General features: G+C 33.1%; 5 protein-coding genes across 11 annotated transcripts in view; 2 read left to right on the forward strand and 3 right to left on the reverse strand.

Moving 5' to 3' along the window:
• The window catches only part of LOC134246146 (ubiquitin carboxyl-terminal hydrolase 1-like), a 6,107-nt gene extending 5,550 nt beyond the window's left edge, over positions 1–557 (forward strand). For 2 of the 3 annotated variants that reach the window (XM_062728446.1, XM_062728445.1), the window contains exon 10: positions 134–557. In XM_062728446.1, the coding sequence (XP_062584430.1) occupies positions 134–422 (289 nt within the window). In that variant the 3' untranslated portion in view covers positions 423–557. The remainder of the gene's footprint in view (positions 1–133) is intronic. The other variant, XM_062728447.1, reaches the window with a different exon arrangement.
• Positions 558–4,342: 3,785 nt separating this feature from the next.
• LOC134246161 (uncharacterized) lies at positions 4,343–6,094 on the reverse strand. The gene has a single exon (XM_062728482.1). It carries the CDS (start codon positions 6,092–6,094, stop codon positions 4,343–4,345), a length of 1,752 nt encoding a protein of 583 aa, XP_062584466.1.
• Positions 6,095–8,504: 2,410 nt separating this feature from the next.
• On the reverse strand, positions 8,505–24,665 carry LOC134246149 (SH3 domain-binding protein 5-like). Of its 2 annotated transcripts, XM_062728449.1 has the most exons (8): positions 24,575–24,665; positions 24,211–24,273; positions 23,937–24,065; positions 23,520–23,681; positions 13,672–13,802; positions 13,124–13,189; positions 12,094–12,136; positions 8,505–11,913 (listed from the first exon to the last, which is right to left on the reverse strand). In XM_062728449.1, the coding sequence occupies exons 1-8, from the start codon at positions 24,650–24,652 to the stop codon at positions 10,933–10,935; spliced, it is 1,653 nt and encodes a 550-aa protein (XP_062584433.1). In that variant the 5' UTR covers positions 24,653–24,665; the 3' UTR covers positions 8,505–10,932. The 2 variants fall into 2 exon arrangements, with proteins under 2 accessions (XP_062584433.1, XP_062584434.1); XM_062728450.1 differs by lacking the exon at positions 13,124–13,189.
• Positions 24,666–25,988: 1,323 nt separating this feature from the next.
• Positions 25,989–97,277, forward strand: LOC134246150 (thrombospondin type-1 domain-containing protein 7A-like). Of its 4 annotated transcripts, none has more exons than XM_062728452.1 (27): positions 25,989–26,048; positions 26,532–26,726; positions 27,992–28,110; positions 57,157–57,255; positions 74,219–74,398; positions 75,981–76,671; positions 76,860–77,111; positions 77,540–77,646; positions 78,744–78,929; positions 79,063–79,262; positions 79,528–79,732; positions 79,983–80,169; positions 80,398–80,513; positions 80,999–81,208; positions 81,349–81,543; positions 81,668–81,836; positions 82,339–82,463; positions 82,680–83,140; positions 83,412–83,678; positions 83,946–84,063; positions 84,212–84,357; positions 89,002–89,115; positions 89,255–89,354; positions 89,663–89,860; positions 92,176–92,385; positions 94,214–94,295; positions 95,057–97,277. In XM_062728452.1, the coding sequence occupies exons 5-27, from the start codon at positions 74,287–74,289 to the stop codon at positions 96,576–96,578; spliced, it is 5,973 nt and encodes a 1,990-aa protein (XP_062584436.1). In that variant the 5' UTR covers positions 25,989–26,048; positions 26,532–26,726; positions 27,992–28,110; positions 57,157–57,255; positions 74,219–74,286; the 3' UTR covers positions 96,579–97,277. The 4 variants fall into 4 exon arrangements, with proteins under 4 accessions (XP_062584436.1, XP_062584438.1, XP_062584437.1 ...); XM_062728454.1 differs by having other exon boundaries at positions 57,157–57,250; XM_062728453.1 differs by lacking the exons at positions 25,989–26,048; positions 26,532–26,726; positions 27,992–28,110 and adding an exon at positions 53,238–53,954.
• Positions 97,278–105,813: 8,536 nt separating this feature from the next.
• LOC134246151 (3-hydroxyisobutyrate dehydrogenase, mitochondrial-like) lies at positions 105,814–114,423 on the reverse strand. Its single transcript, XM_062728456.1, has 8 exons — positions 114,321–114,423; positions 112,464–112,480; positions 111,823–111,958; positions 111,424–111,541; positions 108,372–108,493; positions 107,925–108,058; positions 107,678–107,754; positions 105,814–107,407 (listed from the first exon to the last, which is right to left on the reverse strand). The coding sequence occupies exons 1-8, from the start codon at positions 114,406–114,408 to the stop codon at positions 107,059–107,061; spliced, it is 1,041 nt and encodes a 346-aa protein (XP_062584440.1). The 5' UTR covers positions 114,409–114,423; the 3' UTR covers positions 105,814–107,058.
• Positions 114,424–120,677: the final 6,254 nt, after the last annotated feature.

The raw sequence follows: 120,677 nt of genomic DNA on the forward strand, positions 1-120,677 counted from the left end.
GTGTGGGAGATAATGTGACTAGAACATCCTTATTATACAGTTATAATATGGGATTTCTCACATTTATTTTACCTTACTTTCTCATAGATCTCAATTGGATTTGTAAAGTAAATTATTATTTTCATATTTACAGGTATTTGTTATATGCAATTATCACTCATGCTGGAGTGACCTTGACCTCGGGACACTACCTTTCCTATGTCCATGTGCCAAAAACTAATAGTTCCACTTGTCCCTTTTTGTCCATCACCGGTCAGCATTACCCCGGACAATGGCTCGAGTGTGACGACGAAACAATACGAGTCCACGACGAGGAAAAATTCAGTCACATGTTACGTGGGGAGGATGGTTCTCTGATGGGGACACCCTATGTCTTGTTCTACTACCGCAATACGCCCGTGTCTTCTTGGTCGCAACGATAATGACCTTAGTTTAATGTTAGAAATAACATTTTTTTTATTTAATTGATTGACAATGACTTAACAGGGATTTTATGAATTCTAAAAATTTTTTCTGGTTGTTTAACAACAATAAAAGTGTTAAAATATTGAATATTTATTTTTCTTTAATATATTCATGATTAATGAGATGAAGCCTGTAAGTCTACAAGACTTGATGCATTTACTCAAAAATTATTCAAAGATTTATTAATCCAAATAAATGGGAAGGAAAATTATGTGGATTTCTTAGATTCTCACTATAATCCTTATAATTTTGAGTACGATGGGACAAATTTCCACTGTCAATTTCTGACGGCATACGTAGAGCAAATTAATACCATGTGGAAAAAAGTTTTGTAAATGTATTATATTTAGCGTGTACGATATTTGGCGGAAATTGATATTTGAACAAGTTAGTGTAGGTTTGATTTAGTGCATTTCTTAATGTTCTTATTAGCTCACCTGAGCCGAAGGCTCAAGTGAGCTTTTCTGATCAAAATTTGTCCGTCGTCTGTCGTTGTCGTTGTTGTCGTAAACTTTTCACATTTTCATCTTCTTCTCAAGAACCACTGGGCCAATTTTAACCAAACTTGCTACAAAGTATCCTTAGGTAAAGGGGATTCAAGTTTGTGTAAGTGAAGGGCCACGCCCTTTTCCAAGGGGAGATAATTATGAATTAGAGAATCTTCTTCTCAAGAACCACTGGGCCAGGAGAGATGAAACTCATGTGGAATCATCCTCAGGTAGTGTAGATTCAAGTTTGTTCAAATCATGACCCCCGGGGGTAGGGTGGGGCCAAAATGGCTGATCAAAGTTTTACATAGGAATATATAGGAAAAATCTTTTAAAATATTCTTCTCAAGAATCATTTAGCCAGGAAAGATGAAACTCATGTGGAATCATCCTCAGGTAGTGTAAATTCAAGTTTGTCCAAATTATAACCCCTGGGGTAGGGTGGGGCCAAAATGGCCGATCAAAGTTTTACATAGGAATATGTAGGAAAAATCTTTAAAAAATCTTCTTCTCAAGAACCACTGGGCCAGTAAAGAATAAACTCATGTGAAATCATCCTCAGGTAGGGTAGATTCAAGTTTGTTCAAATCATGACCCCCAGGGCTAGGATGGGGCCAAAATGGCCGATCCAAGTTTTACATAGGAATATATAGGAAAAATCTTCTTCTCAAGAACCACTGGGCCAGGAAAGATGAAACTCATGTGGAATCATCCTCAGGTAGTGTAGATTTTAGTTTGTTCAAATCATGACCCCCGGGGGTAGGGTGGGGCCAAAATGGCTGATCCAAGTTTTACATAGGAATGTATAGGAAAAATCTTTAAAAATCTTCTTCTCAAGAACCACTGGGCCAGGAAAGATGAAACTCATGTGGAGTCATCCTCAGGTAGTGTAGATTCAAGTGTGTTCAAATCATGACCCCCGGGGGTAGGGTAGGGCTAAAATGGCCGATCCAAGTTTTACATAGGAGTGTATAGGAAAAGTCTTCTTCTCAAGAACCATTGAGAAAGGAAAGATGAAACTCATGTGGAATCATCCCTAGGTAGTAGAGATTCAACTTTGTTCAAATCATGACCCCCAGGGGTAGGGTGGGGCCAAATGGCCTATAAAAGTTTTACATAGGAATACAAGGAAACCTTTTAAAATCTTCTTTTCAAGTACTTCAAAGCCATGTTTAGTAATATTTATAGGGAATCATCCTCAGGTAGTGTAGATTCTAGTTTGTTCAAATCATGACCCACTGGGGTGGGGGTGGGGGTTAAAATTAGCTCCCTTCCCCCCCCCCCCCCCCCCCCCCTCAGTAAACTTTCAGTTCTGATCTGATATGTGCTCTTTCCTAGATAATTGCTCAGGTGAGCGATGTGGCCCCTGGGCCTCTTGTTAATGTGAATATGTTTAAGACATTTAGCATTGTACTTGAATAAGCGGATGTTTCCTTCCGCCAAAAACGCTAAAAAGAATACACCACCAAATGTAATACGTTTACAGTACTTTTACATTAGTTGGAAGTTCACCATTACAACTTGCCAATATTTTAGATAGATTTTTTAAATAACTGAGTACATGTATTTCTACTTTCCTGAATGTTAATATTTAGCATTAGGCCAAAGTAAAATTATTGTTTGTTTGGAATTGCCTCCCATCTCAATGAAAAAATTTTCTGACAAAATTTTATTGACCAAAAGTAGGAAGGTTTCTGTATTTAATCAATTTTTTGCCCGTTATCACATGCACCATACAAAACACTGAAATGAAGTGTCAGATCTATGCAAAATTAGGTTTCTTTGTTGATGGTAGATTCCATAAATCTGGAAATTTTTACGTCGATTAGTTTTTGCGAATTTAGGTCACAAAGCTATAGATTAATTTTTAACGTTTCAAAATTTTGCGAATTGACATTGGCGCTAAAAATAAAAAGCACTTAGATTTTGCACAGTTGGAATACCACCAATATAATCGCAACATGGCAAATAATTGCAGAATCACTCCGATACAATTTTGAAGTATACAAAGGGATTTGCACTGAAAATAACTTCTAAATTAACTATAACAAACTTTTTTGAGGCTGTGTATGCCTTTAAACCTAAAATATAATCCAAATAAAAACGAAAATTCAACTAGGCCTATTTTTCTCAACGTTTATTTCTCATCTTAAATTTACACGCCATGTTTACATTTTGAACTCTCTAGTATATGCACTGAGTTTGAGTTATCGCCCATGTTTATTTGATACATGGTTAGTTAAAATAACTGGTCTCTGTTTCTTGGCAAAATAATTAAATGGAGGCTTACTGCCTCAGTGCCTGTAAAACAATCAAACGATAATGAATATAATGAGTGCAATTTACATGCGTGGGTAATAATTAAGCTTGTAGTGTAAACAGGTTTCTTAAACCTGGTTTCTTGACCAGTGCTTTACAAAACACCTGTTCACTGAGTTAAAAATAGACATCAGCTTTCAGCAAAATTTTTGTTTCCAAGTTGATTAATTTTTAAGAAAAATATTTCTGCGAATGCACTGCAAGTGCAAATTTGCTAAAAATTTATCTACAGTAAAAGTTTCCAGATTTACGGTACTTTTTTAAAAGTCGGAAAATGTATTTACAAATTGTTTATTAAGATTTTCATCAAAAATTTAAAATTTATCTTCAATTTTGAAAAAAAAAAAAAATTTTCCTCTCTCCCTCCTGTGTCTGAAACCCTTAAGGCGGCAATTCCAAACAAACATTTTTTTAAGGATGGCCTTATTTTGAGCTGTTAGGAGAATTGTCTCTCCTATACTTGACTTTCTGCACTCCTCTGTAGTAAGAATTATAATCACTGTTAAATTGAACATACATATTGTCCTTGTCGTCTATGCACAAATCACGTGGCCAATGAGCATTCAGGTGATTGAAGTCTATGAAACGAAGGAATTGTCCATCTTCATTTACAATGTGGATGCAGTTGTTCCTTAGATCAGATTAGATATTTATTTGGTATACTACACATACGTTGCAATATTCACAATATAATTTAAGATATATATATATAAAAGATGGCATTAAACAATATAATTGATATAAAATATCGGAATCAATCATTTTTAAAAGACATGAATTTATAAATATGATTCACATAAGATTATATTTGTATACCAAGGATAACCCATGAAAGCCAATGGCTTATTTCCAATGGGGTCCCAATACATTCAAACATGTATATTAATTGGATGTTAAATAATATAAGCAGATAAATATAAAATTAAAATACTATAGCTAAGATATGGGATCAAGTTGACAACACAAAGATCCTTAAAAATGAAGTGTATTGTGAATGTATACCAAATATTCACATGATTGTAATTGGAACAACTTATCTAATAATGAAAACTTAAAACACAACTTGACTTTTACACTGCAATTCCCCTTTCTAATAAAAATTTCTTGACATTTCTTTTAAAAGCAAAATTATTTCCAGTATTTAAAACAGGTTTAATTTGTGCTGGTAACATGTTCCAGTCTTTGATTCCATTAAAATAAAATGATTCAGATTGTTTTTGCTTAGTTATTGAATCAACCACAAAGATCAAACTCTGACTGTTAGTTGCCAATCCTGCTGGTACGAATTCTTTATTCTTTGGATTTGGAGATTGACCTGTATATCTGAATTTCAATTTCCCAACCTGACTCACCACTACCAATTCTCCAGCTTTCAACACAGACCAACCTTTCACATAACAAACACAAATATCCTTGTTATTATTTTCACAGATGTGTGGATCAGTGATTTCTTGTGAAAAAAGTGGATTTTCTTCATCATCAAACTGAATGGACTGTGTCTCATTTGAACCACAGTAATGGGCAACTCTGACTGATGGGATACTTTCGGAAGAAGAATGACTAGTATTCTTTTCTGAGTTTTTCTTTGGTCTGGTATACCCTGATTCTACTACCAGGATATCATCAGTAGATGTACAACAGACACATCGGGCTTTCCAGCTTAGCTCATACTTAATCAACTCCTCTTTTTTGTTATTTCTCTCAATTGTTATAGTGTCCCCAATTCCAGTAATATGAACAAGATCTCCGCTTCTTGTCACTGCTATGCTCTGTATATCAATACTGGTTTTTATTAGAATTTCTTTGATACAGGATCTATTACTAGTGCTGTAGAGCTTTAAACGGTTGTACTGACATCTTGTCCAGATTTCTTCTGGATTAACACAGGCAATACCAAAGCATCTTAAACCAGTGGGAATGTTATATTCTATTTCTGGTTTATCAAGCCAGTCTGCAAATGGGCTGGACTTGATATCTAGAGTTTTGTCTGCTGTCTTCATTGTGTAGCCATTTTCTTCTGATGTGATGGACATTTTTGTAAGATCACCAAAAAGTTCACCAAATTTTTCCTCTTCAAGATTTTTTGGTATGAAATGAGGACTTACTACATTAACTTTGGCTGGAAATTGTTTGAATTCTTCATTCTTTGATCTGTAATTCAGATAAGCCATCATATCATTTGACTTGGACATCTTGAGACAAGATTTCAATGTTTCATCCACTTCTGCTTTTCTTTGATTTATCTCGGACAAATGATTCTCCAATGCTTTTAGGTGGTCGCGTTTCATTTCCATTATTCCACTTTTGATGTTTCCAATATATCCTTTAATTGTTTTTATCCATTTTTCTTCATGTTGCATTATCACAGTGATCAATTCTTCATAGTCCTCCTCTGCTTCTTTTATTCTTTGTTCTATACTAGTTGCTATTTCATCATAAGTAGGAGAGTTCAACTGTTCTAGTTCATCTTTGTCTCTCTGAATAGTCTCTTTTCTTTCATAAAATACATCCTTTAATATTGAGAGTTTGTGACCTATGTGTGTATTGGATGCAATGCATTTTAAGCACATAGGGATGTTGCATTCTTCACAGAACATGTGACAGGGTTCGTTGTCATGAGATGCACATACAGGAGAGCTGGGGTTCCCTGTTTTTGCTTGGAATTTAGAGATTGTGTGATCCTTTGATTCGTCACTTGAAATGTGATCTGCAAGACATCCCTTACAAAGTCTGACTTGACATCTATCACAGTAGTGCTGTGCTTCAGTGGTCTCACACACCTCGCACCGTATAACATCTTGAGCACAGCTGTTAGGGTCCATGTCAAATGTTTCTTTAGAACTGTGGAACAAAAAAATTAATGCTTGTTATTAGAAAACAGTGTACATGCATATTAAAAATATTCCTATTGAAGGCAATTTACATACCCCCTGCAAACAACATTTAGGGGTATATCACCTTGCTTATATGAAGATTATAACCGAGTGTCATGAACTTGACTCAAGGTCATATCCATGGACATTGAAATTGTGAATTTTTTTATTTGAATGGAAAATTTTTAGCTTTAAATTATTTTGTATATTGGTTTTTACATGCCTATTTCTTCACCATGGAAAACGCAGTGAAATGTAATTCATTAGACTAATCAAATGAAAGCAAGAATTCCGTAAATACAATAGCCAGTCAGAATGGCTTTTGGCAGTGTAAATAAACATTACCAGGTACTGTAGATCACTAAAATTTCGCGACACCTTATTTTTGCGATATAGTCATTCACTCTTGATAAGCGAGACGAAATTTTCACGAATTGTGGTTCTTCCTCTATATTATCCTAAGGAATACTATTATACGCGAGAATTAAATTTTCACGAGCTCGCTGTCTCGCGTAATTACGCGAAAATAAAGTTCTCGCGAATAAAAAGTGATTTACAGTATGTACATATTCAGTCTTTGAAATACATGAATTTTACAGGGGATATTGGGATATTGACAATTAAGTAAGAACATTGGGTTGATTGTTTTCAGGGTAATGATCTTTTAGGAGAGAGGAATATGGTGGGCTCAGTTGGTAGAGCACTGTTACAATGCACTTTGAAAAATTACACACTTTGAAATAATTTTTCAAAGTGCATTAAATTTGGGACCACACCAATGCACTTTGAAAAAATAAAATTTCTTTTCAATGTGCATTGATATTGACCATATTAACGCACTTTGAAAAAAATTTGTATAGTCACACAAATGTTTTGCAGAGATATACATAATACAGGCATTAAAAATTGGGGCTTACCTTGGGAGGGTCCACTTTTAATTTGCTACTGACGGTTATGTATATAAGAAAAAACGAGTTGGGCTTAGAGACCTTCTATATACTCATCTTCTCCTTGTTTTCAATGAGGGTAATCAATACATGTAAATTTAAAAACGTTTTTCAAAAGATATATTTATTACAAATTGATTTTCTCTATTACTTAAATCTAAGTCTAGAATTTCTGTTTTATACAAATTTTTTCCTAAGTGCGTTAGATGTCCACATGGTAAAAAATGGTACACTCTTAACGCACTTTGAAAAAAAATTTCAAAGTGTGCATGTTGAGTGTGTCCCAAATTTAATGCACTTTGAAAATTTTTTTCAAAGTGCGTTGATTTTGTCCAAATTTTAATGCACTTTGAAACAAATTTTCAAAGAGCATAATTTTTTCAAAGTGCATTGCCACTGAGCACCTAACAGAGATGCTGGGGTCCCAAGTTTGATTCCTGGTCCGACCAATTATATTCACCTGTTAAACATAATTTGGTGCCTTGGATCACCCTTGGACTTACAAGTGGAAGAACTTGGGTTGTGTCTTTGATGACAAGGATAATTCAAGGAGGGAGGAATGTAATGGATTGGGCAGTGGGAACAGGCTTATGTAGCTCAGTCGGTAGAGCACCTGAGTATAGATGCAAGTTTGATTTCCATTCCAGCCATACATTTCCCTCGTTTTCTGTTAGTATGTTTCTTTCGGAAGTATATGTAAAGGTAAGTGCGTTTCATAATAGTAATTGTAAGCAGTATTAAATGTACTTACATGTAATAGTGAATTAAAACCTTCATGACCTTATCGATTTCTTTGACATGTTTGTAAATTATTTAATGATAATTAGACTTTAAAGAAATGTTGAGATAAAACTCCCTAATCAATGAGAATTTAACTCATCTGAGTTTAAGGGATGAATCCTTCTTGAAATCCTAAATTAATATGGATACATGTACTCAGGAGAAATTCATCCTTTATCTATATACATCAGGTCTATCATGTGACAAAAAATAAATATCCCCGGTGTATGAACTTTTGATAAGAGTATCACCAATATTTTAATCAATGAAAAGATAAAATTAGAAAAATATATGTTTATAGGACATAGATGCCTATCAGGGTTCAATGTTTATGTGACTTAAAAAATTGTATTAATGCATTAAGGTTTCATGAAAATAATTCTCTTTGAATAGTTTCTTTTAAAACAAGTTTTATATACAAAACCCCCAAAGTTTCAAAGGTACGTCACCATGTCATATGAGTCCATATGATTTTTTTTTTATAAATTACGTAAACTTAGTCCTTAAATTCATTCAAAAATGCAGTGGGAAAAATTGGTTGAAATGGCTGTTAAGTTGTTCTAAGAAATGACTGGAGCATATGTAGGAGCATTATTTTTCATTTAATTAAAATAAAAAAAAAAAACATCAAGTCAGTCATGTATAATTTTATTTCTACCTCCTAAACATTAACACACATTATGCAGTATCTGGTTGTGATTCAACTTCAATGTTCATATAGGACTTTTGCGAGAAGCACTGATTTTTACAGTTTATAGCTATAGCTTACGTTGACATTTTAACCTGCATTATGTATGATGGCACAAAATTTTGACTTCATAAGTGGTTATACAAAAAGGATTTGGAGCACTAGTATAATTTACTTGTACATACAATCAACAAAATATACTATGGAAGGCAGAATAACACAGCTTAAGGACCTTCTCTACACTACTTACTAATCTATAGGAGACTTTTGTGTTGTTAGACAGACCACAATAAGAAAGACATAATATTTATAAAATAAGCATTTAATTTTCATTTTTTGAAAGATGTACTCTTGTTACTACAACCATTTGTGCAAACATGTTTCAAAGAGGAGTCTCCGTAGATTGTCTTCATTTAAGCCCTCAACTGTAAAAGTCAGCACTTCTTGCAAATGCCCAATAATAGCTAGTTTTCTTTCCTTAAGATTTTCAGACAGTTTTGAATGTTATCAATTAAAATAAATAAAGTAAACACTAAAATCTAAAAGAATTCTGACCCAAATTATGTTTTAAGCATAAGAATTCACACAATAAAAAAGACATACAATATTTGGTGTATCTTTTTTTCAATACAGCAGCGTTAACTAAGGTTTTTTTCTTATTCATTCAACATTAAACTAATTTGAAGTATTACAGACATGCCTAATTCTTTCTGTGATCAACAAAAAGATCATTTCAACACACACATTCAAAATTCAACTTTTATAATTGTAATGTTTGGAAATTGGGGAAAAAAACACCCTTGGGTACATGAATTAACCCCAAAGCAATGAAAGGGGAACTGTATCAAAATAAAAACACAATATACATAGAAATGTTCTACTTTTTTCTAAGAGCAAATATTTAAGACATAAAACAGGGGAACTGGGTTTTCTTCCATTTTAATTATCCAATAAAGGTTGTAGAAAATGAGGCAGTCCCACAAAAGCACCAAACCTATTCCAAGATAATTTTAAAAAATTCATTCATAATACACATACCAATAAAAATGAATCATAAGCTGAGTGGATAGTACTAGCCTGATCAGAAGGAATACGACATTTATTTTGATTATGCTTCACATAATGAGGCACTGAGAACTAGTCTCAAAGAGAAATGGAGATCTGATAGTAAATATAATCTTCTAATCAGATAGAAATTTATTATAAATTCAAATCACCTAATTTATGACAACGACAGACATTTCAGAGGACATAAACAAAAATTGAATTTTACAATTGCCATTTTCATTTCAGAATATCAATGTTAATGTAAAATCAAAAAACAGACAATATACAAATACTGATCAGGTTTGTATGAACTGACTAGGCGTATCCCCTGTTAAGGTATCCAATGTATAATGACCCAGATTTTACTTCACAAATTGAGAATTACATTATGGACCAAATACAATGTACATTGACTTGAAGTACTACATGATAACATAGCAAGCCAGGAGAGAGAGTGGTGACAAACAAGGAATTGAACCTGGGCCCCTTGACTTACTGGCCAGGTGCTCCACTATTTAAAATACTTAGCCCCATGACCATTAAATAGTCTGACTGACAAAAAAAATGACTGAGAAAATGACAAAATGGTGTACAAATACTTTAAGAGTAATAATTTTACAAATCACATGGCAAAAGTGTACAAAAACTTATTATCAGTTCACAAAAAGTAAAGGTTACCTTGCAAATATTGTAATTTTATAATTTTTCTTCAGATTATCAAGAGGGGCAGAAAAATATCTGATAAGAAGTTAATATCTAGGCATTATACAATGGATACCCTAAATGTTTGAAAATCAACTGGTTAAGTCACAAAAAAGACCATAAAACTTGTTTTAAAACTATATCAAACCTAAGTACACATACATGTACTATAGAGAGATATCTTCTTCATATAAGCAAGGTACACAAGTCATTTGATCCACACTACTACTAAAAGGAAGAACTGAGTAATATGTTACAGCAGATACACAAGCACCAAACAAAGATACCCTGTTCTCAGAGGAACACAGATCACTAACACTAAAGTAACAGGCAGCTCTCTACACAATAATTATTGACCAATGATACATGTACTTTCATTTTTATCATAGATAAATTAACTGAAGCACTACAATAAAGCTTGATTTCTGTGAAAAGGCAACACATAATTTTTGGTTGGAATGTTTCTAAAAGTAAATATTATTTTTACCACTGACCCAAATATTTTGGAATTGTCTCTTCAATGTCATCCTAAAATCATTGTGAAGGGTAGCTGCATTTACAACAATGTATAACAATAAAAAGATACACTTGTCTGACAGACATAACAATCTAGTGACAAACCACTAGGCATTTTTATCATTGTCTACAGGTTTATGTAAGAAGTGTTCTAGGTGACTAAGGTTTGGGGGGAGACTTTTCCGACGCCAATCTAGATGAGCTGGTGGTGAGTTTTCTTCAGTTGTGAGCTTATCATCAAAGTCCAGCGTGAGAGCCAGGACCTGATCGTCGTCCAACATAGGTCCCGTGCTCACCACGCTCTCACAGTCCGAGCTCTCCCCGTCATCTCCACTGGGAATACTGAGCACGCTCGATTGAGGAGAAATGCTGTTAGCATTCTTGGACTTCCTACTACCTCGAGACTTGCCCTGAGATCTGGTTGATGAACGAGTAGGTTTTATAGGAGCACTCTGGATTCCCGCTAAGGGGTCCATACCTGAGTCTATTTTGAGTATTAACCCTCCGGCCTGAAGTTTCTTCCTGGAACGAGTAGGAGATTCTGTTTTGTGAAGTCTTGAAGGGTCGGACGAGGATTGACCCTGATCGACTTTGACTGGATTCGGTAGAGAGTGTCTCAAAGACTGACTCCTGTCCCGCTGGTCCTCCGTGAACACTTCATCCTGTATTGGAACACTACGAGTTCTTAAAGCTGCTCTGTGAGGTTCTGGAAGGGACTTGTACTCACTTTCTAAATTTGGCACTGGAAACTCCTCCTCTTCTGTATGGTCCACAGCTTTTAAGTAACTGGCATTCCTGGCTTTTTCAGTGGATGGATGTATGACAGAAGGGGGTATAAAATCCTGTGTGTCAGACCCAGAATGTTGTCCCTCAACATACGAGTGACCAGAGTCTCTGTAGGGGGGAGGGGATGGGGTTTCGGACCCCACCCCAGCTCCCCTCTCTCCCAGTTCATCATTCCTCCTTTTCTCCATTCTTTGTTGGTGGATTTCATCACTGATTGTCTCTAGGTTCCTAAGGGCCTCAGAGTACATGGTTTTTGCAGAGCCAACATCTTCTTCTAGAATTTTAATCCCTCGCTTCTGTTCCTATGTGAAACATATTTAAATTTAGTTCAAACTTCATGTACATTATATTTTAATTAAAATTACATATAAAAAGATTTTTTATTAATTGGAAAAGTTTTCACTCTGTTAAATTCTGGATATTCATTAAAAAATACATTTATCAATTCTCAATAATTTTTTAGGGTTCAAGTGAATTCTTACCTCCATTGTTTGATTAAATTTGGCCTTCATTTCAAAATATGGCCTGAAAGAAAAAAAATTAATATGTATTTCAAAATATTGTTCAATTGAAATCATGGGCAAATAAAAAGAATTTGTCATATTTTCATACACAATATTGTACAACCAGCTGACCAAAAAGAACTTTTAAAGTTCTGGAGCTCCATACTACACATCTTTTTGCAGATTAAACTTAATGAACTAAATTTTGTTCCTTCCGTTAATACAAAACTGACCCTTGGTTCTATTTAGAATCATTGCTTTCCATTCTACGATGTGTTTCCAATCTCCTCAACTCATACTACTAAACTGATACAAGTGGATAAACTTGTTCCTATATAAGAAACTTTTTTCCCCACAATACATTTTATGTGTGATGTATTATCATCACTGCTCTTGGTCATAGAGAACAAGAAAACATAAACACCTACTATAACTATCAATCAATTTTCATATTTTCTTGTGCCTGTATGAGCTACCTATTTGGGTGAATACACATACAAATCAGGAAATGCTTTTCAAGCGAAGAGTGTCATGAGTATGTTTATTTGAAGAAACTATCAATTTTATAAACACAACTTTCATTTATTTAGTATTTGTAGCATTGAATTGTATGGAAATACAGTTATAAAAAAATAAAGATGATGAATGTAAAAAGTGAGGCAAGAAGAAAATGCAGATTAGCAGATACCATAATAACTTGCTCCATGATCCATCTCAATCACAGACAAATAACAAAGCTAAACAATGCTTTTCTCTTGTTAAAGGCACAGAATAATGCAATGGTTAGGACAAGAAAGGTAAGTACCAAGATTAGAGCATACCATAGCAGTTGCCCATCCAGAGTCATGCACTCATTACTTGACAGAAAATTAAAATGCTGTTTTGTTTTAAAAAGGAAAAGAATGGGGGGACAATGCCTTTTAGACAGAAGGGCAATGCAAAGGTTGATGTGTGAAACAAAATTAGAGAGCTTTTTAGGACTCATGCCTAGAATCAAACCACTACTTACAACATTGTTAAATGATATTGGTTTACAAGATCACTTATCTGTAGGAAACTTCGACGAGTGGAAAAACTATGAGCAGAAATAGGTAAATGCATGTTACAGAGGTAAAAAGCCAAATTTCCATAAACCAGACAAATAAATACATACAGTAACCTTAAAGAATGTTTTAGTGATAATTGAGCATTAATTAATACACATCCATTTCCAAGTCACCAGTCCAAAACTTAAATTGGCCATAGCAAAAACAAACAAAAATGACAGTCATCCATGCATGTCTATTTCCAGAAAATTTGGTTGAACCTTGGTTTTTAAAGTGCCCTCAAAACAAGTAACAGTATCTTTTTTTTTTATAAATATATAAATTATCAGACACAAGAAAAAAAATATTGAAATTGTGACAGGGTGAGATATTATTTCTATGGAGGGAAAAAATTAATTTAATGAATTTATCACAAAATGTTAATTTATGCTTGGGGGAAAAAAAAGATATGAGGTGTAAAAAGCAGATTTTCCCCCTTAAACATGTGAGAGTTGATGATGAATTGGCATACTTAGATTTGGCAATGGCTCTCTTTAGCTCCCTCTGTAAATGATGGACGACCTCCTCAGTGTCCTGGAATTTTATCATGGTATTCCTGTGGTCCTGTTCACTGGCATTCCTCTCCTTCTCAGCCTCATTTACCTAATGAAAATTATTAAATAGCATGATATTTCTATATTGAGCATTTCCCTCACTCTTTCATTTTAGTAGATTTTTTTCTTGATGTACCGTAATTTTCGGAATATAGGTCGATACTTTTTTCCTCAGAACCGCTGGGGTCGCCCAATATACAGAATTCGACCTGTTTAAGGCTTGAGTTTACGAAAAATGCCCCCAAATCAGTAAAGTTTATGTCAATTTCGCAGCAAAGAGGTAGGGCTCCATGTGCGAAAATCGGCCCCAAATTTTTCGAATTTTCAAAGCTAGTTAATAAAATCGACTTTACTTATATCTCACAGTTTACCATCATTGCATTCCACAAATAGCAAAAGTTCGGGAGATTGACTACTTATGACGTCATATTTGTGACGTAAACCTGACGTAATTTGGCAAAAATCATCAAAATCTCATAATTTTTGCCATAAATTGATTAAAAAAAATACCTCCGCACACACCCACCAAAACAAAATTTCTTGTAAATGTTCATTATTAACAAATCTATCAACAATTGAAGTATCGTATTGGTGGAGGCCTGCGGAGCATGAAAAATCGATCGCTGAACGAAAAGCTTTCCTGTCATTCCAAGTAATCAATTATCATAATTTACATCAATATAATTTCCAATAGATATGATATTGTGTTTTTATATCACCGTACATATTTTAAAAACATGTTTTAATATATCTACTAATAAATGTAAGAAATTGTTATCAATTTAGGACATGGTAGCTGACATATGCTGTGATTTTGGGTATAATAATTCCAAATCAGTCCGAATTTTGCTACACTCACGCAGTCATTTACCTTATATACCGCTGTACCTCGCATTACACATGCACACCTATGTCAATCCTACCTTTATTTTTAAACAGAATGGTTTGTGAATATTACATGCAAAAATAAAAAGGCATAATGTATTAATTAAACTCTAGCTTCAACAATATCATTCATAATTTGCTACCCTTTTCGAAAATCAACTTGTATGAAAACGATGCATTGGACTTCCCATCGAAGTCGTGACGTTTTTGCCTAATCAGTTGTGAATTGTTGATGGATAAAACATAATGAATTAGGTTACGATAGAATGAACTTCCAAGAACATTATCTGTTTGATAACACCTAAAAATATACAAAGTTATGACTGCTATTGTACCCCACTCCCTACAGTTTGGTATTATCTATTTTCGAATCACGTGTACAAGACTGCAGCTGAATTAATTGCTCATTCTGCACACACAATTTATTTATATACAATGTTCTATACGTGTAATAAATTAATATTGGTTCTTTAAATGCAACTTAAAGGGTATGTAAGTAACGTTTTTATAAAACAAAGCGAAAACTATTACAAAGTCAAAACCGGGTTAATATCGGTCAGCGTCAATCATGTAAATACCACCGTCCCCCCCCCCCCCCCCCCCCCCTTGTTTCTAATGCGCCGATTTGTCGAAGATATCTTGTTCTATTATATGAATAATAGGGACAACTGGCTTTCATATATTAAATATACTGAATTCTGCATCTTAATAAGTATTATATAACATTCACAGTTAAAATAAAAAAAATGATTCGAAATAAAATGAATGTACCTGTAAATATTTCATCCACACACCACATTACAATTCTGCGTGTAATTAGTCTTTCATAAAAAAAAAAACGTAAGTAAACAGCGCAACAATTGAACACAATTAAAACAAAATGATAGTAAATCAGCATGTGCTTTTCTGTTTATAAAAAAGAAATTAAAAAAGTAATTTGAGCGGAAATAAATTGGATGCCGTGGAACACTCCTCGAAAACAGATAAACCTCTATGTGAAATGACTATGAAAAGTCAATCATTGAATGTGGTATAAGTGATTGTTGATTGAATGTTGTTGACATTAACCATTTGGAAATAGTTTATACTTAAAATAAAAGATAACAGTGAAATTTCAACTCACTTGTACATTACATGATATTACGAAAGCCCAGTGAGCTCATTTTCGTAGGTAAAAAAAATAAATTTTTCGCGTTATAACGCGAAACTTTCGCGAATAAACGCGTAACTTTCGCGTTATAACGCGAAACTTTCGCGAATAAACGCGTTACTTTTGCGTAAAAACGCAAAACTTTTGCTGTTTAACGAGACATTTGCTTTAGTCTCAACGTTCTTTTGATTTTGTCATCAATTTTATTCATTTAATACAATGATAATCAAAAGGCTATTTTGATCTTGGATTATCACAAGTTAAATTTTAAGCTTTCTTGCTATTGAATCCATCTTAACCGTCACAATTTGTCTTTCTCAACGCTGTTCAACCAATTCAAAGTTTATGCGAGTTCCAAAAGTTAAACTTCAAGCTTATTAATTTCGGGGAAAATCACCCCTTTTCCATTTTTTTTTTATGCACTCTCTAGAGAATTTGAAATAATTTCATTCTATAGAGATCAAGATTTCAGAAAATTGTCAAAATGAGGTAAATTTGTCAATTGTGTTCCACCGCATTTGTGAAAATTGGATAGCAGATTTTCATTTGTCTCCTTTAGATTCACTGTGGAAATTAGATATCCTATTTTGAGTTTGCACCACGTTTTCATTCCATTGCTTACGAAAACATTGACAATTCAAAGTGTACAAACTCTGCTGTATACCTTCATAGTTTTTATTTATGGCTAGTCCACGAACTTCTCTATAACCCAATATTGGAGACAATGAAATTATACATTGTTCATTCACTTTTAAGTTATGTTTCTACAGTGTATAATTTTTTGTCCAAAATGATTGATTGCTTAATTTACTAGTGGTACAGTTGAAGTAAATGTTACTGATTAAAAAACAGCTAGAAAAAATGTCAAATGGAGATTTTCCTTAAGAAATAATCAGTCTAAAGAATTTAACAATTGAAAAACATGTACAAGAAAGTAAAATTCATTTTATTAATTCAATAGTAAGATTTTTAAAATAAAATAAAATATTCTGATGACTAATCTATCCTATTCTAGCATAATATTTTTTCGCAAAATAACGCGAAAGTTTCGCGTTAAATTGTGAAAGTTACGCGTATATTCGTGAAAATTTCGCGTTATAACGGGAAGGTTACGCGTTATATCGCGAAAGGTTCGCGTTATAATGCGAAAGTTACGCGTTTATTCGCGAAATCACTATATATTTAAAGCAATTTGATTTCGAGGGGTCCATTTTATAGCATTATTTTCGGCCGCAGGAGCGGCCGATCTATTTGTGGTTGTATTAGAGACGTTATTTTTTTAGTAGTTCAGTAAAATATTTTTTAAATGATAACATGTATAAAATCAGAAATAAAATATTTTAAAAACATCACCTATTCCCAGTCTTGCGTGCTTGATTTTAATATATATTTTTTTCGGATTATCAAAATGAAAAAAGGTTTAGTAATGTCCACACAACAATACGTGTATTATGTAAATCAAAAGAATAACAGGGACGATAGAATTAAGGCTGAGCATCCCCTTTCAATTATATTGATCAAGCTTAAGGCAGCATTGGACATCGATCCCGATGCAAATTACGTCACCTCCGTTTTGCACAGAATTTACACACAATTAGTCCTTAAATACAAACACACACAATTGCCTTCCAATATCCCCTAAAACTCTATTGTACAGAAGTAATTAGACCTGTGCATCTTTTAATATCCATATTAAGATATTAACAAGACTAGTACCGGTACTTAAAAATCCTAAATGACGTTCAAAAGTCATATTTCATGGACGATATTGGGTGCAAAACACAGTTTTATGTATGACGTTATCAGGACGTTACTTGGTGAGGGACAAGCAAAACTGGCCCCTGTAAAGAAATAAAATGGAGGCTTGTTACATATACTTCTGCATATCAATGGAAAGATAAAATTGTGAATTTAATAAATATCCAACTATAATACATTCATCAATTACTACTAGGGAGTATTTGACACCTGAAATATGGGGGATATTGGGTTGTTTATGTATCCATTTTCAGCATTTTTAACCCCCCCCCCCCTGCTCAACAAAAACAGAAAAAATCTGACAAAATAAGTTATGTGCATTTCACGGAACAAGTCCTAAGGTTTTCTTTTAGTGTGCTTTTAGGGTACATTTTCCACCTCTTGAAAGAGCTACATTACCTGTTAATTGACTCATGCAATTCTGCACATGTGAAAACAAGATGTTTGGGGAGTTATCTCCCCCTATTAAAAAGTCTCACAATTTTTTTTTCTAAAAATGAATGCACATTTTTTTTTCTTTAAATATTAAGAGAAGACTCTACTTTATGCGAATAAAAACAAAAAAGATGCAGTTTTCATCTAGACTCCTATGAATAGCAGGAAAATCCCTACCCAGCATGCTTCTCTTTGGGACCCCCCCCCCCCCCCCTGGATTTTATACTAAACTGCGTTTAGCTACCATTAGAAAAAATTGTTTTATTAAGAGGAATTATATACTGAACAGAAGTCTTCATATCAATTTACTGATGACCTCTATATTGCAACAAATTGAAAACATATCAACGTTTTGAAAGCGACCAAAATTGTCAAGTTTTTGAGATATTTCCTTTCTGTTATCGATGTAGTCAGAGACATATTTATGAAGAAAGTTGGTTGCTATGACAACCATCAGATTATCATCATCATATCCTGACAAAAGAAATTTAGCCGTTGTAAACTATCAAAAAAGTTTTGTTGTTCTTATCAATATTAGTGAGTATGGTTAACTCAGTGTTCTCTGAGGAGGGTACCGAGTAACTGTGTGTGTATAACGTAATGACGCTACTTTTTAACGTTAACGTTAACTATTAACGACGGTCAATCAATGCCTTAATTTTCTCCTTAAATTAAGTTTTTCGGACAAATTGGTGTTATTTTTAAACAAGAGGCCCAAGGGCCTTGAATCGCTCTTCTGATAAATTGTACAACCTATCACTTGTATTTGAATCCTCTAACCCTAAGTATCCTAAGACCCAAGTTGCATCACCTGACAAAGTTTGATGATTCTTAGCCAATTAGGACTACTTTTTGGTCTACATTCTTGGAAAACCCAAAATGCATCAACTGACAAAGTTTGATTATTCTAAGCCAATAAATATCTAAGATACTTCAATATAGCCATTAAATGTTGAAAGTAGGTCATCGTGACCTACATTTTAGTCGACATTTTTCAGAGTCCCAAGATGCATCTGCTGACCAAGTTTGATAATTCTAAGCCAATAAATACCTGAAATATTCAAAAGTAGGTCACTGTGACCTACTTTGTGGTTGACATTCTCCAAAAACCCAAGATGCATCAACAGACAAAGTATGATGATTCTAAACCAATAAGTACCGGAGATACATAAATATAGCCATAAAATGTCAAAAGTAGGTCACTGTGACCTACTTTTTGATTGACATGCTTGGAAAACCCAAAATGCATCAACTGACAAAGTTTGATGATTCTAAGCCATAAATACCTGAGATATTCAAAAGTAGGTCATCGTGACCTACTTTTTGGTCCACATTCTTAGAAAACCCAAGATGCATCAACTGACAAAGTATGATGATTCTAAACCGATAAGCACTAGAGATACATAAATATAGCCATAAAATGTCAAAAGTAGGTCACCTTGACCTACTTTTTGGTCGACATTCTCCAAAAACCCAAGAAGCATCAACTGACTAAGTTTGATGATTCTAAGCCAATAAGTACTGGAGATACTTAGATATAGCCATAAAATGTCGAAAGTAGGTCACAGTGACCTAATTTTTGGTCGTCACTCTCCGAAAACCCAAGAGATATGAACTCAGAAAGTTTGATGATTCTAAGCCAATAAATACCTTAGATACTTAAATATAGCCATAAAATGTCAAAAGTAGGTCAACGTGACCTACTTTTCGGTCGACATTTTTCAGAGTCCCAAGATGAATCTCCTGATCAAGTTTGATGATCGTAGGTCTGAAGGTAATCAAAATATGCCTTTTAAACAATTTGAAAACAAATGCTTGCAAAATTCTAAAAGTACCGTAATTTCGGGAATATAGGTCGATGGGGTATATAGGTCGAAAGGCTCATTTTCAGCCTTAAATTTTGAAAAATCCTAAGATAGGTCGAACTTACTATATAGGACGAGGCTTTGTTTCCCGTTTTCTTAAGATTTTAACGCAGATACAACGTATCAGAACAGGTAAACCCCTAAAATTATCGGGGTTATTCCGTGACATGAACGTATCAAGAAAATAAACAGGTATTTTAATGAGTACAGCAATTAAATACTGTTTTGTAAAAAAAAATGTAGTTACAACTTCTTTGAATTGTGTAACTACTTATTTTTCTCCAACTTGCCTGTTCAATGCCTCCGTAGTTTCACACTGTTGTTAAATCAGAGGCATAAATAACACGTAAATACGTTATTATTTTACAGCTATAAATCGGGAGATACCCGAGACCAAAGAATAGTAATTCCGATTTCAGAACAATTGCAACTTGGACACATTCCTAATAAATTTTACTCAAACATTATTTACCGGTGGACGACAGTTACTTCGATGTCCGCCATTTTTATTTTTCTTCTCCAGGGATTTGCTAAAACACGCAAATGACCATTGAATGTATATATCAAGCAACAGTAAAGAATTGAAATCATATTAACACTCTATAAGTTTAATTTATAAATTTTAATTGAGAGTACATTCACAATTTGACTTTCAACATGAATTTCACGACATTGTTTGTTCAATGATGTGTAACACTAATACCCTATAATGGCACGTGGGTTTCTTAATCATGCCCCGCAGGCATTTAAACCAACAGTGAACACAGGTGTTAAACACCTTTGCGTACACAGTGTACGGTAAATCCCTTTATCTGTCAGACAATTAAAATTCTGTTAGAAGCCAATCTGTGTATACCGGTAAATAATTAATTAATATTAAAAAAAAAAAACTAATGACTTCTTTTTTTTTAAATTAAATTTAGGAATTGAATTGATTATTTCACTCGTTTTACATTTAAATAAACATAAGACAATAAAAAATATTTGATATACTATTTCAATTTATCGCTACTAATAAATGGTAAAAACACAACAGTTGTGATCGTGAAAATTTTCCGTATTTTAAATTTTGATACGGTTGCGGTTTTACTTTTAGTACACGATCGCGACTTCCTAGCTTCACAAGATGGATACCGCATGATGTTAATGGATAATACGTTGAGGAATTATTTAATAGATATAGCAACGTTGTTTTCCTTTGTCATCAACAGATAATTAATGGAACTTATTTTGTAAGAAAGCTATAGAATAAATATGTTATTGTTTACTGGAGCATTAATTTTTTTGCGAAAATAATCAAAAAAGTTACGAAAGTGGCACAGATTTGCTTTGAAATTGGCGTAAATTTTACTGATTTGGGGGCATTTTTCGTAAACTTGAGCCTTAAATAGGTCGAATTCTGAATATTGGTCGACCCCAGCGGTTCTGAGAAAAAAAGTATCGACCTATATTCCCGAAATTACGGTAGGTCACAGTGACCTACTTTTTCTTAAATATGTTTTAAGGTCCCAAGATGCAGCACCTTACAAGATTTGATGATTCTAAACCTTTCAGTGCATGAAATAATGGGATTAAATGTTTTAAGAAGGATAAGTCATAAAGTTCAAAAAGTAGGTCATGCTGACCTACTTTTAAGTTGACGTTGTTCAAGGACCCAAGATGCATCAACTGACTAAGTTTGATGATCATAGGCCTTAAGGTGTCCAAAATATGCCTTCAAATCAATTTGAAAACAAATGCCAGCAAATTTAAAAAAGTAGGTCACCGTGACCTACTTTTGAGTTAACATGATGTGAAGTCCTAAGATGCATCAACTTACAAGATTTGATGATCCTAGTCCTTATAGTAAGCAAAATATAGACATTTTTATTAATTGTAAATTTAGGTCAACTTTAAAGTGACCTTGAGACCACGCCCTTTGCCCCAGGGTCATGCCTTGAACAATTTTTAATCTTCAACATATCCTGACCCTTGTATGTAAGTTTGGTGAAAATCTGCCTGGTGGTTCTGGAGAAGAAGATTTTTTAGCAACCAGTACTTTTGGTTTCATTTTCCTGATTATCTCCCCTTGTTTTAGGGTCCCAACACTTATTTTAGTAAAAATGGAAGCCCTTGGGCCAAGGATACCCTGTGACAAATTTGACACTGATTGGCCAAGGAGTTCTTGAGTTATGGCCCATATTCTAAAAAGTTAACGCACACCGCACGACGCACACCGCACAAATGGCCATAGCATTAGCTCTTTGAGCCTTTGGCTCAGAAGAGCTAAAAATAGACATCCACAACATATAATCAAAAAAATAAAATTTATTTTTGAGCTCGGGCCGATTTTCGCCAATGGAGCCCCTACCTCTTTGTGCCACTTTCTTAACCTTTTTGATCATTTCAAGCAAAAAAAATTATTGCTCCAGTAAACAATAAAATATCTATTCTATAGCTTTCTTACAATTCCATTAAATATTCGTTGTTGACAAAGGAAAAAAACATTGCTTCATCTAGCATAAAATAATTCCTCAAAGTATTAACATCATACGGTACCCATCTTGTGAAGTTAGGAAGTCGCGATCGTGTACCAAAAGTAAAACCGCAACCGTATCAAAATTTAAAATACGGAAAATTTTTCACGATCACAACTGAAGTGTTTTTACCATTTATTAATAGCAATATATTGAAATAGTATATTAAATATTTTTTTTATTGTGACTGTCTTATATTTATTTACATGTAAAATGAGTGAAATGAATTGTTGCCAGTCAATGGTCCTTTGCGTGTCTTAGCAAATCCCTGGAGAAGAAAAATAAAAAAGGCGGACATCGAAGTACTTGTCGTCCAGTGGTAAATAATGTCTGAATAAAATATATTAGGAATGTGTCCAAGTTGTTCTGAAATCAGAATTATTATTCTTTGATCTCGGGTATTTCCCGAATTATAGCTGTAAAATAATAACGTATTTACGTGTTATTTATGCCCCCGGTTTAACAACAGTGTGAAACTACGGAGGCATTGAAGTTTGAACAGGCAAGTTGGAGAATAATAAGTAGAAAAACGATTTAAAGAAGTTTTAACTACATTTACATAAAACTTTATTTGAATGCTGTACTTATTAAAATACCAGTTTATTCTCTTGATACGTTCATGTCACGGAATTACCCCGGTAATTTTAGAGGTTTACCTGTTCTGATACGTTGTATCTGCTTAAGAATCATTAGAAAATAGAGAAACAAAGCCTCGTCCTATATTGTAAGTTCGTCCTATCTAAGGATTTTTCAAAAATTAAGGCTAAAAATGAGCCTTTCGACCTATATACCCCATAGACCTGTAATCCAAAAATTACGGTATGTAGTTACACTTCCTACAATTTTTATCAGTCTTCTGGTCAAAAATTCTGTACGTATAGATAATCTGATATATTTTTTAAAAATTGGCACAATCACTAGGTATGGAGTGGCTGGAATCAAGAATTAAGCAATTAGCTCTGCACCAAATCAGCACCATTTAGTGTATTCGTTAACAATTATAAAATGTATCAATATAATAATAAAGAAGCTTATTGTTTCCAACGAGTTAAAAAAAGTTTCCATTTTAAACCAGTCTGCTAGAAGAGGGCAAACAAACATTTTTTTTAAAAGATGGCCCTAACAAAATACTGAATACTGATATTATTGCTAGAAACCTTCATTGTGGCATGATTCAGCATCTCCTGCCAGGCTGGATCTGATGGTTCCTCCCGACACATGTAGCCCTGCTCAGCTAGCTGTACCATTTCCTTTGCTGCCTCGTGCATACTGCATGCCCGTTCAAACCTCAGTGCTGCTTTCTGGGTCTCAATGTGGGCCTATTGAATAGTAAGGATAAAAGGTAAGAATACAAATGCATATTTTTTTTTTAAACAACAAAAAACCTGGATATATAATACACAAATATATGCAGAGATAATAAATATATTTTTAGATAATGACATGTTAAAAAACATGGATCGTGAAGAAAATTTACTTTCCTCTTAAATATAATTCAAGAAAATTAACTTTTTCTGAAATTAAACCCCAAAAATTGCATATCTTTCTTTCATTTTGAAAACATGTTCACATACATCTTTTGCTTTCATCCTGGCATCATAGTAAGGCCGAGCTTTCTCAACACAGGAACCCAATTTCTTTGCCAAAGCATTGAGCTGTTGTGTAGAATCTGTGAGGGCTTGTCTAAAGCTCGCTCTAGCATCCTAAAATATGTTAAAATCATTATAATATTGTATCTTACATATTGTTTCTCAATTCGATCTTTTAATGGCTTGCAAGGAAAAATCCAAGACAAAGTTTAAAAACTTCATTAAGATAATATCATGCATTCAATATAAAAGTACTTACATCAAGCTCCAATTCTAATTTATTTATTTCTTCTGATGCTTTATTCAATCTTTCTAATTCACCCTATATTGATTTTTTAAAAAAAGCCACTTAGAATTAGATGTCCTAAAATTCAATGCACAATAACGAAATGAAGTCTGTTTATGAGACATGAAATGTATCAACATAAAAAAGCATAACTGCTTCTATTTGACTCACATACATTGATATTTGTCCCATGTCTACAGTTTTTAAATTCAAAACAAAGAACTGTCAAATTCAAGTGTTGAAAACACTGACGTTTAAACAGGTAAATAAGAACATTAACTTATTTCTAAGATATTCTTATGTAAAATTGTAGGTACAATTTATCTATAAATCATACATGAATTCTTGGATCTAAGGATTCGTCCTCTAAATCATCAAGACAAGCAGGCGATAGCCGACCCTCTCGGTCGGCCATCTTTATTTTTGTACTACAGGTCACTCTATTTAACGAAGACATAAGACGTACAGAATATTAATTGTATCAAAAAAAATATAAGTTAATTTTTGTTCGAATTTATGTAATTATTCGAAAATAAAATGTTTACATTTGAAATTTAATAAAGAAAAAAATTATGCTGCAGTAATCGAATTGTAAGGAATTGTAACCTTTGCGTTTATTAGCACCATCAATAAGAGGAAAGATGCAAGCGAGTAGTCCGCGGGAAATTCGTGCAGAAGATGACAGGGGTTGTCTGATTAGAATTAGGTCATTTTTTATACCTTAATTACGCTTGATCCAATTTGATGATGCAGGCCATTTTAGTTTAATTAATTTAAATAAGCATTTTAGAAGACATAAAGTAGGCCTAAGTTTCCCAAACCAACATTTCACAGAGAAACTTTTCTTCAGAATCAGAATGTTTTACAGATCGTATGTGTGATTCATGGGCACTGGAAGTATGTACATGTAACTTCCAGTGGCAGTGCCTTTGATACTTATCAAGGTATTCATATTTAATATACCAAGATCCAAGTACCTGTGAATGTGCAGTAAATAAATGGCAGAAATATAAGGAAACCATATGCAGCTGTAGGGGCACAGGTAGTAATTTAGAAAGTTGTTTTATATGTCATGTGTAATGGTTTAACGGGAGAGGAGGAGAAAGCAGTGGACCAGACCGGGATTCAAACCAATTCCCCGATCAGGTGCTCTACCAGTTAACTTAGCTATCTGTCTACCGGTGATCGAACCCAACTGCCTGCCACATTCCTTCCAGTCCTTAAAGGTCTTTGGTCCCTCAGACTCCAAGTGGCCCAACCCAGGCTCATCCCTGGCAGGCCTCTCACCAGTCAGTTCCAGGGCATGGTACAGCACCAAATGTAAAGGGAGAGGAGAAAGTGCAGAGGACCAGACTTGAATTTGAAACGGGGCCCGGGCCTGAATCTCCGGTCAGGTGCTCTTCCAAGTTCCAACTGAGCTATCCGGTGACTGGCAATCAAACCCAGCTTACAGCCATTAAGTTGTTGAGGAAAATTCAGATAAATAATACATCTTTCCTTTGGGGAAGGGGGAGGGGTCTTTGATCTGTATTGGGAGAGGAAAAAAAATTAAATGCAACAGACAAGGATTTGAACCCAGATATCTTGAATTTTTAGACAGGTGATTTCTTTTTGGCTACCGGCAATTGAACTCATCTGAGCAACACATTACTCCTTCCATAAAGGTTTTTCCTCTGTGAGGACACAAAGCCAGCCTCTTTTCAATGCAGTTATTTCACCTTTCACTTCCAGGGCATGACACCGGATTTGAAACGAGAGGAGATTTCAAGAACAATGCAAAAAATCAGACCAGGATTTAAACCATTTTATTGGTTAGTGCTGTTAATGTATTGTTTGATTTAAATTTCCATTTGGTATACAATGTAGTATTCAATTCTATGAATTTATACAGCCAATCAATGAGTAATTAATAGTGATCAAGTTATAAAACTTAAGCACAATTAAGCAAAGTGACAAAATGTTGTTGCAATCATAGCTCTCTTGAGCCAAAAATCTTGAGCTTTCATGATTGAAAAGTGGGTAGGCTTTTGTGTCATCTTTCAATTTTTTTTATATAATGAACTTTCTTCAGTTCTCCAGAACTACATGTACAAGGCCAATTAAAACCAAACTTACTTCAAAGTATTCAAAGCATGTATGCCTTTGATAAAAGGAATCTATTGTTTAAAAAAATTGAGCTATGCTTTTTTTCAAGGAGAGAAAAAAGTAAGATGAGGCGTGTTAAAAAAAATCAAAGAGTTGCAACAAAAGAGAATGTTATTTTGCTACATGTTCCTATAACATTTGGTTTCCAGGAACTGGCCCCTTCCTGGACAATATCACAGACACTGTCCATGGCAGCATGAAATGGCCATGCATCTCATCATGACAGAGACTGGTCATCAGCTTTGCATGACATGTAGTAAACACAATCAGGACACCGTAGTGGTCACTCACTGTCCATGGCAGCAGAAGCTGGTCATCAAATCAAAGCCTGAATATCTGGCCAGGTTTGTCCTTCGTTTCTTTTAGACTGCTTAGATCACTTCGTTCCAAAATCATCAAAGATGAAGTAATTGTATGTCAAGGAACAGAATATTTTTTTTTTTATTATATACAATTCTATCTTTCATATCATCAAGAGGGGGGAAATTTGACAATTTCTGTCTGCATTTCCTGAAAACTGTTTTAGAGGAGTAATAAACCCAGAGGATGGGAGAGAAATAAAAAAATATGATAGTTCAGAGTAAAGTAGGCATTTTTATGTACTGAGTACCAGTATATAAGGTGCATGCAGGTTTTACCAGTGCAGATCATTGTTAATCTAAGCCAAAAAGAATATGCATAAGTGATGATCATTTACAGTTTTATGACTCAATGTCTTTTTTTATCTTCACAAGCCAGGCTTTAAAGATCTTTGGTTAACCCTTAAAGTAGGTGCAGTAGACCAAAATGGTTCTCTTGCAAAGACGCCTCAATATTCACGATTATTGTATTATGGTATTAAAACAAAAGAACTTTTTACATCACATAGAGCATTGAAGAGTTTTGATATTCTGTAATTTGAATTGTCTGTTTCTTTTGTTGAAGACTGAGATGCCCTTTCATTTACTTTATAAGCAACTGTTTGCTTAAGCACCAATTGCCATCAGGGAAATGCATTCATGTAGAGTTATCCCTCTTTTCTTGATGTCTAAGTATGCTCCTTTTCCATGAATTCTGAACATGCTAATGAAGGGAATCACTATTCATTTTGCTAAAATGGAGTGAATGTTTGTCAAATATAATTAGAAAAATCTGTAAAGTAAGATAAATTTAGAATTTAGAATTTATTTAAATTTCTAGAGCATTTAATTGATTGGAAGAAGTGAGATTAGGATACTCTATTTCTTATTATAATCACTATAATGCATGTTATCGTCATTTGTGTAGAATCATTGCATAGTTCTGTATAATTCTCAGTAATCGAACTCCGTTCACCCAGAATGTCGAGATTGAGTCGGAGATATAAACAAAAAGGGCTAAATATTACAACACAAATTAAACATGCGACATTGATGGTTACCTGTGATAATCTTTAGTCATGCTTGCTGCATTTAAATGAAAGAAAAAAATCAACAATTTGTATTTATAGATGTTATGGGTGGTAAGAAATTTTTATACAGAGGTCCTTGCATTGAAAGATTTTCTGCATCAGTGGCTTTATTATGACCTCCCGTTTAATCATATGTATTAGTAGAGTGCAGAGATTTAAATCTACGTATAATTTTTGTAGATCTATACGAGGACATTGTGGTTTTTACAGCCTAGGAGTTGCATTCTATATTGAATGGTCCAGTTGTCCCTGTGAACCTCTTTCATAGCACGTGGGATTTTCTACGTCCAAATTTGTAGGTAAGCTACATTGAATTTTAATTAATGAAAAAAAGATTAACTTTAATATTAAAGGTGATATGAATCATAAAATATTGCCGTTAGTGGAAGCTAAACCCACCCATTACACTCAAAATGTTGAATCTTGAATAGAAAGTGGCACTTTAAATTGATAATTGGTTTTGTAATGTGTATTACATAATATGTTTGCCGCTGTTCTTTCTAAGCCCAATTTAAAAGGTCTTTTTTCCTCCTTTTTAAAGTTATTTATTTATTAATTTTTACTGAAAAAGGGTATAAAACAAAATATTGTATGTTTCAAAGATACAAGCAGCTGAATGCATTATGATTCCGGAAGAAAAAATTAAAAAATGTTTCATATTGTCTATGTTTATTAAATCTATTGATAAATTAAAGAAAGGGTGTGATTTCTTTGTTGTATAACAACCTACTCTGTAGATGTGCTGGATTTTTACTCAGTAGCCAAATCATATGCAAAAGATCTTAACCCATCATACCTCATTGATTTTAAATGAGCCTTATACAAACACCTCTTATTGTCATGTAAAAATGATCATCTTCACTGTATTTTTACCAATAATTAAAATTCAATGCGAGTGAATAATTACTCTTAAAATTTGGTTTTACTCAATTGATCATATGCCCCTCTTCTGTTGACTTGTTAACTTAATGCGAAAATTATACATGTGAAGGATTTCCTCTTGTCACATTTCAAGACCAGAACAAACATTTTTTGGAGGAGTAAAGGGTTTGAAAAGTGTTGTACGTATTTTTGTTAGTCACCAGTTTTCAAGTTTGGCATTTTGCTTTCTCTGTATATTGCCTTCACAGGTACTTGTTTACGTTTTCCAGGGTACTTCAGAATGGCACAAGTGTTTATATGTTTGTGTACTGACAGAACAATTACAGAAATCTATCACGTTGAGTTAAATGGGTATGTTCTTTTCTAATGGAAAAAATGACATGACACTGTGATGTATAGATAGGTAAAAATGTTTAGAAAAACACTTTTTGTATGGGATGATGGGTATAGATATAAGTCTTATTGTTTGCTAGGCTGAGTAATGGAATAACTGGGAATATATTTTCAGATTTTCATTGTAGAAAGAGAAGAGAATACTCTTGGAAAAAAATATATACAGAAGACTTTCATATCTATTAAGTTAATAAATATTTTGGAATCAAAATAGTGACATTTATTTTGGACCCAGCAAGTACTTCAAGATTAATTCCTTAAAGGTATTGAGATGTTGGTTTGTAAGGTTATTAAAATTTAATTTTTAAAGAAAAAAAAGGCTAGTAACAATGATATCTTATGCTTGAGATGTTATGTATACAGTGTAATTTAATTACAAGGAATTTCAAAGAAGGCCGGGCAGTTTGTGTTTTGAGCACTCCATTTAGGCTATCAGAGATGTTGATGATGGTTTTGTCCACACATTTTATTTGTCCCTATCTGAAATATCAGTTGAGACTGTTGTTATACCTTGCCCACTCATTGGTTGGGTTACCTTTTGGAAGGGAACAGAAGCTGTTTTAATTGTTAGGAACACGGTGTTAAGTGTTCAAACTGTACACATCCCTTCCGCTTCAGTGTCTTTTCTGGCACGGCATCAGACAATATGTTATAGTGTAACTTTCTTTCCTGTAAGTTTTTACTTTCTTGTATTTCTTAATAAATCAGTTTACATGTTTACTTTCAATTTTTTATGTTTTTGAAAAAAAAAAGTATTAGAGAAAAAAAGGATGTTGAGTTGATACATGTAGGGTTTGATGTTTCAGAGGTGAAAGTTTATCCAAATTCTTAAAAAGATCTTAGAAAGTTTCAACTAATGTTTAAAAGACCCTGAACTACTAAATAAATTTTACTAATTACAGAAATAATGTTTATTAATATGCAAATTGGTCATAAACTTGACAGTTAATTTTCTGCTACCTTAGTAATACACTGTAAAAGGACAAATATTCATCATTTACATGTGTATCTGTCAAAGTTTAAATACTTTTCCATCTTTATCCAGTGACAATTCTGACAAGAAAAGAAAAGTTAAAACAAAAGTTTATGTGTGGTAAAGATTTTATGTGAAAAGTAAACCTACATGAGATTAAAGAGACCATTACTCTTGTCAGAATTGCCTCGTGAAACAAATGGGGGAAATTATGATTTGTCTGGAAATTGCAGGAATACTAATTTTAGGTCATTTGTGGTATATATACATGCAAAAAATAAACTGATAAATTGGGAAATCAAGGGTTATCATCCATCTTTCAGAAAGTATTTTTAAATGTATATTTCAAAAGATGATTGGTTTGTCAAATTGCCCTCTCCCTTAAGTCAGCCAGACATCTTTGCGGAAAAAAATGATATAAAGTTTTTCTATGAAGTGCAGGGGGAGTTACTGTTTTTTTTTCCATTTTAATTGCTTTTTGAGTAAAATGATTGAATGATGAAGTAGGAGTTAATTTTATTGGCATTAATAAAATGCCTAGATTTATATGCTTATTGGCACTTAATTAATTAAATTGAAAAATCCTTGGAGTTCAAAATGAAGGTTTAGATGGTTTTGTATTGCTTGGGATTAGTATTTTGCAATTTTTGCTGTAAGAAGAGGACTGCCAAATTATTTTAATGTTAACTACTGATTAATCTGTTCATTTTAAAGTTTTGAATTTGATGCCAAGTAGTAATTAATTGATTACCTTTGATAAAGAAACTTAAATGATATAGAATTCCAAGGACAGATACCTGCTTGTTATTAATTTACATGCACTTTTGAGTTAAGTTTATAAGAATTACTGACCAATCATTTATGAGGAGTTTCATTGTTTCTAATGATGAACTTCATATAAACCCAAGTCTTTCAGAGTTTGTTCAATATTTCAATCAACCTGCCTCTTGTGACAGCATTTGACATTCATTGTCATAGCCTTTTATAACTCACTGAATGAATCCAGATTTTCATAAGGCTGTTATCCTTCTTACTTACTTCTGAACAAAGTAACACAATTAATTATCTATAAATGCATTTAAGACTTATTTCAATGAATTCATTTGCTTTTATTTTTCACTTTCAAATAGCATGTCACTCTGTATCGATATGTGTCATTTTATGGTACAAATGTATTCGTAAAAAATTTTTGAAGACAAAATTGAATTTCAGCCAAACTTTATGCCATTCAAGTAAAATGTTCAAAGACCTCTCTATGTCCGACTCCTGGTATTTTGGTCATCTGTAATGTTTCATATGTCAAAGCCTTTTCTTATGAAGACAGAGGATCGAAACATAATATCCTGAAAAGATGTTTTGTGGATCAGGAAATAGATATTCCTATAATGAATGCACACTGCAGAATAAGAAATGACATTTATGTGATTATCTTTAGATGTGGCTAGACTTTATCAAATTAATTATTTGAGTGTGCAGAAAGAATGCTGTGGCATGTAACAATAATGTTACATCATAACCACAATGACAGGAAGGCAGAAAGTCAAAGGTTTCAGGGGGTAGACAGACAATTCATTTGATGTCTGATAATAGATGTAAAATAAGTATCCTGCAATGTATAGGATTCCATACTGCAATAGAAATTCTGAATGATGTACTGGCCTTCTTTTGGAACTAATAACTCTGATTTGTTTCTTAAATTTCTTAGGTTTACATAGATACAATGTTTTCATAGAGAAGCAAATAAATATGTAAATAAAGTTAAGATGAAGCTAGCCATGGTTTCTAATATGTATGATGTTACTATATGTGTTCTAGCTGCTTTTAGTCTCATTTTATGGTAAACCATGGTTGAAAAATGATTGCATCAAGAGTCTATCCTATCAAAAATATTAACTAAACAAGGGCAAGCAAAATAGAGCATCCCCTTGCAATGATTATATCAAATGAAGACTGCATTCGGCAAATTACAGCACTTCCGTTTTGCACAGGATTAAAATTAACACACACACAAACTAACACACACACAAACTAAAACACACAAGCATGTTATTGTATCCCCTCTAACTCCATTGCAAGTCAGGATAAAAAAAATAAGTGCATATTTATAGTATTCTCCATAATTGTGATTGTTAAGAGTGAAGACTTAAATGTTACAGTGGCTCTTTTTTCGCTGTAATTTGAAGATTTAAATTGTTCTTGGTAATGATTTAGGTAATTTTTATTCTGTCATGAAGAAACATAATAAATACATTAGAGTACAATATTTTCTGAAATTGTTGATATTGTATCGTAATAATTGATTTTTCCTGGATTAGGAAAAATTGCTGGTTTAGTTTGGTTGAAAGAAAACACATTTGTCTTTTATCAGTGAATTATTATGTAATCATCAGGTGAATATTAGATCATAATTAGGGATAAATGTATGGATCGCACTAGTCATAGTAAAGTAAGAGGGTGTTGTTCAGATACTGAAAGTAGCAGGATCAATGTAATTGGTTCTTGTTCACCAATAATTAGGGTGTGCCCTTCTTAGATATATTTCTACAGATCTGTTTTTTGTCAATGCACACCAGAAATGTTACAATGCAGGTACATGTATTATCTGATGAATGAATTTTTTAAGACTGTAGAGAGAAGAAATATTTCATCAATTTTCTGTTTCCTTGCTACATTTGTAACAGACCTCTTCGATAGTATTAGCAATTCAGTAATATCCACATTAATTTTAAGAAGTGGCATATTTCATTGTTCTGGTGGTAATTCTGGGTATAATATGGCAGAATTTAAAGAGACCCATGCTGATAATATTACATTAGCGTGTGTCTGTAATGTCAGAAGAGATACGCTGTAAATATAAGCTGTTTTAATATTTTTGTCTAAATAACCAGCTTAGGGTGATTAAATGTAAATGTATTTTACACATGCTAACACATTGTCTGAGTGACAGCACTGATCAATCCATTATAAAAGATTCTATCCTGTTTGGTCTACAATCAAGGGAAACAATTTGTCTATTTTGGGTTTCATCTTTGTACAATTCCATGCATTGTAATAGAGTGGATTGCCTGAGTGGCCGGATTTTGATGCTGTCGTTGTGACCGATACCTGCATTACCGCGTTGCAATCTGTCTTAGGTTATCATTCTTTGTATCCTCTTAAGAGATGAATTTTTTTGTTTGTCAGATGTTTTTTTGAAATCCTAAAGACGGAATTTTAGGAAACTTAAAAAAAATCAGCTATTTCAAATCTTTTGAAGTAGGAATTTTAGGAAATTAAGAAAATCATCTATTTCAGATCTGTTCATTTTTCTCTCTATTTGTGTGGTCTGCTAAAATAATTCACAATGTACATTTATCCACTAGCTGAGGAGAGAGGGGATCATGTAGCTTTCTATTTGAAAATGCATTTATGAAAATCCTAACTAAGAGTGCTTCTTCCAAAATTGTGCCACAGAATCTATCAGAATATTGACTTTGAAAAGATAATTATATATAAACCCCATCCCACCTCAATTGATTATATTTCACTGAATATTGTATTATTATAATTATGATAAGCAATGGTGCCTCTTTCAAAGTTGTGAATTGTGAATTTCATGGCCTCTGGGGTTAAACACGAACCAATTTTAATTGTTTGAAAGTTGTTACACGATACTCAGGTGACCTATAAGGCCCGTGGGCCTCTTGTTAGATTTATTGACCACATCCTATTTCCTCCTGTCTCTCTCCTGTATATATCCAATGTTTTCTTTTCATTTGATTAATAATCAATGCATTTATAGTCCATTTGTTAAAAATGTTGAGAAATTTAATTTTTTTTGAAGTTCATGGATTTTAGTTAGATCCCAGAAGAAATGGTAATCGATTTGGCCTGTGATGTCTTGTCAGATCAGGTGGTTGCAGCATCTCCTTTTATTTAAAAGATTTGATAATCATTAACTATATTGTAGACTTATTGATACTTGTTGTGAGCTTTATGTAAATATGTTAAGGTAAGTAGAGAGTGCATTAAACTTTGTCAAATTCCTTTAAAAAGCTCTCATGTTGTCAAAACTTCACTTATATATAGTCTGAATATGGGCCTTTAGAACCACCGTATGCTTTCAGTAGCAAAAAGGCAAATAAGTTAAGCCATAGGTAAACATGGCATTGACAAAGCAGTATAAAGAAGTAGCATTTTCAAGCTGTCTCTAGTCTGTTTTCTAAGGATATGTCTGTTTAATGAGGCAAGGTAATGTGTAAAAAATTCGACCTATGTGTATTCATTTTTGAAGTCCTAACACTGCCATTCTTCTGAAATGACCACTCTGCTGTTAAACTGACCATGTAATTAGTGGCAAATATGAGGCTACCTGATTTTTATGACACTGTTTTAGATAGAAGTTTTTTGATCATTTTAGTGACATAGAGGTGGTCAGATCTAATCTTTTTTGTCATCACGTCTCGTAAATGACCAGCGTCCATCTGATTTGGATTATAACGAGCTCAGGTATGAAGTTCTTTTGAATACCTGGATTGAAATACACCATTATCAAAGTTAATTATTAACTTCATTTATTACTTCAAATTACCATGTTCCATGTTTCAATTTGAAATTACAATAGAATTTTGACTGATCTCTTGAAGTGAATATTTATATTATTGAAAAAATTTATATTTTGAAGTTTAATAAATAATTTATAGTTCAAGAAAAGTAAATTAGAGATTATCCAGTAATCATGAAAACATACAGTTCATTCCAATGACCACTTTGCATGATTTAGTATGGAACCAGCTTAATTAAGTGTCCTCTCTATTTTAATCAGTCTCTAGAAGGATATCTTCAATGCCCCAGATATTTGATTGGCTCCATCGAGTCTTTTTTGGTGGGCAGATTTTGGGCTTTAGCTAGTTTGATGTAATCCTAGAGAAAAAAAAGGTTCAGTCTGAGAAAAGCAATATAGGGTCCAGACATCTCTTGGGTAATTGATTATACAGTAATATGTTATAATGGGTAATATGAACAGCTGATAATGTGCTGAAACAGCAGTAACTTAAAACATTTTTGTGAGATTTGGCTTTTTGTTTTTTGTATGCATGTCTCGCAGTTCCGAATTTGAAGACAAACCGAAAGCCTTAAACACTTTAGGGATTTGATGCACTGTATTTTGCGGCGGGAGTTCCTTTGGAGTTGGACTTGTTGGAATCTGGACTTTTAAGGATGCTTGCATCTGGGGAGTTCAATATGGTTAATCCATTAGGCTTAGGGATTGCAAGAGACTGTTCATATTAAGGCTGATGGTTGATAAACTGCACCCAAATTTGGATTGTGGGAAACCAACATTAATGACAAGATAGCTGGGATTTCCTTAGTTAAAGGTTTGACAAGGGTCTAATAAGATAGATGTATGAGATTCCCTTAGATTAAGGACAAATAAAATGTCATTTCATGTGTACCAATAACTATGAACTGAACCAGAAAAAATTATTTCATCAAAGCATGTCTTCTTCAGTGGCTCTTATGATCAAAGAGAGCATGTATAGTTTTTATATCAGAGAGAAAAGGAGGTTTTGTGTCTTACTAACTTGGAGCAAGTTTGATATTAAAAAGTAATAGAATAACAAACCTTTCTTCCCAACAAAATAATCTGCCTCAATGAATCAGAGCCTGTTTATTTAGACAAGGAGTTACTTAGATCATCAATTAGAAAAAGTAGAGACACATCATGAAATCCATATCCTTTGTAATTGCTGTGAAAATACTAGGGTTTTTAGTTGCTACCCATGGATCTTTATCAGAATAAAAAAGGTGTATATCTCAAATGGCAAAACACAAAGCTTGCTTCCATTTTCCTTTTGTGGGTTGATTATAAAATCTCTTTGTAATCTGTTCCCCCACTTTGGTAGCTTTGTACATGCATTCCCAGCTTTAAGAATTGTTACTCTTTGTATGACATGTGACCTATTCTCTGATTGCTCAGAGGGTAACAATTTAATAATAAGCTGTTATCATTTTTCAGCACTGATTCACATATATATTCATAATTATAAGATGGATATGCCAGTATAAAGTTTCCATTGTTCAATTTGAACAGAAATATATATGTATGCCTTTTCTTGAGAAAGTACAAAAAAGATGGTTTGACATTGAACAACCTTTTGATAAAGAGAGTTTACCACTACAGAAAACAAATGTAACATTTCAATATTTCTGTATTTATGGAAAACACTTTGTAAAATGAATTACATCCACTTCAGTATTTTTTGCCCCCTTCCTATGTGCAGGTATTTTTGGTAAGATTTACTGGTTTTTGGGAGTTATAAATTATTTTGGCTTAAGATTGACATATTATTCCGGGAATGCAATTTATGCCTTTGTGCGAGACAATTTGTGCTTTCATTTGTTTTCTAGGAAATTTTTTCACCAGCAATTGTTTTGTAAGTGAAGCTTGCCTGTCACATTGTATAGATCTCAAGAATTCGGCAGCTGCTGTATCATTGTCTATACAGGGCCACGGCAGCGAGACATATCAACAACAGCGAGACATCAACGACGGGATTATGTCATACCTCAAGGTCTTACGCTGTTCACAAAACGCGAACGGGATTATAATTTGTTTAGCTCCAATCTTTAAATGTTTTATTCAAATTACAAATATTGAATGAATAATAAAAAAAAAAAACTAAAGGAAAGAAGTGACTTGGGCTATTTAAATGCTTTTGTTGAAAAGCTCACCTAAAAGTCGTATCATTTGTCACATGAAGTGTCAGGGAGATGGGCAGATATTGTTTGTACCTTGAATCAATTAGATTGATTGAGAATTTAATTTATTTGACAGAATTTCAATAAGTCTATCAGCTGTCCTATTTGTGCATGGCTCACACCAGCTTTCTTTATTATAAATCTATGCTTCACTAACACCAGATGAGATTTCCACTAGCTGGACTGATTTGAGTCACTTGTAGGTATTTATTTAAAGATTTATACATATATATCGGTATGAAAATTCTGTATCTTTGTGGAATGTATTCAAGTGTACTTGACAATAAATCCCAACTTTTATGAAATGAAAGATTCTCATACTTTTGAACAACAAGGGCATTGGTCTCTTTTGTATAAAGTTTCTCACTTGGGAGTTTGGGTATGCTTTATTAGGTGCTTTTTTGTGGTTTACAGTTAGCCATAAAAGTATTTAAGATAAACATCTAAATATTTGTGACACTTTTTGTATCTTTTGAGTTCTGAACAAATCTGTTTTTTGGTATCCATCGGAGATTCCCTCTGATGAAATATTCATCATTGATATGGATCTATTTCATGTTTTCATGCGATTTTGTTTCTCGATAATGGGGGCTGAGTTGAATATTGATTTTTTTTCCTCCAAAAAAGGGATGGGAAAGTTATTTTGGTCATTTGATTAAAAAACTTTCAAAGTTTTCAGAAATTCTTTGGTTTTTAGTCCTTCATACTTCACAAGTTCGATATATAATGGTAACCATTCAAAAACAACAGTTGCACATTTGCATGAGTGACTGATTTTTCCTATGCCTGAGTGACTCAGCAATTATTATTCATTAATGGAAAAAGTCACAGAAATAATGTCATTTTGCTATATGTTTCATGACTGGAAATAACGGATTTCTGTAATGGAAGTTCTCTAGCAATGATGTTCAACTTGGTAGATTTTGCAAATGTGGTTAATAGTAAAACTTTTTCAAAAGTAAGTATTGCACATAAAACATTGCAAGAATCAACAAAAGCCAAATTTAAATTATTGATGATTTTTCATGCATGCTTCCAGAGTCGAAACACTGTTGAACCATTTATGATAATAGTATTGAGTAGAGTATTCTAGGGTTAATATACCCACATTACATTTTAGGTAGAAATTAAGTCGAATTATTGTGTAATGAAGAGAAACAAAGATGAGTAAGATTACTGCAGAATAACTTTCTTTCAGTAGTTTTATTGTCTAAAAGAGCTTATTGACATGCTTAAAAGCATTTTTTATAGATTTCTTTACATGACAGAGAAAAATAGATCTGGAGATTTGATGGCCGATTAATCGATCATTAAACTAGCTGCTGCTTCAAGTCTTTAATGGAAGTGATCAGTGCATCTCTTGCAGGAAAAAAAGCCTAAAATGCCTGAAAACATTTGAAATAGTTTAATTTCCAGCAAATATGATAAATACTGCTGATAGTCGAGAAATGTAATGGATTAAAGTTCTGTGATCATTCTATCTCACTTAGCCGCAAGAGCCTCCAAGAGAAAACGAGTTTTCTTTTTTTGTGTCAACCACTTCAGCATATTCAATTGTAGAGAGATTGAACCAGTAAAGCAATCACCCTCTGGTATTGGGAACCAATGTCCCCAGATACTCTAAAAGTTTATTTTTTGCCATGGTTTTTGCTTTAATCAGTTGAGTCATGTAAGTACTTCCATTGTTATCTTGACGGGGGATGATAGCAATTCCTCATTAGAGTAACTCTATGAACACTTTGTTGCAGCATCCAAACCCACAGATGGCACAATGACTAGTTGTGGGCCCAAAGCTAAGTAAAGCTTGAAAGCATCCATATTTAGCTTTTTAGTGCACTTGTATCATCTGTAAGTTCTGAATGATATATAGAGATAATGAACGGTAATCAAGCTCAAAAGTCCATCATAGAATTATTAGGAACAGAGCAAACACAAACCTCTATATAGATCACATGTCGGATCAGGTTACCATGGGGGAGGAACCATCCCCTTTTGACTGGTCTGGCCATGTGCTCCCTGTCATAATTGGGCAAATGAAAAAAATTTTGTCAACAATTCAGCATGTAAATATTGGCCTAACAATTAGTATGTAAAACAAAAATTTGCATACAACTCAATTTTAAACTGTATTTCCCAACATGGTTATTGTATGAACCATAGAATTTGTGAAACAGCCAGAGTTCCTGTAAGTGACTAGAACACTCTAGACTAGTTTGTCAGTCATAGATTATCCATAACGTATCACTGATGACATTTAACACAGATCATGTTCAAGTGTTTGTATTGATTGGATTAACAGTCATTTTTCAGTCACTTTTGACATGAAGAATGTACCCCTACCAAGTTAATCAGATCTTTATTGGTGATTCCTCTCCTTTTAACCAGATGTCCCTCTCCAACCTATCAAAGTTGCACCAGGTTACTAGATTTGAATTGAGGAAAGGCTGCAAAATGACAGACACGCTGTTAAATTGAGAGACACCATAATCAAGACATTGTCAGTACACAACATGCCCCCAATATTAGTTGGTCATTTCAGTTGTCTCTTGCAATGCCAGACTGAAAGTCTATAAAAAAAAAATTAAATATATTGGAAGAATAATGTATTCTTAGAGCTGTTGTTTTAATATTTTAATGGAGTGAAAGTTAGAGAAGTGAAAGTTAGAGGACTTTTGATATAAACCTTAAATTGATCAATCATATAAAGTATGATGTACGTAGTCTGAGAGTTCCTTCATACTAGAAACTGCATTTTGCAATATCAGCAGAAAAAATGAAATAAATATTTAAAACTTTATTATCAATATTGTCATGACTTTCAATTTGTCATGCATGACTTTGTAGCATTTTTTAACATTTCATCCATAAAACTTTGGAAATAATAAGATTATTTCAAACAATGAAGTCAAGAGTACACTTGATTGCTGTAAAGTCGGACCCCCTCCTTGTAACGTGGAGGGTATATTTTTGTGTACTCTGACCCCGAGACGGCTGGAACTTAAAAAACTTTTCCTGGGCATTATCTATGTAGTATTTGCACTCCTTATAAATGTGTTTACAACTATTCATGATTTGATAAATGTGCAAAAATCCATTTGCAGCCAAACAAAAGGTAAATAATTCTAGGTTCTAGATTCAGTTGGCCCCAGTGAAACCATGTTTTGTTTGTTTGGTAAAATGTCCCATTGTCGGAACATTCTGAAATCTCATTGTGTGTTTACACTTGAAATTTAAGCCTTTAAGATTTTTAAATTTGCAAGAATTTAAATGCTTTTCTTGCTAATTGAATATGTGAAAATTGATTTAAGGTTCATAATTGATATTGCTCATTTTCAGAAAGATTTAAATATGGCCATATGTTATTGAATGAGTAGTAGTATCAAATTGAGCAGGGCTTTTTTTAAGGTGACAGACCTTGTCTTTCTGTTGCAAATAAAGATAAAAATCTTGTTTTCTATGTATATTGACTTTGAGGTTGAAAAAAATCACATAAAACAAAAATAAACAAGGGTCCAGGGTTTTACTTTTGGATATTTAACCTTGTGGATCAAACAGTGCAATAGGTTGGCCCTTAAAAAGATTATCCTGATCCCCAGAATTTCATAAATCCAAGCAATTCTACCACTAGTAATTGAATTTTTGAATTTTTTTCCTCTGGTAATAAAGTCGAAGGATATAACTTATGTGAAGAGTCAATAGAGGAAAGTTTGAATTAAGGTACTAGGTTATCTATATTGTAGGTTAGGGTCAATCAGATCTCAAAGCTATCTTTTTCCTCTCAGAAAGTCAAACCAAACACACAAAGACTTGACACTGCAAATGGTTGTTTTAAAGAGGTAAAGTGCAACTGTTGGTGAGTTTTCTTTCCTTTTTTTTTTTAATATTGAGACAACGAAGCTTTTTACCTAATACCTATTTAATCTTAATAAGGATAAATCAGAAGAGCTTTTATAAAGCCATCTATGCTGTCTGGTCTGTCTGTCAAGCTTTTAACATTGTTGTACTTCTCTTTTATCATTTTTGGCTGACTTGAATAAGATGTGGTCCAGTTCTAAAAGCTATAATGTATATCTGAGCATCAAAGTGCTAGGGCAAATGTTTGTGCTGTCACATTTTCTAGAAAAAAATTATCTCTTAATATTTTTCAGAGTAGTAACCCACCAATAGTTTTTACACATGTATATGAATTAAATCTGATTCTTTTCTAGAAGATCTAGAGCTCTCTAACTTACAAAAAAATTGATATTGAGATGAAAATTAATCATGGTCACAAATTTATTTATTGCAAAAGTAGTCTCCAGTTGAAAACTTTAGTTTTCCCTTAGTTTTTGCAATGAAATTTAGGTTCTAAACATTTCTTATTGAAAGGGACCCTTTTATTTTAAAGTTGAAAGGTCAAGGCCAATTCTTTTTCTTCTATCTGCATTTTTAAGTCTTTTACGAGGGCTGGGTGTATTTGGCCATTTTAGACTATATTGATCTCCTTTTGTAGAACTCCATAAGAATATATTAAAAAGATCAAATTTCAAAACAAAAATGTATGAAATTTTTCTTTGCAAAATGATAGTTTACACCTTAAGATACCATATATCTAAACAATGAAGTTTATCTGATAGTTAATTTTTGACCCCAGCCTCCTTAACTTCGTGAAGTCTAACCAGTTTCCTCAGAAATGTTGGGTATCTTAATAGCATCATATCTTATATAACATATACACTCAAACTGAATTCAATTTTACTTGATATTATATTTCAATTTGTTTTATTTTTCTCTAATGGATTAATGGCCTAAACAGACTCATTGACTTGTAATTTGCATTATAATTATAAAATATTGTAAGATGTGCAAAACAACTTATAATTTGATGATGTCATATATGTTAATTTGTAAGTCTTTTAATCTGCCACATTTCATAGAGATTCTGTGGTAGAACAGGGTGCACTGTGATTTTAATGGCCGTGTATCAAAGGTATGAGGAATTACGGTTCCTTGTTGCCGAGACATAGGAAATACTTGACAGAATCATTGCCTGCATTTGATTGACTCCCTCATCAAATTAATGCCTTTCTGAATTGCAGTAATTATGAAAAGTCTGCCTCTACCTTCAAAGTTGAGCAACTATTTATTTGAAGTTTAGCATCATTGGTTGGATAAATTGTTGTTTGAACTAAGGCTTAGAATTCTTTCTTATTATTAAGCAATAGAAGTATATCTGACAAAATCTTGGTGCTTCGGCTTTCGACAGTAAATTACCATTTTGTTGCATTCTGTTGAATGCCCAATTTTTTATTGACTTACAAATATCACAGCGTGCAAAATATCATAATTTCTGATTATTTTAAGTCATATAGTCTGAATAAAATGGAAATTTTATTCTGCTTTTAATAGCTATGGTATCTGTATATTTAATACATTTCATATATGACAGAATAAAAGTTAAGCTAATACATCATTCCCTTTTGATTACAACGTTATGAGGAACCAAGGGAGTTAATTCAGCACAAATTCTGGTAATTTGCTATATATAAGTGTGTGACAGGGAGGCTGGACGTGCGATATCCTAAGGCAAAATAAAAAGCGGAAATCCACATTGATTTTCTATTGAAGTTGTCTGTGCATCATTTTTTTCCCAGTGATAACAAGATCCATAACATGAAAGACCACTTGTATTTTTTATTAGCTTGTAATTCGTTGGCCACTTATTGTTAATTGCACATTAAATTACATTTTATTTTATTATTCCCAGTATTTGGTCCTATAAAATTACAAAGAAGTAGAATCTTTTTTGTATGCATCTTGGTCATTGATCATGACCCCATGAAATATTAAGAGTTTACTAATCGGAAAGTTAATGAGCCTTGCATTGGGGTAAATCGTAAAAAGCTTATCAGAGCCTTTACAGCTAGTTCTACAACAAAATCGTACTTGTTATGCTTGTCAACATACACTTTTTTGGTCTATCATATCGCAGTTGTAATTAGTTATAAATGTATCAAATTTTTCCTACCTCCGAGAAATGATCTGACCCAAAGAGCAGATAAGTGCAAACCTGTTATATATGCTTTACTAGGTGGTAGAATTCAATTGTAGTCTATCTCTTCTGATAAAATGATTTGCAAGGCACTGAAAGAAAAGTAAAATGGGCCTTGTTAGATTTGAGGGGATAGTTGGATTGAATATTTTATATTTCACTCAAAGGAAGCACTATTTCTGACATATGTCTATAGCTATATTTATTTCATGCATGTGTTGCTTGTTTTATTACTGCTCCGTATTGTTATTGAGCAGTCAATAATATTTTATGGGTATGTTTTAAAAGCACTTGTCTGGAGATTTAGTGCAAAAAGGAGATAATTTTCATTAATATTAAAAGAACTGGTAAATTATTGCACAAATTGAATTTATTTACCACCTTGTTTTATAATGACTTATGGAGACAAAACAAAGAGAAAGACATTTTCAAAATTTTATTAATCAGTATGCATCTTACAAGATTAAACTCCTTGTGGAGAATCCTGAAAAATTCTGATTATCATAGATTTTTTTAAAACAGAGTTCCTCATAACCAAGTTGTACTGTATTGGTAAAATGATTAGTCAGTTTGCCTTGGGTATTGGTCATTTTAAAAGGAATTTGTATTGAATGGTCAAGAGTCATCTAGAGTGTTTGTAAATTGTAAAATTTTTTAATAGTTTATAATTGCATATAGATCTCTATAGTAGATTTTTTTTTAATGAAAAGAGGATAATAAAGTTTTTTGATCCACTTCCTAGAGACATATTACTGTGATAGGTTACTTTCTAGAGTTCTGAAAAAAACCTTTCTGGTGCTTGCTTAGCACTTTTTCATTGATCATGTTTTCTATCTTGCTCAAGAAAATCCTTGATTTATATTCTTGGCAAATGATGGGTAATAACAAAAATATGAACAATATTTGAAATGTTAGACAACTCTTTGCACAATTAATTCTATTCCTGTGGTCCTTAATCACTTTTTTCACTGTCTCAACCAAAGATGCACACTTTAACACTTATACTAGTCTATTGGGAAAAAAATTGAATGGATTTAAGAGGCTGCAGTTTTCAAATAGGACTGACCAAGAAGGTCTTGATTTAAATTACTCTCCCCTACAAAATCTGGAGTCTCTGAAAATATTTTCCTGGAATAAAGGTATAGCCATTGCAAGGTCTTCCAGATGGTGTTTAGGTAACTTGTGCTTTGTTCCAAGTCTGATCCCGGGCGGCCTGCCATGTACAAAGGAATAACAAACCATTCGTGATGGTTATATTATTTTAACAATATTTACACTTTCTTAATACTTTATCAAAATAACTCTAAACAGATGTATAAACTCTGTTTTCAGTAGCTTAATGAGACAAGCTCAGTGATTGATATAGGTTGTGTAATATTTTATTTCACAGCAAAAACATCAGAGTTTTTATTGGCTTTTAATGTAGTTGACAGAATTTTTGAGTAATCTTTGGTGTAAGAGTTAAAGAGATTCAAGATAATACCAAACTTGTATATTCTGGTAAGTAAGAGACTATATATTATAAAAGTTGTCAATTTCCTTGGTCATGTATATATTTTTCATTGAAGAATCCTGTCTGTAGAGTGCAAAACTATGAAGGCCTAATTTCTTTTTGGAGTTTTTTTTTTTCATTTTAAAAGAATTATTTTTAGTTCATTCACAGTATTGGAAATGGAACTATATAGTAAAAGTCAAGACTATGAGCAGACAATTGTCCCATGGGGACTAATTAATTCACAATTCCTGTATCCAGCTAGCACTGGGAAATTAGATTGCTTTATTCCCGTTATACCATGAAATGATAATATGTATCTTTTTTTCAACATTTTCTAAGTTAATGATTAAATGTATTTATCTAATTTATTCTTTTTATCATAGTTATATGAAGAGATGAGAAAATAGTGAAACATTATAAAAATGAAAAATTAATTGACACTTAAAAATTTTCTGCCGGCATGCTTTTAAAGTTTCAATATTTTTAAATGGATATTACATGTACACAGAGTTTTGTTTAACTGACACAGGCATGTTGTTACTGCTTTGGAATTATCCAATCTTGTTGACCCCTAGCTAACATTTCTAATTCTCCTAATGATCAAACACAGTGTATTTGGTGCTAATGGATTTAGTTTTACCACACTCTAGAGGGGCCCAGACCATTTAAAGAAAGAAAAATATTTCGCCTTCTTATATTTGTCAGCAATTCAGAAATTTTATTACAAATGGCTCAAGAATTCTCATTGTCTGGGTGCTCCTTTTCATTATATAAAGTGATTCAAGACATTTATATGTTGCCACTTTAAAAGACCATCAGTAGCAACTAATGTGACAGATTTTGAATGACAATTTTCTGCTGGGGTTAAAATAAGTAAGTAAGCAATCACTGAATAGATTAATACAATTGTAAGGAAATTAAATTGAACTGTGTCAGTTTGACTTTAACTGTGGATGTTTAAATAATTAGACACACCTACATGGGGGTCTATAGATGTGTTTATACAGTAAGGTGTTGCAGAGAGAATTGTCTGTTTTTTGTTTAGGTAGAAGAGGATTAGAATTACCTTTAAGGGACTCTGTGTAAGAATTGGTCTATGAATAGTTCCCTGGGGTAGACTTAATGAGAATCTTACACCTAACTTGATAGCCCATGTCAATAGGATGTTTCATATTAAATGGCCAATTTGTGATCTATACAGTCTTTTCACAATCAATGCAGTTTTAGGACAGAATTTTACAGAGTGTGAAACTGTGACCAGAATATATACTTGGAATCAACATTGTGAAAATATGATTTTTCAATAGAAGGATATTATTGATAACTGCATGTATGCTATTGAGGAAAAAAAAATTGGTAAGTCTCAACCTTTAAATACATGTGTATTAATTTCATTTTTACATAAAAATTAAAATTTATTTTTATTAAATATATTAGAATTTATTTTTTGTTGTTGAAATAAATAAAAGGTAGAAATGGAGCGTGCTAGCTGCCTGTCTGTAAGGACAATTATAATTTACCAACAATTTTTAATAGGAAGTAAAACTTATGTTCTGCATGTTTTTGAACTTTAATTTCATTCTTATATTATCCTTGTCATATGAAAAGACCTGTCCAATTAGGAAATTATTTATATTATAATTTTTTAACGGTGATTAAGTAAATGTCATTTTGGAGCCTCATTATTATCAGTCAATTATGTACATCTTTTTCTACGTAACCAACAAATTGCGGTAATTCAGGGCCAACAAAGTTCAACAAGAATTTTCTGAATGATTTTTACATCAGTTATTTACAAAACATCTGTGAATTACTATTCATTTTAGCTTTTCCCTCCCTTTTTGGTATATTAATCACTGTTGTAAAGCTGTGTCATAAGTAAAATGAAAGTAACAGAAAATCAAGTGATATGATTCATTGAAAGTATAATCATTATAATGGAATTATATGATAGTCCACAGAATTTGTCGATTCATGATCATTCCGAGAAATGACATAAAATCATATTGGTTGATATGTTTTCTTTCATGTATTTTTTAAAAACCATATCTAGCAAGAATTGATTTTGCCAAAAAAAATTATGACTTATTTAATTCGTTGAAATGAAATTATACAATTTCTTTTTGTTAAAATGAGTTAATTTTCATAATTATAGAATTTGTAAATGGCAATATTTTGTTATTAACAAATTCTATTATTATGAAAAAAATTTGTTATTTTGTATTGTAATATTTTGGAAATCACCTGGTTCTTCAGTGAGTATAATCAGAAAGAAAGCATGACGTCTAGTCAGGAAAATCAGGAGATAAAAAATATTTTGGTACCGTGACATAGAAACTAGTTGAAATCCTAACTAGGTGCAGTAGTAGTATTGTTTTAATGCAGAATTTAACCCTTAAAGCTGCATTTTCTATGCCATCAAGACCATGATTTGATTTCATTAATCATTGCCTGCTCCTGTTGCCTATTTGCTTTTGGAAATTGCTTTGGTACTCACATGCGGGTTTGTTTAATAAGTACTTCATTTGCCTCCCTGATTTGGCTCAGAATGAGATATTAGTGGTGTGATTTGGTGATTCTGGTCTGGCATTCTCATGCGATTTGTGGATTAATATAAAAGGAAATACTGGTGTGTACATGATTCAGAGAAATTGACTTGTGATGAAAAATTTTATATGATTGATTTGGTGTCATGTTCTTCTTTCATAGTAAACTGCACAAAATGATTAAATGTCACAATTTTTCGCTTGAAAAATAAGTCAAATGAGATGTTGGTTAATAAAATTATTTCAAAACGTTACACACCTTATTTTAAATTTTTTATAAGTAGTTCAAAATAGAAGTGTCAAATGTAGGATGTTTTATTTGATTATGAAAATGCATTAATATGTTGAAGTGTGTAGGCAAATACTTCAGATTTATCAGTCCAAAGGACACAAAAACAGAAAAAGGAGAAATAATTTTTTCATTGCAACAGAGGTGCGCAATCAATGCAATCTGATCGTAGCATATTGTCCGAGTGTAGATCTGTTTTTGTCACCTAATGGCCTTCGCAATCAATCAAAATTGATTGACAAGGGACCAATTTCTAATTAACAAGGGTGAGCTCTGATATTGTTAAAAGTTGACATGTAGACATTAAGGAATTTGAAGGAATGTTATTTTAAGTGTATGTTCCGGAGAATTGTGGCAATGTGTGAAGATCAATAACCCATTTATGACTGCAAACAGGCCGAATAAAAAGCCAAATTTGATGTATAGTCTGGCTGAGTGTTACATCAATGAAAGGGCCTCCTAAGTCTGAGGAGTGTTAAAGGAAGATAAATCACCATAAGAAGAGATTATCTGGAAATTGAGAGCTCAAGGCTAAAATATTGTGAGTATTTTATAATCACCAAGATTCAACTGCGCTGTATAGAGTTTATTTTAAAGACGCTTTTGAAATGGTAAATTGTATTTGCTGAAAAGTTCATTGTATCGTCCAAAGAATTTGTGAAATGCTGACTTTAAACAATACTGTTGATATCCTTGTTTCATCAACTTATTTGCCAAAAGCTTGCTTGATATTAGAAATTGTTTTACATAGAACGTGCTTTGTATTGAAACAACTGGGAGACATAAACTCCATATGCAAGGGGTAATAGTGAATAAGGGCATGCAGTTACATGATGAAGAAAAGTTGAAGCCTTAAAAAAAAAAGTGAAAATTTTTTTTCTGAACAAGGGAACAAACCTTGTATGACATAATATTACATGGTCATCTCAAATCAAGTCCCTTTCATCTTATTAATAATGTCTTACTAAAAACAGTGTCCTTTGAGTTTGAGATGACCATTATTTATGAAATTTTATGCAAAAGGAAGAAGGGGAATAATTTAATGATAGTAGAAGACTATACTCTTTTATATCTGCCCCTCTCCCCCATGCTTTAATGGTATCGGGATTTTGCAAAGTATAAACAAAAGTAAGAAAATTCTCCAGTTCCTTGAAATCTATTATCAGTTTTATTGTATATTTGCATATAAAAATTAGTTTAAGTGGATTGCAGCAATCACATTGTGTAGGTATACAGTATTTATAAACTTGAAAAGAAGGATAACTATTATCGTATACCAAACTAACGGAAGAAATCTAGATGTCTGGCATAGAAAATGTGATGTAACAGATAATTGAGAAGTGTTTTCATGATTTGAAGATTTATGAAGTATTTCAGTTAATTTGTGAGGTAATTTGGAGGGATATGGGTAGTTATTCTAGGCAGCTTCTTGCAGATGCAGGAGAAATTTTCAGCACCTTGTGCATCAGACTGGAGATTATAGCTGATTGCCTGTTTATTTTTCATTTCACCTCAAATAAGCTATGCATGGTTTATCATGTAGATCATCTACAGATGCTAATGATATTATCTTGTAAAACTAAGTTTTTGTTTGGGATTGTAATGTTATCTTCATAGCTGCTGGATTAGATTTAAAAATATTATATGCACAGATGTAAACAAGCTTTCTCTTGTAGATCTATAATTGTACTGTTTAATGATCAAGCTCTGGAATTAGACAGAGGTGAAATCTTTAAGGTACAGAACAATTTTTGGGATGTTGGATAAAAATCCGTCTTGGAACTGCATGAAGCTGGATTTCCATTTCAAATATTGTGTGAAGTGTTTGACAATAGAATTATATTTTATTGACTTTCAATTAGTGAAAGTATTGGTCTTGCAAATATTGACGAAGATTACACTTGCAACAGAAGGCCAATGAAAAACATGTTTTTCCAAGATATTAATGCAAGTATCTTTTCAGTCAACATTAACACTTTGATGTGTTAACTAATGGAAGAGATAAATACTCTGATTTTCTCTTTATTTCAGTTTCTTTCATAGTCCTATTTTTGTGCCTAACTTGGTGATTAGAGTGAATAAAGGAAGGTCTCTAGAAAATGAAGAAAATAAAGGAATTTGGGCCAATGAAACAATTCTTCAGATAATTGATGCAATGCTTCCTTGGTTGCTTTTAATATTTTATTTATATATATTCATTAATTGATTAAATAATCACAGGCATGAAATTCCTCAAACTGCAATATTGACAAAAATTTATTTTCAAGGAAATGCTCCAATTTGTTTGATCCTGGTTTTACGCAGTTCTGAAGATCACTAAAGGTGAATGCATTGATGTTAACACTCTTATAGTACAAATTTTACAGTATGTGAATTCTTTATCGTTTTTATTGCTATCTTATTGTGGAAACAAAAACTCAGTAAAAACATAAGTTATTTGAGTAAAAATGGGGGGCATCTGAAGAAATTGCTTTGCGTCAGAGCGTTATTGCATTAAGGTAAAAATTATATGTGCTGCCTTCGAATTGCTATGATGGAGCATAATTAACAAAGTTTTACCTGCTAAATCTGCCAAGATCTCCTCATTTTGCTTAGGTTTTCTCTGATGTTTGATTTCATTGTAATGTAATTTTCATAATTTCTTTTGGCATCAGTTTTTTTTAACCATGCTGTTTTGTCTTGTTGTATGGGTTATTGTTTTGCAAGGTATGAAAGCATGAGAAGACAATGCTACAATGAAGCGCATTGAAGTGGTAAAATTTTCTGCTTGGATGGAACGTTTTGAGCTATCTTTAGACACACCCATTTCTTTAGAAAAGAAAAATCGGTCAAATGATTCAATCGAATACCTGTAGAACAGGTATTTCATAAATATAATAGCCAATGAAATTGACGGTCTACATAAACACCGAGTAAGCACGTGTTCGACTGATACATGTGCTATACAAACTTAAATAAACATGTTAAAATCGTAATTATGTACAAATTCGATGCAATGCGTGTTTTACATAAGCGGGAACTCTATACATAGCTCTTTCTTATTCAAAAATCTTTATTTCAGTGTAACTCATGTTGCTTGTCGCGGAAAGTGTAGTGTCCTGAAACATTACGACGAATATTCCTTTCTCGTTTCTAAAGAAATGGGCGTGTCGTTATGCTATAATTGACGTTCAAAACATGACTCAGAACGTTTCGTCCAAATGGAAAATTTTACCACTTCAATGCGCTTCATTGTATTATGGGGGAGAGGTTTGCTTAGCTTAATGTCTACAATATCTGTCACATTGAGGTACATGTATAATATAGACCAGGACAGATGTGGATCTTAAGCTTGTTTTGTTTTCAGAGCTTTTGTCATCCTCCAACATACTTGTTCTAGCAACTAAAAATCAATCTAGGAAGTATTTTTTAATGAAATTAATTAATTATGCAGTATAGTGTTTCAGTTTTTGCATATGTATCACTTTGCAGTAACAGAATATAAAAAAAAGCTTTTCAATAAATAAATTTGCATGCATGAATATAACATGTAAAAATGCAGTTACAATTAAAGGCATTGAATTCAAGGACAAAAATTTTATTTATATCCAATATTTTATGCAGACATTATGCTTTTATTATAAGAAAAAAACCCTTGCATGCTTATGGCCCTCTGGTACAACGCGTTGTACAATACTGACTAGCTGTCTTGAAATAGGAGCTGTCTTTTACAAAGTGAATAATTATCAGAGGATTTAGGGGTGGGGTGGGGGCTAAAAACTCCAGACTATTGCTGATAATTCACCCCTCCCACTTAACAATCTCTTTTATTAGAATCATTAATTATCAACAGCTAAGATTAAGTTTTTAAACATTTTAAAAGCACTTCTAGATATGTAATCAGAGCATGGGAGGGCATAGCTTTAGTGAAGCGCACAGTGATTAGAAGTTTTAATCCCCCTATCATTGTTAATCTTAATCCTTTAATCTTATTTGCGCTGCTGTACATAATGTTTTTTACCCCACATTTGCGGGTAAATATTTCTGTGGTTATTGGTGTGTAATGTAACAACTTTATAGTGAGAATTTCTCAATGGCTCAACAGTTTCTTACATAAATATTTCATTTGGAAAGTAAAAGCATCAAAGAGCCAGACACCAAGAACACAGGTTTGTTTAATTATAATTAACTTGTAATGCCACAAAATTCAAGTCCTTTCAAGTTTGTCTTAAAGAGTTTAATTTATATATCAATATAACATTTAACCCTAAGAAGGAGGGTTATGTGAAAGGGGGGAGGGGGTTCTACTATACTTTAACACTTCTGTAGAGATGGACGTTCATTTTTGCTTGGCATTTTTTAATCAGTACTAAAATTTATCTCTATGTTATATTCCACATAAGTTAAGAATGACTTAGAACTTATGACAACTTTCAATTGTTCATCAAATTGTGAAGTTTTACTGTTTGTCAAATTTTAAGTCAATCTGCATTTTTGCCATATCCATTCTGGCAAAATGTGAATTATTTTTTTAAAAAGATACTCACAGGTATGTAATCAATTTTAGTGAGCTATAATTCCTACCCAAAGTATGACTTACTGAAAAGGAAGCAACAAAGACATATCAAATATTTTTTAGCAATATGGTTTTGGGGAGGACTGATAAATTATGCTTAAAATAGATATAAATGATGAAAAAAATTCTGTTCCTGGAGACATATCCAGAAGAGATATTTCTAGAAACGTTCTATCTTGCAGGAATGTTTTGTACTAATTGGCAAGATGACAAAGTATAACTTGTGGCACAGTGACAATTGATATATAGCAACAATAAAAATGGTATTTTCTTGGTGTTGGGAAAAGAATTTACCATATGTCATGAGTGAATGCCTTAAATTTATATGTTTTAGACATGACTCTAGAAGCATATGAGAGAAATGAACTTTTTTTCATATTTTTCTTTCAAAATGACTGCTCGCACAATCTTGTTTCAATACAGTGAAACTAATGGTTATAACAAGAATTCTAGGGACTTGATACTTCTCTATATGCGTAATTCGTTTTAGCTGTTTTATGAACTTGTTAAAGTATACAGCAAATTTGCAGCAATTATATTTCAGTTTGAAATGTTAAATGCAAAACAAAACTTGGAGAACTGAAGGTTATTAATAATATTTGAAATATAAATGTATACAAAAATAATTTCAAATCAATTAGTTAATGTTTAGAATTTTTGAAAAATTGTTGTAGTTACAGTGAAAATATCTTATATTTTACCTCTTTGGGACACAAAATTTATTTGCAATATTCCTGAATTTATTGTGTCAGAATTTGTAATTGTAAAATTTTGCAAGAAATTATTAAGGATTTTGTCAGGAATAAAAAAAAACATTGCTATATGTCTGTAAATTTGCTATATCCATGTACATACTAATCAAGATATGTGCTGGAAAATCTCTTAGACTGATAAACTTGTAATCAAAGTTTATCTTTCTGTAAATTTGTTTAAGTTCTATCATATATGTTATTTAGACAGAGTATTGATGTTTCTTTCTTCTTTGTTTTCAATGAATTCTACATTTAAAAAAATCCACTGCCTTTTAGCTTTATGGTTTTGAAGTCTTTTGACTTAAACATTTTTGAGAAAAGGAAAAGTCTGTCTGAAGTTTTAATTCATTGATTCATTGATGTACTACATAAAACTGAATATGGCTTTCCCATGTAAATACTAAATTAATGTCTCCCAATGGATGCACAGCTCTGATTGCATATCGTACTTAATATGCAACAAGGGCTTGGATAATTCGGTCAGAGTAATGCATAATATTGGAAGAAGATGTAGATATATGTCTCAAGGGCTGTCCAATTTCTGATATTTGTTGTCTTATCTATTCCATAATTATCACAATGTAATCAAGATAGCTATTTGTTGAAATGGAAACAAATCGTATAACGTATCGTATCGCTTCTATGTCAATTACATGAAGAGTTAAGCCTCTCTCATGTGTTTTGCATTAAAGAGATGCGATGCGCATTTCAATAAGTTTCATGCAGTATTGGAATGGCATTTAAAGCAGTCGTTCATGATTGCTACTGCGGGTTTTGGGTAGGCTTTATCTCATGTGTTTTTCATGAAAGATACAATAAAAGATGTAAGTTTGATTGAAATATTGGAAAATATGGTTTAGGGGGATGAACTTTTCTGAAATCCAACAGCGTGCTTTTTTACATTAATGGGACATTTTACGAGCTTCTTTCTCTTCTTTCCGCAGGATTATTATTAAAAGGCATTCTCACCAATAAAACAGGTATATTCTGAAAAGATTTCCTTACATTGCAAAACAACATTAAAATAAAAAAAACTTTCTTATATTACATCAGTTTGGAAAATTAAATACTGAAGTTGTTAGCGTGTGGAGAATTAAGTGTGAATTAAGGTGTGATCACCAAAGGAAAGGTTTTTCTCCTGCGATAGAGAAGACTTTACATGTGTGTGTAATTATGCAGACATAGTTCCCCCTGCAGTAATCGGACGTGGCAGATGACTCCCTATACTTACTGTATACCTACCTCAGATATTGTGAGCAATCACTTTATGTGTTAGGTACCATAGAGGTGGAACACAAATATTACAGTGGCCTTTATATTAGAGGAGTTTTAAATTCAAACGATTCTCAAAAGGATTTTACATCAAATTTCTAAATTGTGTGTCTTTGATTTATTTTCTATTGCGTGTGCTGACTTTACATTGGAATTTGTTAATTTTTTGGTGATTGCCTGTTTTATTGGAGGAATTTATAAATTAATCCATCAGGTAAAAAAAAAATTAATTCAATTTGGACATATGTAAATATTGACAAAACGTAATTTTAGGGTAATGAGTGTTGAGTTACAAGGTACCTAAGACTTGTCCGTGTCGATGGCAAAGGAGTTGTATAAAACATTAATATGAAGTGTAATGCATGTTTATGCCATTATCACAAAATATGCTGGTAAATACAAGATAAAAATCGGATCAAGATGCACAGGTGCTGCTATTTATAAGCCTTGTTCTAAGATACATCCTTAATGTCAGAATCTGGTCTTTTACATGAGATGTTCTTTATTATGCCTGGTTTTATATTCCTCACTGCAGAAACATGCAGTGGGGTTGAGTTGCATGTATATATTTTATGTGGATCAAATGTTTCATCAAAGCAAGATAATGCCGATTTGTATCAACACATTTCTATGATAAGGGAGAATTGTTGGTTGCACACTTGCACAACTCTTTTTAACAAACAATTCGGAACAAATTAGTAATGACATAGTTTCGTTCTTTCTTTTTTCTGTTTCATCGTAAAGTATGTATCTTGCAGTAAAAGCATTTTACTTCTTACAATATATTTAGTTACACAATCTTTTCTCTGAACAAAGCCTCTTCAAGATGCTTAATGTCAACTTCATGAAAAAGGACATTTAATGAGTGAGGATTACAGGTACAATATTTGTTCTATCAATTAAGTGATTGATTAATTAGATCACACAATACAATTTAAATAGGTCAGTCTCTGGTATTCTGCATTTCCTATTACATCAGGAACAAATTGTTTTACCTGGACATTCAATCGTTTTATCTTGGTAGACATTTCAATTTAATGAGCTTATTTATTTTTGTGTGTGCCATAATTTCTTCAGAATTTCCTAATAAGAAACTTTTTTATCAAATGGATTTTCTGTCAATATTTTTTTTTTACGATTTTTTCTCCAGATAAAGGAAAAATTTACTTATTAGCATAGGATGCACGCTTTTTAAAGCCGTGAATATTTGTGAATAATGAAAATTGGATATTTGACACCATTTATATAAAATCTTTATGCGGTAATGCTGGAATTATTTGATTTTCAAACTCGGTTATAGTCAGCTGGAGGAGGCATTGTAAGTTTTCAAATAGTTTACAGACAATTAATGGCTTGTGTTATTAGTTATTACCAATGCAAGGACGTCTTTTACATATGAAAGGTATGTTTTTTAAATTTTGATTTTCATCTGAATTTTTCATGCTGTCTTTATCAAATAAAAGTTTTTCCCTTTGTATTTTTTTCTTTTGAGTATTAATGTATAAATTAATATACAGTCTTTTAATATATTTTCAAAAATGTTCCATGAAGATTTTTTTTTAAAAAAAAAAAGTTCAATTTAGCATGAGTTTTTATTGTAATTAAAAAATTAACAACAGGTTTACTCATTTACCATGTATAGCAGTATTCTGGAAGGAAAAAAGTCAATTATGTCTTTTATGATCAGATTTGGGCAGATGCATATACATAATTTTTATATACACATCTATATAGGAAAACAGAAGTCAAACAGTTCACTCAGCAGATGCTATGAGGAACTTGATTAATATGAATGACCAAATGGAAGTGACCGTATGATCTGGAAAGCTTTGTTTAGGCTGTGTCTACACAGTGGTAGTGTTCAGTGAGTAAGTCTCAGTGGGGAGGCTGCTAAATGTCTGTTACATGGCTCTGTGTTTTCACCAGCTCTGTTGTTACATATTGTGTTCACTATTGTTTGGGAATCCTTCTGGCAGTACTCCATATTGCCATCAGTTCAGATGCACTGAGAGAATCACAAGACTATTGTATGTGACCAAAAAAATTTACATTTCATGTGTATTAAAATAGTGAAAATAAAGTTATTGTTTGCAAATTTACAATGTACAGGAAATTAATTATGCACAGAACAAAACCTGACTTCAAGGGCCGTGGTGAAGACGTCATAATTTTCCAGCTACGTAACCCTAATTAAGGAAGGCTTTGTGATAGACAGGTTCTTTGCAGTGGGTGAAAAAAAGGCATTATTTTTTGGAACATGCTTGGATATGCTAGACCTTTTAATGGGAGCAACAAATGTTATGCAAAGAAAAATCCTGCAAAAAATATTGACAGTGGTAGTCAAATCATTTCGCAAATGAATATCCCAGAGTATTTTGTAAGGAATACCTTTGCACTTGATAGCACAGCACCCAGCATTCATAATTCACATATTTTCATATTTTTTGATTGATTTGTGGTAGGGTTGATATGAGGAAAAGAATGACAAAGAGATTAAGATATGGAATTGTTATGCAACCCTACATTGAAAAGCGAAGGATGCATACTGGCTTGCAGTTTGTCATCAATACAGTACAAATGTAACTTTAAATGCTCCTAGTTTTTTCATGGCACCCTTTAGATTTTTACTGAAATTGCTGTAGAGTAATGACAGATACATTTGTGCATGGTTTTGAAATAACAATGCCTATTAGTATAAAATCATCATTTTGAATTATTATCATTTATGTAACAAGCTTACGCAAAAGTGATGGTATATATTCATGTTTGACTATCACGACCTTTTAATTCAATCAAAACTGTAGAGCTACATTCTTGCCAGAGATTTCTGTTTAAAATCTTGAAACCATCTGCACTTGGTAACACAATTCTGTACTTTACACAAAACGCATTTTGTTACTCAATTTTGTGATTTCTTGATAAAGACAAAATTGTATTGATGAAATCTAAAAGTGTCAAATTGGGTGTAAGACTAAACTTGGTAGTGTGGACCGATTTGTATATGCTCTTTGATGGCAACGAGGGTGTCTGACAGATTTGAATAATTGATACAGTCAATGAATTGATTTATTTCAAGGCCTTATTATTTCACAATTAGTCATTACTTCAAGTTTGATTTAAAATCTATCAGAGAGACTATTAAGAATTATAGACATTAGTTTTCAGTATTTTCAGAGTAGCACTCGAACTATGCGCTGTTTGAAGGATGCTTTTATATCTAAGGGTTGTAACGCAGTGTGTGGGAACATGGCTATAGAGTATTCAATAGTAACAATATTAATGTGTTTGTTTTTGAAAAATGCGCAGTTTTATTGGAAAAAAAAAATTTCTTCTAACCGAGAAGGTGTGTCCACCATGTAAAGCATGAAGACTAGATTCAGAAACAGATATTTATGCTTAAAATAATTTTTTTCTAGGACAGAGACAATACAGAAGAGGACATATATTTTTTTCTGGACTTCAGTCTGTTATCATGAAAATTCAGTTTGAGGGATTTTAACTTCATTTACAGTAAGGTAAGTTATAATACTTAGAACATAAGACATGTAAATTAGTCTAAGGGAAAACAATGTTTAGAAAAACAGCAGAAATGAATTTGTTTTTGTGAGGATTAATAAAAAAAAATGTACCATGATTCCAAAAAAAAAAAAAGACTGATTGAGATGAATTACCGTATAATTTAAAAAAAAAAAACTTTTAATTTTTGATATTTAAAATTTTTCCATCCAGCTAACAGTTTAGAAAATTTAAGTTGCTGGTTTATTATTTGGCTGATATAAATACAATACTGTGTTCAGAAAACCATTGTTGAGACCTGCCATGGGTTTTTGATGATGTCAGAAAACTTCTTTGACTACAAGCACAGCAGAGTTGCATAAAATTGACTCAAAATTAAGATTTAAAGAACTACAGCACTATCAAAAATATATTTAGCTTACAAAGTAATTGCATTGTTCTACTGTTTGAATCTTTTGTTATTCTGGGACTTAACCAGATTATTTAAAAAAATGATTTATTAATCTTCCAGATTAAAGATCTGAAGTTAACATAGATTTCTGGAACAACTTTGCAAGGAGTCGTGAACTTCTCTTAGTTCATTGAAAATTGTTTACATAACTGTTCATTTACCATTATTAATAAAACACCAATTTCTTGAATTATGAAACACCACATGTAAAGTTTTGTACAGATGAATGTTGAAGATAAATATATACTTTTCTTTGCACTAGGGATTACCTACTTGTAAATTAACCTTTTTGTATTTGCCATTAAGATCAAAGCAAATGTGCAATATGCAAGTAATTCAAGGTTATTTTGCTTTCTTTAATTAAATTGAGAGATAAATGTAGACACCCTCTACACATTACAAGCGTAGGTTAAATACAAAGGTCAAGAAAATGAGACAGTTTTTACAAACAGTCTGAACAGATTCCTCGAAGCAACGTCGAAAAAAAATCTTATATTAAAAATCAAACGAGTTAGGAAAAAAGTCAGTACACGGCTTCAATGTTTTTGAAATTTTTTGATCCTGTATTGAGCTGTATTTTTTGAAGAGCTTTGAACCCCATTACATCTCTGTACAATATTGTAGGATTCTGGTGTCTTCTTTACATGATAAGGTTTTCCGATCTTAGCACCCTTATTCTGATAGAATAATAGAATTCAAATTGAATAATCTATCACAGCATTGAGTGATTCAGAAGGAACACTCAGAGAATACAGATATGACCATTTGCTGGAAGCAGAGGAACCGAAAATATTTTATGATTATTGAATTACACAACATTATTTTCTTTGGAGATCCACGGATATGATTTAGAATACAATGTGAAATCAACAGAGAGCTGTTTGAACAAGAGATATTTCTTTGGCACCCTGTAATACTTTCCTTGTTTCTCATTTGGTGTATCGTATTGAGTGACGTTGAGAGTAGTTTCGATATTTTACACTCAATTTACATCTAAACAATTACTCTTCACTTTCCATTTTGATCTTTATAGTGTTATCGTAACTTCAAAAAAAGTTGACATCTACATCTGTATCAGGAATATAAATGATGCGATTCAGGCATGTGGCAATCATTATATATTGAGCTCACAGAAATTACACAGACATAGTTACAGAACATCTATTTTACATAACCCAACATTACGGCATATTGCCTAGGTTGGTGGAGGTAATATACATTTGTTTGCAGTGACTTAGAGGTTTTGGGTGTTGGATTCTTTAGACATCAGATATGTAATAATATTATGTTATGGCACTCCACATCAGATGTTGGTAAGAGACCTTGCCAAGAATTAATGTTAGGAAGGAAATAGCATGTGACAGAATAAGGCTTGTCTTTTCTTCCAGATTTTTTTTTAAGTTATAGAATGACATTTGCAGGTTAAGATAGTCATTATTCAGTATTTGAAGTACACATGGCCTAATGTCTGAAAATGCACTAGAATTTTCTCTCTTTTTTTGCAGTGCACTTTTATCAGTTTGATTTTGTTTGGCTGTTTTGTGAAGTCTGGGACTTAATGCATAGGAAGTTTGGAATTTGAGGCATTCATATTCTTACATAGGAAACAATGTAGGCAAAATAGTTTGCTGAATTGTTTTTCATCCAAAATATTGGACCTCCAACAGACTTTACACATTATAAAAAATACAAAAACAATGGTGTATTGTTTCACAAATGTTGCACTGGCAAGGGAAGCTGACTTACAATGCCCGGTACACAATGAGGAGTCTGGTGATGGAGTCTTCAAGGTTATGCTGCAGATCAGGAGTCTGGTGTTGAAAGTCTTCAAGGTCATGAAGCAGAACTTCTGGATGTTCTTTGCATTTGTTTGATGTAGTGATCTAGGAAGAAGCACAAATATGATGCATGATTTATTTCCTATATTAGTAATGCCTCCCAAAACTAATACACATATCACAGTTTAACTAATGTTTCTTTCTTTTAGTTTAAGTTTTAAAAAAACATATGAAATTGAAAGAAATGTGGTATTTGTTTAAAAGATTGAATGACCATCTAGTTTTAGGACATGTGCCTAATGAAGTGTTGTTTTGCTTCTTCTTAGTTTGAGAGTTAGATAATTAATAACTTGTTGAAGTCATTCATATTTTCAGTCATCAAGCTGTGTGTGTTAATTTTGTTAATTAGTTCTGGAGATTTTTACAGGAGTGGTACTCTTATTGTTTTTTGGAAGATGAAGGAGAGGCCTTAACTATTTAGATTTATGTGTTTAGTTAATTGTTGAGGGCAGGGACCTAACCCTGTAGATAATTCATGGGTGAGGACATCTGGAGATGATCTGTTTCATCATAACCTGAAGTACTGGTACGCTAATTATGCCTCAACATCAACATTCATTAACATCAGTACTATCTATATAGCCCGGAACAGACGAAACCACTGGGTGTTTTGTCATGACTTGTGGTGACAAGTCCAGTCTATCCCAAAAGCACCGGTCCGTCGGACAAAACAGGTGAAAATCTGATTGGTCCGATGCATTATCTAGTAAATTCGGTCCGTTTGTCCGAGGTTCGTTTTGGTTGGATTTTAAATTTTTTATTTCGATTTCGTCATGTAGACACTTAATCTTAAACCAAAAGACACTTTTAAAAACCTATTGTATTTGTTGATTGTGATTTTAAAACCTACTATAAAAAATAATGTTTGTTACCCATTCAAATTATCCACGAGTGGATATTTTCTGACAATCAATCAGCCGATTCCATTTATTTAAATAAAAAAATTAACTTGTAACTTTTACTAACTTGAGACATAAAATATGTCAATCTACTTTACAAATTACCTTAAATATAAAGAGTAATCATTATTCTAACAACAATTTCCCCCTACAACTTTGTGAAGTTTGTTTTCTGCCGCTAGGTAGCCATTTTGGATGCCATGTCGGGTGTCCACTGGAAATATGACACCTGGTATTCAGTCCAGGGATGTTTGGCCATACATAAGCAAAAAAAAAAAAGAAAAAAAAATTCATGACCTAACGACTCTTATTTTGGGGGGAATGTTACAGGAAAAAAAATTAAAGCTTAATGCATGTTTACTGATTCATATGCCATGAAAAAACATCGTGGTGATCATTATATGAAAAAGTTTTGGACCGGTGAAGCAGTCTATCCCAAAAGCACCGGTCCGTCGGACAAAACAGGTGAAAATCTGATTGGTCCGATGCATTATCTAGTAAATTCGGTCCGTTTGTCCGAGGTTCGTTTTGGTTGGATTTTAAATTTTTTATTTCGATTTCGTCATGTAGACGCTTAATCTTAAACCAAAAGACACTTTTAAAAACCTATTGTATTTGTTGATTGTGATTTTAAAACCTACTATAAAAAATAATGTTTGTTACCCATTCAAATTATCCACGAGTGGATATTTTCTGACAATCAATCAGCCGATTCCATTTATTTAAATAAAAAAATTAACTTGTAACTTTTACTAACTTGAGACATAAAATATGTCAATCTACTTTACAAATTACCTTAAATATAAAGAGTAATCATTATTCTAACAACAATTTCCCCCTACAACTTTGTGAAGTTTGTTTTCTGCCGCTAGGTAGCCATCTTGGATGCCATGTCGGGTGTCCACTGGAAATATGACACCTGGTATTCAGTCCAGGGATGTTTGGCCATACATAAGCAAAAAAAAAAAAGAAAAAAAAATTCATGACCTAACGACTCTTATTTTGGGGGGAATGTTACAGGAAAAAAAATTAAAGCTTAATGCATGTTTACTGATTCATATGCCATGAAAAAACATCGTGGTGATCATTATATGAAAAAGTTTTGGACCGGTGAAGATTCGTTTGGTCCTGTGAAATTGTGTAAACTGTCTGTCCGAATGTCCTGTGGCGATTTTTCTTTTTCGCGAAGACTGAGTGAAGATTCGTTTGGTCCTGTGAAATTGTGTAAACTGTCTGTCCGAATGTCCTGTGGCGATTTTTCTTTTTCGCGAAGACTGCAAGTCTTAGAAGTACTGAATATTTTTGTGTACTGCTTGGTTGCATTTTTTGTTGAAACCTTGAGCAAGCCAGACAATATATTATATAGTGTTCCATGGTTTTTAGAACTAGGTATACCTACATATTAAATAGGGTTCCAGGATTTTTAGAATTTGGTATGCAACTTACTTATATCTAAAAGCTTTATGATGTATTTTTGGATTTTCTTAAAAATTCCAACATTCAAGAAAGTTTGGAAAGTTTTCATAACTTAGATATGTATAGCTGTGCTTGTGTTGGCTTTTACAAGATTTCACATGAAAATGTGACAATCATGTGGGCAAAATATATGCATAAATATTTTTTTCAAGTTAGCACATGATTAAATAGTTTACTCCAGTATTCAAATTTGTTTTTAAACCTTAGAAATTACAAAGAGTACAGTTTTACTACATGTACTATAATGCAATATACAGATGAGACATGAAGGGAACTCTTTTGTTTGGACTCCCATTAAATTGGTGACATCTTGTCTGTACTCACATTAAGCAGATGACATCTTGCATTGGTCTACTTTTTGCTTTATTTACACTGGACATATATGGACCAGTATCAAACTAGAAACTTAGATATCGATCTTCTTATATGCAAACTTAAAGCAAGGACAAAGAAAAATTATGATGAAAAATAAGTTACAAGAAAATCTTCTCCAAAAGGAAAAGAACTGCAAAAATGACCCTGCACCTATTGCACATGGGTTTTTCCTGTGTTTGACCATTCTGAGACGGAAATGCCACTGAGTTGAAATATTATCCTTGTAGAGAGGAAGCTGATGAGTTGAGATAATTTGTGAGATATCAGACGCTGGCCTTGTACTTGCCCCCAGTGACCACAACTTCCCTGTCAGGGCTAATCAGAGTGGTCATTTACTGCAATGGTCAGAAAATACAATAATGATCCTCTGACAGTTTTACAATAGTCAGCATTCTGTGTATTCAATATTCCTTGTTCTTAACTATGGAATTGTTTACCCTCACAATAATAAGCTAAATTTTGCAGTTGTTTTATTTTTCAAAATCTTAATAATTCAATAATGCCCAATAAAACATATATGTTCAGAATCACTTCAGATAATTTTCCATCAGCTTTTATAACATTGTTTGCAATGCAATTTTGGATGCACATTTTTTTTCAAAGTATAAAAGAATGGTGGTGGGAGGTGAATGGGTTCAGTATTGGTATTGTTTTAATGCAAGTGGTACTAGAATATATATAAAGATTGTAACCAGGCTATTAACAGAATACACTTAAATCTACAATATATTATTCTGTTGGGTCACTTTGTTATGTATTTTACTGTTCAGAAAACCTCATGCAGATCCTGGTATTTTTTTTTTACTAGTTTCCTGCAGGTCTCTCTGTTTGTACAGTGTTGAACTCCATAATCATCAATCCCAGTAGCTAATTACAGACATTTTAAGGGATTAATACGTTTATCCAAATAACTTTTTATTTTTCTACTCTGGGACCTCTTGTTGATAAATGATGCAATTCAGGTGTAGTTCAGTTTAGCAGGTGCTCCAAGGAGAGACCTCATGCAAGTTTTCAAATTCTGCTGCAACAGATGAAGAAGTGGATTCATTTTGTTTTTAAAATCAATTTGTAAGTTTCAGTAAAAAGTTTGCAATGATCAATGACTACCTGTAGATATGCCAAAATCAGAGATTCATGGAAAGGAGGTTTTTTTTTAGTAAAAGTGGAAATTTATGTCCTGGCTGCAAAGAAATGGGCAAGTTTTTGTTCTCTTTAGTAATTGTGGCAAATGAGAGTTGTCGACTGTGTAAATTTAAAACTGCAAAACAAGCCTCCCCACCAAAGATGCAATAGACAATCAAAGCAATCAGGAAGATATATATTGACAGATTATGGCTTTAAACAGGCTCATTAGTTTGTTTTTACCTCAGTTTTTTTTCTAGTCAAGTTTGTTAGTATTTAATGTTGTTCTCTTAAGATGTAAGTAAAAGGATTAGCTTCTGTGTGTGATGAAGAACAAATAGGTCTAATTTTGATGTAAAAGCAGGTACAGAAATAAATTCTGCGTTTAATATTGTTCAACAAGATAACAGTTGTGAAGAACTTAACAAGATAAAGCCCAGATAACAATGCATCTTTTTCCCTTCAGAATTATATGGTAGAGAAACAATGTGCGTGGGTTTTATTTTAATATTTTTTGAAAGAAAATGGTTTTCACAAAGAGCAAGATTTTTTCCTTTAAGAGTGAAAATCAGCAAGCATCGAGCATTGAGTTAAAAAATGTGGAAAGTGGCATAGAAACAGATTTGGTTAAAACTCATATATAAATTTTCAGAACAAAGGGTATGATAGAAAAAAGCAAGCAAAAAATAATTTTTCGCATTGTTGCTATGGAAACCACGCGCCTTTCAGATAGCGTGTTTGTACTTTATCATGACACTTGAATTTATGGTTAAACAAATACTTTTTAATTACTAGTCATTAAAAAAGCTTTTTAAATTATTATTTTATTTATATAAATGTACTCTATTTTAGCAACTGTTGATTTTTGAAATTCTCTTCACCTTTTGATAAATATAACTAGTTTTTGGGTGTTTATTTTGCTTTAAAAAACAGCAAATTTAAAGTACTTTATAAGAAATCTACAACCACATTAAAGCTTATCAACATAAAATATTTATTAAACAGTATTTCTTCTAGAAGAATCAAGAAAAAAATCTGCAGGCAACTAAAGCATTTATATATGATAACTGATTTAAATCCACAATTTTCTGTAACTTTTGCTTCAAATTACCTCCCTTTGGTGTAGCTCTCTAACATAGGAGGAATAAACGGTAGTTTGCTTACATTGTTTTCAATAACAATATACAGAAGACTAGCAGAAAATTACAAACTTGGAGCGGTCTGAGCCTCAGTTTTGGCATTTTCATGAGTCTTAATTACGGTGAGTGATTGAAATTTTTACAATTTACCATTACATCAGTCACTGAAGAATGTATAACATAAATTAACCATGCAATATAATATCTAACACTTGGCAAGTGTTTTTGCACATTTTAATTTAATTCTGATTGATTAATTATGTTAGCATTACTTTAGTATTTTATAACAAAAAAGAAAAGATTATGCATTATGCATGGCCTGAGGAACCAGGAAGAGGGGATATCCCCCCCCAAAATAAATATAGCCGACATTAAACTAGAATATGAGCAAATGAAATTAAATCCCCCAACTTAGATTGTATCTACGGACCTAACGTGAAAATGTTGGTCGTTATCAGTCACATAACTTTATCCCAAATTATAAAGTTTAATTTGAATTTTGTTTAATGTTAATTTGTTGTATTCACGGTATGTATGTAGCCAAAGTCACTCACCAGCTATAATAAATTTAACTTTATTGATGGTCGGGTAAATAAAAATTTTGTATATAATGGTAGATATCTTTATTTACCATTTAAGATAAAACCTGCTTTTTACATGAAAAATTATGAATTTATGAAAACCAACACTATTATGAAATATTTGCAAAATGGAATGACCTTTGTTATGGCGTCCGTAAAAAAGAAAAAGGGGACAGGGGGTTAACTCTGTACTTAGTTAATATATTTCAGTTTAGGAAAGGGGATTACCTTGGAAGTATTGTCATACAGACAAATGTATTATGTACTGTAGTGGATTAGTAGTAACTGAATTGTATATATACCACAGTAAAATAATTAATTAAAAAAGAATTTTTTAAGCTGATGTCATCCAGTGTTTACTTATAAAAGAAAATTCATATTCAGCTAGCATCTTCTCCGTACCACTGAACTAATTTAAGTCAACTGGGTTCAAATAATAAGCATCATGCATTAGATTTAAAGCACGTAAATTTATGAAATGAATACTGTAAACGTATTACTTTTGGCTGTGTATTCTTTTTAGCGCCTTTCGCGGAAAACAGCCTCCGCTAAATTAAGTACATCGCTAAATGCTTTGTGTATAAAGGTTTATGTAACACGCATTCAAAAAGCGCTAAATCAAATCCACGCCAACATGTTGAAAATTCAAATTTCGCCAAATATTATACACGCCAAATATAATACATTTACAGTATCTATACTCCATTTTTTTTCTTGAAGGGGGGGGGGGGGTTATTGGAAAGAAATGAAAAACATGATTTAGAGCTTTGACAAAACCTAGAACCAATTGACCTTTTTATTGCAAGTTTTTAAATTTAAAGAATATCTAAAATCAATGTGGTCTCAACTTTGTGTTGTATAATTCTGTTTTTAGAATGAAATTCGGCACTTTGAAGCCAAACTCGGAAAAGAAGCGGAAAACAGAATTGGATGAGCTGATATAGAATTAGACAGGAAAAACATGTAAATAATACATTTAGTAAAAATGTTAACTTTTTAAAATAAAATGATAAACCACTGAGATTTCTTGGAATTTAGTTGATTCCAATAAACATGCTTTGCATTCATCATAATTCCCCAAGCTCAACTAGAAATGGTTCTAAGTATACTATATGACGACAAAGCTGTATAATAATATTTTTATGTTTTAATGTTATCACTTTTTCAGATTATGAGAATAAATTATTACAGTACAGACCATTGATGCTGGAAGTGAGTGGATAGGGTTACCGGAGACTCAGGGATCCAGAAAATAGATTCATAAATTGTACAGTGTATTCATGAAAGTGGATAAAAAAAAATGTTCAATCCAAGAATAACATTCTTTGTTTGTCTGTTAGCATTTTTTATTGATGTAAATCTAATAACTATCAATTTTTAGCATGCAGATTCATAATCATTAGATAGTAGAAGAATCTGAAACATATAGCTTTATATTCTGCATTTTGAAGTATCATAATTAAAACAAGGTCAATATTAAATGATCAATTAATTAATTTCAAAACTGACAAAATGTTTTTGTGAGAAAAAAAGAAAGAGCGCTTATTTATATATTGTTCCTAATGTACCACTGATGTTGGTGTGAGTGAAATAAAAATGATGATGATGAACTTGTTTAAAGTCTGACGACACGTTCCTCAAATTTATGTTTTGTATCTCTAGGTAATATATACCAGTATATATGTAAAATATTCATATTTGTCATTCTCTTCGGATTTCTACATTGTTTTCAAAATGTTTTTAAATATAAGTACATTTGTACAACCAAAATTTTGATATATGTCATTTAAAAGATTTGCCCATTAGGGTTATTAATGAATATCTTTTAGGGTCAGTTCAAGTTAAGACATTCATATATATATATAGCCCTTCAAGATTTTTATTTTAGGCACCAGTAGCTACTGAGGTCTTAGCTGTCTTGCAATATTGTTTCTTAATTAAGACATCAGGAGAATATAATATATCATTGGTTCAATACCAAAGGTTGCAGTCATTCGTTCTTGACAGACATGGTATCGTTTTTGAAAGTGCATGGTGTGGGGTAGGCATAAAAAACTGCAAGAAAAAAGTGGGGAAATTCTCCAAACGCGCAAGGGGGGGGGGGTTAAAATCAGGTTATGTTAAGAAAAAAGTTGGGTGGGGAATCCCCCCTAACCAACCCAAACCTGCTGTTACATGCCTGATTGATATGGTTTACTTTGAAATTATGTGAGCTGTCATAGTGACTTTCATAAACTAGAATTTTTGTGAGCAAGCTCATAAAATGATACCCACCCTCCTGCTATTTCATTAAATTTTTTTTATTTCAAAAAAAGTCCAAATATTGATTTAAAACCTTTTTAAAATTTTGCTAGTACAGATATACATACCTAAAATGACTATGACATACATGTATACTCAAGTCATGGGTAGTAAAACCGTTGTGTTGAGCACAAACTTCCAATTTCTCTTCATTCGAAGTTAAATATGTAAATGTGCCAAACTCATATAGTACACTTTTACTGCAATGACCTTGAAAAAGCTATGTCCTTGAGTCAAGGTCAAACACGTCCAAATGAAGTTAATGAACTTTGTTCAAGGTCATGACAAACCTACAGCTCAAAAATAATCCCTGAGATGAAACTTCAAGTCTTTTCATTAGAATATTACAGAAAGGGCAAAGATGGAACTATTCTTCTACCAATGACCTTGAACTTGTTCAAATGACCTTGGTTAAAGTTTTTGACACATCTCTAGATCACAAGCAATCTTATTATCAAGTAGGAACTTTCAGTGGCACTTCATTGAAATGTTATTGACATGGCAAAATGTTACATACATATGGATGGGTGAACAAGGTGATTCCTAACCCCCCCCCCCCCCCCCCTCCTTTTCCAAGTTTCGTTTGTGAGGAATATAAAATTCCTTTTGAAATTGAATGTGCATTTATTTATCAACACTAGCAATATTATGAGTATGCTCTAATCAGAACCAATATGACCAATACAATGGACACTGTACATGTATTCAAATTACCCCCATCCCTTCAAAAAAAGCTTATAATTGCCAGATTTTCACACATTTTAAACCATTTGTAACTTTTTTCTACTAAAGTTGCCTGCAAATTTTATTGTATAGATATGACATATAGATAACCTCTAACAAGATCACATCTTTCATTTTTCCAGCAGTGGTTGTAGATTTTGTGAATATAGTGATAAACATATGTAATTTTTTCCCAAATTTATAAGCATTGACGCCATGTTCTTTTCCCGTTGTCATGGCAACAATATCACTGAAGAAATTTTGTTTTTCCTATTTTTGGAGAATAAAGTAATTCCATCTTTTAACAAATAAAGTAACCCAAATACCTTATCTTATCACGTTCAGAAAACATATTCATAGAAAAATGTCTAAAAATCATTGATTTTCATAAGGATTTATGAACCCGTTGCTAAGGAAATGAATTTCCTTGGATACCAGTCCCTTCATACGTTCGAAAAAAAAATTAATTGTGTTTTAGCATTAGGTAGGATAAAATCTTTCATATACCAAAAGCTTTTGAAAAAATAAAATTTTGACTTTCCATTCAATGCTTGATGCTTGCTGATTTTGACTCTTAATTATCATACAACATATGATCTCAAACTGTTTTTATGAACAAAAACTAGTTGTTTAGCCTCGCATTGAATGTCCTTTTCTATACAGTCTCACGGTCTTGTTTTCTTCCTGCATGGTTATCCAGCAAGATACTTTTCTGTTTTGCTTGTTCTGATGAGAATAATTAGAAAAGAACTTAATATTGGAATGTTAATTGAATATCATAGCTGTAACATTTAAGAAGGGAGCCATCATATGCCATTATATATACAAATAAAAGTGCTCACTCTATTCATAAGATGTAAACGACTCTGAAGTGTTTTGTAACCCATTGGTTGTAACACCTATTCCGTATTTTCATCTCAATGTTTTCTGAAGCATCATAGACCCTTAGAAATAGGTTAGAAAATGGTGTTTTGTTGGATCATGATGACATTACTTGAAACAGATACACAAAAATCATAAGAGTAGAAAATCTGTTTGTAATTGATCATCAAGTGTTGTAACCAAAGAATCCATACAGTGTTAGTTCACAAGAACTGGGTTTTTTCCTGGTTTTAGTACTGTGTAGGAGAATCAGTAGTGCTATTATACTTTAAGCACCCATTTCTTGGCTTGGTTGAAGCAAGCTGCTAGACAATTTTAAAGTACACTGTTAAGATTTGATAATAGGAACATTTTGACTTGATGACATCTGAAGATAGCCTTTATAAAACTTTTCTAATGCCTCGTTCATTGAGCTCTCTGATTGGTCCTATAAATGGCATAATTTTAGTGGTCAGTGGTAAAATGATCAAATAAAATAATTGTGATACGTGGTAGGATATTGGTAATTTCTAAATGCCAGCTGGATAAATGGTATTATGCTGGACACTTGTGTAAATGGAATTGATTTTGGTAATGCAAAGTGGATCTTTGTGGTGAAATTGGCAATGGTAAAAGAATGGTTACTGGAAGAAGTGGCGTGTAGTAATTGTTGAAAGAAATGGAAAACTTATATGAGGTGGCTTTTAGTGGCTTAATAAGTAGAAAAATAAAGACATTATGATGTTAATTTCATTGACACTGTGATTGTTAATGTGGTTTGTGGTGAAATGACGTAGCTGTTGATGAAATGTAGCAAAGGGATTGGTGATATAGAAAATGCTAAGCAATTGATAGCACAAATAGCAACATCATGGGTGGTAAAAATTTGATTGTGGCTGGTGATTAGATTGGTAATTGTTAAAAATATTGATTCCTGTCAAAAAAGCTGTGGATTTTTTTCCTTGTGACATTGGAAAAATCTGACCTTTGTGTATCCTTACTGTGTTCGTATGTAACAGTGACATTACAAGGATAAAGAAGGCATATTGGCCATGCAGGTTTACCTACAGCATTGATGGATGTGGTAGTAACTTGCTGCAACATTTGTTCTGTTGTCTAACCAGCCTTTTTCTTGTGTTTATCAATAGAAGTCAATATGTTTGCATGTTCCTGACATATGAAATTCATCATTCCTCTTGCATATGGAGTAAATCTGAGGCTTTTGAAGGCAATATTCTCCCAAAAGCTGAATGATGAAGTGCATTCACAGTAAAGTTAATCCCACTGATAGCAGTTAAAAAACATTCAGGATATTCATAAATTGATTCAAAATCCTTTCTTTAAATAGTAATGAGCAATCAAAGTGATATTTTGATTCTATAGGAATTTCATTGAGTATATTTTCCGGAATAATTAGAGAGGGGTGAATCTGGTATAGCACCGTGTGATATGATTTGGGAAACCCTTAGTTTTTCTTCAGTTATGCAGCACAATAATTACCTAGCAGTACCTTTCTGGAGATCTGCAATGAACTGAATGCCTGAGAATCTGAGAAGGTGGTACCCAGTGCGTGTGGGTCTTATCTAGCGGTGCATTGACTCCTGTCATATTATGATCCCTGATATTGTATGTGTGACCTTTTTGTGGTAGGAGTAACCTCCCTTGATACCCATGGTCAAGTGATTTATTGGAAAAGCTTATCGTTCACTATAAAAATAACTGCTGATGGTATTGAGAGGAGGTGGAAAGAGCATGAAAATACTTGACCAGATATATAAGAGAGCATCCACTGACTGCATGACTTTGCGATTAAGAGTTGTTATTGTTGAAGTTTTTGATTAACAACAGATCTAGACAATTTCTGTAAAAGACTCCCTGACCAATACATATGTTGTTTATATTGAATGTTGATCCTTGAAAATACTGGCTGTACACTACAAATTATGCCAATTTAATGGTGAGTTTGGATGAAAGAAGAAAGCTCTGGAACAGTTTTAAGAGGCATAAGAAATGTTGTGTTCAAGTAGAAAATTATTTATGGATTCTTCATTCTTCTAGAAGATAATCAAATTTTCTACTAAATGATAACTGGTGTCCCCCTGTTGATAATTCTTACAGTAATTCTCCATTGTGGGCTTTATGCTTTCTTTATTCTCACTAAGCAGGTCTTCCCAAGAGAATGATTACTGGTTGCAAGATGTTTACCAATCATTCTTAATATGTTTTACCACCGAGAATATATCTCCCCACAAGCAAACCATCATCACCTGTTAATCCCCAATAAAAGACAACAATTTGATTGATGGTTATCTAATGAGCCCGTAACCATCAACTAATCGATTAAGATATCACGTTTTAGCAGTTGCTTCATTTTTTGGTCATTTCTACATGCCTCCGATGTGGTATGCAGATATAGACATAATTGTATCAGATATTGGTTCCTTGATATTTATCAAGATGGCCATTACTGGATCATTATCAGTAATAGGTCCAAGCATGATGGGACATAGTCATGCATATCTAATAGGTCCTGGATGAAATTTCTTAGGAATCTTTCAGTTTATTGGAATGGAAGAACTTTGTTCTTGGACATACTAAGTATAAACACACAACGTTATGTGTGAGGTTAAAAGATTCAAATTATACTTAAAGTTTTTGCTTATAAGTAATAATCATCAAGATATCTAACAGGCTTGTGTGAGATCCAGTATGGATACTTATCTTAATGTAATATTCTTATTGATCAAATAATGTGATTTGTTTGCCATGCTTTTTTTATCACATAAACAGACGTGGGTCTGATAAAGGCAAATAAATTAATTGATGTTTTTTACCAGTAGAATGATGAAACATAATTCTTTCTTGGAAGGAATATACTCCCAGCTATGAAAGCTGCAGCGCTTAGATGATGCATGATTTGACCAATTTCTTAAAGAGATTTCAGTCTATTTTAGTACAATAAATGAGGGAGATATGCATTCTTGAATTATTTTTAGTTTGTATACATGATAAATGACTGGAAAATCCTTAATTTGCTCTGTAATCACTAAATTAGAAAAAATGAATGATTTTTTTTAAAGAAAGTTTGAATGCAGTGAAATTATTAGAAGAAATTGCTCATTTATTCTCTGGTAAAAAAAAGTCATCTGGATTATCTCTTTTACTTTTATAAAACTATTATATCTATTTCCAAACTCTAATTAAAGCTTAGCAAAAATATATCTTTCCCTTCACGAAAACAGGAAGCAAATTTTTACCATAAGAATAAGGAAACCTCAAAGTCTCTGGGTATCTTCTATCTTAAGGGTGAATAAAACATGCAAATACATTGCAAGCACAAGTAAGCACATGAATTAAAAGGTGATTAGTGCTTGAACTCTGTAATGTTCACTGTTAATGAAGCAATACTAATGTTATTGATATATATAGTGTATTTCTTCAGTGCAGAAGGTATTGCAGAAGGTACCTTTATCACAATTAAAAGCCTTTGTTGCAATAACGCAGCCACTGGGATTTTTTTACTTGTTGCGTCAGTTTGCCAGTCATATGGAAGCATTTACACAATTTGTTGGCTTTTTATTTCATGGATTTGTTTTCTCCCACCAAATACACTGGGTGAATTACATCAATATGTGATGTGGCTGTAAATCATATTATTTGAAATTACACAAATCAAACAAATGTGTCAATGAAGACACCCCAGTTCTGTGATATTGGCTGCATTTTTTGATGAAGAAAAATATTTTTATGATGTTGGAAGGTATGATCATCTGGTAATGGTTAGTTGATTAGACTGCAATATTTTTTTTATTTCCTCAGTCAATGTCTTGTCTTTCTCCCAAGAAATCCTTCTTTAAGTTTAAAATAAGACTTGAAAGGAATATTTCTCTACATAATAGGTCCCTCCCTTGACAGAGATCTGTGGGCGTGGGGAGTTGGGCATGAAAAGCGTAATTGCTCATTTTTCATTCAGAAGTTTGAAAGGTGGATCTACCTAGGGAGTGGCATGTAGAATTTCAAAACTGAATGCATCATATTTAAAGAATTTTGTGTAGAAAAATATTTTAACCTATCATTTCTGCAGTAAATGGGGTTGAAATTCTCAGATGTTGTACTGTAAACCAACTTTTATTCGCGTGTGAGAAATTTTCGCGATGTTTGTGAGAGCCTCGTCATCTCGTATATTTCTCGCCGCGAACCGATCCTTAAAGTGTATGTGTCAATTAACAACTGATCCAAACTACGCTTGATCGCAAAAATTAATTGTCGCAAACTAGTTTTCACCTGGTTAATCGCGAAATAAAGTTGTCGCGAATAAAAGTTGATTTACAGTATTTGGCTATTTTTTCTTTTCATTGCTTTTTGCAATTGTTTTAATTCAAGCATTAAATATATTTACAAATGTGTATTTTTTATCTCTATGAAATATAAATTTTCATTTTTTTTACCTGGGTAATTGTCCGTGATATTAGGAGAATCTGATTGATCAGAAGTGTATTTTTACAATGCAAGTTATCTTCATTCTCTCTGTATAGTTTTCTTTGAAACTCAAAAATGATGTAGCAGTTTGGTAGTTAAAAAAAGTATTGGTATAGGAAGTAAGTAATAACGGCAATATTTTATCAGTGGAACATGATTATGTCATATCCACTACAAAGAGTCAGTGACTTCCGAAAGTATTTGGACAACTTTGGGAATCCTTAGCGCTGTCTTGATTTTGCAATTAAGCCAGGGAACTGTTTCATTACCTTGTGGCATACCTTGGCTTGTTGTTGGTTCAGATGGGATTAGTGTTTTGGGGGATTGCTCTTAGCTGCTCAATTCTGAGATAGGGTGAGATATACCAGACCACTTCTGGTCACTGTGTGGGCAGTAGGGAGGAATCTGATTGGTCAGTTATTTATAGAATAGTGGGAATGTTCTTTCAGTAATACTTTTTTTGCATGATTACTTTTTGTACGAACACTAGTCAGTGATAAATAATAATAATATGCTATAGATCTTTTAATACTATATTTTTGTGCCCCAGGCATGTTTGGATTTAACTGCACACCACATGACATATAATATGACTGATGTACTAGTGAGACCCATGCATGCAATTTCAAAATTCAGTTTTAAGTTTGTTAAGAAATCTATTAATTTCTTTTGTTAATATAGAAAAACGTAATATTTTGAAATGATTTCTTTTGATAGGTTGTGATCTATGATGCTGCTTGACTGGTACCCAGTTTGAGTGGAGACCCATGTGACAGACCCAGGAGATGGGCTATGGAAAGCCACAAATGACATCACTGATTATACATTCCTCACTGTTAATATCATTCCTAGTCACTGTGACAGACTCTGCCAATGGACAGTATAGATGGAGGACAGGTAGGGATTTTATTGGGTACGACAATCGAAAGATTGATGTCTGATCTACAAATTATATTCAAATAATAAAGGAGGACATATGGAATCCGGTTAGGGCCATAGAGTGCGATACGTATAGTGCTATTTTACATGATGGTGCAATAAAACATAAAAGCTACACAAAACTAAAAGATAACTGCCTTGCATTTTTTTCCTGTTTAAATAGGTTAACTGCTTTCATGAATTTAAAAAAAACTCTGTAAAAACAGTATAATTCTCATAAATTGGTATTAGGGCATATCAGTTTCCTGAGTACAATAAATTTTGTATGAGTACATTTCAAATCACTTCATTATACATTTCAAATTATTAAATTCTTTCTGATTAGTTTTAAATCTTTGGAGTGTGAGTATACCACACATCAAGATCGAGTTTGAACTGTCAGATATAAAGCTCAGGTGATGCGGAATATTATTTATGCTACATAACTTGGCAATAGAGGCAGAATGACATAGGAACTGAGAGAATCTAATCAATGAATGAAGATGGGCATCGCTTTGATTGTGATAAAACCCCTCGGAGTTTATTCCGTACACACTGTATTAAATCAAAGACATGGATTACTAGGATAGCAAAAAATACATCAACAGACTGCCAGATATATCATGTATACTATTGCTAAGAAGTTGAGTTTTATAGCATTTTTATTTTGTAAAGATATTTGAGAGGCACTCATTTGAGAGAAGTTTTATTGCTTAAATCTTGCAAAATGCCTTAACATAAACTTGTTAGCAGGATATGTTGTAAAAAACAAGAGAAAATTAAGCTAGTAAATCATTTCAGTTAAATGGAAGTTTTCTGAAAATAGAGAGTGTATTTTGAAGATGAAATGTATTAATATTATAAGGGTTATACTGAAATTAAATAAGTGCACATATTGAAGTTTCGAAATTTGGTTTGAAAAAAAAAAAAAGAATTGAAGATGCCTTTAAGCAGGGGGATTAAGTTTGCATTTAACTCAATCATGAAACCTTCTGTTTTGTGTGTGCTCTGCATGCTCTTTGGGGTTGATTATCAAAAGTTCAACATTTTCTTATTAAATAATTAAGACACTTTTCAATTTTCTTATTGTATTATTTGTAGCTTTTCTTGTTCTCTTTGTATTTTAACCCTGATATCTCAATTTCTCATATACTAGTATCTTAAAGTTTCTTTTTTCTTGGCACCATCAGATTTGAAATTACAAGGTTTGACAATAGATGTTATAGCAGTAAACACTACCCTATGCAGGCTGAACCCTGATTGACTCTGCAAAGAGATTTTATACTGTATACAGAGTTATTTTTGCCCCCGTTTTATTTTCGCTCTACCCTCATTTAGGGAATTTAAAACGGGGCGAATTAAAAGAATACAGTATAATTTCTTAAACAAAACTATGACTGGGCGAATTTAAAAGTGGGCAAAATTGTTTGCAAGTTTGAAAGGGCGAAAATAACCCTGTATACAGTAATATGAATGTCATCAATTCTTAACAAGTTTAATACTTTAAATTTATTGTGTAATTTATATGATTTTTAAGATATATTTTTGGTGTTTTTACTAGATAATTGGTCGGAGTGTGAGAAGCAATATGGTTGTGGAGCTGGAGGTAACCAGCATCGTAATGTGTGGTGTGAACAGTTATACCCCACGGTACGCGTGGTGCCAGACCACCTGTGTAAGGACGCGGGGTACGAACCATACAAAGTACAGTCCTGTTACAAAATGTGTGACTCCATCGGTGACTACCAGGTGAAATGGGTGACAGGAATGTGGTCCGAGTGTCAGGTGGATTCCCAAGAAGAAGAATGTGCCAGGAATCTGGGTTTTCAAACGCGGGTCGTTTACTGTGCTTACACAAGTACTGGTGAGAGGACAGAAGATTCAGTGTGTGCATCATTCATGCAGAATAAACCACCCACGAGACAGTCGTGTGAGTACAACTGTCCTCAGAACTGTGTGGTAGGGGAATTCTCCAAGTGGAGTTCCTGTGACGAGTGTCAGTTTCTAAATAGGAGTAGGACTAGAAGTATCATAGTGCCAAACAACAGCGGGGGCAAGGCGTGCCCTGCTTTTTCCGAAATGTCTCCCTGCAGCAACTGTACAGATAAATATTTCCTATCATTTACTCCATGGACATCTTGTCAAGCTTTCTCAGATTCTTTCAACACACGCATTCCATTTAACCCTCATATTGGAAATCAAGAACGCTCCTTCGATTGTTATAACATTCGGGGTCAGAAAGAAGAATTATCGTAAGTAAATGCTGGCAACTTGTAATATACATTACTGAAATCATGAGACATAAAAAATTACATTACATTTATACATGATTACTTTCAAACTGATCAAAGAAATTTCTCCTTTGCAAACTTAAGTTCCAAAAATTTAAGGGTAAATTCATATTCTATCATCTTTGCATATAAATAATTTTTATTTGTAGAAAATGTACAGGGAAGTTTAGGCCAATAGCATATCAACAATCCTGTATCATTGGTCAGGATTGTATACTAGGGCCCTGGCAGGGACTGACCACTATAAATCAGACCTGTGTGACAGAGAACCTACAGGTCAAGTCAGGCTACCTCTACAAGAAAAGAGACGTGATTCAGATCCCTCTCGGGGACGGCAAACCCTGCGGTCCTCTGGAGGAGTATACTCCGATACAGTCCAGCCAGGAGGTCAACTGTCCAAGGTAACTCATTAGATACCCTAACAAAATAGAAAATATATAAACATCAAATGGAATAACTGTTTTCTACTTTGTTAGTTGTGACTGTGGATGCTAAATTAATGTTTGCAATCATTCATTTTACTGACTCAACTGACACATCACCAGTAAACCTCAGTTTGTGAACGTTAAATCAGCATTCACAGTTGCAAATAAATGATGACAAGACAGTTATTCCTTAAATATGGTAAACAATCTTTTTTTCAAATTCATGAATGAATAAGTTGTAGAAAGGTCATGACAGGGATAAATGATAAAAGTTTTTGAGGTCAGTGGTAGAAAAGCCATGATAATGGTCACTGCCCTCAATTGTTTTTATGATTCTCCAATGATAGAGCTGCACATGTGGTGCATGCCTTGTTTTTATGCATCTTTTGTTGCGTGTTTTGCAGAACTCAGTGGATAATGTCTGACTGGTCGGAGTGTAAGCCAATCCAGGGTCATCAACAGTGTAACACAGGGATACAGGAACGCCACATCATCTGTGTCCAAATTGATCGTAAGTAGCTACCTTCTACATAAAAATGATTTACCAGCAAAAATGACAGTTATTGGATCATTATTGTTTCTCAGTGTTGACATATTCTAAGCAATCAAACCTGTAGAGACCAAGATGTTTAAATTTTTCCCTGAACATTACACCCTCTTTAAGATGACAGTACCCCATGACATTCATGTTTATTGTGTGTATACACACATTGATTTTCTTTAAGCCTCCCTATCATTTCATTTGTACCCAATTTTTTGTCATTAAAAAAAGGTGTTTGAGTAGAATAAATCAGAATTATTGCTGATGAAGTTGATACTTTGAGAACTTTTATTATGAACAGGGAGGGTAGAACAAAATCTCATGTAATATTCTATATTGGAGCTCATTTTATGTCTTTTGATTGGCATGATATCTGGAGGCAGTGAGAAGAGAAAATCCATATTTCGGATTAAAACCTGCATTGTCATGAATTAAACGCGGATAAATGATGAATTATGTCTCTTTTTCTTCCCTATTGATGTTGGGTGTTGTTCAGATGTGCGAAGATGCACTCGATTATTTTGAAAGTGATGGCTGTCGTGTACCAAGGAAGTAGGGGTAATTAAGTCTGAAAAATGAAAATGAAATGTTCCATTCCTATGGACTTCTTTTTATGAATTTTTATGCATTTGTTAGTTTTGAGCAGTTTTTGTTGGCATTGATTTATAGGAAAAGACTTGTAAATTTTCTTTGAGCATTGGATGTATTTATTGATGAAAATTTTTATGTCAGGAAGATAGTTTTGTAAAAGTAAAGCACATAAATTTTTCATTTGATTTTGAACAAAAATGACATATTTTCTAATATGTTAATGCTCACTTACTTCCTAAATATGCAAATGCTAGAGGAATAAAATTTTTAGTGTACTTCAGTTTTTGGTTTTTGTACATATAAACTGCTAAACATTCATTCATTAGCACTTGAACTTGTTTTTATGGTTCATTTTTGTCTCAATATTGATGATTTAGATTTTGTAATAAATGGTAAATTCTTTTATTTTTCTATTATGGTAATACAGAAATATACATTCTGTAATTAATGGTAAATTCTATTTTCTATTTTGGTAGAATATGGAAAACAAACCCCTGTTGATGAATACGAGTGTAGTCCTGACAAGCGACCCTTGACCTCACAGACCTGCCCCACCCAGTGTAAGACAGACTGTACTGTGTCTATATGGAGTCGCTGGTCTGAGTGTAAAGTGACAGACTGTGAGATGTATGCCAGGAGGCGCCGAAACAACAAGAAAACTGGTATAACAAATTTTATAAAAAATGTCAGGTCAAATTGTGCTTTCTTAAAAAAAAAATTCAAAATGATCATGATTTTTGTTTAGAAAATTGAAGTTGGTTGAAGTTTATGTAAGAAGTTAACTTTTTAATTTAGGACAACGTTACAGAACTCGCCAGATCAGAACGGAGCCTGCTGAAGGGGGACAAGTTTGCCCTCACCTGAGTGAAACTCAAAACTGTGACCCGGAACCCTGCTATACATGGAAGGTCTCGCAGGGCGAATGTCTACCACAGAGACCGCCATGTGGTGTGGGTGTGGCATACCAAAGTGTTTACTGCTTCAACCGCAACAATGTAAGTGCACTGCCTAATATGGGATGAAAGTCAACTAATTCTTCTGTAAGGATGTCATTGGTCTGATTATTCATTCACATATCATGTCTATTTTGTCCCTTTGATATCAAAGTTAAAAAAAAAACTACAATGTACAAAAAAAAAACTGAATTAGATAATATTTTTTTATACAAAGATTTTAGTGCTTAGGGAATCACTACGCTCTCAATTTTGTCCAATCAATAGGTTGCATTTTTTTTAAGTTTAAAATTTTCTGTGGTTTCAGACCCGGGTCAGTGACAGCAGGTGCTTGGAGCTGATGGAGCAGCCACCCAATGAAGTCATGTGTGTGGTGTCCTGCGAAGATGACTGTGTGGTGTCTGAGTGGAGCGATTGGTCAGAGTGTCCCAAGATCTGTCAGAACAACATGATGCCGGGACCCACAATCAAACAACGCACCAGGACAGTCCTCGCTCAGGCCTCGGGTCAAGGTCTGTGCACTGTGGTCATACATCAGATTAATTCAAGTTATTGTCTTTTCTTGTATCTAAGGCTGTGCTAAAATATTGCAAAATGTCTACAAAAAAGTATATTCAGATGAAATTCTCAGAAAAATTTCTTGGCTAATAAGGAAAATCTGTAAAATATAATTAGGTTTAACTAATACTTTTCAGAAGATTGGAAAATAAGCTGACATGAAAATTATTAACTTTCAATTAACAAATGTGTTTTTTTTTGTAGTAAACTGTCAAGCCAAACTGCGAGATCAAGGAAAATGTCCTACAGTGATTGAGTGTGACACGTACATGTGGCAGACGGAGCCCTGGGGGCGATGTGAACTGGACAGTCCAATCAGGGGGTGTGGTAGGGGGGTCCAGTCCCGAGCACTGGGCTGTTACAACAACAGGACTTCTGTCTCTGACATCAAGTAAGCAACAGTATCTTGAGTACACTGTACTATGGATATGTCTAAGTCAATGGAAAGTCCTGTCCACTTTCTGTTAACCTTAATATCTTGAATCCCTAAATATCTAAGTTCTTTCTTGCCCCTCTCCAGTAAAGATGGTACATGTACAATTTTTCATTTTTGATTTGAAATCAGATTGCACTATTTAATCTTGTTTGAGATGATAAGAGTTGTCCATTACTTGATCAGGTGTGCTATGGAAGTGAAGCCCTCAGCCAGACAGGTGTGTGTAGTGCCGTGTCCTGAGAACTGTAAAGTCTCTGTGTGGTCTTCCTGGTCAGAATGCTCAGCCACCTGTACTTCAGGTAAGTCACAATTTCAATGGTACCTTCACCAAATCTGCATCTGAATTTGTTTGTAGAAGGGAAAATTTTCTGACTTCCTTGTTCAGCTACCGGTAATTTAAATGCCCTGAAAATGTTTGAGGGAGCATCTACGCTTTTGTAAATTGGCAAGTTTATTAGGGCACCTACTGTGTAAGCAGAATTTTTAGCAAGGATTTAATTTTGGCATTATTAGCAAGGGTGGCAAGATCGCTAAAATTGAATATCGCTAAAAATTAATTGTGCTTTATTTGTATAGCTTCATAAGTGAGCTTTTTTAAAATCGCTGAAATTACATCTCTCTAAAAATAGAATACCAATTTTTAAGGACAAATCACTAGATTTGCGTCTCGCTAAAATTTCTACTTGTACGGTATTCCAATACCACAAAGGTATTCCATATTAATAAGGAGAACTAAGAAAGATGGGAAATCCAACAGTTTCTGTTATTTTCTGGTTAATTTCAGCCAACACTGCTGCCAATCCATCAAAAAGTCGAAAGCGCTACATCCTGATCCATCCCAAAAATGGAGGGGCACTGTGCCCCAACCTACTGAAGGAGATTAAGGTGTGTTTTGACCTCCCAGTTTGTAACCAGTACCAGTGGAACAAGACAGAGTGGAGCGATTGTATCCTACACAGAAAGGAAAAGTGTGGTCGGGGATTAAAGGCCAGGAGTAAGTATATTTACAGGAAATGCACGGACTTCATTTGAAATGATAAGTAAAATAATCACGAGGATTATATACTTTCCCTACTTACTGTATCTTCTCCCTGTCCTGGAGAATGTATGAGGTGATTTCCATGTAATTTTCAGATGTGACCTGTCTGCAGAATGATGGTACAGTGGGTCCTATAGGTAACTGTTTAACCAGTGTGGGACAGATGCCGGCTATTGCTGAGCCATGTTATGTGGCCTGTGAGGATGAATGCCTGTTCACTGACTGGACATCATGGTCAGATTGTCTACAGGGCTGTGGAAGTAAAAGATTCCGACAAAGAAGACCAAAAGGTAGGTCAGGTTGTAAACAGTGTAGCTGACTTGGTTCTCCAGAAAATTAAAATAATCGTGAAAACAATGTGTTCTGACTAGGAGAAGAATACTTTGAATTTTGCATTATCTTTCAAATTTTCAGTTGGAGGGAATGCACCACCAGAATGTAGTGATTTGAAGAGGTATCCTCGCTATGAACAGGATGTTTGTCTGTGTGACAGAATCACCCAGGAGTTACCAGCGGACTTCTCAGAGTGTATTCTGGATCCTCCCAAGTCCCCCTCAGGACTCCTCAGACCTATATCCTCATCGTACGTATAAACTAGAATCTCCTCAGTATGATGCTGTAGATTCCTACACATATGTGAAGAATTTATTATTGCATTATTATTTCATGAGAAGCTCTACTTGTGGGTAAAACTACTCGCTTTATATTTAGATTGATAAAATACATTGGAAAAATCCTTTTCAATAGATCATTCACAAAATCAAGTTCTTGTGCATTCTTTAGTCTCAGTGATTCATTTCAAGATCTGAAGTAAAATCATGAATCTACACCACACTGTATTTGAAAAGAGAGAATATTATGTTCACATTGATTTTCTTCTATGACATTGATATGAATTTTAAGTCAATCATAATATAAAACGATTTTTAAGATTGTTTACATTTATGCAAGCTTCTAAAATGAAGTCACCGATGTTAAAATATACTAAAAACCAAGTATCTGTTTCTAATTACATAAACTTGCCTTGCTTATTTGATATTAAACCAGATGTGATTTGTGTTTATACATGTATTTTTTTAAAACAGAAAGAGAGATAATAGTGAGACTTCTAAGGATGAGGGAGTGATCTGTGGGTGGGGTCAGAAGATCCGCTATGTGGCGTGTCAGACCAGCTCTGTGGCCACTAGTCTCAGGAGGTGTACAGAAGCAGGTAAATATTCAAAAGAGCAACAAAAAAAATACATACACCGTAGTTGTTTCCCTGACAAAGAAATATGATTTATGTGAGATTATAAGAAAAAATTATTTTATTATAGGTATCTTGTCTTTAGAATACAAGTTTTTCAGAGTTAGACCATTTGCCTGTTTCTTGATTATCCAAATTTTCACCATAAAAAAAAAAATTGACAAATTTGCTCTTTTACAGTGAGTTTGGAAGTTAAACATTGTAATATACCATGTCCTAATGACTGTAAAATGGCAGAATGGAGCTCCTGGTCAAAATGTCCCTCCAAGTGTCGACCAGGCATTCAGAAACGGGCCCGCTACATCGAGCAGTTAAACTCAGCCGGAGGTCGACAATGCCCGAGTCTAGATAGCACACAGACAGAAACACAGACGCACCTCTGTCACCCCGAGTGTTCACAGTACATCTGGAGGGCCTACGAGTGGAGCATGTGTAATAGCAACACCCACACCTGTGGTGACGGGACCCAGCAGAGGGTGGTGCACTGCGTGACGATTAACATTAACGGGGACACCACGGGAATTACCACGGAAGAGAACTGCGCGGGACAGGTCAAGCCCCACAGTGAACAGCCCTGTAGGATGGCCTGTGTCGGGGAGTGTGTGATGTCAGACTGGACCGAGTGGACAGAATGCCCCAGGGTAAGTTCTTCTTTATTTGAAATTGATTGATCAAGTGTCTCTTAGATTAGCCTTGATGTAATGCATCTACAACTTCAAAAAAAGTTTAATTTTGTAATTTCATTCTGGTGTAAAACCTAAATTTTAAAGAGCTAGATCATTAAAAAATCATTCCAGTAATATTAGAAAAAAGTACTTTATTTCATCATTCAAAATTTTAATACATATTTTTCAACAAAATGAATTGACATACAGTGCACATCTTTTACAGTTATTGTTTAAAATCTTTCAGCCCTGTTTAAATGGTATGTACAGACAATCTCGATCTCGTAAGATAATGCGTCAAGCCAGTATGTACAACCCCCGGTGTGGTGAGACGGAGCAGTACAAGGACTGTATCAAGGACATTAACTGTGTTGACTACCACTGGGAATGGATGCCGTGGACCTCCTGTCTCATCAATAACGGCCAGGACGAGTGTGGGGTGGGGCTGCAGGAGAGGTTCCCGGTGTGTAGGACTCATAATGAGGAGGATGTGGACGACCGCATTTGTAACAAGGTAAATATTGTACATGTAGAAAAAAAATGGATTGTTAAACTCGATATGCATTAAGCAAGAATTGCAGAATGCAAGGTTTATAATTACATACAGGTTTCTTTAGAGCTCTCTGATATCTTAATCAGAATTGTTAATATTCACTTGGATAGCAGAAATACAATAAATGTTTCACAAAATTTTGTTTCAATGTTTAGATATATGTACATATAGGATGTGTGTTTATTTAATCTTGAGCATGAAGTGCATTGTACATTCTTTGTATTGTAGATTATTGGCCCCCCAGACCAGAGTGAGAGGATGAAGCGATGTGAAGTCCCATGTGATGTAGATTGTCTGGTGTCAGAATGGTCCCAGTGGTCAACTTGCAGTCAGACTTGTGGACTAGGTAATCAGCTTTATTTTGAACAAGATTAAAATACAGAGTAAAGTTTGGTATCCACATGAATGCATATTTTTACATGAACTTGATATTCTTTTGTTTTTGATATGATTACTCCTTCCCTTTGTAATTTTACGTTTGATTGATATTTTAGGTAAGAGTACTCGGGAGCGAGTGATAGTGGAGCAGTACACAGGAAATGGACGTAAATGTCCCTCTGACCTCGTACAGTCCAAACCTTGTTATCCCAAAGGCTGCTATCGCTGGAATGTCTCCGACTGGTCTCCCTGTATGCCTCAGGTTAGTTACATGTGGAAGAGAGTAGAGTGAAATATATTTCATCTTCTTTAAAACAAGAGGTTATATATTTTGTTAAGAGTGAACTTTTTGAACGCTTTGTATTGACTATTCATGTATAGATTTACATTTGAGCAGCAATTTGGAATTTGCAAAGTAATAACCTTGCACAAAAATGAATCCTTTTTTAGCTTAAAAAAGCTTTTTATCACATTTTGTCCGGCGAAAATACTCCGTCTGTTTTTTTAAACTTTTCACATTTTCGACAGAAATCAATTTAACAAACTTGCCACAAAGTATCCTTGGGTGAAGGGGATTCAAGTTTGTTCAAATGAAGGGCCACGCCCTCATTCAAGGGGAGATAATTGGAAATTAAAGAAAATTTGGTGGCATATTTTAAAAATCTTCTTCTCAAAAACCACTGTGCCAGGAAAGATGAAACTTATGGGGAAACATCCTCAGGAGAGAGATTCAAATTTGTTTTGAGTGGGTAGGAGCTAGCAATGGTGACCAAAATTTTACATAGAAATATATAGGAAAATTCTTTAAACATCTTCTTCTCAAGAATGACAAAGCCATAATTCATCATATTTATATGGAAGCATGCTCAGGTAGTGTAGATTCAAGTTTGTTGAAATCATGACCCCCAGGGGTTGCGGGGCCAAAATGGCCGACCAAAGTTTTTAGAAATATATAGGAAAATTCTTTAAAAATCTTCTTCCCAAGAATGACAAAGCCATAATTCATCATATTTATATGGAAGCACTAGGTAGTGTAGATTCAATTTTGTTGAAATCATAATAGGGCGGGGCCAAAAGACAAAGTTTTACATAGAAATATACATGTATAGGAAAATTCTTTAAACATCTTCTTCTCAAGAATGACAAAGCCATCATTCATCATATTTATTTGGAAGCATTTTCAGGTAGTGTAGATTCAAGTTTGTTCAAATCATGACCCCCATAATTACAAAGTTTTACATAAAATATATAGGAAAATTCTTTAACATCTTCTTCTCAAGAATGACAAAGCCATAATTCATCATATTTATAGGGAAGCATGTTTATTAGAAATTTATCATGACCCCCGGGGGTAGGGCGGGGCCACAATGGCCGACCAAAGTTTTACATAGAAATATATAGGAAAATTCTTTAAACATCAAGAATGAGAAAGCCATAATTCATCATATTTATATGGAAGATTAGGTAGTGTAAATTCAAGTTTGTTTCAGTGTAGGGCGGGGCCAAAATGGCCGACCAAAGTTTTACATAGAAATATATAGGAAAATTCTTTAAAAATCTTCTTCTCAAGAATGACAAAGCCATAATTCATCATATTTATATGGAAGCATGCTCAGGTAGTGTAAATTCAAGTTTGTTCAAATCATGAAGTAGGGCGGGGCCAAAATGGGACCAAAGTTTTACATAGAAATATATAGGAAAATTCTTTAAAAATCTTCTTTGAATGACAAAGCCATAATTCATCATATTTATATGGAAATTTGGTAGTGTAGATTAAGTTTGTTATCATGACTAATTTGATGCCAAAATGAACAAAGTTTGATATATAGGAAAATTCTTTAAAAATCATTTTCTAAAAAATAGCAAATCCATGATTGGTCATGTAATGGATTTAAACTTTACAATAAAAATTGAGTGCTCAGGTGAGCGATGTGGCCCATGGCCTATGTTTCAAAAGAAGAATCTTGACTATTAAACAACTCTTGGAATTAAAATTTTCAAAGAAAAGTTGTTGAGATTCTTGACCTTTTAAAACAATGCCCAGATCTGTAAAGTCAGTGAAACAATATTCCAATAAAATCCTTGATAATTTTTTGACGGAAGACCTTATAGTGATTCTACTGTTTCTTATTATTATTATTATTAGAGGTCTCTGACAACTACTTAATCATGAAATTTTGGACAGATGTGTTGTAAGATAGCAGAAATACAATAAATGTTTCACAAAATTTTGTTTAAAACGACATTTTGTCCACGATTAACTCAAAAACGGTAAAAGATATGTGTTGAAACTTTCAGAGTTTATAGATGATGATCGATACTTTACATTGTACATTCTTTGCTACCGGAAGCCAATTCAAAAAGTCCAATTTTTCAACTTTCGTTGTTTTTAGCCTACCAGACCAGAGTGAGAGGATGAAGCGATGTGAAGTCCCATGTGTCTGTCTGTCTGTAAACAATTTTTCAAAATGCTACTCCTCCTACAGTTTTGATCTGATTTCAATATAACTTGGCATATAAGTAGACTACACTAAGATACATAATTCTGTGTAGTCACGAACGGTGTTGGCGTTGTTACTAAAAATAGAAATTTCTATGAAATTCTTTCAAAATGCTACTCCTCCTTCAGTTTTGATTTGATTTCAATATAACCTGGCACACAAGTAGACTACACTAAGATACATAATTCTGTCTATCGGTTTTTGATTTCGACGAACGGTGTTGGCGTTGTTACTAAAAATAGAAATTTCTGTGAAATACTTTCAAAATGCTACTCCTCCTACAGTTTTTTGATTTCAGTATAACTTGGCACACAAGTAGACTACACTAAGATACATAATTCTGTTTATTGGTTTTTGATTTCGACGAACGATGTTGGCGTTGTTACTAAAAATAGAAATTTCTTTGAAATTCTTTCAAAATGCTACTCCTCCTACAGTTTTGATCTGATTTCAATATAACTTGGCACACAAGTAGACTACACTAAGATACATAATTCTGTGTATTGGTTTTTGATTTCGACGAACGGTGTTGGCGTTGTTACTAAACATAGAAATTTCTGTGAAATTCTTTCAAAATGCAACTACTCCTACAGTTTTGGTCTGATTTCAATATAACTTGGCACACAAGTAGACTACACTAAGATACATAATTCTGTGTACGGTTTTTGATTTTTGAACGATGTTGGCGTTGTTACTAAAAATAGAAATTTCTGTAAAATCAAAATGCTACTCCTCCTACAGTTTTGGTTTGATTTCAATATAACTTGGCACACAAGTTAATTAAGATACATAATTCTGTGTATCGGTTTTTGAGACGAACGATGTTGGCATTGTTACTAAAAATAGACATTTCTGTAAAATTCTTTCAAAATGCTACTCCTCCTACAGTTTTGGTATGATTTCAATATAACTTGGCACACAGGTATACTACACTAAGATACATAATTCTGTGTATCGGTTTTTGATTTCGACGAACGGTGTTGGCGTTGTTACTAAAAATAGAAATTTCTGTGAAATTCTTTCAAAATGCTACTCCTCCTACAGTTTTGTTGATTTCAATATAACCTGGCACACAAGTAGACTACACTAAGATACATAATTCTGTTTATCGGTTTTTGATAGTGAACGGTGTTGGCGTTGTTATAAAAATGAATTTTCTGTGAAGCAAAATGCTAGTCCTACAGTTTTGGTCTGATTTCAATATAACTTGACATATATGTAGACTGCACGAAGATACATAATTTTTTTATCGTTTTTTGATTTTGACGAACGGTGTTGGCGTTGTTACTAAAAATAGAAATTTCTGTGAAATTCTTTCAAAATGCTACTCCTCCTACAGTTTTGGTCTGATTTCAATATAACTTGTGTTAAGGTACATAATTTTTTATATCCGTTTTTGACTTCAATGAACATTATTACCTTGCTTAATAAAGATAGCAATTTCTGTTACTCTCAAAATGCTACTTCAAATACAGTTTTAGTCTGATTATAATATAATGTGGCATGCAAGTAGACTACACTATTTAAAGAACATAAAGAGACTTATTCAAGGATCATTACGCTAGTGTAAAATTTCAATTCCCAACTGCTTAAGTACTTTCCTTTGCTATAAGTACAAACCAGTAGAGCTTCAGTCTCGACAGAGACTTCTGGTTCAATATTTTTCATTTATTTTTGGAATATTAAAAGAGACACTTCTATTGATGCTTACTATATAAGTTGTTTTAATATTGGTTAATCTGAACTCTAGATATTAATATTTGAAAATTGAAGCGGGTCCAAGATGGCGGCTGTCTTGTCAACTCCGCCATTTAAGGGGCTTATGGAGGCACTCGTTTGATTAAACCATTCTGACATAAGGATACATGAAATGCAAAAACTACTTGGACTCTCACGTAGTAGAACGTTGCAATTCAGTGTCAATCTTAAAAAAACTTAATTTCCGTTTCACTGCTTTAGTTTTACTGGGCTAGAAACGATATGTAATGTGTACGATGTGTTAAATATACTTTCCTAACGCCGAAATAAAATAAAAGTGATAAGAATGTTTTATTTAATTAATTTCATTGAAGCTATTGCACCTCTTTAATAGATTACAAAGGAAAGGTGCGAATATTTACGCGTGGCGTTTGACATGAAATTATGAATAGTGGCCCGCCTTTTATGATTCTTAGACAGGTGTACTGTTGCAAAAGTATACAAAGTATATTTAAAGCAGTATTCCCAATAGCTAAATGGTTCGCACGTTGGGGAGAAAAGAGAAAAAAAGGCGCATTCACGTTGGCGACCTGGATTCAATCCTCCTTGTGATCAAAATTTTGAATCAGTTTTCAGCTCGATTTTACAAAGGTAGATAATCTTTGATTTATGCATTTTATCTAGTTATTGGCTATTTTTTTCCCCAGAAATTTATGTGTGGAGCTGGCATACAAACAAGAAATGTTTCCTGCCTGGGGGATGATGGTTTGCCAGCTGACCCTGAAAAGTGTCCTCCTGACCTTGACATACTGGTCCTCAAGGTAAATTTAATCCATATTTTAGGCTTTAGCTGAAATTTACTTTAATAAATACTTATAGTGATTTTTTTCACTTTACCACTATTTATCATTTCCTGAAGGATATTGTTTTAAAGATTGTGTATTCTCTTTTTCTTAACAGAGTGAACAAAAATGCAAAGTTCTATGTCCATGGGAGTGTGTCTACACTGAGTGGTCAGAGTGGAGCAAGTGCTTCATTAACTGTGCTGACTATGCTATTGGTAAGTTTATAAGCAGACACATTTCCACACTTTGATTTTATTCTTGTACATACTACTTTCATTTTGTTTAAATGATTTTTTCACATTCTCTGATCAAAAGTACGTGTAGATTAACTCCCTTTCACTTCTGCAATCTTTAATATTATTTTATTTGATTTACTTTGTATATCTTATTATTCTCACAATTTTATAAGTTAAGCAAAATCAGTATTAGAAATTGAATAGAAAAAAAAACTTTATTTCTGTAGCTTTGTGTTTGTGATTGATGTTCCTCAAGCATATTAAAAATATTTTGGGTGTATATTTAGGAACTACACTAGGACGAACCAGTCGATCCCGAGCCATCATTTCTCAGAGCAGACTTCAGACCTGTAACGAGAAACTCTGGGAAGCTAAAGCCTGTCCTGCCATGGAGTGTACAGACTTTGGATGGGTTGCATCCCCTTGGTTAGAAGATCAGAGAGAGGTTTCCTGTCAGACGACCTACGGAGTTAGAGTAAATGAGGGTAAGTTAAATGAAGGATTTATATTGGAGTGTTACAATAAGGGACCATGAAATTTTAATTAGTTGATTTTCGAAATTGAAAATGTTTGACAGACTATAGTATGTTGGCAGTGGATTATCATCTGAAATATCCATGTTTTCTATCATTAGGAGAATTCATCTTTTTTGGTTGTTTTTGCAATGTTAATGAGGACAATCTGAAATGAACAACATTTACCCCCATTTTAATGAAAGCAGACATTTTATAATATGATACTTTTAACTGGAAGATAATGAATACTAGAGGGGGAACATGTTTGGTATTTTCTATTTTCAAAATACTCTGACAATATATAAGAGGAGAGGGGGAGGTTCAAGTTGGGATACAGTCATTCTGAAAAGAATTTAGAAAAGTACCGAACCTTTTTAAATGTCAGTACTCTGTGGAATAGATTATATTGTATATCATACCCAAATGATTGTTTTCAGATGAAATGGTGTTTTTTTATACATTAATGCAAGTTAAAAGAGTGGTATGTGTCTAAGGGAATGCTTGCTGTCAAAATTACCAGTTAATGCAAAACAATCTTTAAGAAATATCTATGAAAACATCCCCCCTGGGATTGAATCTTGTCAAATTAGGAAATCTTTTGTTCGGGCACTTTTCTCTCTGTAACATATTTTTTAGTAAGATTATCATCTGATTCATGATGGTTCAAAAGAAGAACTTGCTATGGTTTGATTGATTTTTGTAAATTGCTGAGATAAAAGGCTGCAGTTCCTTGCTGCTCTCTGGTTGTTTAGTGAAGAAATTTATTACCCATCCTTAAGTAATGAAAAAAATATTTTTCACTGGAAATAAAATGCTGTTATTTGATATGAAATATAAAGTTACATATGTCAAACATTTCTTAAATTCATAAGATTTTTTGGTCTAAATTTTTAAATTTTACATAAAATGCAATAAACTTCTTTTTTAAAAAAATTTTCACAGGAATTATATAAAAATAATTTATCAGTCTTGTTTCTGACCCCCCCCCCCCTTGTTCAGTTTACTAGGGCAGTTGCCATCTTTTATAGATGAGCCTGTGGAATTATATTGGCCTATACAGAACCCTGGTATGACAGCTCATCAATTTAAAACAAAATTATCTAGTCTAGAAAAAGGTTAAACAAGACTGTTTTATTTCCTGTAGACTTGCCTTATACAGTGTTCTGTTATTGAACATCATAGTCACTTCACAAGTACATGCAGTTCTTTTGAGTTGTGATTGCATTTTAAATATTAGTAAGGAGGTTTCCAAGATCAAGAATTGTTAAAGAAGCTATATTCTAATCATAAAATTTTAATTAAAAATTTGGAATATATTTGCATGATACCAGTGGCACAATTTCTCAAAAAATTTTTTCATATTTTATTATAAATTTTAATACCATATCTTTTACTTTTTTTTTTGTTTAAGTAAAGACACTACAGATATAGCTTTCTATGTATCACAGGCCATATGAGAAGCCCATAGGATAACGGTTGATTTATCAATAGTGACTACAAAACAGATGTGCCACAATATATAGTGACTACAAAACAGATGTGCCGCACTTCACTTACACGTTTTTGTCCTACCAAATTAGATCAATCATACTTTAATTTGATTCCTATACTTCAGCCCAGATGTCCTTTATTTGATACTAAAGCAAGCCGATGTAGTTAATGGCTTGTTTTCATTGATCCTAGGAAAGGATTGACTTTTTCATTTGGTGTCTCCGCATACAATCAGAGGTTGGTATGGTATGGGTTTGTTTTCATTAAAGATTCAGGAAGAGCGTATTAGACTAGGAGCAATTAATGACGCCTTGCCTATCTAGTGAACGAGTTGTGTCTATTCTTTGCTTCAATTTTGGTGATTGTTTTTATACTTTATTGACAAAGTTTTCCTTATGGTAAAAAGTGGATTACAAGAAAATGGGTAAGAATTGTGTAAATATCTTTTTGATCCAGAAATTTTGGTGGTTCTTACCCAGAGCGAGAGAGAATGCAAGTTTTAGAGAAAGGGATATGATTGTCATAATTGGCATGATTTATCTACAGTATTTTAAAGAAGTTTTTTTTTTTAAAGAATTTATTCCTCATCCTTAAGAAGTGCAAATCTGATGCATTGAGTACTTGTATTAGCTGTATTAAAATTGAAGCAATTATTGTTGGTTAGTACGCTTGGCTTGTCTTCTCTGTAATTTTTTTTTAGAACTATATATAGCATCTTTCTCATTCCTTGGTGACATTATAGTTGCCATCTATTTTGTACTATTTATTTGTACACTTTATTTGAATTCTTTTAGCGGCCTGTGTGGAGTCTGCCCGCCCCCCTACAGTCCTGTCCTGTGACCCCCCTTGTACTGGGCCACAGATGATCTGCAATGACACAAATATCTGTGGGTGTGAGTCAGACTACACCCCTGTCACCAATGCCGTGGGTCTGGTGGTGGCATGTATCATGCAGAATGACACACTTCAGACCGGGGCACAGAAAACTGAGGAAGAGGAAATAGGTAAAATTCTACTTTTCCTGGTCCTGATTTCAAATAATACATTCCATTTTACCTGAAATGTTATCATGTGATATCGTATGGTATGGAATTCAAAAATCCACTTAAGGGAATGAAAATGAAAATTTGATCTAGAAAACAGACAATGACTCAACATATTTATTTTTAGCTCTACTGGTCAGAGACAAGAAGAGCTTATGCGATAGTAATGCGTCCGGCGTCCGTCCGTCTGTCCGTCTAGCTGTTTGTCTGTCTGTAAACAATTTTTCAAAATGCTTCTCCTCCTACAGTTTTGTCTGATTTCAATATAACTTGGCACACAAGTAGACTACACTAAGATACATAATTCTATGTATTGGTTTTTTGATTTCAATGAACGATGTTGCCATGGTTACTAAAAATAGAAATTTCTGTGAAATTCTTTCAAAATTTTACTCCTCCTACAGTTTTGGTCTGATTTCAATATAACTTGGCAAACAAGTAGACTACACTTAGATACATAATTCTGTTTATCGGTTTTTGATTTCGATGAACTATGTTGCCATGGTTACTAAAAATAAAAATTTCTGTGAATGTGCAAAATGCTACTCCTCCTACAGTTTTGTTCTGATTTCAATATAACTTGGCACACAAGTAGACTACACTAAGATGCATAATTCTGTTTATCAATTTTTGATTTCGATGAACGGTGTTGCTGTGGTTACTACAAATAGAAATTTCTGTGAAAAACATTCAAAATTCTACTACTTGTATAGTTTAAATCTGATTTCAATATAATTTAACACACAAGTAGACTACACTAAGATATATAATTCTGTTTATTGGTTTTTGATTTCAATGAACGGTGTTGCCATGGTTACTAAGAATAGAAATTTCTGCGAAATTCTTTCAAAATGCTACTCCTCCTACAGTTTTGGTCTGATTTCAATTTAACTTATGACAAGTAGACACACTAAGATGCACAATTCTGTATATGTGTTTCTGACTTCAATGAATATTATTGCCTTGGTTTCTAAAAATAGAAATTTCTGTTAATTTTAAATACTCTCAAAATGCTACTCCAAATACAGTTTTTGTCTGATTTTAATATAATGTGGCATGCAAGTAGACTACATTAAGAACACAAAGAGACTTAATCAAGGATAATTATTCTATTTATTGCTGTTGTAAAGTTTCGATTCCCAACTGCTTAAGTACTTTTCTCTTCCTTTGCTATAAGTACAAACCAGTGGAATTTTATAATATTATATACAAAACAATACATTTTTACATGTTTAATGCAAGATAAAATTCCAAATCTTTTGGGCTTATTAAATCATATTAAATTGAAACATAATATTGAAAAATGTATAGCTATCAAAAATCTTCGCATAGATAAATTTGAAAAAGAATGGTCTTTGTGGAAAAACATATTTCAATGAGCTTATTAAAAAATATCTTATACTGTTTGTTTTTCATAAAGAGATTTGTCAATATAAATCTATATAGAGTAGTAAATATATGTTTTATGTAAAGTTGTTATAGGATATAGTGTATATGAACTATTGATTTTTTCAAACAATTTTGTTATTATTATCATGATCTAAAGAATGAGACTGTATGCAAGTCAGTAAGAGTCTGTGAATGAAAGTAGTCAAAATGTAAAAAAGCTCATAAATTGTTTGTAATTATATGCAAATTGTGATATTGGGCAATATAAATAAAAAAAATAAATAGATAAAAAAAGTACAAACCAGTAGAGCTTCAGTCTTGACAGATACTTCTGGTTTAAATCTAAATTTAATTTAGATTAATTTAAATAACATATGTTATAATTTTATGCCTCTTTCAGTGACTAACTACTGGATGTATGCAGTTGTAGCAGCTGGGACGTTATTTATTGTATTTGTGGCATTGGCTCTGTACCATATGAGGTAACATTCTGTTGTAATGTGTTAGATTTTACGTCTGTGTTAGGGGCTGCTTATTCTGCAGCTCTGTACTTTCCTATTTTTTTTACGATGTTTATTTCATAGTTTTAAGTACAAATCATTTTGGGTAAAATTTCTTTAATTTTTGTTACTGTCTGATACTTCATGTTTTTATTTAAATTTGATGGGAATACCACTACCACCACCCTTTCCCCCAATGCATTCAAATAAATTGGCAAGATTTGCTTTTTTAAAAAAAAGCTGATGAAAATAAAATTGATCTAAAGTCTTTCAAGTACATGAATAAAATTTGACCAAGTTAAATTCACAGTTAAAATTATCTTTAGAGGGAGGGGAAGGACCCTGAAGTGATTCTGATCAAAAATCTTTTCAGCATAAAATTTTACAAATATATTCTCATTATGAAAAGTGAAACTACATTTTTTGTAAAATGTTTAATATAACATTTATAAATTAAATCATGTAATAAATGAAGAAAGCATTTACAACAAAAAGTGAAATTGTTACTGATACAGTCTGAATACAGTGAATTTACATGAGTGGCTGAAATTTTTTTTTTATTCTATCTGTCAAGTTAATATTTTATTTCTTTCTAGTTTCTTATAAGCATGAATTCACATTATGCATTTTCAGTAAAAATATGTTTCACTCTACGTAGGATTGATATTCCCATTAAATATATTTATTTTCAACATTTTATTTTCTCTGTTGTCTACATGTTGTACATTTCTTTCTCTGCACAGCGATTTCTTTAAAAATGGTCCCAGGCCTCACGGAGACCAAAAGGAGGAGAAAAAGTCAGTAGACGTGGAGAGCACAGACACAGCCACACGCGTGTCTAGACAGGCCAAGGAGAACTGTAGTGTGTGTAGCCAGCTTCCAGCTCCCGTAGACACCGTGGTCACCACCAGTAATGGACGGCCAGAGATTCAAATGGTGGACGATGTAGGTCCATATGTACGCTCGTGGAATCGTAAAAGCTTGGCTAACCGTTTCGCTCATGCACTTTCCTGCTTAATTCCTCCTTGCATGTCTAAAAAACCTTCTTATGCTCTGCATGTGCATGACAAGACTAATGAGACAAGAGTTAAAATTCCTCTCAAGAATATCAGAATAATTAGTCAAGAGGGGTATTCTTTGAGAGATGAATCCATAGAAACTGAGTTTAATGATATTAGCAATCTTGTGCACACACCAAGTTACTACATGGCAGTGAATACCTTTGATATGGAGGATCATCGCTCTTCTAAAGTTATCACATTGCCTCGAGATACCGACAATTATCTCTGTGACTCGTTAGATACCGAGACGTCTAGTCCTGACTCGACCAAGTCTCAGGTTAAGAGAAGTCAGTCTGACTCTGCTATCTCTATACCCACTTCTAACTCGCAAGGTGCTTGTTCACACACTAACTCGCCCTCTGTGAAAAAGGGCAAAATGTTGAAAAAAAGATCAACAAAATCTAGTGATTATTCTAAATCTGCCAAACATAGCTCAACCCAGACTTCAACCCAGAGTTCTGTGGATGAGATAGTGGAGTTAGGAACAAAACCCACGAATCTAACATATCAAGATTCTAACGAGACCCAGGCCTTCCCAAGTTCCAGTGGATTTCCTGTGGAAGGAAGCATGTCAAACTTCATGGATGACTATTTAGAAAAAATGAACTCGATGAGTAAATTAGAAAATACAAAACATGGTGAAGATTTTCTTCAGCAGGAAGAGATTTCTGTCAGTGATGATCAGCTTCTGGAAGCAGAAGTTCAGTCCCTTTCTTCAGAAGGTTCCAGTCACCATGGAAGAGAAGAATCGGAGGCCCTTTTGGGGAATTCCCAGGAACGAGCTGAATTACAGCAGCTTCTGCCTGAGGATCAAGGCTCCACAGACTCTAACAAAGGTTACTGTATATTTGTTCCAAAGTCAGAGCCTGTGAATAGGGAAGAAACAAAACTCTTAGAGAACCGAGCTGAAATAAAGAGAAGTGATACTGTTCAGAGGAGAGAGAGACTGTCAAGACAGAGAAAAATTGACCAAGAAAAAGACCCTAGTGAAAGTGATCACAATTCCAATGTGTTTCCTGACAGATCACATAATACAAATTCCCCAAAGTGCAATTCCCATCATTCAGTGAACTCGTTACATGGACACGAGGATGGCACTCAGCCAGTTCACGATTCAGTAACAGAAAGCAATACACCTATATATACAAGTACTACTCAGGGTGTCAAGTCCCAGAAATCTAGTCACAAAATTACACCTGTCTAGATCCACTTACAAATCACACACACAATTTGGTCTTACTTTGACAAATTTTTCATTGAAACAAAAAATTGAATTTATGAAAAGAATTAATGATTTTATCAAATTTGAATTATTTTCATGGAGGAAAAAAATATAACATATTGCATGTGTACATGAAAAAAAATCATTTTGAGGTCCATCATTTCAGAACTGTATAAAGTCCATTCAGAAGTTATTTCAAATGAGATCTCACCTTAACTACCTAACATTATCACTATTAAATGTACTGATTTATTGTAAATGTGTGTAAACTTGCATGTGCATTTTTGCAATGGCAGTATTACAGACTTCAGTTATTAGCATGATACTCATCTGCAGGTACAGTAGAATCTCGCTATCTTGAACTTCAACATCTGAAAAAACTTGTTTGTCCAAATGATTTCAAAGTTTCAATCATGTTTTGAAATTAACTACATCTGTTTCAAATTCTTAGATATTTTGATGTATTTTTTCTTTGCTCAATCCAATTGAGTTCAAGATAATGAGATTTGATTGTATATTTGATTACAGTTGCAATACTTTTGTTATATTATTTAATTCTGCATACTTGCATGTTTTCAGTCAATGAATATTATGAATGTAAATCTTGTGTGTGTAAAGAGTTTTATGTAACACTTGCACAATTATCTTTTCAGTTGTCAAATTGTTTAGAGTATGCAATGATAAAAAAAACTTAAAGAAAAAAAAGAATTGTCATTTTATGTCTTAGGAGAGATGATCCCAGATTATTTTGGTTGGAAGTTGGTATTGGTGATTCTTGATCAGTATTGCCCTAAGTCAAGACAACCCATGACAAATGACTCAGTAAACTTTATTCAATTCAGCAAATTGTAGGCCATAACTGCTATGACTTCTTTCAATAGGGCTGTTTTACAGTCATCAAAACCAACTAAATGCAAGTCATAAAAAAAACATTGCAACTAAATGCAAGTCATAAAAAAAAAAAAATTCTGTAATTATTATGACTAACCATGCACACCTGTTATGACTTCCTTCATCAGGACTATTTTACAGTCATCAAAACTCACTATGACAAGTCATGAAATTAAATTACTTTAAATTTCTGTAATTACAGTGGTATTATGACAGAGCGAGAAATCGATCAAAATTGAAATTGAAAAAAAAAGGGGGGGGGGGGGTTAAATGAGCATTGCTTTGACATTTGCTACTCTGCAAAACTTGATGACCATGCAAAGAGACATTTAAGAAATTGGAATAGCAGGAAATGTCACAGATGGGATATAATAACCCTCTATGTCTCTATCTGCCAAGAAAAACTCATCAGGCACTGAGACATTTCATTATTATATTCACTGTTTCCAGCAATTATTTTGCTTCAAATTTTGCCTCAAATAGTATACTGGTTTTGCTGAATTTCCTAAAGCTCCATTATTTTCATTATTGCAGAAAAATTTATGTAAGTGAAGTTAGTGAGCAGGTGCTTGTTCCTTCTGAAGGCTAAGTAAGCCATTACCATATATATGTAAACCTTGGAAGCATAGACCAGAAAACCTCTGTCTGGTTGTTTTCATTTGTCAGATTTTAGCCCTTTAATTACATATATGGAAAGATACTATGCAAGGGATCCACAAGTCTGTCCTTCTAGGGTTTTAGTACTGTATAACTAAGGTTCTTAACAATGATGTCGTAAATTAAATATAAAAATCTCATAAAATGAACAGATCTGTGAAATGAGGATAAGTAAGTTTAGCTTTTATTGTTGATTCCATAATAAGTATATATGTGTCTATAGGCAATAAAATCTTAGGAAAGTTGGAGGAATAAATACTGCCATGGTTACTGTCTTAAAAACAAATATTTCTCAATCTGTCTATTATAAAGCTCATTTATTTTTCTGTCTGAAGCAGGAGAAAATCAATGACAATAGATGCTAATTGAGGGATGGATTAATGAAACAGCATCTGAAATTCTGCGATGTGGAAACTTTAAAGCTAAAAGCATTTTTAAATGCACAGAAAATGAGTATTGGAAGACTAAAACAGTAGGTTTAATCAAGATGATCTATTCTTCACAAATGCATTCAATATTTGAAGCTTTGGTGATCTTTTTATAAATTATTATTTTAAAATGTTTGGATTCACATTTTTACATCTATAATGAAAAAAACAATATATTTCTGAAGATTGCATATACATGTACATGTATTCATCTATGTTAAAACTTCCTGAAACAAAAAAGCCATTCTAAACTTAATTAGAGCTTAGCTTAACAGCATCAAAAATCAGAACATTTTATGTCATATATTCTGGAGAAAGGGAAAATCAAGTCAAAATACACTGTAGATGTATAGGATAGCATTTTAAAACTTAATTTCCTATATTGACTGATGTAAAGTAAAGGAATCGTTAGAATGAAATGGTTTCTTTCCAGTATCTACAGACCATTGCTCAATCTGTAATGAAAAAAAATGTTCATCATCTAAGAAGGCCAAGATAAATAGATTGAATATAAGATTTCCATGATTTTTTCCCCAACTTTTAACCAATACTGCATTGTATTTTTTAATATTTAAATCAGCTGAATATTTTCTCCTTTATTTCTTAAGAAAATCCATATCATTAATCACTGCATGACTACAGTCGGCATGTCGCCTGTACAGATTTCTTGATCAGTGGCTGTTCCATCAATGAAACGTATAAAGACGTTGCATCATTAATACAATAATTAATCTTTTTAATCCTACTTTAAATGATTATTTAAACAGATATAAATATAAACAATAAAATAATTTTCTTTGTTTGTTATTACTGGAATTAACGGAAGCAGCTATTGCAGAAAAAAAATTACATAACCCGCTTACGCAGGTTATGTATTTTTTCTGCAACAGCTGCTTCCGTTAATTCCAGTAATAACAAACAAAGAAAGCATTTTATTGTTTAAATTATCACAAAACATATTCCTTTATAGTACAGAGATTCAATGAATATATTTAAGTTAATGCAAACATATTAGCCATCAGAGCATCTTTGCTAGTGAAGAGTTTCAGATCTGCTACTCTCTCATGAATTTTTTACCAAAAAAATGCTGATCGGTCAAAATTTGTCAGTCAACGCCAATCACAACTTGAGAAAAAAATTCCTACTTTTGACAGCACCGTAGGCCAAGGGTCATTGAGGAGACTAGTGGATCAGAAACCCTTGGCTAGTGATGCCATCAGAGTTGAGATTTTTTATTATTGAAGGAAAATGAATTCAATTTTACACATATTTTAGTTATTCTCAACTAACTGGCTGCAGATTTTCCAATAACATATAATCTCTATTAACCGCCCCGGGCTCTTAGAAAATTGCGAAAAGGGGGCGGTTATTTTGGTATTCTCTTTGTAATAATTAATATATCTAAATTCAAAAATATTTTGAAAAAAAAAATAAATTCAAAGAATCTCTAAAATAATGTTTAACTTTACTTTAAATGAAGATAATCCACCCAATTATGCAAAATGTATCATTTTCCACCAAGAAATTCGATAATAAACAAGTTTCATTTTCAATTCCTTTAAATTTTGACAGACTTTTGATACCATTCTAGATTATTTTAATTACTGTACAGGGGACCCTTATTTCCTGACAATTGAAAAAGACCTAAGGGGGCGCTTATAGGGGCAGGGGCGGTTAATAGGGATTATACGGTAGTTACCGTCATTCTGACCAAGTAACAGGTTACAATTTGCAGTTGTCTTTCCTTTTTTTCAACTTAATTAAATTGGTCATTGACCATTACATCAGAAGTGGCTATAGCACCAGGGAGCAATTTGTGTTTTTCCTGTACTTTATTGGATATGTTCTGTGAGGACATTTTAAAAAGATAATACACTTTAGGATTTAATACAGTGTACAGTGATTGACTGCTGCTGATGTTAATTATATTAAACACAGAGGAGATCTTGTCATGAGCTAACCATGAATATCCATATGGTATCTGTTTCTTAGGATTTTATCCTTTTCAATGTAGCACCTCTGGGGGGTGTTCTTAAGTAGACAGAGGAGATGAGAAAGATTGATCAGTTAGATAATATGATAAAGTATTGCATATTATCAGGCAAAATTTTTCAAACACCATGGCAACTGCAAAGTTTTTATTGTCAATTGGATTTTTCTTTCTTACCTCAGATATCTTTGGAGTAAAGGAATTTAATGTGAGATGAAATATATACATTTTTAGCTCACCTGAGCTATAAAAGCCTGTGAGGTTTTCTGATCATACTTTGTCCGTCTGTCTGTCTGTCTGTACACTTTTCACATTTCTGACTTCTTCTTTAGAACCAATGGGCCATATTCAACCAAACTTGCCACAAAGCATCTTTGGGTAAAGGGGATTCAGGTTTATTCAAATGAAGGGCAACACCCTCTCTCAAGGGGGAGATAATTCAGAAAAAGTAAAAATTTGGTGGCATGTTTTAAAAATCTTGAAAGATGAAACTTGTATTAATTAAGGGAACATTTTAGGCAATGTAGATTCAAAATTGTTCAAATCATGACCCCCTGGGGGGTAGGGAGAAGCTTTGTTCAAATCATGACTGGGGGTGGGGTGGGGGGGATAGGGTGGGGTCACAGGGGATGAGCAATTTCACATAGAAATATATAGGAAAAATCTTTTAAAATCTTCTTAATTGATAAACACAGCAAACCCATTGGTCATATTCATTGAAGAATCCTCAGGTAGTGTAAATTCATTGAAGTTCAAACCTAAAGGGTAAAAAGGCCACAGATAGTCAAACACTTAGTGTAGATTCAAGTTTGTTCAAATCATACCCCCCTCCCTTTTAAGGGTTGGTTGGGACCACTTATGGATTTAAACTTTTCAATACTGAACTGATTTCTGATTTTTTTTCTAGCCACATTGCTCAGGTGAGCTATGTGGCCCAGGGGCCTCTTGTTATATTTACTGTCACAGCTGTAGCAAACTTATATGATGATTTACATGCATACATGCTGAGCAATATTTTGATTCCTGTAGAATTTATACATGAAGTAGGTTTCACCTAACTACCTTTATGGATGTACAGACATATATCCAAGAAAAATTGTTTTAGTGAGACATTTAGAAAAACTAAAAATCAAAATTAGTCCTTTCCTAAATTTCCCTAATACTGTAGATCACTTAATTTTCGCGACACCTTATTTTAGCGAGATAATCATTGACTCTTTATTAACGAGACAAAACTTTCACGAATTGTGGTCATTGCTCTATATAATCTTAAGGAATTCTATTATACGCGAGAATGAAATTTTCGCGAGCATACCGTCTCGCGTAATTACGCGAAAATAAAGTTCTCGCGAATAAAAAGTGATTTACAGTATACATATATACAATTGAAAATATATCTAGAGTCTATAATTATCATTGAAATATTGTAGATTAAGGTTTATTCATTCATGGTCCCCAGGACTAGTATTTGGTCACAGGAGGGGTTTCAAGTTATACATGTATTTGCAAATGTCATTTAAATGTAAAGTTCAAGGTCGTAGGGATCAGATCAAGGTAAATAAATTAATATGAAATCAACAATTGTTGAAAACCAACAATTGCATGCAGTGTGATGAATATATGGTTTACAGTATGCAAAACAAGGAATATTGAGGTCAAGGTCATTAGATTATGACACCAACAGTATAATTCTTCTTTCAAATATGTATCGTAAATGAAATTTGATTACTTTGAATATTTTTGTCATTGCACTATATATTCAGGCATACCCAAATTTTCACAGGATATGTGAATAGTGGAATAGTGAGGTCAGGTCATATGAAAGGTCAAGATCAGAAAACAATAATACTGCTCTCACCAATATGTATACATGTATTTGCACAAATTTTAATTCTTGAAAATAAGGCCATCTTTCAAAAATTGTTTGGTTGCCCTCTCCTGGCTAAAAATTGTCTAACTCAAAAATGTTTTTATACCTCCCGGATACTTATGTGTTTAATCAGCGTTGAGGTTATAATTTTTATGTGAAAAAAATTCCCTCCTACCCATCAAATAATAGGGCATACAAACATTACTGTAAATCACTTTTTATTCACAAGAACTTTACTTTCACGTAATTACATGTGTGAGACAGTGTGCTTGTGAAAAATGTCATTCCCGTGAATATTACTATTCCTACATGTATTAAAGATGATACTAGTATAGAGCAATAAAACCAATAATTTGTGAAAATTTTGCCTCACAGAAATAAGATGTCATAAAAATATGTGATTTATAGTATTCTAAAGATGGCCTCCATGCTTTTGACATAGTGCTGTATTTCATTTTGGGTCAATTTTCACAGAATGATTGTAATTTATTTAATAAATAAATGTAAAAATGCACACATACCCATCTTCTACAAAAATCACATCAGTGAAGCATTGGTTTGGTTTGTATGTACATGTAAATTGCAACAATCTAAAAGTTTAACAGCATGCACAATTGCACATAGTTTATCACTTAACTCCTAGGGAGAGAAAATGTCATCTCTGTTGTATTGTTGCCTTGCTGACTAAGTTTTTCATGCTGCTCTACTCCATTAATATTTTTTCCGTTTGGAAAACTCGTTTTTTATTACTAGCTGTGAACCTTTTCGATCTTAGATTTGCTTAATTGACTCGAGTGTTCCTTTTCATACATGTATTTTTGCCATTTATGTGATGCTCTTTGGCTTTGTTAATAAGACAATTTTTTTCATGTTTCTTAATTGGTCCTTTTTTCAGTCGGTCAGTACAGAAGGAGAGAGCTAGCATGAGGCAGATGATGATCAAGAGATGTGGATCAATGGACACCATGACAGTGACCAATGAGAAACTGGACACACGCAGCCATCACTCGGACACCAGTGACCACAACAAAAAGTCAACTGTAGTCATCACATACACCATGAATGATGAAAAGGATGTCTGAAAACTGGATTCTCATTGGAGGATATTCCACTGTTTTGATTGGTAGCTGAAAGCTAGCTAATCAGTGATTGGTTGCTGAAATCTAGCTAACCTTTGATTAGTGGTTGATGAAAGATTATTTGAATGGTTGTGGGCAGATATATTGTTGTGCACAAGAACATTTTACAAGACTCAGCTCTGATTTATTCCTGTGATAATTTTACATATTTGATTGATTTCAAACATGTATATTTTTCTGCTTTTATTCATATTTTGTGGTTTGCTTTCATGAAGAATATTTAATGAAAATTAATTTATTTTCAAATGTATTTGTATTTCTTTGTATTAGGACAGCTCTTTCTATCTTGCGAAGGAGAATACTTTATAGAAATGAGTTGATTTATTCCCATGGACACTAATGACATATTGTGTGAATTTGATGACATTGCTTGCCAAGTTACAAATGAATCATTTATGATATATTGAAGTTCATTTAGTGGAGGAAACTCTTTTATCTTCTCTGTAACTTCTAAGGAATGTAATTTTTTTAAAGTGATGTTTGAATATACATGTCTCCATTTTTTCATATCAGGATTTTCAGTGTTTTGTGTTTTAAATTTTATTTTGAAGTGCTCATGAATAACTTTTTCATGTTTTAAATCATGTTTTATGGTATCAGAGATATGTCATTTTTTTATACACATGGTTTTTGTTTTGTTAACATATTTGAGAGTTTAATTAATTACAGTTTTGTGACCTCATGTTAGCATTTTCATTAGTGAGAGTAGAAAATGTGTTTGTTTGTGTGATAGCATGAAGAGTACAAAAGTGTGCATTGTATATGAGAGCGCCTTCAGCTTTGTATGATTTTATCATTTTTTCAGTGGAATGTATACAGGTATAACTTTACATTAATTATGTCCATGACAATTTTTAAAGCGCCAGTGAGGGTATTTAATTATATGAGTCATAATTGTAACATACACCCTTCCAACATCAAATTATTCCATGACACTGTATAAAATATCAAATCTCCATCACTGTTCCTATATCTCCATTATCATTGAATTCCCAGTGCAAGAATAAAACCAACTTTTTGTGACTATAATAAGCCCTTTAATTTGCCACTGTGGGACGTCATGTAATACATGTACTAATGATTGTGTTGTTTTGTACATTGACTTATGAGAGCAGAATGATAATGTGACCTGTTGTAAAATTGTCCTAAACTTGCATCTCCTTCCTTTGTGATTCCTTGAACTGTAAATAAGTAGGAAGTTCATAGAGCATAACTTTGTCAATAAAGTTATTATTAGATATGAGTATAGAATTATTTCACAGATCTATGAACAGATTAAATGACTCAATATGGAAAACATTCAGGTTATGAAATACTAATGTACCAGTTTGTAAACATCAATAATTAGAATAGATGTATCAATCTAATATTTCAGAAGATTAATTACAAGTTTTCTATGAATATAGAATCTTTTCACATTTGAACAGAATATGACTCAATATTGAAAATTCAGGTTATGAAATACAATGTACCAGTTTGTAAACATTTGTAATAAGAATAGATGTATCAAGCTAATACATATATTTCGGGAGATAAAATACAGGTTTTCTATAAATGGGAAAAGTATATGCAATAGAGTTATACATATTACAGGACACTTGCTCAGTGATGAACAACAAATGTTTGACGCCATTAGCTCACCGTGACATTTGTTTTATATGGTTTTTTATTGGTGTAATATTAGATAGTTTTGAAACGTTTCGTATCATTCCTTCCCTTCTGTTGTGTCAGAATGATAACTTTTTATTGATTTTATCTGAGATTTTGTTATTAAATTCTATCTAATAGATCAAGTTCGTTTTCTTTTAATTCTGAATACTGGGTAGATGGAAGGTATAGATGCAATGAGAAAACTATCGCAATTTATAAACCAATGTGACAATTAATTTACCGGTACCATACAATAGATTTTCTCTGCATATCACAATTTTCGCAAAAGTATGCTTGATAATGGTACCATTAATTGCTAGGACAAATGTTATTGTATAAACACAACTCTACGGAGGACATAGAATTAAACTCGAGAGGATGGCTATGGAAACGCATAGGCATTGGAACTAGGGGACTTAGCCCCCACCCCCCACATTTTTTGCAAATATATACATAATATAGGTATTCAAAATGGGGTTTACCTTTTTTTGTTGGTTTAGCCCCCCTTACAATTTGCTTCTGACACCTATGAAACATACCTATAATTCGATTACTAGTACTTTTGAAACTGGCACAAAAAAGACTTATGAAAAACTTTTTTTCTTCCTTTTATTATGTGGACACAATTACATAATGCAAGACCTGAGACACTTTGTACATTTGTATCTTAATACAATGAACTTGGTATTATAAGTATTGATATGTCACCTCAAAAAGTGAATCACAGCAAGGCAAAGTCAATATGTGTATTTTATAGAAAAAAAATTAAGAGCACATATATCACACACATTAAATGAACTGCACAATCTACAGAAATTATTTTTAAAGTTCTGTTTTGACATTTCTGAAATAAAATTAAGCACATAATGCATTCTCCCTTCTATTGTTGAGCAAAATGAGTATTCTTTATAAAAATATGTCCAAACTTGATTGCATCTATCAACATGATCAATCAGGATAAATCTATAGTAACTGCCCCATTCCCATCCCTAAAGTGTTAAAATGAGGAAAAAAATCATTCAGTACACAATTATTTTAAGCAGCTCACTCAAACAGACCTAGTGCACACTGTGAATACATTACATGTATTTTCATTGCCAGTGGGAAATTTCTGACCAGCCAAATGTCACTAAAGACAATTCAATAAACTTATATAAAAATCTGATGCTTGAAAATTTGGTCATCAAAAAATAATGACCATTTGAAGTCACACATCAATCTCATTCTCACTTCTGTAAATTATTCCATGCTTTTCAAAAGGAAAAATATTTTAACACTGTTGGATGTTAATCTCTTTACAAAATATAGAAAAGCACTAAAAATCACTACTTATAGTTATATGTGATACATGTATGTACAACCGAAAATATCAAAAATAGTACATTAATTCATAAAACATTTGTAAACAGTTGATTGTAGACCAGTAAGTTTTTTTTTCTCACAAAAAATACAAAAAACAACTACATACTCTACAAAGTAATTTAAAAGATATATAGTAAGAAATCGTGCACTTCCAATCCACAGATGTGCAAAAATGCAAAATAATAACTTTAACATGTTTGTCATGAATATGATTATGGTGATTTTAAAGTACTATACATTGTGTTCATTACAAGATGCCTATGGATAAGGGGTCATTTTTTTTCCCTTCTTCTTTCTTTAAAAACCAAATAATGAACATCACATTCATATATACTCCAAATAACTGATTGCACAGCATTTTACATAACTATAGCTAAATTTCCAGGTCAAAATCTTTAGTACCCACGCAAGAAAACATTTTGACAAGCATATACACTCACAGGATCAACTTAATATTCATGGAATGTCTCAACAATTAATCAAAGAATTCCTTCTTTTTCTTCTCCACCTCTGGGCCTGACATTTCTTCTAAGATTTTGAAGATAACAGAGAAGTCCTTTCCTCCGTACCCTTTCTCTGTCATTTTGGTGTAGATTTCTAGTGCCTCCCGACCTAGATTGACAGCAGAGTTAGTGTCCTTGGCTGCGTTGTTAGCCAGACCTAGATCCTTGGTCATGAGTGCAGTACCAAACCCTCCTTCATAGTTATTGCTGGAGGGGACATTCTCAAACACCCCGGGGCATGGATTGTATGTATCACTGGACCAGCAGCGACCCGAGCTCATGTTCAGAATCTTTGCCAACATCTTTGGGTCAAGACCCAACCTTCAAAGTATGGTCAAATATTTGTTAAATTCTGAATCTTCAAAGTACTTATATTTTTTTAACTGGTTATAAAAATTGAATCTGAGCTGGAAATCTGAAACACATCAGGAATTGTACTCTATTTGAATATTTTGTAACTAACAATTTTTTGACAAATAGATTTACAAAATGTCCTGACTTCAGATTTCTTATTATGTGTTCTAACATATATTCCTCTCTCTATTCTATATTGTTTTCAACACTCCTTTGTTTTCAGATACTGGTACTTACTTGATCCCCAGGTTCATGGTTTCTGATGTCCCGATCATAGAAATACCCAGTAACATGTTGTTGCAGATCTTAGCTGCCTGTAATACAATGTACATACTGAAATTTTACTTCTGTATTCAACCAGAAACATAAAGCAATGTTCATGTAAATACATAAACTTGCAATGACATGAATTTCTTTTTTCACATTATAAATACATGTACTTTTGTTAAAAGGTTGTATATTTTACACTGAAATCTTTTTCTACCTGTCCTGTGCCCACTGGCCCGCAGTGAACTACATTCTTGCCCATGTTCTGTAATATGGCCTCAGCTTCTGGGAACTTTGATTCTGGTCCACCCACCATGAAAGTAAGAAGGGCTTGTCGAGCAGCATTTACCCCTGTCAAGATCAAGAGAATATGCATGTGAACCAACTACATGCATTATTCTCATGCGAGAAATATCTGTAAGTTCCGTGACCTACTCTAACACAAATATTAATCGCTGCAAACCAATTATTTTGCTAAGTATTTATAGAGAAAATGTCTCCTCATTCGTGAAAATTAATTATGCAGATTAATTTCAAACTGAAAAATCACAAATAAACGATGATGCAAATATAAGTTGGTTTATCGTTCATGTATAGGCCAGTAAGAGACTTGGATGCAGTAGGATGGTACACGTACACTGGAGAATTTTAAATCTGTACCTACCCCCAGAGACCGGTGCATCCAGGTAGAATGCCCCCTTACTCTCGGCAGCCTTGGCCATATCCTTAGAGACTGCTGGGTCTATAGTACTACTGTCTATCATTATACTGCCCTTCACAACCTTGCTGAAAATAGGAAGAGAAAATAGGACTTCAATCTCTCAACTTAAAGCAAAAGCATGAATCATTAGCCAGAAGTCAGAACATATACTGTACATGTTTTACATTTAGTTGTACATTCTTTTTAACGCCTTTCACAGAAAGAAACTTTCACTAATTCAAGTATACGCTAAATATCTTGCACTTATACACATTAAAAAAGAACATTAAACATAGGTAATCAGAGATTACAGAGCTCACCTCAACGAATGTTGTCTTTAAGTAAGGCAAAGTCACACAATTAACCAGCAAAAAGTATACATTCCAAAAATGAAAAATTTAAGCAATTTTGATCTGATACTTTGAAATAGACCTACATAAAAAATTTAAACTAGTTCTTCTTCATGAAAATATAATGAAAATCCAGCATCTGAAGCAAATTTGAGAGTTTTCATCTCTTGATGCAGCATTTGTGCAAGTTTGGTTTATACAATGTTATATAAGCCTTATAGTTTTTGGAAATAGACCTGCAGCCATAACTTTTACCTTGTCTATTATCTGAAAAATGTATGTCGAATTCAGCATCCGAAGCAAGTCCATTAGTGTGCATCCTTAGATGTATCATCCATGCAAGTTTGCTCATTATAGGGCTCATAGTTTATTGGAAATGAAACATGCATCAAAAACTAACATTTTCACTCATCCACAAAAAGTAGGTCAGATTCAGCATCCGAAGCAAGCCTGGTAGTATGCATCCTTAGATGTATCATCTATGCAAGACTGGTCATTAAAGAACTCGTACTTCCTTGGAAATGAAACCTGCACCAAAAACTTTTACCTGTTCACTCAACCGGAAAATGCAGGTCAGATTCAGCATCCGAAAAAAGCCTGGTAGTGTGCATCCTTAGATGTATCATCCATGCAAGTTTGGTCAACATAGGGCTTAAAGTTACTTGCAAATGAAACCTGCACCAAAAACATTAACCTGTTAGCTCAACTGGAAAATGTAGGTCAGATTCAGCATCCGTAGCAAGCCCGGTAGTATGCATCCTTAGATGTATCATCCATGCAAGTTTGGGCAACATAGGGCTTATAGTTACTTGGAAATGAAACCTGCACCAAAAACTTTAACCTGTTCACTCAACCGGAAAATGTAGGTCAGATTCAGCATCCGAAGCAAGCCCGGTAGTATGCATCCTTAGATGTATCATCCATGCAAGTTTGGTCAACATAGGGCTTATAGTTACTTGGAAATGAAACCTGCACCAAAAACTTTAACCTGTTCACTCAACCAGAAAATGTAGGTCAGATTCAGCATCCGAAGCAAGCCCGGTAGTAGGCATCCTTAGATGTATCATCCATGCAAGTTTGGTCAACATAGGGCTTATAGTTACTTGGAAATGAAACCTACACCAAAAACTGCACCAAAAATGTTAACCTGCTCCAAAAACATTAACCTGGTCATTCCTTTGCTGAAATTGCAGCATCTGAAACTCTGTCTGGTACAATGAAACACACTAGAACCATATTCCATGCATGTCTAATCAATACAGGACTCAGAGGTAATTAAAAAGAAAACTGCTCCAAAAAACTTAACCTTAACCTGGGACGCCGACACCGACGCCGAGGGTATCACATAAGCTCCCCCCAACTTCATTGAGGTGAGCTAAAAATTGTGCTAAATCAAATCTAAGCTAACTAGTTCAAAATAAAATGTCCACCCAGAGTTCTTGAAATCTTTCGGTCCTGTTGGCAAGACCGATAAAAACAACCAAGGACCGATTACTTTGTGTTCTGTGTCAGTCCAAATGACCGGTAATTGTTGACAGAGGAACTTGAGAAAATCCGACTAAATTTCGTACGAATTCCTTATAACCAACCGATCGTAATCTTTCAAAGGCTTTTTTGTATCTTGTTATGACTTCTTCGATGAATGCAAGTGCCAAACTATGATCAGTAAACTGTCAAGGTAAAACAAGTTTGTTGACGGCGCTATGGTAAACCAAGTGAGAAAAACAAACTAGATAAAAAAACTAATGAAGAAAATCAACTCCACGGGAATTCAAGGAAATTTATATGACGATCAAATTGGCATGAAGTGTGCAGTGTTTAAAGATGCCATGTTTATATTGATAATAAAATTCAAATATATTTTTAATCTTTTTATTGAATTTATTTTGGACTGATAGAAATCTGTCTGGACTGACAAACTTCACATGGCAGTCAGTCCAAATGACTGACAGCAAAAAAAGATTTCAAGAACTCTGTCCATCAAATATTGTACATCCTAAATGTTTAGATTAGAAAGTGAAACCTGCTACACAAAAAAAATTCTCAAATACTAAAAAAGAAGCATTGTTAGAGATGATTAAACACTACAAAAAATGTATACCTGGTACTCAAATTCTAATACAATAATGAAACATTATCAAAGATAATATTTGAAAAAAAAATTAAAGATATCTGCAAGTTGAAAAATAAGATGAAGACAGAGCTGCCAACATTCTGAAATGACAAATAGTAAGGCAGGGTCTAGAGACCACCTACGCTCCCTGACGCTGAAGATGTTTTGTAAGTGGACATGCAATCTGAGGCATGATTGTTTCCATTTTGTTTACTTTTAATACATTGATATGAATGTGATTGTCCTTCTACAACCGAAACGATGATACAAGCAAACGTTGTAAGAATTATAAATACGTTATAATGTAGAAACTATAGACTGCCAGCTTTGAAAATACCGGTATTAAAAACTTTGAAGGAGAAAAAATGAAATCGGAAGAATACCGAGAGAAATCGTAAGGCGTATTTTAGATGCCGATTTCGTACGCCTTACGCCAAAATCGTAAGGGTTGGCAGCTCTGTGAAGATGAACGAAAATTACAAAAATGATTTTATAAAATGAAAGGGTAAATATCGTATAAAAAATAAGAATTTTTTTTTTCCCATTTGTTTACCTGAGTAAGCCATTGTCCCCAGCATACACCTGTTGGACGTGTTGACTGGCCGGTAACATGGTGACTATTCTGTCTGTGTTTGACGCAATCTCAGCTGGAGAAACCGCAGCTTTGGCACCTAGCAGCAAAAAAATTACTTTTAGCATGCATACATAAACTTTACATGTACTCCATACCAAGTCTTGTCCCAGAAAAAAAGACCTCTGATAGAGTTTTGCATGGTGCATGAAATTATGAAAATACCAGTATGTATATATCTGAAAATTCTAAAAATTAGCTAATGAATGTAAATCATTTTTTCTATTTGTTAGTCATTTATAAAGCATAACTATCTAAAGAATTAACAGCAATCCAATTGGAGTTAATCCCCTTTTAGCATTGGTATATATAAGAATTTACCAGCTTGTTTGAGTCCATCAACAGCATCAGTGTTGACATCATACACAAGGAGAGGGTAGCCCTTGCTGACCAAGTTCCTGGCCATGTGATTTCCCATGTTTCCCAAGCCAATAAAACCAATGAGAGGTTTGTCATTCTACAAAAGTATTCAAATTTTGCCTCATCATTGGGTTGTTAACATTTTTAAGTTTCAATACAGTTTCATTTTTTCTTCCTATGTAATTTGTGTTGAATCACTACTTTTATAGGGCAAAACCTCTTCAATTTCTGCAAATTTTATTATTTTTTTTTCTTTAAGACATGTTAACTCCATTAATGTACCTGAAAGGGCTCAAACAAGATCTAGGAGTTATTTTCCTTGATCCATATTTAGTAATACAAACATAAACTTTCAATAAATTCTTTTTTTTTTACATGCTTGCCACCTAAAAAAAATTCAATTTCTGTATTTTTTGGCCCTATTCAGGGAACACACACTGTATGCCTTACATTGTATTTGTTATTTTGTTATACTCTGTTTCAACCATCTTCAATCTGAGAAGTACTTTCTGACTTTAGTTGTTCATCCATTTTTCTGGCACAGCAAAGGTCTCTGACATTATAGACTAATGAATATACTACTAGATAAAGGTCTTTCTTACCTGTACTGGTCTTGTAACTGTAAAAATAAATAACACTTCAGTAATTTAATATTTTAACTCTATCTGACATAATGTAAATCAATTTCATTCCACCTATCTATAACTTCACAATTTGTTACAAGGATACTTATTGCAATTCTTCTCAATATTTCTAAGCATGTGAAAGATACTTTATTGTGTGATCTGATAAACTAGGATTCAATTCAGTAGAAAAATAATAGAGAACACTCTGAAACCATCAAAGTAATTCCCAGTCTACAGTATCCTTTGCTTGTAGCTTGCATACATATACTATAATAGATGAATCATTCAAATATAAACCTTCTTTAATTCATCCAGGATAAGACATGCTCCAGATACTTTAATCTGATCATTTATGTTGTATTGTAGATAAGAGCAAATATTTGAAGCAAATCTGTCAATGTGCATTCATATATGCCTCATCATGCTAGTTTTGTCACTTTTTGGCAAATAAAGACTTCAGAATGGATCTGCTTTAAAATCTTTTATCCAGATTTAGAATATGAAGATCAGATCCAGCATTCGAAACATGCCTATGGTATGATTCCTTGATACTTAGTAGTATTTCATTCATGCAAGATAGGTAATCACAAGACTTAATTCCAATGGACCTACTACAAAAATTTAATTTAATTTTTTATAAAAAAATTACAAAAAAGGAAATCTAAGTCTATTTGATTTAATCAACTTTATTATCCTTAAGTTCATTTATTTCAGTGCAAACGTTTGCTCGGAAGTAGCACTAAAATCTAAACTGACACAACTATACGTAAGGGTTTGGACAGAAGGACATCAGCATGATGAGACATAACAGGTCAAGTAAAATCTCTTGATTTAGCTATATAGCTTTAAGGACAGATGATACAATTTTTTTTTTCTTTGAAAAATATTTAAACCTTTACTGAATGTGATTTGTCTATATTTGTTTCTTTATTGAAATATTACTAATATTTTCCAAATCTATTTCATTTTCCAGTTCTTCGGAGAAAAAATTCTAAGAACCATCCACTTTTCTAAACTTGTGACATGATATTAAATCTTTTTCAAAGAAAAAATTTGTTTGTATCATCTGTCCTTAAATAGCTTTATTAAGCTATTCAGAATAGCTTTATTTAGCTATTTTACTACACTTTTTTCTTAAAGTTGCAGTTTTCTCAGTATGTACAAAAAAGCACACCTTGGTGCAGTGATGATATACAAACTTGAACTCTTCTAAAAATAATGCATATAAAAATCACTTATCAAATTACGTCTCCTTGAGAGACTTTGTACTCAAAGTTCTACAAATTTTGGGGCTATAACAGCAATTGATACAGTTATCTCTGCAATGATATTATAAAGGAAAGCAAACAAATTATGCATGATTATGGTCAACAAGATAATTGATTAGTAACAGTTCAGCACAATGAGAAGCAATCATACTTATCCATGCCTCAACGCACGCATAAACCATGGACAGTTACTCTAACAATAGAAATTCTTTTTTTGCTCAAAAGTATTCAAAGCTGCAATATTGGAACTATCTTTGATTTTGGTTGTTGTTAATATAGACCTCTTAGTAAATATATGAAGAGTTAAATACATGCGACTTTTTATTTTTAGCAAAAAACATTTTTGTGAAAAACTGTATATAAATAGCTAAATAAATCTATTTTGAATAGCTTAATAAAGCTATCTAGCTGTTTAAAGCTATATGGCTATACTAAATCAAGACATTGTACTCGACCTGCAGAACGACAAGTACTTGCATAGAGGAAATTCGACCTATCGCTGCAAGTGCAACTGTAATTGAATGATACTGTGCAAATTATACTTCAAAGGTCATCGTATATATACCTGAAAAACACCTTTTGCATATTGTTTTAGGAGTTTTTTTTCGCATTAGATTTGCAAACATTATTTTTGTTTGGTTGACCGCTGCCATTTTTTGAATGTTGATCCCGAGAACAATTGGCTGCATTTGAACCCGACGAATTTTCAAATCAGGTCAAATTAGTATAATCTTATGTTTTTCTTTGCTATTATGTGGAATACAAATACCGGGTATTAATAATTATTCTGAAAGTTTTCACAGAATAACATCAGAAAAAATAGAAAGTTTATTTTTTGAGTGAAAAAGTTTTGGTGAAATATGTGGAGATCACAGGCACTTAATTGTTTCGGTAATAAATTTTCAACCCATGGTATACTATGGGTTAAAATTTTATTTCCGAAACAAGTGCCTATGTTGGAGATAACGAACAGTATTCAAGCTCAAAAGTCCATTAAATATTACAAACTATCAGCGGGACAAACACGGGCCTCCAAAATAACAGAGGTGGGATCTGGTGCCACGAAGAAGTGTGCATCCCCTGTCGATTGGCCACCCCCGCCGTGTACTCTTTGTTATATTCGGGGGGGGGGGGGGAATGGAAAAAAAATACGTCGACAACCCAGTATGTAAGTAATGGTCTAACAATCAGTATGAAAAAAGTCAGTCAGCATTTGACATTAATGTAAGGGAAGTTGACGATTGAAAAGTTAAAGTCATCGCGTTTATTAAAAAGCGTTGTTGTTAGATAACCATTAACTTTTTTTGGTAGTAAAATATCCAAATTTGAAACAGATGTGTGAGACTCAGCGGTATCTATTATTTCAAGCTCACTTGGATATATCGTGTCGATATAAGAGCACAGCGGGTGTTTTCTTCTTTTCACGTAAAGGCTTTTGAACATATTCTGCTTTATATGAGTACAAAAACAGCTCTGCTAATAACAGGGCACAAGTGGTACTCATTGGTATTCCAATAGATTATTGGAAGACCTGGTCTCCAAAAACCATATACATTGTACATTGTAGACATTGTCAATCAGAAACTCTAGCATCTTTTTTATTTTAACTTCACAGTACTTGTGTATACAATCAGATTGTTTTTAAAAAAAGTAATTTTGCAAATGACCAATGCCAAGGTTAAATAACTTTACGAGTTTCAATTTTACTGAAAAAGCAGCTGTCAAAGATGTCAGAAAGCCACAACTTTGATTTATCGTGGGGAATAGTTAGATATAAAATTGAAAAGTCGTAAGTTTGTGTGTTATTGATTTTAGTAACATTTTGTGATTTCAAATGTTCCAGAAGTTCACTCCGTTGGAATTTTTTAGCATCCACATCGGATTTACACCACTTTATGAATATATTGTTGCACAGTACTCTCATCCTCACAACGTCAGGGGTCCTGAGTCAACACGTTGCCGTTGGACAACGTGTTGACTCAGGACCCCTGACGTTGTGAGGATGCAGTACTCTTGAAGTTTCTCCTTCGCTATACTGTCAATATCTAAGTGAGGAGTAATGAAATAGGCTTGGTAGAACATTTACTGGAACCCACTATGAATCTTTGTTTGTGAGGATTATTATGAAGTTTCAGAATTCAATATAGATATGGTAATTCGAATTCAATTTGGTTGATTGGAATACCGGTATTAAAAATATTCAAAACTGACATATAACTTTGAAGTGCTTCTTCATTGCCAATTTTTAACATTGGAGTAATGTTCATAACTTCTCAGAGTTCCTGGCAAGATCTGTTTTTGATCTTCTTTCATCAACAACAATCCTGCACGATCGAGTAGGATTTTACAGGAAACCTGGACCGAGCTATATGGGAAGACAGACAGGAACTCTAGAGCACCGCCGCCATTTGTCATTTTGCAATGTTGCTTTAACACAAGGCAGGTTCTAGAATCTTCTAGAAAAGGAACGGGAAAAGATTGGACAGAAAAAAGATGAACCATTTTGTCCACTTTGTTCAAGGTGAAACACAAGTATCCAATTAACCACAGAAACAAGATCAGGAGCTTCCTAGGAGATGTGGATGGACCTTGGTCGACGACTGGCGTTTCCAGACCTTAGCCCCACATCTTGCTTTGGATTTATAAAAACAGAAATCTCACATTGCTCTAGGAAGAAAACAATTTCAAGATCCGGCAGCTGAAGTACGCAGCAGAGGACTGAGAGTGTGAATCGTATTTCCTGTAGATATTGGATGCAAAGGATCAATCGCAACTTCTCGGTCCTTTCCGACTAGCAGAAAAACAACCTCAACCGACCTCTGACGGAAAAACCCGAGATGATGGCATTGGCAAAGGATTTCCTGCACAATCAGAATAATAGTTTTACCGGGACTGTTTTTACACTGCAGAAAAACCATCTTGCTGGTTGTGTGGAGAAGAGCAGTGACGAGCTGGGAGTCATCCACATATGACAGTTGATTTGCTGACTCTCCAACCTGTGGACGTTTTTTTTTCATAACAGATACACAAGCACCTTTAACTCACCCTTTCATGTTGGAGAAGAAATGTGTACATGCATACAATAATTCTTCAAAAATAATAATTTCCTATGTACTAAGTATTTGTGTAAAATGTACTTTCTGACAATTTCTTTTTTAAAGTACAGTAATTATATTAATATTAAAATTATAATTGAAAACAATACTGGATTTTTTCTGGATTGTTAAAAATAAATATTTCTTACTAACATTATTATTTTATTGTTTTTGGCTATGGGACTTTTTCTCAGGAATATTGCCAAAAATAACAGTTTTGTTCCAGGTTAGGAGTCGAAACGACCAGATGAGTGGACCTGTTGATATTCTGATTGTATTAGGTATTTAACAAAAGGAAGAACCAAATTCTGAAATCATTTTTATTCTATCATTCATGTTTAAATTTTGGAAGATTTTTATACCTCTGATATGCATGCAACCCGGTTCGACTGATTGAAATATATGTATTTTCTCCTGTATTTGTGAAATTTTGTGTTTATACATGGACATATAGTCGCAGCTCACTTCCCAAGGAGGAAATTCTTCAAAATCACATTGCAGTGTTTCATACTGTTTAAAACATTCCAGTCAACCAAAATGAGTTTGATCTATCCTACCTATACTGGATTATTACACTTCAGAAAATCAAAGATTTTATTGCCGGGTCCAGCAAACCCCTATTTTTACTCATTAAGGACAGACGAGACCTTCCTTAATAATAGATAAAATTTTCCAAGAGTTTGTTATTGAAGTATTGCTACTTAAACATGTTTACTCACAAAAAATTGAAATACCTTAATACCAGGCATTTCTGCAAGATACCAGGGGTAGTTTTTCTTATATCATCCTTTTTGAAAAAAAAAAATTTCCAATTTCAAATGTTTGTGTTTGGATCTTTTAAAAACGTTTAGAAACTGGTTTAAAAATCAGAATGTTATTGAAATTTTGAATATTTTTCAAACATTACGAAGATATACAAAACAGATATTGAGGAACGTCTCTTCTGACCTTAAAATATTAACTGCTTTTAAAGAGAAACTTCAGACGTACTGCGCTACAGCATACTCTAGAAGTGGTGGAAATTAGATGTTGATCCTCAGAAACTATATTTTGTTTTCAAAAGTCACAGTATCAAATCTTAAGACTTTTCTACACTTATTGCAACCATTCCTCGCGATAGATTAAAAAATGGGATTTTAAATTCCATAAACAACTGCTTCTTCAATACAAACAGAACTCGGAAATTTTTATATCTTGTGATTGGTCATCAACAAATCTACTTCGTTAGTTACTGAGTACTCTGATTCAACAAAAAAGTATTCTGGAGTTAATATCAAAAAGATGTTGGGGTTCCTCATTGAAATTCATTTAGTCTTCTGGGACCAAGTCCTCTAACAAACAGTTAGAAATTCAATGGGCACTAATTGTGCTCCTTTATTAACTGACAAGTTTTTATATTTAGAATTTATTCAAAAACTTCTTCACGAGAAGAAAACACTGTCTGGCCTTCAACGCGACATTCAGATACTAGTATATAGTCTATGTCTTATCAATTAACAATAGTAATTTCCATTTACATGTAGACTTCATTTATCACTGTTAATTTGAAATAAAAGACATCATAGAGTCTGTCACATCTGCTTCATATTTAGATGTTTTATTGACTTTCGACGACAAGTACCAACTTACAATTAGATTATATGACAGACGAGATAACCCAAGCTCTTTCCTTATTAATATTTAATGTAGTGATACTAGTATTCCGCTATAAGGAGCGTCCTACCTGCACGTTAACCGAGGCTTTCACTTGTAGGAATACTCAAGAGCATGCTCGGAGTAAGACAATTTTCAAAGCGAAACAGGCTACTCACATATAAGTTGATGTTACAGAGATTTGAACAATCCCGTCATTTCGAAAACTTTATATATAATTAATAAGCATGACATATTGTTTTACGGTATTTGGGTTTTGAGATCCTCCTCCTCCTCACGGTTTTTTAAAACTCATCTTAGCTGAAATCTCAAGTGAGCTTTTCTGATCACCGGTTGTCCGTCTGTCAGTCTGTCAACTTTTAAGAACCACTGGGCCAAGTTTAACCAAACTTGCCACAAAGCACTCTTTTAATAGAAAAATTGTTAAAATGAAAAGCCAAGTCCCCTTCCAAGAGGAGATAATCAAGAAAAGACAAAATTATGTTAATCTTTCTGATTTTATGAAAGTAGTTTTTTCCGTTTCTGTCTATTTTTCTTTCCGGATTTTTTTAAGGGTAAGGGGGTTAATGACCCTGCATACATTTATCTTTTTATTTTTTGACATTGAGACAATTCTTTCATAATGTAAATGCACATTGTATTTAAAGGCAGGCGACTCTTAACCCCCTCCCACCTCCCTCCTTTAAATTACTGTTATGAATTAAAACTCCTTAGTGTGCAGCATATGGATTGCGGTCCCTTAATGCCTGCCATATTTCCTTTTCCATCCACGAATCAAAATTCCACATGTTTCAAATTGTAAAAGAGACAAGACAAAAATCCTGCTCTTTTAATTTATTAGATTTTTCTACAAGAATAAACTTCTTTACTACTTTTGATTTAGGTTCACTATCTTTCTCTTCCTTAATTTGGTGTAATTTGGTTTTCTTTTCAAAACTTCCTCTTTGTCTTCTAAGTAATTAAACTCGTGTTTGCAGTTTTTACGTAAGATTATTGATTTCTCTGAATTCAAAACCCTTAACTTTCTGAGGAACGTCTGGAGACTTCTTGTCCCCTATTCGTTATAATGGCATTGTTCATTACCAAAAACTAAAAAGTTCAATGATGTAAAGTATTATACAAAAATCAATTTGTTCAAAAAGATTTTGAAGTTATTCAAAATCATGACTTGTATATTAGAAAAAAGCACATAAAGTTCATATAGGTGTGAACTATATCGTTATTTTAAACATATCAATAATACAAAATTATAGAATTATACCATCATATCAAACATGTACATTAGATAAGGCAGGATCACAGTAAATATACAATACTGGATGAATATTATATACTTCCTTGTTTTGAATTTCTTGGTTTTCGTGTACATTGACTACGTTTTGTTTGCTTGCATGTTTTGAATGTTTAAGCAAATAACCATTGATTATTTTAAAAATGATAATTATTCTCATGTACTAACAACTGTGCATTTCTTTAAACAGTGAGGAAAACCCTTTTTTCCTTGTTAAATGTTACATTATAAAACTTTTTTGTCATTTCTATTCAACAAAATTGTTATTCTTATATGCTAAAACAAATCATCCCCATTCGACAAAATCGGATTTCTATTCGATAATATACAATTCCTATTCGAAATGTTGTTATTCTTATCCGAAAACCCATGATTCCTATATTCGACGAGCTTGTCATTCCTTTTTAATAATTTTGTCTTGTTTTCATCTTATTAATTGTTAAATGTTTTATCATTCATTCGAGAAACATATTATTCTTGTTGAAAACATATCATTCCTATTCGAAAGCAAACAGTTCCTATTCGAAAATCTTGTTTTTTCTTATTCGATTGATTAAGCAGGTCTATTTTTTTTCATAATAGCCATTGATTAAGAATACTGTTGAAAAAAAATCGCATAAAAAATGGAAAAAAAAGGACAAGAATAACAAGATTGCGAAATAGGAATCCTATGTTTTCGAATAGGAAAAGGAGTAAAAGCTTATTGCATAGAAATCACAATTATCGAATTAATATGACTGACATGATTATAAAATAGGAGTGACAAAATTATCAAATATATAGGAATGACAAAATTATCAAATAGGAATGGCAAAATTATCAAATAGAAATGACTAAATTATCGAATAGGAATGACAAAATTATCAAATAGGAATGATAAAAT

Source organism: Saccostrea cucullata, unplaced genomic scaffold, assembly GCF_032062105.1.
Source record: "Saccostrea cucullata isolate Sc308-1 unplaced genomic scaffold, CSIRO_AGI_Scuc_v1 ctg47, whole genome shotgun sequence".
NCBI classification, from domain to species: Eukaryota; Metazoa; Mollusca; class Bivalvia; order Ostreida; family Ostreidae; genus Saccostrea; species Saccostrea cuccullata.

Bases quoted from the DNA above. Each gene is read 5' to 3' on its own strand.
- LOC134246151 (XM_062728456.1), bottom strand. From the start codon at position 114,408: ATGGCAGCGGTCAACCAAACAAAAATAATGTTTGCAAATCTAATGCGA. The intron at 108,494-111,423 runs GTAAACAAATGG...TCCTATTTTCAG, and splicing joins GGGGACAATGGCTTACTCAG to CAAGGTTGTGAAGGGCAGTA. The intron at 108,059-108,371 runs GTAGGTACAGAT...TGATCTTGACAG, and splicing joins GGATGCACCGGTCTCTGGGG to GGGTAAATGCTGCTCGACAA.
- LOC134246161 (XM_062728482.1), bottom strand. From the start codon at position 6,094: ATGGACCCTAACAGCTGTGCTCAAGATGTTATACGGTGCGAGGTGTGT.
- LOC134246149 (XM_062728449.1), bottom strand. From the start codon at position 24,652: ATGGCCGACCGAGAGGGTCGGCTATCGCCTGCTTGTCTTGATGATTTA. The intron at 23,682-23,936 runs GTATGTGAACAT...ACTATTCAATAG, and splicing joins CCAGGATGAAAGCAAAAGAT to GCCCACATTGAGACCCAGAA. The intron at 13,803-23,519 runs GTTTCTAGCAAT...AATTTTCATTAG, and splicing joins TGAATCATGCCACAATGAAG to GTAAATGAGGCTGAGAAGGA.
- LOC134246150 (XM_062728452.1), top strand. From the start codon at position 74,287: ATGGGCTATGGAAAGCCACAAATGACATCACTGATTATACATTCCTCA. The intron at 77,112-77,539 runs GTAACTCATTAG...CGTGTTTTGCAG, and splicing joins CAGGAGGTCAACTGTCCAAG to AACTCAGTGGATAATGTCTG. The intron at 89,861-92,175 runs GTAAGTTAAATG...GAATTCTTTTAG, and splicing joins CGGAGTTAGAGTAAATGAGG to CGGCCTGTGTGGAGTCTGCC.